Source organism: Astatotilapia calliptera, chromosome 7, assembly GCF_900246225.1.
Source record: "Astatotilapia calliptera chromosome 7, fAstCal1.2, whole genome shotgun sequence".
Lineage (NCBI taxonomy): Eukaryota > Metazoa > Chordata > Actinopteri > Cichliformes > Cichlidae > Astatotilapia > Astatotilapia calliptera.
This window is the reverse complement of record NC_039308.1, coordinates 14,876,898-15,021,076: the sequence shown is the minus strand read 5'-3', so window position 1 is coordinate 15,021,076 and position 144,179 is coordinate 14,876,898. Positions and strand designations below refer to the sequence as shown.

General features: G+C 41.0%; 1 protein-coding gene across 2 annotated transcripts; it reads right to left on the bottom strand.

Annotated features, from left to right (window-relative positions):
- Positions 1 to 42,275: 42,275 nt before the first annotated feature.
- On the bottom strand, positions 42,276 to 115,000 carry col5a1 (procollagen, type V, alpha 1). 2 transcript variants are annotated; one of them, XM_026173328.1, is made up of 66 exons: positions 114,526 to 115,000; positions 99,212 to 99,379; positions 93,343 to 93,556; positions 92,838 to 93,000; positions 81,218 to 81,349; positions 79,169 to 79,276; positions 78,676 to 79,056; positions 77,029 to 77,583; positions 76,871 to 76,927; positions 75,101 to 75,142; positions 74,516 to 74,578; positions 74,340 to 74,414; positions 71,708 to 71,800; positions 71,190 to 71,246; positions 71,006 to 71,059; positions 70,752 to 70,805; positions 70,540 to 70,593; positions 70,358 to 70,411; positions 70,219 to 70,272; positions 69,737 to 69,781; positions 68,929 to 68,982; positions 68,416 to 68,460; positions 67,614 to 67,667; positions 67,477 to 67,521; positions 66,518 to 66,571; positions 65,496 to 65,540; positions 65,201 to 65,254; positions 64,524 to 64,568; positions 64,349 to 64,402; positions 62,587 to 62,694; positions 61,156 to 61,209; positions 60,116 to 60,169; positions 59,278 to 59,322; positions 59,036 to 59,089; positions 58,905 to 58,949; positions 58,740 to 58,793; positions 58,587 to 58,640; positions 58,437 to 58,490; positions 57,701 to 57,808; positions 57,498 to 57,587; positions 56,931 to 56,984; positions 56,533 to 56,640; positions 56,327 to 56,434; positions 55,193 to 55,246; positions 55,012 to 55,065; positions 54,804 to 54,911; positions 54,670 to 54,723; positions 54,444 to 54,551; positions 52,685 to 52,738; positions 52,382 to 52,489; positions 52,195 to 52,248; positions 52,037 to 52,090; positions 51,890 to 51,943; positions 51,749 to 51,802; positions 51,538 to 51,645; positions 51,308 to 51,361; positions 51,179 to 51,232; positions 50,913 to 51,020; positions 50,629 to 50,682; positions 50,507 to 50,542; positions 50,358 to 50,411; positions 49,974 to 50,241; positions 48,630 to 48,742; positions 47,033 to 47,101; positions 42,803 to 43,036; positions 42,276 to 42,565 (listed from the first exon to the last, which is right to left on the bottom strand). In XM_026173328.1, the coding sequence occupies exons 1-66, from the start codon at positions 114,623 to 114,625 to the stop codon at positions 42,419 to 42,421; spliced, it is 6,018 nt and encodes a 2,005-aa protein (XP_026029113.1). In that variant the 5' UTR covers positions 114,626 to 115,000; the 3' UTR covers positions 42,276 to 42,418. The 2 variants fall into 2 exon arrangements, with proteins under 2 accessions (XP_026029113.1, XP_026029114.1); XM_026173329.1 differs by having other exon boundaries at positions 79,169 to 79,273.
- Positions 115,001 to 144,179: the final 29,179 nt, after the last annotated feature.

The following is a 144,179-nucleotide window of genomic DNA, read 5'->3' as shown; positions in this document are numbered from 1 at the left end:
TTTATATGTATACAGCACACCTGTTCAAAAGATCAGTTTCTTCCATTCCAACCTCTCCACCACCATGGGCAAGACAAAACAGCTGTCAGGGTCAAGATCTTAGACATGCACAAGGCAATGACTGTAGAAAAAATGGCCAACCTGGCTGGAAATCCTCCTGTTGTTCAAAATCAATCCAAGATTTTCCATTTGTGGGAGTTGTCATGTTGCCCTTTTAGAGCCAAAGTCTGTGCACTAATGACTGTAAGTACTGAACATGAACACGAACACGCCCCTCTGCACTTTTTCTGTAGCTTAGCTGCTCCAGTTTTGACGGTATCTGCCCATGGGCTTACTGTGACTGACAATTGGTTAAATTAAAAGGTAAGTATTTCTATATTATCAAAAAGACACACAGCTTAACATCTTATAGTTCTACAACATCTAACATCGCTCTGTAGCTTCTGTTGTTAATTCTTTTTTTTCTCTTTTGCCTGTCCCGTTTGGTTCTTTAGCCGTCAGAATTGTTGTCTGAAAACCAACAAGGATACCCAATGGATTTACTTTGCCAAATGGATCATCGCGGCCTTGCTGTATTGGTCCATTTGATCGACCTTTGTTGTTATTATTTATTTTATTTTATTTTCAGTTGTTACAGATGGGACAGACATGACTGCGTTATAGGAAAGGGAGAAAGAAAGATGAAGGAAAAGAAAAACAGAAGGGAAGAGGGACAGTGAGAAAGGGCACTTAAAAAAATCTCCTGGATCACCTGTTGGGAGAAAAAGAAGAGAAAACAAGCAAAAAAAAAACAAAGCAACATACTAAACACAACACCATAACGTTAATCTAGTTAAGTGTAAACAGCAGTAAATACTAAATATTGAATGTTGTTGTGCAGCACGCAGGACCGACAGCGCACAATGTCCTTTGAAGTAGCAGCCAATAAAGGTGTAGTTTATGTCTATGAACAGTGAACACCCGTGTGCACACCTGTGTGGATCAGCGCGCTTGTATTCAAAAGGTTTTCCCATGTAACGGTGTGCTAGAGGGTGTAGAGGGCCATAGCCCTGTCCCCCAGGGCATGAAGCAGGCATGGAGGAGATCCAGGCTCCAGACATCCAGAGGCCCCAGAGTGCGAGAGCCCAAGGAGGACCACCGGAGGGGCATCCGTGCCACCCTCCTGGGAAGAGCTGAGGAGAGCCCCAGACCCAGTAGCCACAGAGCAGAAGCCAGAGGGGGCTGCACTGGCGTGCCCGCCGGCTCTGCCGGCAGCCAGCTGTGCCAGAGTGAACCGAGCCGCAGGCCCAGAGGCCCGAAGAGGCCTAACTGAGCAACAGGCGCCAGGCCCCGCCAAGTAGCCACCGGGAGTGAGCTGATACATACCTGAGCACCCAGCCCTGGACACCAAGAACCACCAACGCATCGACCTCTGAAGGCATCAGTCACCGGCAGGGAGTGTGGTGAGGGGAGATAGGCCTCCATACTTTGGAAGGCCTGGGAGTTCCCAGAGAGGTGGAGTCTAAGACCCGACCTGACATATAGACACAGGCAAACAAGCACACAAAGACACAAACATGCATTCCCACCCTCGTGCACACATATACAAATACTCAGCACTCACCCAACGTAAGTGGACATCTACACACAATCACACTCTCCAAACATACTCTATACCCCCAGAGTATAGAGTATAGAGGGGGAAACAGCACCTAGACCCAGGAGATGTTACCCTTTCCCCCGGGGTGGAGGCAAGCAGACCGCCCCAGGCTTCACAGCAGCAGGGAGGCCCCACATCCCAGATCCCAATCGGATGGCCAACACCTCCTCCCAGCCCCCCTGCCCTGCTGGCCAGCAGAGAACCGGGGTGTGTGAAGACCCCATACCTCCCTCCTCCTGCTCATGTGTAGTGTTGCTGCGTGTTGTTCTAAAGTGCATTTAAAAATTAATGTTAATTCTTTAGTTAGATTAGCCATTAGCATAGGTACTGTGTTAGAGGCTTGTTGCTAGCTAGATAGCAAGGCTACACACCTGTTACTCTTGTAATCTATATGTTTGAATGATTTGCACGCCTTAGTTTGCACACTCCACGGAAGCCTAGAGTTACTGTTAATATCAGAAATGTCTAGAAATGCAATGTTGTCCTTTGAGATTTTAACTTAAGACTGAGGATGAAATGAAACTGAAGATTTAAACAGTTTTACAGCCATTACGTTACCAGCTTTCTTAGGTCAAGAGGTTTAGAAAAACTAGAACCCTTCTTTTCATCACAGCTGTCCTGTGCCAGATGTTCTGTTGACGCACTGAGAGAGGTGTAATTTCAGAAACATCAGGAAGACTGAAGCTCATTGCAGTGCTCAAGCAAGACTCACAGTTTTCATCAGCAGCTCCCTCTTCATCAACAGTGTGATAGTCACCTTTTCTTTCTGTAATGCTCAAAGCCCTCACATTATCTTCATATAATGCATCCTCTCTGGTTACTCTGTTACAAAAAGCTCTGAATGACTTTATGGCAAATAATACACTATTGGCAAAACACAGTGTGAACGAATTCCAGATAAAAGTTTTTAGTTCAACATACATGTGAAGACCTTTGATTTTAAATCAGGTTGTATTTAATACTGTCAGAGAAAACCATGTCCTCTTCATGTAGTTGACTACATTCAGTGTTAAAAGCAGAAGCTGTGCAGGTCTGAGATCAGCAGCTGTCTGAAACACCAAACTGAGTTGTTGTTTATGGTCTTATATAGTGACACTAGTTGCATGAATGATTAATCCCTTTGACTTTTTGTCTTTAACTTTATCAGTAAACCAGCTCTAGCTTTCACTGACAGTACATCATGTGGAACTTTAGCCTTTGTACTTTTTACATTAGTTCATTTTGGAGTTACTACAAATAGTGAACACATAAAATGATTTGTCTGTTGTCACTGGGTGGTGCAGAGGTCTGAAACTGAGGGCATCTCCTGTGATCACAAAGAGAAAAGAATCATGACGAATAGTTTTCCCCTTACATTTGAAATAAAGCTGATTGTATAGTTTCTTTGTAAACTCGGTACTGTGAGTGAGAACCTGAGTGGCTCTCTCCACTCCGTTACATATTCCATATTCCCTGTGAGGTGATGGTGCAGCCCACACCCAATCACAACAGTGTTGTCAAATGAACTATTTAAAAATATACATACATACATGCTGGCCGGGTCAAGGCCCTGTCACAACAAAGCAAGCTGCTATGGTCAAACTGCAAGACGCTAGGCCGACCTTGGAGATAAAAGCTACTGCTGAGCATAAGCACCCGCTCCCCGAAAGAGGGGCTGGCTGCCACATTCAAGCAGCAAAACCTAGTGAAGATCAATCCAAACGACCATGTTGCTGCCACGCAAATGTCCCAGAGGGAGGCCCCCTTCTTAAGACCCATGAGGTGGCCATCCCCAGGTTGAGTGGGCCCACATTTCAGATGTGAGGGGAACCCCCAAAGAGACATACACTTGCGAAATGACCTGCACAAGCCAGTGGGACAGCCAGTACTTAGACAGGGTTCTGCCCAGGATCCCAGAGTGGAAGCTCACCAACAGCTGGTCTGTTCGGTTGGGTATGCCATAGGGCAGCCTGGTGCCAAGCCGCCTCCTATTCCAAGCCCTCAGTGGAAGCTGTTTGTAGCTCAGTCGACTGGGACAGTTGGAATTCGGACAGGACGAACAGCAGGAACTCTGGGTTGGGCCGGAGTACCACTCCTTTCCTGTCTTGCAACCACCCGCAGCAATCCATGTGGATTAACAGAGCATGGATTTCACTGTGTCCTCCAGCGGTTCAAAAAGAGGATGCTGAAGGGTGCCAAGGACCAGGTTCAGCTCCCATGGGAAAACCAAGGGGCCAGTCTGTGAATTGAACGACCAACGCAAATGGCATTGATTGCTGGCATTATGACATGCATGGGATTGAAAGCAGGATTGATAACAAGCATGGACAAGCATGGATTTTTAAATCTCTTTGGGGCCAAAGAGGGGCCTCCAGGATCAGCCTCAGCATCTCAGTCTGGACCAGGCAGATGATTGACTGGAGGAGGAAGAAAGCAGAGAAGGCGTAGAGGAGAGGCTGGTCAATTGGCCGTTGACCCGTAGATCGCACCCCAATCTACTGGGGAGGCGTCTCTAAAGACTAACTGATGGCAAGTCTGGCCCTGCTCTAGGTTGGACGAGTCCCTCCACTGGTAGGACCTCTGCGGGCACAGACCCAGGCTCAGCAGGTGTCCTTGGACTGGTCTCATGTGTAGCAGCCATGAGGTCCATGAGATTAAGGCACAGCCCCCAGCTGATCTGCAAGTAAAGCCCAAATTGATCTAGGCACGCCTCAAAGGCTTGATGTGAGGGAACACGAAGGCCATGGACATGCCCAGAAACATTGTGACCTGGAGGGCTGAGACTTGTTTCCACAGTATCTGGGCATGCTGGGAGTCGCTCACTGAGGTAAAAGTTGGTATGTTCGTGATGGGGGATCAGCAGAGGACCTGTAGGCAGTAGCCCTGGGTAACAGTAAATACCACCCAAGGATCCGCCCCCAGAGCTGACCAAGCCATCCTGCGCTGGGCAGAAAGGGAAGGGGGCTGGCCTGACCCAAGGAAAATTCAACAGGGAGGGGGACAGCTGTAGGACAGCCGAACCTTGACTGCACATCCTCTCCGTTTCTTCTGCGTGTCGGTGCTATGTCGGTGAAAGGCCTCTAGCTGAGGCCTGAGGTCCCCAGGGCCCCCATTCAGCAGATGATCCAATTATTATTTCCTCCACTGTATTGAAAATAAAAAGTAGGGTAGCTTAATGGTACTTCCATACTTTTCTAAGGGTTGCATCTGCTATGGGAGAAAACCCCTTTGGAAGAAACTGTTTAGCCCCTGATGGCCACCCTATCAGCCATTAACATATATTAATGCTGGAAGCATGTGTTCAAAGATTCACGATCAGTTTGAGAGTAAAATCAATAGTAGCTCCGTCTCTTAGCTATTCCTGCTTAAATATTGGGAAGAGCAGGGGAAGAGAGATCAATGACCACCCAAGAGGCAGGTACATACTCTACTTACACCTGTGCAGCAGAACATATCCATCTTATTCGTTGACACAGGAGCATTAACTGCCAAATAAAACCCCACAAACAACGTGGCAAAGAGAGATCCCAGTGTTCCAGTAGAGCTGAGACACCATCAGTCTTCAACCCTCCCCCACTCCCCTAGGCTACCACAGACAGCCCGCTCTGCTCTAAAAACACATTAAAAATACTAAGTGTTAAATGCCTGTATAACAATTTTCTATGTTAACTTGAGAGTCCATCTATTAATTTGCAGCACATCCAAACTACAGAATCTATTAGCATCAGTGAAACTATAAGTAATTTATTTTTGCCCTTTAGATAATCCTTGTGAAGTTTGACAAAATGACATTGGCACTGATAATATATTAGTTAGCAAATAGGCAATGTAGATTTACACCAGTATATATTTTTTAAAGAGTGGACAGTAAAGTGCATACATTTAAGCTAACCTGTACTTAAGCATTTTACTTTATGCTTCTTCATCCTCTCTGAAGTATTTGTACACTTTTCACTTAAAATGACTGGTATCAAATCTTTAGCCTCCATTAGTTGATTTTGCTAAATTAAATCAGTTTGTCAGCCCAGAGACTAGCATGGATTTTTAAATCTTTAAACAGGGATCTTAAGTCAGCATTAATATGGCATGCCATCAGATATCCTCTCATCTGGCTTGAGGCATCCAACAGTTAGTATTACTCTATAAAGCTACTGTCTCTTTATTATTTCAGGAGGCTGCGCAGTGAGAAGAGTAAATCAACATAACCCCGCAGAGCTGCCTCCTGACAACACATATTTTTCTCATTTTACAGGAGGAAGTTGCGGGTCTCTTATTGACATCTTCATATATCAGCGCCGTCCTGTGAAGAGTGCTCGCCTGAGTTAGAGTTGTGTTGACAGATCCTCATCGCGCAAGCATGCACGAATATGCAGCTTGCAGGGAGAGGATTAATATATTGGTAGTAAGCATGGTTCCAACTGGACACTGAGAAAATAATTGTCTTCTTTATCTTGCCAAAAGCATCCGTTGTATTTTTTATAATTGTATACTTGATGCGTTCGAGAACAAGGCTGTGCAGAATTGTTTTTTTATTGCTCTCATTTTTATGTGCACTCACAAGCCTAACTTGATACCCAAAGCATGCAATATTAAACCACACCAGTACTTCTGAATGAATATGACACCATACGCTCAGCATCTTTAGCTCCATCCAATTGGTAGGGGTGGTAAATTGTCAGTGCGATGATGAGCAGGCCGGGCCCTGTGGACTCTTTATTTTGAAATAGAATTTCAAATGTAATTTGAACAAACATCCACAGGCTTTGATCAGATCCCTTTCTCTGTTTGATTTTGTTGCAATGGTGTAAGAGAAGATATTGTGTTTGCAAATGAATTTGAGCTTTATTGCAAGAACAGAGAATCCATCCAAACATCATTACGTCTGAGTCCCCCCTTCCTTCGATCTATTCCAGGCGCAGCCAGGCAGCGGCTATGAATGAGTAATTTGCATCACACTGGTCATCATTAGCAGCCTTTACGGATCTTTAGACTGTGAGAGTGTTGCTCCTTTTTCCTGATGAGACAAAAACTCTTCCCTCTAAAACTCCGCAGGCTACAGAAGAAATAAGAACTTCTATAAGGATGACGTATCTTTTCTTCCCATATCAATCTGTGAATAATTCATTAGTTCACAACAAGAGTCACTTCATGTGACTGACTCTTTCCTAAGACCCACTACTGTTTGCTAGTGCTGCTGCTCCTGGTAAGCTTTATAATCTTACATGGAGTGTATTTCAGTTTCAGCCTAGATAGTCAAGAAAAACCTCCATTACTAGCTGGTGATAATGCAGCTGGTTTGAACTGCAAACAGCTTTTGTGGTTCCTGTGATAGATTCTTTTTGTCACTGGTCTCGTCCCCCTTCTTTAGTGTCTCTTGGTCCCGTTTATCTCTCTCCATGTTTATTCAATTAAGTTAAAATTACAAATCACAACACCTCAAGTCTTTTTATATTGTAAAGCAAATAACTCGCTATGCAATAATACATAGAAAACTACGTCAGTCAGATGGCACAGTATGAGCAAGAACTTGGCAATAGTGGGAAAGAAAACCTCACTTTTAGCAGGAAGAAACCTGGACAATAGAGTAGAATCCCTTTATTGTCACTATACAGATGTACGATAAGATACAAAATATACAATCTGATAAAAAAAAAGGAAACAAATATGTAAATAAATAGTGTTATGTATATACAGTTTGGATTATTGCACAGGTGGTTTATAGAGGGAAATCCTTGAAATGGGGGGTGGAACTGTGTTTATCAGTGCATGTCTGAGTTCAGGGTGGTTATGGCTTTTGGGAGAAACTGTTCTTTAGTCTGTGGGTCTTTGTGCTGATGCACCTGTAGCGCTTCCCTGAGGAAAGCAGGCTGAACAAGTTAAAACCACGGTTGGAACTGTCCTCTCAATGGATGAGCAGTAGAAGGTCAGCAGCAGGTTGGAGTTCAACATGACAAACAAGAGCAGCTGTCTGTGGTTACTGGTTGCGGGTGACTGCGGACAGAACAGGATGATAGACAGGACATAAGAACCCAAATTGGGAGCTGGATCCACAGAAGGGTACTGAAAGATGAAGGCTCTGCTTGCCATTCTACTTTTGGACGCGCCGGCGCGTCAAAATCCCATGACCAATTTAAGACGACACAGCTACAAGATGCAGCAAGTCAGTCTCCATTTCAACTTGGGCCGAAAGTGCGGACTTCAAACTACATACCAGTTTTTGAATTGTGTCGATGGGCCACATAAAACCAGAGTTATGATAAAAAAAATACACGCGATGTTTTTTTCTGAACAAAACAGTGGTTTTTACAGCGGGAAGAACGCTAAAAACTGCATTTTCTACGGACAATGCTAGCAAACACTCCGCTCGCGAGTGAAATAAGTAACAAAAAAAACACCACTTCTCTATCCGATTGTTCAGTCTGACGTCACTAGCCGTGTCTGGGCCTAAACTCCGCTACAGGTCCATATATCAAACGATCACTATGGCATTACTGAGAGTTGAAAAACTGTCTAAAGTCTTTCATCTTTAATAAAATAATCAGCGTTCTGCTCTACCAGGTGTAACAATTGAGTTTAACATCCAGGCATCCATGAAAACGGAATTTATGACATTTAACGGAGTTAGAAGTTAGCAGGGAGTTAGCTCGCTAGCTTCTATCTAAATACAATATAGCATGTCCTGACTGCGGGGTTTTGGAAACAAATTAAAACGTACAGCTCTGTTATCACTTCCAGCATAAATGAAGACAGAAAACTAAACAGCAGTGACGTTTGTAGGGTTACAGACGTTTGGCTAGCTGGTAATGATGTGCTACGTGACCGCTAGCGACACAGCTATGTTAGCATAATATAAACAAGCTAACTTTTTTTCCACTCGATAAAAGTTAACGTGAGTGTTCTCGGTGGTCAGGAACAAATGTAATCGCATGGCAGGATGCTGTAAAAGGACCAAACTTCAGCCAGGAGAACAACTGAGATAATCCATCCACATATGAGGTTAGTCATTCATATACTGCTGCATGGACTGGGCTGTAGTTACATCCTAAGGTTTTAAAAACTGAGCTTAAATAAATGATTAGCGGTAATAAAAGCCGAGGGAGGCCAACAGTGATCACTGACTGTTTTAGGAGCTTTTTGAGATCAAATAGAAGAAAATACATAACATTAAACATGTTAACAACACAAAAGCCATATTAAACGCAGACTACTTTAGGCCCGGAAGTAGGATTCGTCACGACAGCACTTAACAACCGGATTGGTGTTAGAGTTTACCATGTCAGCCAATCAAAAACAAAAATGATATAGCAACATGTGGTACTTGGTTGTTTAGGGAGAAGGGGACGTTTTTAGGAATGACACCCGCGACGGAAAGCGGGCGAGCGAAAGAAAGAGAGAGAGCGCGCAAGTTTTCATACGTGAAACATTAGTGATGTTTAGCGTGTTTGGAGGCTGTAGTTAGTGTATTGTGTAGTTATTGTTTTGTATTGTGTGTCAGTTAGACTGCTGAATTTCATATTTGCTCTTAAAAAGCCGTCAAAGGCAGATTCCAGTGTAAACGCTGTTCCCACATGGAAAACAGGACTGATGCACCTCCTGCTGTCAGACCTACAGGGTTTAGGCCTGTGGTGTTCTCCTCTGTCTTATACTGAACACAAACTACATTTTTGGACTGGCACAAATAATTTGTGTGCCTTCTTATTTGATGCAGCACACCTGATTGTTCTGTAAATAGATTTAAATGGTTATATAAAAAACGCCTGAGGCCTTGGGTGCATTTTTAGGTAAATAGTACCATATAACTTTATTGTTTGCAAAGCATGTGCAGAATTTTTAGAAATTTACAATTTCTATTTGCATTTCAAGTTATGAAAATGATTCGTTAGACATGTTTGTGGGTTTTACAGTAAAAAATATAACTTTTTTCTACTCGGATTTTGAATTTTCTGTCTGAATTTAGATCAATTGTGCTAATATAGTATGCAAAAATGAAATAATTACTCAAATCTCAGATATTTGAGGTTGTGCTGAAAAAAATGATACCAAACAAGGCAAGATAAACAGTTTTTAAAGGTGAAATATAGAGGTAAAATCAAAAGTAGTCAAAAACGGCCAATTATACCCTGGACCCCAGAGGGTTACACACCCCAAGGACAATACGTAAGCCTGCAGAGAGCAAAGGGCTCTACTGGGGTGATATGTTGCCACAGGGGTGATATGCAGAAAAAAAAAACCCTTCTTTTGAATCTGTCTGGTTTTGAGTCCAAACCCTTTGTTTATAACTCAGCTAGCTGTTCATGCAGCTCATTAACATTTTCATTTGACTCATGGATGGTTCACTTCGTGAGTCAAATGATAATTCAGTGTCCAGCTGACCCACTTTAAGACAAGTACTCCATAGGATCTAACATAACTGTGTTCGGGGCTAAAAGACTGAGCTGCAAGCTGCAAATACAAAGCCAGCAAGCAGGGATGATTATTAATATTGAAACAGGTTTTAATCAGGTGGGTACAGTTGTTGTTGGTTTACTTCTTAGTTGCACTGCAGCATGTGAAAATTGAAAGATGTACTTTAGCTATTAACAGTGGCTCATGGTCAAAGTAGCCATTCATTTCACCTCTGTCCTTGAATCCCTCCCTCCCTATATATGTATGTATGTGTATATATATATATATGTATGTATGTGTATGTATATATATATATATATATATATATATATATATATATATATATATATATATATATATATATATATATATATCCATCCATTTTCTTACCACATTAATTTCACCTTGCTCTGTCTCTTCCTCACTTGTGCCAGCTGCAGCCTCCTGTGACTGAGGCCTGGATACTGGTTGTTGCTGACAGAGGTGGCCAAACTCCAGACATTCTGTACTTAAGTAGTAGTAAAGATGCTTGTGTTAAGAGATACTACAGTGAAAGCTGTGCAACAAAATGTACACAAACAGTTTGTGTGCGTGCTGATGTTTGTTGAGATGACAGAAATGTTGTAAGATGTTGCTGTATAATGTCCAGCTCACTTTGACCCCGAGTATAAACACTTTAAAAGATATCGTTAAACCTAAAGTAATGAGTCTGCTTTGAAAATGTAAGGAGAAGAAAGAAGCGATATTTGTGTTAAAACATAGGGAGTAAAAGTAAAATATTGACAGAAATAAAATAGTCAAAAATAATACTCATTAAAATTTAAAAAGGTAGGGAAGCCCATATAGACAAGTGTGAAAGAAGAAGATCTTGTGATATGGGCCAGTGGGCAGGTTTAGAGTATGGTCCAATATACAGTCCCCAGCCACTTCATTAGGTATACCTTTATAGTAATGTGTTGTGCCCCTTTTGCCTTCTGAACTGTTTTAATTCCTTGGGGAACAGATTTAACAAGGTGCTGGGAACGTTCTTCAGAGGTTTTGATCCACATGGACATGATAAAATCACACAGTTGCTGCCGATTTATTAGCTAAAGATCTATGAAGATCTATGCTGCCTATGAAGCAAATTTCCTATTCCATCACATCCCAAAGATATTCTTCTAGACTAGAGTTCTGTTTACTGTGGAAGCCATTTGAGTACATTGAACCCGCTTTCATACTCAAGAAACCAGTTTGAATGATCTCAGCTTTGGGACATGGTGCATTATCCTTCTGGAAGCAGCCATTTATAACCACACTGTGGTTATAAACACAAGGCAGTATTTTTTCTAGTCTTCTATTGTTCACTTTTGGTCTGTGAGATCCGTAGCCTCAGTTCCCTGTATTTAGCTGGCAGGAATGGCACCTGGTGTGGTCTTCTGCTGCTGTAGCCCGTCTGCTTCAAGGTTTGATGTGTTGTGTTTTCAGAAATGCTCTTTTACATACCTTGCTTGCTTATTAGTTATTGGTTATTATCTCCTGGAGGCCTGATTCCTCCCTCCCACCTTCTGCTCTTACAGAATGCTTATCCAAATTTCGAACCACAAATCCTGGTTCAGCTCTAATTTTCTTAAGCTCAGTCAGGATGAAACTGAAATCTTTCTGTTGCTTTCCTATCAGCTCAGTACTCTGACCCTTCTCCTCTTCGCCCACTGGATACTTTCTCTTATTCAGACCAGTCTGTCTAAATTCTAGAGATGGGCGTGATGAAAAATCACAGTGGATCAACAGTTTCTGGAATACTCAGTTCAGCAACCATGTCACATTCAAAATCACTTTAATCCCCCTTTTTCACCATTTTGATGCTAGATTTGCAGATCTTGAACTTCTCATCTCGACCATGTCTACTTGCCTAAATGCATTGAGTTGCTGCCATATGTTTAGCTGGCGAAAGATTTGCTGTTACAAGCAGCTTGAACAGTTGCATCTAATAATGTGAGCAGTGAGTGTTTGTAATTAGGCACGTGCACAAATGTTCCCCTATTATTACACATCATCCAAACAGAAATATCAGGGCTTTGCTTGACTGTATGGTTCTTGCCAAATACTGAACATGCACAACATTCACACCCCTCCCCCACTCACCCCCTACCCGCCTCCACCTAGCTAAAAAAAACAGACACTCCTTAAGCCAGACAATTGGGCATCCAGTGAGAGGGAGAGAGGAGAGAAGATGATGATGATTTGCCTGCAGTGAGAGTGGACTCGCTCTATTCTCTCTCAGGGTAACTTGAGATTTCCCTAGATGTAGATGATGCAGCTTTTAGCCAAGTTGTCTGGGAAGCTATGTGAGGATGCACTGCCTTCATTAGGCTTTATCGACTGCTAATGCTGCTCTTAGCTTGCTAATAGATGAACAGTTCACTCTGCCAGAGAATGATCTAACTTACAGAGACTTTAAATAAAATAATGGAAGCTTGCGCTTTTTCAGTCCAAGGATCTGAGGGGTGTGTGTTGTTGAACTGCTGCACCTGCAGCTGGTAGAGCTGGAGTGCAGTAGAGTATAATAGGCTGACATCATCTCCATCACCGTCTTGGCCTGTCGTGCTCTCTTATCATATCCATCAACATCAAAAAAAGAAAGAAAGAAGGTAATCAAATTCTGAGATTTATTTGTCCTAAATCCTCTCCATAAGCTCTCAAAGTTACTGAGAGTGCTTTGCTGCAAGACATGCTGGCCCATTTCAAAGATCGCTCGCTTCACGGCTCTCTAAAACTTTTATAACTCTTGACATTGGGTGTGAGAGGGTTTTGTCCAGAAGTAACTGTGTTTCAATTTTGTCCTGTGGAGAGAGAGTGAGAGAGTTGCTAAGTAACACCTCAAAAAGCCTTCACTGGGCCTTTTACCACCTCGGAGTTTATTCTTCGGGCTCAGCAAAGTATCTTCACAACATCAGCAGCTTGGCCAAGTTAACTTCAGAAACTCACAGAGTAGCTTCTTTTTGAGATGAAGCTGCCATCCCTTCCCAGGTCTCAAAGCCACATTTATTCCTACTCAGCTGTTTTGCTGTTTATTCAAAATGTATACAGTCTGTCCACTTGGTCCATGTGGTACACACTGCATTCCAATTAGTTAAAAACAACTAATGTTTAAATAAAAGAAAAGATCTTAGACAAAATTGCGCTTTCTTTGTTATCCCCTGCAGTGCCTCTTCCTCTTTTTCTTCTTGATCTCTATTCATGAACATCTTAGCTGCATCAGACAGCGAAAAAAAGCTGCTTGAGCTTACTTGCCTATTCAAAAGACAGAATAAAGGGGAACGATAATGTCCAACTGCACACACAGAGGAGAGGCGAGAGGCAGCAGAAAATCATAATGAGCGACTGAATATAAATGGCGAGTGTGAGAAAATTTGCAGTTGGTGTAGGGAGAGGCATATAAAAAGTTAGAGGGAAGCAGAGAATATCCAGTGCAAGGGGAGAGAGGAGGATTTAAATTCAGCGGAGCAATAAATGTTCACTGGAAGACAAAATAGAAGAGCCACAGAGAGAGCGGGAGGTGGAGGGGGACGCGGTGACTGCACAAAGATAATGGGTAGAGAGCAATGAGTGACAGTAGTACAGAAGTCACTATGAGCATCGTTTTCCCCCCTTTTTCTCAAAATGTGATAAATACACACACATGCGAGCACACACAACTAAAACAAAACACCACCTTCATGCAAAAGTCAGTCTGCAGGCAGTGATGAAATCAAGAGGGAAATGGTGGGAGCGAAAGCAAAACAATCCTCTGCCTATTAGCAGATTCATAAAATAACAGTAAAATACAAACAAGTGCCCTACTTACCCTGACATGTGATCCCACCCCTCACCATCTACCTCGCTGTACACTGAGCTTACATTTGCTGGATGCACATTGTTCTGATTTACTACTGTCAGTTAAATATTCATTTATTCATACATAATTATTTTATTTCAAGGGTGAACAGGCTAGCCAACATTTATTCAGAAAGCATCATCCGGTCTGAGTTGTATTTTGTGGCCATCTCTCTCTCTCACTCCCGTTTTTTTCCTGTGTTTTGATAGTCACTAACACTTTGTTCATCATTTGATCCTGGGACATCTGGTAATATGGCCCAGGATCAAATGACTGTTCTGTTCTCTCTGAACAGAATTCTATTAACTAAACATCTTTTTTTTTTTTCACCAGCCTTTTATTTTAATTTATTATTTTAATGTCAAGTATGGCGGCCTCACTGAAAAGTTCTCCATTATGGTGACTTTACTTTTTGGGTGAATCATATCATGTATAGCATTTTCAGAATGGCGGAAATCAAGAATGAGAATTGAAAATATAAAAGTTTGGGTCTTGAGTGTTGAAGTGCACCAAGAACACAAGGAAAATGAGCCAAAGTGTTAGCATACAGTACCTTTTAAACAAGTACAAATATGTTTACTGTGATGAATTACCCATTGCAAGCTGTTTTTAATTTTCTCCATAATTCATTGAACTTTCATGAAGACGTAGCTGGAAGCAACAAGCTGCCAGCAAGAGAAAAAAATCAATCCAGTTTGACTTGGAAAAACACTTGATGGTAAATTCAAGTGCATGGTGTATAATGACTAATCTAACCACACAAAACCACCAGTATGGCCCATTATAGCTCAACAATCACACAAACCCCGTGGGTGTCTGTCGTTTTTTTTAAAATCTTCGCTTGTTTTCTTGTTTTTGCTTGGTCCAAGATGGCATCTCTAATTAGAAGAGGGATTAGATGGTGAGGATAATGTGCCATCGCCAACTTCTGTCTGCCCGTGCTTTTATTAGCTCAGCTCATCATTTTGGATCATAGAACGCTGGGGAGACAGACAGATAAGTACTGATGGATTAACATGCCGCCCCCGAGAAACCAGGGGGCTTAAGCAGGGTACGGCTAATACCGCCACACAAACTTGGTCATGATGGGAAAGCCATTATGATCTTTAAAATACAGTAACGAGCTCCAGGATCCTCAGCTTGCACAAACACTTTCAGCACAGGAAGCCCTGACACCTCGGAGGTCTGTGACATTTGGGTAGGGGGAGGTTTCGGAACACGTGTGAGCAAAGTGTGATGGTCGCTGAATTTGAAAAATCTCTTCCCCGTCGTCGTGTCACAGTAAAATAAATGGCCTGTGAAGAGGAGATGTGAGTCACTGCCGGTACTGTGACTAGCCCCCAACAGCTGTTTTGGCAATGTTTCATGATCCAATGTCTCATGTTCAGTCACAGGTTTCATAGAGAGACTTTAATCCTTATGAAACATTGAATTCCTTGGCCTCATGCCTAAGGGAACACTGAGATATGGGTGTGCGTGCATGTGTGTGCATGTGTGTGTGTGTGTGTGTGTGTGTGTGTGTGTGTGTGGTGTTCTACCTCTCCCTCTTCCTCTCCGTCTTTGTGTATGTTTGTGCCATCGTGCTGCAATCCCGCCATCTGTCCTAGCTGAGAATCAGGTGCTGAATGCTTTGTGACTTGGCTTCCAGGTAATTCCTTGTTCCCCAGCCTCGTTTGCTCTCTGAGGCCAGTTTATGCCTAAATGAGCCCAATTGTAATGACAAGGATACTGGCACTGAGCTGTACAGGTCCAATTTGCATACTGGAACTAAGGAGTGTGTCAGAATGATAATACGCTATCACCACTTAACCATTTCCTGTTCTGTATTTGCTTCCTTTTTCCTTTAGTGAGGTGCATTTTTTTTGTTCATTCTTCCCCTCATCCACAAAAGAAAAACAAACTGTATGAGAAACGAATGCAGGACGGCGCTCAAACAGCTGTTCGTCTATGAAATAATTTACACAATAACGTCAGTATTAATCTGTGATCATGAAGCCTGGATGCATGAGCAATCTCAGTGCCTTGCTATTTTTTTTTTCCCTTTTGTGTCCTAGCCCATCTTGCACTGGACCCTTGCAGTGTTATTGGAGCACAACATAATTAATAATGCATTAACTGAGAGACATATGTGGGCCACAGTGCAAAAGCTATTTTTGTGTCAGAAAAAAACAACAACAAAAAACCCACAGATTTGACTTTTATTTACAGCAAAAATGGCGACCACACAGGCATTACCAGCCTCCAGAATTTAGTTTGCCTGGTGCTGCTGCTGCCTGTTATTACAGGGCTAGACAGACAACACAAACTGCAAACTGCTTTGATAATTTAGATGCAAGCAACAATATGAAGAGTGTCTTGCCTTTTGGAGTTTATCATTCGTGCAGACTTGTAGATATGGACAGGAAATCACGCCCACACACTGTACTGCTCAGTCAGTTTCTGCCACCTACATATTGAGCGAGGCCATGTTTGGGTTTACGGCTCCTGTAGCCACTTGTCGTGTCGCACAAGCAGCTCAGCGGTGTGCACTGTTCTCTATAATGAGTGATAACCCACCTCTCTCCACCAATCCGCTGTAATAAATGACATCATACGCCCCGCTCTCGTTCCCTCAAGATCCAATTTCCTTCCTGTGTAACCCCGGGGTATCTGACCACAACTAATTCCTCCAGTCCTGCCGAATCATTTCACTTTCTTCGCCTTCCTATTGACTTTGGCATTAATGTGTGTGCGCCAGCACGCGGCATCAGGCGCCGTGGCCATCATCGAGGAGAAACGGCGAATTAGGAGAGGATGGGAGGAATGAGAAGCGGATGTAAATGAAATGAGTCAACAGCCAACACAGATGGCTGTGAGACATCCAGACATCCTATTTCCACAGTCATGCATGAATTGCAGAACAGTCTTGTTCTGCCAATATTGTTGCCGTGTACTCTTAAGTGCAGAAGTGAATGAATCACCTGTGACCCTCCCTCCTTTATTTCAAGGGTTTTTTCGAGACAGATTGTGTGCAAGCTGTTTAAATGTGCAGGCGTGCACATGAAAACAATATAAAACAGATATGCGGGAGTCTGTCAGACTCAGTTCAAAGATGTACACTGATCAGACATTATGACCACCAAGAGGTGAAGTGAATAACACTGATTATCTCTTCATCACGCCACCTGTTAGTGGGTGGGAACTGTTAGTGTATTAGGGAACAAGTATACATTGTGTTCTGCTGGGAAACCTTGGATCCTGCTATCCATTAGTTCTCATGCAGCTCTTGTGGGTTATTCCTATTTTGCAGCGGTCAGTATCTATCAAAAGTGGTCCAAGGAAGTAAGAATGGTGAACCAACAAAGCTGATGGAAGCAGTCTAATGCTTTGGGCATTGTCCTGCTGCCAAAACTCAGTTCCTGCTATCCAGGTGGATGCTACTTTGACACCTACTACCTACCTACCACCAAAGCATTGTTGTAGACCATATATACGCTTTAATGGAACCAGTACTCCCTGATGGCTGTGACCTCCCTCAGCAGGTTTATGCTCAGTGCCGTAACGCAAAAATAGTTCAGGAATGGTTTGAGTAGCACAACAATGAGTTTGAGTTGTTGTAGCTTCCAAATCAAGCACTGTGCTGCCCTGCACAAGAGGTGGAACTCTTTTTTTTTTCAATCTGTATATTGATTATATTTTGCACACTCCCACAAACAGACATACACACATACTTACCTGGCCTGTTTTCCTGTGGATGTGCTGTATCATAAATAATTCATTTTGAATTTTCTATCAGAAATTTCACATTATAAGTGTGCCAATCAGTGAAAATAGTCCTTGAAACCTAACATGGCCTTACAAGCAATGTTGCAATGTAAGTCTTCAAAGGTGCTACTACCTGCCTGCAGACATACAAAATGCAATCCACTTTCTAAATAACTGAACTGATTTTTACACCAGATGTTCTGCAGTTTCTCTCCGATTATTCCAACTCTCACACTCCTTTGAAAGTAAATGCTATGCAGGACACTTTGCTGAGGACAGACCTCGTGATAGACCCCTGTGATGTCTGAAAGCGAGCTGTAAAAATTTCTCATGGTCACGGCCTTCACTCTCACGGCTCAAACTAGGTTTAATTCCATCCTGTCAGCAGCTGTGCCGCAAGAGAAGGGCTGTAGCTACCAGCTACTGCAGGAGATGAGGCTCCCATAATGATCCCCCTTGACTGCTGCAGGGTTTTGCTCACATCAAAGCTAATACCCCCCCTCCGAAGATGGGCGCAAGGTACAGAGTAGGCCTGACAGCTGTGCGTAAGCACGATGCCAGGCTTAATATTCCGACTACTATCCATAACAATTCTCAGGCAGATGGAATCCTGTAGATTGGGATCAGCAAAGTGGAGGGTTGCCACTGTTTTCCAGGCATGTAGGTTAACATTTCATCCCCCAATTTTGCTTCCAAATTGGGCCAGAATATAATTAGCATTCAAAGTGCTTAGGTTTTGGAGTTTTTTTAGTTTTTTTAGTCCTCCGAGGCTTCGCACCGCATTTCTCTTGTTCTAGAAACTTCCTTTTCTACGTATTATCAATAAACTTACTTCACCTTGTGCAGCTCGCACACGTCGGTGGTTAATGCGCACACTCTCTGAACACTGCATAATTATTAAAGAGGCTGTAGACTCAGGATTGTGTTTTGAAGAAGTTAGTGAGATGTCACACTGAGTTTTGAGCTGTCAGACACATTTCTGGATGAGGCTCTAGCTGCCAACAGCACACCTGTGCTGGCACTCAGACAGGCACGATTGCACCCTTCTCTGAAAAGCGCTTGAATCGAAGAGTTAGCAACAACAACAAATGGTAAGGAGGCTACAGAGGCATGAAGAAGCATCTGGATTTTGGTGACAACCTGCCACTTCATGACAAACGAACGACTCACTGGATTCCTAATTTATTGTTTAGCACTTTAATTAGTTAGGAAAAAGCATATGGTCATGAGATTCATCCCCTTTTGTTTGCTAAAAATACACTTAAATAATTAAAGCAGTGTAGAGAAATAGAGTTAGGATGTTTTTTCCTCTGTCCATATTTGATTTTTGTTTGTTCTAAAAAAAATGATATACATATATATATACATATATGTGTATATATATATATATATATATATATACATATATATATATATATATATACATATATATATATATATATGTATAAAACACCCAGCACGCCCCTGCGGGCGGTTTATCCTTCAAGCTCGGGTCCTCTACCAGAGGCCTGGGAGCTTGAGGGTCCTGCGCAGTATCTTAGCTGTTCCCAGGACTGCGCTCTTCTGGACAGAGATCTCCGATGTTATTCCCGGGATCTGCTGGAGCCACTCGCCTAGCTTGGGAGTCACCGCACCTAGTGCTCCGATTACCACGGGGACCACCGTTACCTTCACCCTCCACATCCTCTCGAGCTCTTCTCTGAGCCCTTGGTATTTCTTGAGCTTCTCGTGTTCCTTCTTCCTGATGTTGCTGTCATTCGGAACCGCTACATCGATCACTACGGCCGTCTTCTTCTGTTTGTCTACCACCACTATGTCCGGTTGGTTAGCCACCACCATTTTGTCCGTCTGTATCTGGAAGTCCCACAGGATCTTAGCTCGGTCATTCTCCACCACCCTTGGGGGCATCTCCCATTTTGACCTCGGGACTTCCAGGTTATACTCGGCACAGATGTTCCTGTACACTATGCCGGCCACTTGGTTATGGCGTTCCATGTATATATATATATATATATATATATATATATATATATATATATATATATATATATACATATATACATACATATATACATACATATATATATATACAGTGGGGCAAAAAAGTATTTAGTCAGCCACCGATTGTGCAAGTTCCCCCACCTAAAATGATGACAGAGGTCAGTAATTTGCACCAGAGGTGCACTTCAACTGTGAGAGACAGAATGTGAAAAAAAAATCCATGAATTCACATGGTAGGATTTGTAAAGAATTTATTCGTAAATTAGGGTGGAAAATAAGTATTTGGTCACCTCAAACAAGGAAAATCTCTGGCTCTCACAGACCTGTAACGTCTTCTGTAAGAAGCTTTTCTGTCCCCCACTCTGTCCATATTTGATTTTTGTTTGTTCTAAAAAAAAATGAGGAGAGAAATGTCTGTTCTTGATTTACTGAATGTATTCACCGAGAGTGAGAATTGTGACTTGTGTGTGTGCAAGGGAGTCAGAGAGTTGTAGAGAGCAAGGAGGGAAATAGACTTTCTTTAATTAATAAAACAAGATTAGGGAGCTTGTAGATTCAGGTAAATTTATTGTAAGCGCAGCAAAATGAACTAAAAGAGGAATGAAACAGCAAGAAACCCACGTACTGCGAAAAACTGCATTAATACTGAATTTGTCTGTGCAGAGCTGCTTTTAACTTATTACCAGCTGTGATAGTGTAGCTGTGACTGTTTTCACCTTGTAAACCTGCCCGTGTGAGTGTGTCATTGCGAGTAAAATGAGGCCCTGGAGACGCCCACATGCGGGAATTAACACAAATGTCATTTTGAGTGCTTTTGACAGGTTTTTGCATGTTTGCAGTTTTTGTAAACACGACAATATTACAACTGTGAAAGTGAAGAAATATACTGTCGTGTGGTTGAGAATGGTTATGTTTATTAATTAGATCTGGTAATAAGTAAAAATCAATACATTGACAGCTAGTGTGTTCCATTCATAAGGGGCTCTTTTGTTTTTCTTTAAAGTCATCACATTGATGTCCAAAACACCAGTGCTCTGAATTTAGCCCAGCGAATACACGGATCAGGAGAAATTCAACACAATTCAGTTTTATTTATATAGAACAAAATCACAACAGCAGTCACCTTAAGATGTTTCATATTGTAAGGTAGAGACCCAATAGTACAGAAAAAATACTAATAACGAAACAACCCCCTTTTAACAAGCACTTTGTGACAGTGGGAAGGAAAAACTCACTTTTAATTGGAGAAAAACTGATATAATCAGGATCAGCCATCTGGCATGACTAGTTAGGGGTGAGGGAGACATTATGAGAACCAATGAGTGATCTTTTTGTGATGACACCTGTTAGTGGGTCGGATATATTAGGTGAGTGAACATTTTCTTTCTAAAAATTGATCTTAGAAGCAGGCAAAACGTGCAAGCATAAGGATCTGAGTGAGTTTGACAAGCGTGATGGCTAGATGACTGGTCCTGCCATCCATGTGATACTACTTTGACTTGTTTCACCTACCTAAGCATTGTTGGAACCATGTACCCTACTTGCATTAAAAAACATTAGTCCCTGATGGCTGTGGCCCCTCTCAGCAGAATGATGCGCCCTGCCACAAAGTAAAAATGGTTCAGGAATAGTTGAATAGCACAACAATGAGTTAGAGTAGTTGACTTAGCCTCCAAATTCCCCAATCCAATCGAGCATCTGGGGAATGTGCTGGACAAATAGGTCCAGGTAGAGCCTCCCACCACACAACTTACAGGACTTAAAGGATCTTTTGCTATATATATATATATACATATATGTGTATATATATATATATGTATATATATATATATATATATATATATATATATATATATATATATATATATATATATATATATATATATATATATATATATATAAAACACCCAGCACGCCCCTGCGGGCGGTTTATCCTTCAAGCTCGGGTCCTCTACCAGAGGCCTGGGAGCTTGAGGGTCCTGCGCAGTATCTTAGCTGTTCCCAGGACTGCGCTCTTCTGGACAGAGATCTCCGATGTTTTTCCCGGGATCTGCTGGAGCCACTCGCCTAGCTTGGGAGTCACCGCACCTAGTGCTCCGATTACCACGGGGACCACCGTTACCTTCACCCTCCACATCCTCTCGAGCTCTTCTCTGAGCCCTTGGTATTTCTCGAGCTTCTCGTGTTCCTTCTTCCTGATGTTGCTGTCATTCGGAACCGCTACATCGATCACTACGGCCGTCTTCTTCTGTTTGTCTACCACCACTATGTCCGGTTGGTTAGCCACCACCATTTTGTCCGTCTGTATCTGGAAGTCCCACAAGATCTTAGCTCGGTCATTCTCCACCACCCTTGGGGGCATCTCCCATTTTGACCTCGGGACTTCCAGGTTATACTCGGCACAGATGTTCCTGTACACTATGCCGGCCACTTGGTTATGGCGTTCCATGTATGTATGTATATATATATATATATATATATATATATATATATATATATATACATACATACATACATAAATACACACACATACACACACACAGATCCTCTGTGTCTAGTTTTTGCCAGATTGAAACCGGCCTCGTCAACAAAAATATACTTGTGATGATTCACAGCAGCGTCCAGCTCCATCACCCTCTGAAATGATAATTTAGTTAGTTTTTTTTTTACTACTAATAGTTGTCAGTACTGTTACAGTAATTGCATGCCAGTTTAGTGTTGTACCTGAATATATTCTGAACGCAGTTGTTTCACCTGGACATTGTTCCTCTCAAAAGGAACCAAGTAAATTTGTTTCATGGAAACCTGGTGCTTCTCCAAAAGCCGGGCAATCGTTGGAAGGCTAATTGATGGGACATTGGCAAAGGTGTCATTGCTGTTCTCAATAACCTGTTTGATTTCAGACAGCCGTATGGCATTCCTTGCCCTGACCATTTCCACCACAGCCAACTCCTGCTGGTCAGTCAAAACACGTGGGCGACCACCACCAGGTTGTCTCCTGTTAATTCTGAGGACAATCATATACTGTCAATATTGAAGTATTACAAATTACATTACTGTAAACTGACAATTACATGTTGTTCATCTATACAATAGAGTACTATATTTTAGAAGTGAAGTTGCTATAGCAGACATACCGGTTTTCTTGGCAAAAAGTTCTGATGATAGAGCTGACAGTTGACCTTTGTAAATTAGGCTGTACCAACCTGGCAGCCTCAGCAATGGTAAAGCCTCTGTTAACCACATGGTCAACAATGATGGCCCGGACTTCATTAGAGATCATGGTGTGTTGTCTTCTGCCTACATTTCTCTGAAGACCACCTCTCTGTCGAGGAGCACCACCACCTCTTCGATGAAGGTTTCCTCTCCCTACGAGTCTAACCTGCTCCATATTTGAACAGTGCAAAGTCTCAATTAAATGATAGACAAATGTATTAAACTGAATAATAAGAGATGCAAATCAAAAATTTGATAGTGATAACATTATGAAAGGCAGTAACTGTGAATGAAACATTTATTTAGATGAAACACTTATTTTGTGTAGTGAAAAGGATATTTTGTCATTATGTGTGTTGTACTAACACAATTGCAAATATGCTGAAATGTTTGAAAAAGGTGCACTTATGATGATCTGTTGTGATATAAGTACTAAGAGTTTTGAAAATGTACCAATTGCTTGTGAAAACTGTGCCAAACCAATAAAAAAAACCTGTAACCTGAAGCCATTTGAACAAGCACCTTCACGTCAGGCGGTCTTGTTCATGAAAGTCAGAGAGATCAACAGTTCGACAGGGTGGTGCATCAGCAGTTAAGTAGGTAATGTACTGTACTGCTGTCTGAAAGCAAAATTTCTCTCTACTTTCCAAACCCTCATATGTGGTCATAAACTTCAAGTGCAGACTAAAGGAATGAGAGTTCAGATACAAATGTCAGAACTGAGTTCTCTTTGTAGGATTTCTAGAAACAGCCTTAAAGATTTTAAAGAGAGAACTTTGAGTATAACTGTTGATCTTTCAGTGCAAGTTCAGTTGAGCTGGCTGAGGAATGTAATACAATCTGAAGAACAAAGAACTGAGAAGAATATCTTGGCTACCATGCTTACTTGGCTCCCTGTCTACCTGCATAAATGTAGCAGATGGATGCTTGATAAACAGTAGACATGAATGCAATAGGTAGCTGAACAAGAAACAGAATAAAACGCATGACAATGATAATATATGCACACAGCATTGTGTGTGTACTAGTTTCCAAGCTTATTATATTTATATGTTACTATTCCCTCCTCTGAATGAAAGCATCTACACCCCTTGGGTTTGTTGAAAGCTATTCAGCTGCAGAGAAAAATCACAAAACACAGCAGGAGTCGAAGGTGGCTGACAGAGTGGCTGCACGGTGAAAGTCCCCTTACAGAGGGAGTGTCACAGATTGATGATCACTAACAGTGTAAGAATACTTGAGGGTGGATTATTCCTTAAAAAGTTAATGCTTCCTGATACCTGCCTTGGCGCCATTAAAGATGCATCAAGCACGTGTATTTGATCCAGCTGAGTTATGATGATGAAACATCTTTGTTGTACTTCTAACGTGGTGTGCTCGGCATTTCCTAATCCAGCTGTCATTTCAGGTTTAATGACACCTCGAGCAGACAAAAGTCAGCCCTTAAACAGAATCACTTTGACTGATCAGCGTCATGCCGCACACATGAGTAGAGATATTTCTAGGCTGGGGTTGGAGACCAGTGAGAGGCTCTCTAGGTTTGAGGACCATTTACAGCGTGTGTGTTTGCTGCAAAATAGTTCAGGAGGTGATGATCACAGTGAAGGTGAGTGGCAGAAAGAGCAAAAGCTGCTCTAGATGTACAGAAGCTGAGGTGCATCTGCCAGTCTGAACTTTGCTGTGCATACAGTACAGTGTGTCTGTGTGTGTGTGTGTGTGTGTGTGTGTGGGCGGGCAGAGAGGCAGCAGTAGGGTGATGTTGCTGCTGGTACCAAGGGAGATGAGTGATGACAGCAGTGAGCTGTGTCAACTTATAATATCTAATACCATTAGATGAATTATTCTCCCCATCAGTTAGTCTGGCTGTGGACACCAAGAAGCACAAGCTTGACAAGCTGCAGTCCAACTGGTCCTCACCAATCATCTGTGTCTCACTGGTGTCATTCTGCTACAGGGAGCACAGCAAAACTCAGAGCTTTGCTTTGTTCCCAATTTCCCCATTTCAAGAAATCCTAAAAAAAAAAAAAAAAAAAAAAAATTGTGCTTCCTCAGATTTGGTCACTTCTGTGTCTGTTTGACAAATATCAAGCTACAGCTATCAAATGGTTAGCATAGCTAAAACCTGTATAAGTACCTTTAGACTGTTGTTTGAACATGCTTTACCTTAGTGGTTTCATCACAAAATTGCTCACATTTCCTGAAGTTTGGTTTTTGCTGTTACCTGCCACACCAACAAATCAACCAATCAACATCATTCCTATATGCCATGTTTTTTTTTCAACAGTGACTTGCAAAAATTTTACTCAGAAAAATTGTATCTCACATGTAAACCTCCTTGGTCATTCTTAGTCTGTGTCTTCTTTCAAAGGAATGTCATGTGACATGAACACAGTCTTGATCATGATTCAGACTGTCTAACCCATATGCAATATTAACTGTTTGCTGCACTTAATCTGAATATTTAATGAGTGTTGTAGACACTAGTTATTAGTCAGCTGATATTAGTTGTTTGCTGATGTATCAGGCTCAGCAGATATGAAAAGTTAAAAAGTAAAGAACGGACGAGAGAAACTGTCACGGTCTGGCTGGCAGACCGTGGGGAGATGGGGAAATAGGACCCAAACGCCGGACTCTTCAGTGCAACAGTGTTTATTTACAAGGTGGTGAAGTAAACAACAATAAATCCCCAGTTTCCCAGACTCCCGTGTAGTGTCTTCTTCCCAAAAGTCCCCGTGTAGTGCTCTCTGCCCCAGTGTCCCTGCACTCCCCGTGCTCACTGCTCCTTCTCGTCCCACACTCCTCCTGAGGGGAAAACAATAGAGGCAGCCGTTACAACTTATCCCAGCAGGCATACACTCACACTTGACTTGCTTGAAGACTGACGTGTAGTCAAACGCAATAATCCAGCGTCAGTGGAAGCTCCATCGCTCATCTAAATAGCTCCCCCGACGAGCCCAGATGAGGAGCAGGGCCCTATTTCAGGAAGCCGGTTTAGAAAACTCAGAGTGAAAAACGATACTCAGGGTTGAGTAACCCCGAACTGTCCAACTCGGAATATTCGGTTTCAGAAAGGCTGATAACAATTAGTTCAATCAACGCGGAGTTGCTTTAACCCCAAGTGAAGCGCGCGGACGAGGATACATAAAGCCCTGATAAGCGGAGCACAGATTAAGCGAGTCACCATGGAGACGGAGGGAAAGAAGGCGCGGTCAATGTATTTCACAGCGCTTGAGGCCGAAATTCTGATGGCAGCATATGCCGATAACATGCAAATTTCTCAGAAAAAAAGTAACACAGCCTCAGCTGCAAAACAAAGGGAGCATGCATGGCAAAACATAGCCGACAGAGTCAATGCGTGAGTGTTAATATAAACATTGATCTAGGGATTTCCACCCATTTAACACGTTATTTTATCATATGTTATTTTATTTGTTATTTTATACATTTTATTTTGTGACGTGATGTGAGCGCAGGTGCAACCCAACAGGCCCCAAACGTTCCTGGCAGCAAGTAAAAATGAAGTATAAAAACATAGTCCAAACAGGTGAGGTGTAATTGTATTATGAGCCATAGTGCTTGGTCTGTTTGTCCTATGTAAATCAATTGCAGTTAGAGGCTACATTAATTTTCTTTCTGTAATTATTGAAATTATTGAAATTATTGAAATTATCTGAGCACATTACAAGTACATATTTGCTTACTCTGTATGCTCAAATGTGACCCCGTTATAGCCAACAGAAAAAAAGCGGAGGCCCGAAAAACAGGTGGGGGTCCTCCACCACCACCACTCACAGAGGCTGAGCAGTTGGCCCTCAGCCAAAACAGTGGGCGCCCTGTGGCCGAAGGCATCTCTGCGGGGACATCCTCTGAGTCAATAACCCCGCAAGACACAAGTGCCTACATAGGGGGTAAATTCAAAATAATACATGATGTGCATACATCCTTTCTTCACAGTCACCTTTGCAGTGCTGCTCATTCATTTGATAAACTCTTTACCATAATGGATTATTTTGTAGTGAAGTTATTTTCCTACTGATTTTGCCTTCCCTCAGTCTTGGTTGTCTTTGAGAGCATAATGACAATGAAGTGTAAGGTGCTTGGTATGTTTGTTAATTGCCATTTGGTCCCTTGTAAGTTATAAGTGACCTGTATAAACCTCATATTCTATCAGTTGATGGTGGTGGTGTACTGCATCTGGTGCAGCCTCCTGTTGAGCCAGACCAACATGCAGTTGTGAGTAATACTCCACAGATTATATGAGTGTACAGTAGAACAGCAATGTTGTTTATTTCTTTACTACAGGAAAATAATGAAGAAACATTGACAGCTGTTACAGAGGAGGAAGCAACAGAGACACTTTATGAGGTTTACATCTTTTAATACTTTGTGTACAGGAAATACAGGCGACCAATAAAGCCAGTTGAACAGAAAATCTGTTTATTCTTCTTTCAACATGTTGAGGTGATGGGTCAAAGGAAATGATTGTGACATATGGTGTCTCTGACTGCGCTTCCATCTTGTATGTCCGTGCGAGGGTCAGGATGTTCATGGTTTGGATCACTGCTGTTTGGTTCAGAAGGACAGTGTTCTCCTCTAATTGTGGCAATGTTGTGAAGAATCACACATGCCACAATAATGTCACATGCCCTTTCTGGGGTGACCCAGAGTCTTTGCAGGCACTGGAACCGGGCCTTAAGCATTCCGATAGTCATTTCAATTCTGGCTCTTGTCCTGCAATTAGCCAGATTATATCGCTGCTGTGGGCCCGGTTCAGGGTCAGGGTAAGGGGTAAGCAAATAGGGTAAACATGGATACCCCCTATCACCAAGCAAGTAGCCAGTGAACTCTCCTAAGACAGAAGGATACACTTCAGTTCAAATGTCCCTGAAGCAATTGGTCTTTATATATTTTAAAGTATTCTCAACTCACCATGTCCAAATTTTGTGCTCAGTGTACATTCACGGAATATTTGTGAGTCATGGACAGAGCCTGGCCACTTGGCTTCCACATTTGTGATAATGTTGGCAGCATCACATATGATCTTCACAGTGCAGCGAACACAAATTAGCATCCATTACTATAATGAAATAATTTGTTAGTTTGAAATGCTACAGGGAACTATGTACCTGCACATTAATGCTGTGGAAAGACTTCCTGTTCACATAGTCTCCTTCATTTACTGAAGGAGCAATGATTGGAATGTGAGTGCCATCTATACAGCCAATCACGCCTGGGAACCCTGAAAATAAATGTAAAATTTAAGTAGTAGTCCAAGTATCACCACATCATAAATTAAGTTTTGGTCATCCTGATACCTGCAATTTTGTGGCATCCCTCTTTGATGAATCTTGTGGGTCTGTGACCGGGGAACACCACAGACGGGTACAGGAGACGTTTCAGTGCAACTGTAACATTCCTGACTGCCCGACAGACGGTAGCCTTGGAAACGTGCTCAGCGTCACCAATATTATACAGAAAGCTCCCGTTTGCAAAAAACCGAAGTGCAATACAAATAATATGTACAGAACTGAGAGAATGTCCACGATGTGTCACATGCGTAATATATGGCCTGAGGATGTTATCCAAATAACTTATAGATTGTGCTGAGAAACGGTAACGTTCACACAGAAAATCATCAGGAAATGATAAAATGTCCAAACGCGCTCTGATCACTCTCTCCCGGCGGAGAGCTCTGCGGAGAATTTGGGCTTCACGATCTACTGGCTCTTCAAGGAAGGGGCACGCCATGTCCGACACTTCCTACTGTCAGGTTTCCGACAAAGGGGCGGAGACAGTCAGGGTTAGTTGTAGTAAACCTGCTAGGGGGCAGGTTAGCTTCACGGAGTGTGTCGTCATAGTGACTCACTGAGGCTTCATCTGAACTCGCTTTGTGAAACCGAAAACCCAGAGTTTTCGTTAACTCAGGGTATACTTACTCAGTTTTTCCACTTAACCGGCTTCCTGAAACAGGGCCCAGGTGTGCGGCCAGGACTTCGGGTGTGGCCAGCCCTCAAGTTAGACCACGCCCCCAGGGCTGAAGGTGCCTGTAACTTGGCCACAGCAGAAAGGCAATACACACACATACCTGCCTACATACAGATGTGCACAGGGGCAGTGCAGACAACACACCAAATAATAATAATAATAATAATACCAATAACAACAACAACAACAACAACAGTCATCGTCCCCACTGCCCACGGACCCCGAGTCCCCAGAGTCGGGGTCCGTGACAGAAACACCCTTCATTCATGCTACGAGTGTTGATGGTGCATGGTTTGTCCACCAGAGGGCGATTGGAAACCTACCTGTATTCGGGACACTGTGTAGGCTATGTGAGTGGCCGAAACTGTTACCAGCAATCTACTTTTGGGCAGTGCGTTAATTACATATTTGTTTTGGTTGTGTCCCACCCACTTTGTAATACTTCACATCCAATCCAGTAGCTTTGGCTATTTCCATCTGCAAGACTTTATATTGAGGCAATAATTGTTATTCAGTCAAAAGCAGTATCAAAATATGCAAAGGAGGGATCAACAACGCTGAACAGGCAAATCACAATAGTTGTAGGTGGTGGTTGTAGAACCCTCTTTTTTATCAGGTGGAGTCTCTCATTCAAGTAAGGTGTGATTTTTTGAGCATTACTTTATTGAATCACTTCACATTGTAAAATCAGCATTGAGTGAAGGTAAGAATGGCACAAATAAATCATTTATAAAATTTCAGTCTTACTCTTTTTTTAAGGCACTCAGGAAGCCAATGTTAAAATGCTACGAGCGGGATAACCTCATTAGGATTAAACGTTTCTCTTAGGACCGGTTAGTGATCTGTCTTGCTTAGCTGACTGCAAAAGAGTCTCCTGCAGGCCAAAGATGCTTCACTGGTTTTGATTTTGCTTGGCACCGCTGTCTCCTGCTGATGTTTAATCAAAGGTTTGGGAGGGGTTTTTTTTTACCTGCTGGGAAGGTGTTGATGTTGAAATGACAGTGATGAATTACCTTTATGCGCTGTGACCTCAGGTGGTACATTTGCACCCATCCTTATTTAATCTTCTCTTCTTTTTTTCGACCAACTTTGTTTTGGCAGGATGCAGTGAAGCTGGATGATTCTGGGTGACTTTAATCAACAGAAAATGACATTTGGGTAAGTTGGCAGAGGCAGTTCTAAGACTTGAAATAAGAAATTGGAACAAAAAAAGTAACATTAAGATGATTTTAGACACTAAAAGTTGCTCTGTCTGTCACACAAGGACGGTATGTAGAAAGGAGATTACAAATCATTGTATTTCTTACAAAGAATATCTCAAAATATGGCACGTTGATATATCACCGTGTCATTTTTACAACAGCGTACATGCACGTCTCTCCATGCTAACGCTTGCATATACCGTGTGTTTTATTGCAACTGAATTTGCATCCGCAAATCACCTAATCCCGATTGTACTTTGTCATTCGGCAAATGATTTAATAGCACGTAAAAGCAGGGCAGAGAAATGTGAGACGGCGTGGCCGATAGCTTCGGCATCATGAAATATTCAGTTGAGTGCACAGACTCTGAAATGATTTTATCAGCTGATTCATTTGAATCTGTTAGACATATGCTGCTAGAGACCTGAAAGATGTGGCCTCCCATCCGAGAAAACAAAGAGGAACTGATGACTGAATCAGACATGTCCTCCGCTAGATCTTCACTCGCATTGTTTAGAATGGCTAATAAATGGCGTGCAGTCTCCATAAAGCAAACCGGGGGGTTGTTAAGATCTCGTAATAATGGCTTCATCGTGATGCACATTCCTAATGCGACCCTGCTGCACGCTTGCATGTTAGACAACTGTACAATGATGCCACTGATCCCACCTGTGCTTACCCAGCATGCACCAGCAGAGATGTGGCTCATTTGTGAGAGGAGTAAAGGAAATAGAGTCAAAGAAATATTAGCAGAAGGTGTTTGTTGACAGATACCAGAACCACAAATAAAAGTCTCCCAAGTGAATCTGAGCGCAAACAAAATTGGTTTCTGTGTCATCGCCCCCCACCCCACGCTTCCGTATATTCGCTATATGATATGCTTTTTTTTTCTCCTTTGTGTCTCAAAATGTCAAGCCATAAGGCATCTCCATCTCCTCCCCTGACTCCAGCGGCAAACCTTTCTCTCTGCACACTGGGCGGTCAGTCTCAGGAAAAACATATGATGAAAACAAAACAAAAAAAGCTGCCTCAAGTGCATTCATTCATTTCCACTGAATTTATTGTCCTGGCTTCTGGCTGGATGAATAAAAAAATGTGTTTGTTCCTGGTCTGTTTTCCTCATATGAGCTATAAACCTTCAAGGTGGTTTTTTTTTTTTGTTGTTGTTGTTTTGTGGGTATTTTACATGAGAGATGCCTGCAATTTTGTGCACCCAAAGGAACGGCATTTGAAGTGAAATTTGATGGGACTGTTTGTGCTTTGTTTCCAGCGCTCAGCTCAGTTTTAAGGCAGAAGAGTATACAATACGAAACACAAGAACTCGGTTAAGTGAATTCATTAAGCGATTAATTCACTCTGTCCTTGTTTGTCTTTCTTGAATGACATCAAGGGGAGAAAAAAATCTGCTCGTATTGTGCCTGGGAGAAATAATTAATGCTTTTAATTTGGGCCTGTCCTTGGCTGCTGTTCGGGCCCTGTACCACACACAGGTTTCAATGACCCTGCCTCTCTACAGGGGAGCACCGTAGTGTGGAGGAGAAGCCTGCAGCTTCAAAGCTGATACTCTAAGAGCCTGAAAATAGAACAGTGCTACTGTATGTGAGTGAAGAGCGGGGGGGAAGTGCAGGACCATATGCTCTTCCTTCTGGCTGTGAAACAAGATGATCTAATTAAATCAAGTGCTAAGTTTTACATGAGTGGGACAAAGCTTCTCCTGCTGAGAGAAGGTTCAAAGTCATATTGCTAACTGTTTCCGTTTGGCACCAAATTCAACAAATCACCTCGATACTTTAAGAATTTCTTCCTGAAAGTCGTCTGCACTGACACGCAATATGCCGTTTATGTTTACGTTGCAGGCTTTAATATTTCTTACTTCAAACTTTAAACATTTTTCTTCATTCTTGAGCCATCTCAAGCTTTCTCAGTCCCCTCGAGAAATCTCATTTCTACTAGGAAACTGAATTTAACGACCTCCCAGATGCTGCCTTCCCTCATGACGACAGCTGAGAAGAACAAAGGAGATCCACGGGACAGCAACGCTAATTCATCCCCAGCATGCTAATGATAACCGCTGACAATTATTTGAATATTATTCTAAATCCGATCCAAACTCATGTGTTATTTACCTGCTTTTCTGCAGGGAAAACATCACCGGCTGTGTGCTGTGTATTTACACATCAAACATCTCCCTCGCTTCCCTGTCGCTGCTTTCCCTTTTTTGTCTTCTAGTTCTTTTTTGCAATCCATCTGCTCTTAGCATCGGCTTTGCCTCCTCTCTAATCCTTTTACGTGATGTTTCTCTTTCCATTTTTTATTTTCTTGAAAACTTTGGCTCTCTCCCTCTCTCCCAACACAAAGTACAGCATTGTGATTATTGTCTGGTAATCATCTTAAAATTAGACCATGGTAGAAATAATTAGTTGTGCAACATCTGCTGGAATACATAAAATGAGTTGAAAGCCAAAGTAAAGGAAATAACTGCATGAATGGCACTATGAACCAATGAACATCCAGCCCTGCTCTGTGACATGCATTAAAATGCTGAGCAGGCTCAGCTTCTTCCATCCTGCAAAGAAGATTAGATCTAAGACAGTTTGAAAGAGGGTTCATTGTTGGGAAATCAAATCATTGTTTACAAGTCGAGACAGAAGTACAGACATGCTGTTTGTCATCTTTATTCACTAAAATGATTGGTTTCAAAAGTATAAAACTGATGTAAATCTTACGCTGTGGCCTTAATGGTCACCAGGTCTCAACCACTGTGGACACGTCCGGTAGATTTTGGACCAATGTGTCAGACAGCACTCTGTCTCCCCAAAACACCAAATCTTGGAATATCTGTAGGGAGGATGGTGTTTCATTCATCCATTAGAGTTTCAGAGACCTTTCAGAAGCCAAAGAGTGCTGAAGTTTTTAAGGTGACATTTGATAGACCGCCGCATTGCCAACACACTTGTTTTATCCTTCAATTTGTCACCAGTCTTCAGCAGAATTACAGAACACAGATTTCTTGGCAAACCCAGATGCGATTCACAAACTTTGAATGTTTGAAGAATACTTAACACTAATCAGCAGAGCAGTGAAACAAATATATACGATTCTTCAGACTGCAGTGGCTCCTATTCTGCCTCTGCACGCCCACACAGGTGCTGGAGCGCCATGTGGGAGTGTGCAGACTATGTTTGAGTGACATGTTCCAGACTCCCCTGACATTTTTTTCAAGATCCTGTTTTGATTGTTTGGGAATAAAATATGTGGTTTTAAATCCTGGCAGATTTGTGTCATATGTGCGCATAATTTTCAAATCCTCTTCTATCCTAGCATTCAATACAATTCTCATGGCCCAGTCTGCCGGTAGGCAGCATTGAGTGTTTAGTTTGGGGTGTTTATCTGCTGCTCCGCTAAACTGCTGTTGAGGTTCTATTACAGCTACAATTATTGGCAAGGTGGTGGCAGAAGGAACGCTGGGAAGCAGCAATGGTCTTAAGTTGGAGAAACTATATTTTGCTGCTATTGACAACGGTGGTACTAAAGGTGTTGGAGCATTGGTATTACAGCTAAATTAATTTTGCCACACATTTGACTGTTGTGTTGATTGTGGAATGCAAAGCCACGGGACGTGACAAAACGTCGGTATACTACGCCCCGGGAGTGAGAACGGGCTGAAAGTACTGTGCAAAAGCCATGTGTCACCACTCATTTCTTGATTCTGCTAGAAAAATGGGGGAAAAGATGCAGCACATGCATGAGGCAAAAACAGGGTTTTTATTCTTCAAACAACCTTGAAAGTCAGTATTTGGTATGACCACCTTTATTCTTCAACACAGCCTGAACTCTCTTAGGCAAACTTTCTTCTAGTTTCTTTAGGTAGTCCTCAGAAATAGTTCCCCAGGCTTCTTGAAGGACATTTAAAGCTCTTTTACACCATGTCAATAATCCCAAACTCACTTCTAACACAGTAAAAACATACCTGGAGAAAAAAAAACGCATGATAATAAAGCCCAGAGCCCAGAGCATGATGGGATTATCTTGACAGAGAACACAACAAATGGCAGTCAACAACCAAAGAAGATCCCCAACACCACTGGCCAAAATGCAGAGCATCTACCATGTTTTACAGAATGTAGACACTCACCGGTTGCCACAGATTTTAAATCCAATTCTTGTATAAATTGGCATACCTGAGCCTTTCCTCCCTGCTTCCCTTTCTGAAGAATAGTTTCATGACAGGAACCATTCCACATGCATGTCTCAGGTCCTGTGTCAGGATTTTGCTGGATTTTTTCCTATTTCTTATTTCAGTTCAATTCAATTCAATTTTATTTATATAGCGCCAAATCACAACAGCAGTCACCTCAAGGCGCTATATATTGTACAGTAGATCGTACAATAATAGATACAGAGAAAAACCCAACAATCACATGACCCCCTATCAGCAAGCACTTTGGCGACAGTGGGAAGGAAAAACTCCTTTTTAACAGGAAGAAACCTCCGGCAGAACCAGGCTCAGGGAGGTTGGGGCGAGAGAAGAAAAACAGGATAAAGACATTCTGTGGAAGAGAGACAGAGGTTAATAACAGATATGATTGAATGCAGAGAGGTCTATTAACACATAGTGAGTGAGAAAGGTGACTGGAAAGGAAAAACTCAATGCATCATGGGAATCCCTGGCAGCCTACGTCTATTGCAGCATAACTAAGGGAGGATTCAGGGTCACCTGGTCCAGCCCTAACTATATGCTTTAGCAATAAGGAAAGTTTTAAGCCTAATCTTGAAAGTAGAGATAGTGTCTGTCTCCCGAATCCAAACTGGAAGCTGGTTCCACAGAAGAGGGGCCTGAAAACTGAAGGCTCTCCCTCCCATTCTACTTTTAAATACTCTAGGAACAACAAGTAGGCCTGCAGTGTGAGAGCGAAGTGCTCTAATAGGGTGATATGGTACTACAAGGTCATTAAGATAAGATGGGGCCTGATTATTTAAGACCTTGTATGTGAGGAGCAGGATTTTGAATTCAATTCTGGATTTAACAGGAAGCCAATGAAGGGAAGCCAAAACAGGAGAAATATGTTCTCTCTTTCTAGTCCCTGTCAGGACTCTTGCTGCAGCATTTTGGATTAACTGAAGGCTTTTCAGTGAGTTTTTTGGACATCCTGATAATAATGAATTACAGTAGTCCAGCCTGGAAGTAATAAATGCATGAACTAGTTTTTCAGCGTCACTCTGAGACAGGATATTTCTAACTTTAGAGATGTTGTGCAAATGGAAGAAAGCAGTCTTACATATTTGTTTAATATGTGCGTTGAAGGACATGTCCTGGTCAAAAATGACTCCAAGGTTCCTCACAGCGTTACTGGAGGCCAAGGTAATGAGTAAGAATCTGGTTAGATACCATATTTCTAAGCTTTTCAGGGCCGAGTACAATAACCTCAGTTTTATCTGAATTAAGAAGCAGAAAGTTAGCGGCCATCCAGGTCTTTATGTCTTTAAGGCATTCCTGCAATTTAACTAATTGGTGTGTGTTACCTGGCTTCATGGACAGACTTCTTAAGGACATGCCCTTCACTTGTAGAGTTTCTTCAAATTTTTTTAGGAGCACACTGCACACTGTGCTGAGATATGCCAAGTCTTTGGCTTATAGCTCTTTGGGAATAACTGTGTCGGTGCAAAAACATTATTTTATTCTTGTCAACCTGTCTTTAGCATTTTTGTACATTCTATTAAACTAAAGAAATTAGAAGAAATGATGTGTTACTTAATGGGCTTTTTTATGTTTCAGTGAACTATAGGTCTGCGTTTTTAAAAGGTTTAACAAACATTTAAAAAAAAAAACAATTATTTCTCTGAAGACAATCAGGTAGGAGGGCTGGATTGAAAATGAGTGACAAAGCCAATGTCCAAAGAAAAACAGAAAGACCTTCAGAAAGCCTGAAGAACTATTGTTTAAGACAACTTTGAGAAAATTCAAAGAAAGTCTGGCTCTGTGGAAGCAAAATAAAAAGATATAAGGGTAGCTCAAACTTTTTGCACGGTACTAGTCATAAGTAAAGCTGAGATAAAGTTGAAATCTATCACGTGTAAGGATTTAATTGAAAAGCAGACCCCAAAATGCTGGCAGGTGTAAAACAGAAGATGATTTTAATAGGACTCGTGGAAAAATGTGACAACAAAAGCCACTGCAAGCTGAACAGGATAAAAACCAAACTAGGGTACAGAGAAAAAATCCAATGAGTACAAAGGGAGATTAATATTAAGGAAAAGTTAAAAATAAAATAAAATAAAAAAATAAAAACACATAGGGCACACAAAGAGACAGGAGGCTGATAACTTGATGAACTGCCAAAGACTAAATGAACGGACTAAATACACAGCAGGGAGAAGGATAATAAGGCACAAGTGAGCTCACAGGAAGACAGAAAGGGAAAAAGTATAACAAGCCAGATGAGGATATAATAAAGAAAAATGGAAATAAGAGAAAGAGTAACATACCACATTCACACAGTTACTAAAAATAGGGGAAGAGAGGTAGAACAAAATATTTGTTGTTTTTTTATTTTCAGATACAGAGACAAAATCTCACATTTTTCCCTCAATGTCTTCCTTAAATCTTTAAGAGAATCTTGATCCCTCTTAAACTGCGACAGGGTACAAACACGGCAGCGACAGCCGAGAACTGCAGCTCTGTGCAATGCTTGGGTGGCCGACGCTAATCACATTACAGCACGCACAACCTGAACTGTATGGCCATTCCTCAATCTCAAAGTCTATTAGAGCAGAGCAGCCTTTTATTAATATTCCAATATGTCAGTGCCAGTGTTGTAACGCTATCTCATTCTAGCTCCTCTATCTGATTCGTATGTAAGTAGGTCAGCAGTGCAGGGTCGGGCGATGAATGGGCTCTGTTAGCTGAAAATCCACAGGCTCAAAGCAATTACACGTGAACACTGGGGTTTGGTCCCAAATTTCGCGTTTAACATCTGGCTTTTGACCCTTTAGCTCTTCCCCAACTTGCAGACCAAACATTTTAACAATGAATAATTAGCCTTTAGAGTGTTACTGGATTTTTTTTTTTTTTTTTTTTGTATATATTAGGATCACTTATAAGAATCTAGAGGAAGTCCTATCCCCAACCTCACTTCATCAGTGCTACACACACACGCACACTCACAAGTTTCTTATTAAGCAAGCTATCAGAACAGAGGAAATGAAACTGGTTGATAAATAACTGCAGCTGGGAACAGTTTGCTAGCAAAACAGTGAAACACATTTACAGTGTTCAGATTTAGAGTGGTGTCCTATTCCTGTGGGATGCCTCAGAAATGACCTGCAGCAGTCCCAGACACAGGCGCTCTTTTGTCACTGAGTGAAGCACTAACGTACAGAATGCCAATAAATCCTCAGCGTGCCAGTTATTTATCAGATTCATACAAGACTCTAAATATGTTGTGCTGCATTACCACTATAGAGCATGGGCATCAGGCGTATTTTAAAGATAAAATCTTTGTAATATTACTATTAGTTGCCCATATTTCTCCTAAAGAAAGGCAATATAAAGTATAAGCCTACGTCTCATGAGACAGAGGACAGGTTTTGAAACTAAAAGGCCTGATTTGGCAAAGCAAAAAGATCAATAATGAAAATAAGACAATAGGAATGTATAGTAAAACCAACTAAGAGGATGACATAAAATACACCAGGAATTCAAGAGCAGGATTAGACTATATATACATTTCCACATGTCTGTCTGTCGGTGAGCCTGTGCAAACTGTGCCCGATGTGGACTTCTGCTGCTGTTACCCATCTGCTTCAAGGTTTGATGTGTTGTGCATTCAAAAGATGCTCTTCTGCATTGTGATTGTTTGAGTTACCATTGTCTTGGATATTGTTTTCTGTGTTGGACCATTCTCCGTAAAGCCTAGAGATGGTTGTGCAGGAAAATCCCAGTAGCTCAGGAGTTTCTTAAATATTTAGAACAGTCCATCTGTCGTTAACAACGATTTGGCGTTCAGTCACTTAAATCACCTTTCTTTTCCATCCCGATGCTCACTTTGACAAAAAGTGAAAACAATAAACACAATCACAATAAAAGGAAGAAAAACAACAGATGCTGAAGACTAGCCTAAACTCAATCACAGACAGTGAAGCACAGAAGGCATAAGCACACAAACACAACAGAGGGAAATCAGTTTGGACACAATGGGAAAACAGCAAAACAGAAAGAAGAATAATTTTACAATCAAAATAAGTCCAAAACTACCAAAATAACTGTACTAGAATAATAATTAAGTCAAATATGAATTTAAAACTCAAAAGCCACAGAAAATCCTAGAACTGTGGTATCACCATTTAACAGTGACAAGCTTGTGTCTTGCAACAAGCCAAGAGAAGAAACAATGAAAACTAAAACAGAGTGTAATTGGTTCAAATGTCAGTGAATTGCTTGAAGTTTCAGTAAAGCAGTTGTTCCCAAACTGTGAAGCTGACCCCCCTGGTGGGACAGAGAGCCATTGCAGGGATGGCGCTGACAGTCAGGGTAAATGCGTGGTGGAGCGAAGCGAGCACAAAGTGTGCAGAAGGGCAAAGAGTACGCTGATGGGTCTTTATTTTACTTACATTTCAGCTTTGATCCTTTAAACTACAAAAAAGAAGAAGCTTCCCTCTGAGCTTCTTGGACACAAGCTAACATGGCACAAAAAAGGTGAAATTACCTTTACCATGAAGTAAGTAGTTTTACTTTTAAGTTAGTATAGTTTATATTATTGCTTGAGTATCTTACCTACGTAGAAGACCCAAGTGTCAGAGTATTTCTTAAAATTTCTCTGAGCTGATTGACCTGAGCTGCTTGCATCTTAAACAGCACACCTCGACATTTGGTGTTACATTTCTTTCACTATGCACTTCCTGGTCTGCAGCATTGCTTCAAGCGCATCTGCATGTCCCAAATCCATCCTTGCATCCATTTCAAATCTCACCACATCCTGAATCCACCCCTACAAAGGTTTCACAGGGCCTGTCACCCTCGTGTTGCTGTTGCAGTCTTTGACATTTCACCTATTGCCATAATTGGAGGGATCTAAAGGCCCTATGTGTGGCCCTCTTATCCCCACTATTGTAAAAAGTTGGGAGCTTAAATGAGGAATGAACTTTTCGCTTTGGCTTTGCTGCTTTACTCACCCAGGATGCTGCCTCAGTGGAATCCATGCATTCTGATCGTCCCAAATCCATCCTGTAAACACTGCATTAAATATTGATCACGGGTATCATGCAGAACAACGTTTTATTTATTTATTTATTTATTTTTGCTGCGCTAAGGCTTGTGTGAGGTTTTCTTCCTAATGAGACATTTGGAGTGCTGCGAGTCATCCTCACCACCGCAGATTTGATCAAAGCTTTGGAGATTATTGAAATTAGTGGTGCATGACAGGCTTTATTATAATGATCACCGAGGAAGGCTTACATAAAATACACACAGCGGTTAATGCACATATTCCTCCGCTTGTCCTGAAAAACCTGCAAGGCGAAGTAGAAAAATCTGCTGGAAGTGATAGATGTACACATTTTCGGTCCAAAAAAATCAAACAAACAAAAAAGCCTAGAAAGGAAGTCGGTTCTTTCTTTGAAGCCTCAGCAGGGAATAATCCACGGATGACCGTAGCTGTGATCACCAGCTGTGATCTTGCCTTTTGTGAAGCATCTGTAGAGCTACAACTGTTTACACTATTAAAAACATATTGTACTTTACCTGTTGTGTAGCTTAAACAGACATCCTTAAGGACACAATCTCTCTCACACACACAGCCCACAGCTCGGTAAACAAGAAAGCATGGCTGCCTCAATGAATGTGTCAAAATGCTTTGTGCCTGGCTCCATTAAAAAGGTGCTCTCATATTGTGTAAAAATAGATGGCATGTGGAAAATAATAATAACCTTGCACGTAAAGAGGGCGCCTCTTACACTTACACTATGGTATCATTTAACATTTATTTTTTTATTTTAAATAATACAATAAATATACTACAAACGAACATTGGCTTTGGTAGAGTTACAAGTTCATCAGTTTCTCTCCACTTCACAATTGTGGACATGACCTTTTTATTCTTCTTCTTCTTCTTTTTTTTTTTCCATCTGTAGCAATGAAAAAAAAAAAAAAAAAAGCTAACGTATCCTGATGAATAACACATGGACCGGAGATCATGCCACGCTACAAAAAAATCATAACAAGAGAAAAAACTTTACAATTTCATGCATACAGATAGGTTTTAATGCTTCAAAAGACATACAAGAGTGGATGGCCACAGTAAACTTGGATTTATTGACATAAAAACCAATATATCTTCTATCCTCTGATCCTTACACAGGTTTGACAAAACTGTGAAAAACAAACAAACAGAAAATCTACAAAATGAAACAAAGACAAAAAAAAAGAAAAAAAGAAAATAATGGCAGCATCACTGCTGGTTCTGGAAATTTACAAAATAATTGTTTGTTCTTTTTTAAAAAAAAAAAAATCATTATAATTATTATTGAGAGCGGAGTGTTAAATTTGGATTTACTGCATCAAATGAAAAATAAAGCCAAAGATCTACAAGCATATTGAGTTATCTTAACAGAAAAGGTTCAAGTCACATATTTAAAGATTTTTTTTCTCTTTTTTTAAAAAGGAAGCCAAAAAAAAAAGAAGAGCTGTAACAATTCTGTGGTAGATACTAGTGGTCATAAGCATAAAGAGTGCATAGTTTGAACAAAGAGCAATATTACAATAAGGGCAAAAAATAAAAAAAGAATTATAGACCGATAGGCAAGTTTTGACGCTGCATGAACAAACCGTTCCATCTGGCTAATCAACAAGTTTCTCGAGTTGTTTTCCCATAACAAAAAAAAGAAAAGAAAAGAAAACCTTTGGTGGAAGGACCTTCTAATTTGCACTGTATCCATTTGGCCCAATTGCAACATGTCCATCTTTTAACCTAGTTTCATGTGGCACACATGATCAAAAAAAAAAAAAAAAAATGCAGCGTCACAGAGCATTGATACGCAAAGCCAACAGCACCATCTTAGATCCCTCTCGTCATTTCCAACATTTTTTACAGACCCATTTCTTATCTGTGTGGTCCGCTGAAGCAGGAGATAACATGCTGCACTGATCTCAGAGTGGCTATGTATGGGAAACAAACAAAAAAATAACGGCATGCATAAACCACCACTGGATGCTCAAGCGAGTCAAAGGGACTGGTGGCGATGGAGTTACTCTCAGCACAAGTTTTCCATATTTCAAACACAAAACTAGAAAAAATACATAGCACCACAGAAGAGAGAGAAAATAGCACCTAGGTTTCGATTTCTTTGTGTTTTCGTTACAATGTGACATCATCACCATCATCATCTCCCACTGCAGTCAGATTTCAGGAAACGTGAAGAAGGCTTTTATTAAGTTAAGAATATTGCCACCAATGCGGTTTGTTCTGTTCAGAGGACACAAAAAGGAGGAATGTATTTTTTTTTTGTTCTTTTCGTTTTCTGTCTGCAAATTAACTGTCACATAATAACAGAGCTTGTTTTCGTCCTTTATTTCCATTTTGTTCTTAAATTACAACAAAGGCGTGCTCCACAGTTGCAACAAGACAGGACTCACCACGGGGTTGGGGTTTGTTTTCTGGATTTTGATTTTACAAGTCGAATTCTCTCACTTTTCTACAATTTTGGATGTCGTCCACGCGCTCCTACCTCACAAATATAGAAAGTCACATGCATGTTTTGAAGCCAGAAGCAATAAAAGATACCCAGAAAAATATACAGAATGTACTTACAAACATAAAAAAAATCATTTATATATATTTATATATATATATATTTATATATATATATATATGGCCCATCCCAAGAGAATGGGGAGACAATTATGCACAAACAAAGCTCCCGTAGTGAAATGAGCAAACAAACTGAGAAAAAAGCAAAGCCAGGGAGATGAAGGAAAACATGAGATCAAAACTAAAGCAAAGAAAAAAAAGAGCCAAATCAAATGGAGTCCAAGGCACATAGCGCGACCGTCTGGAACGGCTGCGGCTCTCAAGGTCGCCTTCGTTGTTTGGAACAAAAGTGTGGTGACATGGGGCTAGGTTTTTGTGTGTGAGTGAACTGTATAGGAAGGAGGATCTGACATCCAGTTTCAAAACTTGCATGTGATGGAGAAGGCACACTGAGGTTTCAAGGTTTTTTCCTCTGTTTCCTATAAAAAAAATTTCACCGCATTCTCAACTTGATTTCATTTTACTTTATACTTGTTGCTTTTTGGAAAAAAAAGTAACGTTTTTCTTTTACAAATAGAATCGTCTTATTCTTTTTCATCAATTGTTTTTGAGAAAACAAAAATATGCTTTTTTTTTTTTCTTTCTCCATTTGCTCAGTTAAAAAGTCTTAGCCGATGAAACAGACGGGCCCCACTTCGAATCCGAACTTCTGCGTGGGGCCGCCAAAATCGTTGAACATGACGTCCACAAATGGCACCTGTTCCACCTTTGGTGTGTTGATCTCAAGTACTGTCTTTTCATAGCCCTTTTTCAGCTGTCAAAGAGAAAAGACACAGTGGGGTTGAAGAATCAGTGTGCGGAAAATATTCTTTTCAAAAAAAGAGAAAGAAACACCACACACACACACACACACACATTTGCTGGACTCCTGCTCACGCAACGACTACAAAGATACTCAAAGCATAACTTTCCAACAGTTTCCATCAAAGGAACCCAGCTTACCTCCCAAAAAACACACACCCACACATACGCACACACTTCCCTGACTTACCGCACAGCCATCAACTAAGGCGCGGATGTAGGGGTTGTTGTCATAAGACATCTCCTCATCGTTGGAGCCCAGGAAGCGGATGGCCTTGTCATAGTTGTCCTGCTCCTGGTCGTGCCATGCCACCGATTGGTAGCAGTTGTATGTCATGTTCTGCCTGGCTGCTGCGCTCAACAGCCGCAAGAAAGTCATCTGGACCACACCGATGGGATTGCCCTCGGCATCCACATAGGAAAGCTGCAAAAAGAAGACATTTCCATGTTTACACCATGCAGTTTCCTCTGTCACCTGGAAGCATTTTTTATGTGTTGACTATTGAAAATAGTCAACCAGACAAAAAACTTGATGTGCCATTAATATATAATATGACTCAGCATATAGACCTAGTAGAGCAGTAAGGCTGGCATTCATCAAAATTAGTAATAAAGACCTTAACCAAACAATGCTAATGTCAGTCCAATACTAAAGACTTTTCATTGTTTATTACCTCCACCAAGAAAGTTTTGTTTTTTAGGCGTTCACAAATATGTCGTTCTTTCTGTCTGTAAACGTGATAGCTTGAGAACTTTTGAATGAATTCTCATTAACCTTTGTAGTGGTGTAGAGTGGACTAATGTTAACAGACCATTAATATTTGTCTTACATCCAGGTTGTCAAGGTCAGCTTCATGATTGATTGGTTGGAAATTGAGGAAATTAACTTGATTTAACTATGTTTCTTTCAAGTTTGGTGGATATTATCAATATGCAGAAAGGACCAAGCTTTAAAATGTCACATCCGACCTCTGACCTTTCCTTCAAGTTCAATAGAGTGATCTGAAGGTCAATGTGATAATTATAATATATAGAGCAGTAAAACTATGTTTCTTACTGCCATTGTTTGTATTGATAACATCTAGGCATATAGGGATTTAAAATATCACAATACTTTGGATATCTAACCTCTTCTTCAAGTTCAAATAAGGTCAAACTTTCATTAAATCCCTTTTATCTTCAAAACTTTGCTAAAAAATTCTATTGCCTTTGTTTTTATTGCCAACATTTAAGAAATTACACTGTCATATGGGAATTATAAATACTCTATTATAGTTTGCATCTCAATATAATGTCACATTTGACCTCTGACCTCACTTTTACATTTCACCTCAGCCTTTCTTTGAAGCTGACTCCAAAATGTGGGATCAATTTAAAAAACAACTGTCAAGTTAGTCATAAGTATACTGCAGTATAACATTATATAATGAGCTCAAGTTATAAAAATATCTCCCCAAAATGCTGACTTTAACTAATTTAATTAAATGTAAATTTTCCTTGTAATTTTGTTACATAAGTACAATGCAAATTTAATGAAATCTGGTTCAATGAAATTCACTTGATTGGTACACATTCAGTTTGTACTGAGCACATTTTCCTTAATGATTAATTATTTGAATAATAAATAAAAAAAATAAAACTTTGACTTGATATATTTCAGATACATTTTACTCAAAATTACTGCCTCGTGTGTTTCGAGAGTGAAGAAATCTTTTTTTTAAACTATTTCAGTTATTTACAAATCATGACCTACTCATACATATTGTTTGTGTAATCAAAGTAAGCATCTCTCATGCTACCCTTACCTATTTTGTTACTGCACTACAAATTCATTAAAATATGTTTAAAAAGAACAAAGAAACAAAAAATGTAAAATGTGTAAAAAAAACAAAACAAAAACAGCAACAACATTAAACATGGCGCCTAAAATGGAACCAGTTGAAGAGCCCGTGCAATTAGTTTACTGACAGCGTCCTCTTACAATCAACAGGCTACTTATGTGAGACCTGCGGCACATCTTTCTATGAATAACAGACCTGACCTTAATTTAGATGTTAATTTGGCCCCACCAATGTATGAACGTCGCAAACACAAGTGCGAGAAGAACAATGGAGAACTAATCTGTCTCTCCTGTTCTACGCCTTTTGAAGGCTTGTTTTTTTAAATGCTTTTCAGCAGCACTTGACAAGCTGACTGGGCAATACTCCAGGTGTGACAGAACAACATCAATCATAACAGAAGCAGGAACATACACGGAGCATTTCCTCAAAATAGCAATGCCCTTTCCCATTTTGGAGACGATGAAATATCAAACCAAGACAGGGGGTAATTTAGTTTTTAGTGACCTATTCAGGTGAAATCCCATCTTTGAACAGGTAAAGTGCCTTGACATTACCAAGAGCAACCTTACTACCGAATACCATATGTTTAAATCTTTGCAAAAACAGCCCGCAATACAGAGCTGTCATTTTTACTTTAAGTTCTTAGAGCATCTGTGTTGTGTAGTTTTATAAGAAAAGATCAAAAAGCACATATTCAGCTGCAGTTCAATACACATTTAGTACAATTTTGAGTGTTTATAACAGCATCGCTATCAGGCGTTAAACACACTGTGCTTATTAGTGCTGTAATTCATTGTTGGTTTGGGTCTTTAATGAAATCTGCTGACAACGAATAAAAAATGTAATTACCAGCCTTATCCTTAAGTAACGTACAAATATGTGTAAATTTTTAGAAGAGGAGGATAAGTGCAGAATATTTCCAAGGCCTTATGCCCGGGAGCTGCACTGATGTTCAAGGCTTAATGCGGAACAAATCTACCTTCAAAGTATAAAAAATAAGCATAACTAAAGAGCTCATTTAAATCGTAATTGTGTGATTATGTAAAATATATAAGCGATACGAGCAAATTATGGTAAAATCATGAAAATGTATTGTCGTAATAGGAACTATGTGGCAGTAATGATATGTTAATTGCTTGCTAATTAGCCTATAATTAACCCAGCATCCCTGCTTTTCAGGCTCATGTTACAAGAAGGAAAACAAAAAGTCGCATTAAGCTGATTATAGTAATCCTGACTGACTGACAAGACAGCAGATTTTGGAAACAGTTGTATTTCATTTTAATGTCCGTAAATGACTATTTGCATACCAACCAGCAGGAATCCATTAGATCCACATGGTCACTTTGTCTTTCAGACAAACAGGACTTACTGAAGACTCATGCACATGCGGATCCCTTCCATGCAGCCAGAGCAGCAAACTGTCTGTGTGTCTGTTCGTCTATTACCACTCATTCTTCCACGTAAGCGAAGGTCCATGCACACACACATGCATATAAAGAGCCCAGAGTGCCGACACTTTGACTTGACGCAATCTCCAGCTAATAATGAGGATAAATGATCTAATTTGATTTTTTAATTATGAATATATTTTAAAAAATTAAGACTGTTTCTCTGTAATTTATGTCTGTGAGTGTCGGCACTGTGGCTCAAACTGTGGCTGAGCAGGTCCGTGCTTTTCTCATTTACCCCACCACTCGTCATCCCCTCCCTCCCGCCCTGACCCGTACAGCGTGTGAATCCAGCCTGGCATCATCATAGGCACATTACCTCTTTATCATCACAGTCGCAAGTCAACAGTGACTGAGTACCCAGAGGGCCCCTGGGTTGTGACTGAGTGCCTGACCCATTTGACTCAGAGGTACTCTCCAGCGTTTAAGGGAGAGAATGGGAATGTGAGTGCAAGCTGAGAGAGAATGACACTTGGGTTTTGCCATTTGTGGAGGACAGATGCCCTGCTGAGGCAAGAGCTTGTCGAGATCACAAAAAAACAATAACAAATGTGTAAGCGATGCATTCAGTCTGAGACGTTTTGTCCACACTAATAAATCAACTATCAGTGGATGAACTAACAGAGCCGTGGGATTGTCAAGGCACACAGTCACTCTTTAAAGATGCTCTCTTAATGTAGCAGAGGTATGACAAGAATTTTTACGCACATTGTTTTCCTTTTTTTTAGACTAAATATGTTTCTTCACCAGATTCCATTTCTTGCTTTGAATGGTCCACAAACCTCTCCTCCATTTCCGTGTAAGAGCATCCGACTATGTCGTTGGACTGAAGGTGAGTGCAGCTCATGCTGAATCATGCAACTCAATAACGAAACAACCAGCAAGCGAGGAGCCAGTCGATACATACTTCACAGAACCAGAACCATGCAGAGCCTCAGGCACACGGAGTCCAGACCTGAGCCAGGACTCCGGGACCGCGGGCAGCAACACTTACCAGGGAACCTCTCTTGTAGTGACTATACCATGTGCCTGGCGAGTCTTTGGGCCATTTTGCCATTTTGCTCTGTAAAATATAAGAGGCATTCAGGGAAGGGAAAGGGACTTGAGAAAGTCGGGGGTCTGGCTTACCAGTTTACCACGTTTGAATTCACTGAACCAGGAACCGGGATTCTCCTTTAGCCAGGAAGTGAGCCTAGCCTGGGGGCATGGATCGACAAAGAGGAAGAGGATGGAGGAGGAGGAGGAAAAACAGCAGTGTTATAAGAAAAGGAAACAAGATCCGACAGAAATCCCACATCCCCTCTCAGCTTTGTTCTCTCGCCTTCTGTTTGTCTTCTGAGGAGTCTTCCAAAAACCTGAAACAGTTTCGCAGTGAGACCGACCGACTGGACCAGGGAAGAAGATTTTTGTAAGCCATTATGCTATTTTGTACTGTACACACTGGGGCTGGCAGCTAATTGCCGCTGAAAAATTCATGAGTACACAGTGATTAATTAAGAAATGATCGCAGGCAAGGAGCTCTGATAGTGCGGGCCTCCATCCCTGCTGCTCGGTGTCAGCGCCGTGCAGCCATGGTGCACTAACTTTGTTACGCCATTAAAAGCTGTGAACTGGCCAACGGGGGCACAGCTCTAATGGTCTCAGCCATGACAATGATGAATTTCTCTATAATTAGAGAGCAGGGTCTGATATGGGGCTGTCATCAATGGCTTAATGCGTTAATGAATGATGGGCCGGAGATCGCTTATCGCTGGGAGATGGCACACATTAGACCCACGCTGCATCCAAGGTGACCTTCACTTTTTTTTTTTGCCACGGTGCACAGAGTGGAGGAGAAAATTCAACCTTGAAGGCAGCACTATCCCTTTGAGGATCTTACAAAGCGTGTGCTCTTGTGACCACTGCGCCCATCTCAAAACGCGCATGGGAGTGTTTGGATGTCTGAAAGCAAAAAGACAGACAACGCGGGCTTTTCTTTCTCACAGCCCTGACACGAATGAGAACAGCCCATCACCAGCGCGCTATAAAAAGTCTGCTTCATTATTCCGAGCTTAGGCAAACTCCCGCTCCTCTGAGGCTTGGTGAGTGGGATCATTAAAATGGCTGTAGCGCGCCGCTATTACACAACCCCCGACTCGTCAAAGACAGTGTTCCCAATGTTTCACCACTCCGCTGTGCTACACTCCTTCACGCATTCATGCATAATGAAGCAAAAATCTTCTCACCTGCCAAAGGCTTTTATGGGTGATAAAGTCCTTAATGTCATTCTATCTAAAAATGGTTCTGAAACAACAGAGTGAATGTGAGTGCTTGTCTCGCTGCAGGACTAAAAGGAGACTTTTGCACGCTAGCAAAATAACTCGGTCCCTCTCGTGGGATATGCAGGAGGAGTCCTGGTGAATCATCTCCCACATCTTCTTAGAAGCAACACACTGGCTAATCTCGCGGAGGCTAATTATACGGGTAAATACATTTACTGTTGTATATAGTGTTGCTTTGGCATGCTCAGGTTAGTCCCAAATGTGAAGGGTAAAAAATTTTAAAAAGCTTATCGAGAGTGCTCGGCTCACATTACCCTTGCTGTCAATCTTATCACCAAAATAGATGATGAAAATAGCAAAGATTTTGTTTTTTGTTGTTTTTTTAAGGCCCAAACTTTCTGTTTACTGTGTTGTCATCTCATGTTGTGCGATTGCATTGCTTGTATACACACAGCCAGACTTACCCCTCCAGACTTCTTATCTGGGAAGATGCAGCTCTCGCCGCTTGCTGTGAAGTTGCAGTAAACCTTGAAGGAGTCCCGGGAGCAGCCCTGGTTTGGATCAATCCAGTACTCACCTGGACAGATAAAGGAAGGGAGAAGACACACAAAAACACACCCACGCACACACACACACGGATGGGAGAGAGAGAGAGAGCACAGAATATATAATTCAATATATATATAGTGTTTCATTGAGGTCAAGGTAAGGCTAGACACTGGGTGTGTCGTGCCTCTGTGTTTACATCTTCAGTTCACATTAGACACATTCTAAACTGTGGGTGTTTTTCTTCTAAATTAGCATTGCTAATAAATGCATAACTCATTATTTAATTTCATTATTTGATCCTATTTTTTAAGGTTTTGGCTTCGTTTTAACAGCTGCCAAAGCAGACAGCGATCAGGAAACTGGAGCAATTAGAGGGAATTGAACCTTGGATGTTGTGGTTATGCGGTATGCACCTCACTCATTAGCACGCCAGACATCCCAGATGGTTTATCAAACATTCATTTTTGAAAAGTAAATCCTGCTGTTTGATAACATCCTCACCTAGAGATGGATGATGCACCGAGAAGTGGAAAAGTACTTTGTTTACTAATTAATTAGTAATTAACTAGTCCGTATGTGAGCAATTGCAAGTGTCACGCTCCTGTGACGGATACACTGCAGATATAATACGCCTCTGTATTACAAAACAGAATTAAACAGTGATTTATATTTGGACGTTTGTTTGTGACTAACAATTATTTTCATGATAAATAAATATTAGAAAAACACAGGAATGCGATGGCTTGTTTTGTCCAGTCAACACATTCAAATATGAATACAAAAAGGTTTTTAATCTGCAGGCAGATTAAGAAAAAATTACTTAATTTAATGCATTATTATATTATTAATTTATTTTTGGTTTTTGTTTTGTTTTTAGTTGTAAGAATCTTTCGGATTTATTCATCATGACCCATTATTAAAGGCTGGGTTTAAGTTATGCAGGGCACATGACTCCCTGTATATGTTACAATATAGAAATAAGGGGTGACAAGTATATCCACCCCTGGAGCCCAGATGTGCATGTTGGGGTGGTGGAGGGGTTAAAAGAGCATGTAGTGAAACAGGAAATATTGAGTCAGGCTGTATTCTTCTTTTTTTTTGTTTGTTTCACCATTAACATTACATACCCGATTTGTGGCCAGTAACACTGACTTTCTACAAACATTTCTAGCTAGCTGTGTTTGATTTTGTTAAAGTTTAAAAGGCGTAAAGGAAGAGAATTAAACAAAGCACCAATTTGGGCTAAATGTAACACGAACCATCAGGGAAATCAGGGTGGCAGAGCTGCAGGTCCTTGCAGGTACGTGCAGGGTTGCCCTGGGTGCCCAGTGGGTGCTTCATCTGCTCAATCTCCAACTTAAGAGAGTTAAGTGAGCCAAAGATTTCCTCCATGCCATCATCATAGTCTTTATAGTTGGCATCCATAGCTGCATCGTCCACCATCTGGCTGGCATCGATGTTCCTACGTGATCGGCCCTTAATAGGAGCCTGGATGGGGAGTGGGTGGATGACATCACCAGGAGGTCCCTTTTATGGAGAGATGACACGAGAGGAGATAAATGTCGGTTACTGTCAACCAAAATTATAATGACTGATTTCGTCATTTTGAATTTTACTGCTCAAAAAGTAGAGCATCTACTTACAGGAGGGCCAGGAGGTCCAGGTGTACCAGTCTCTCCCTTTGGTCCAGTTTGACCCTGAGCAGGACAAAATGAAACCAGCGGTTAATCTTCGTAAATAAGTGTCATGATAAATGCTTGCGTTTTTTTGCAGCTTTTGGTTAATCACTTACCGATGAGCCTTTAGCTCCTTTAGGACCCGGGGGACCCTAAAAACACAGAGACAATCAAGTGATCAGTACTGGCTCAAACATTACATCATGAGTCTATAGTAAGACACACGTGCTAAGCTTACAGGTAATCCAGGGGGGCCAATGGGACCAAGTGGACCCGCAGGACCAGCAATACCCTGAAAGAAAAGAGAAATTGCAAATCCATAAATGTTGTGTGCCAAGAAAAAAAAACCTTCTTTATTCCTAAGGCAACAGTATTGACTAGTATGAAAGATATTAACACCAGTGGTACCAATTTGCTCTTGCTAAATAAGGAAGATCAAACAAAAGTCTGTCAATAGCTAGCTGACTAATGGCACAAACTGAGCTGCTGTTCAAAAATGTAGGTGCAGTGTTGTTTACTCACATTGTCTCCTTTGGGACCAGCTGATCCAGAAGGACCAGGAAGGCCTCTGTCACCTTTCTCTCCCTGTTCACCTGGTGGTCCAATTAAACCAATAAGACCTGGATGGCCCTGAGCAAACAGAACAACACAAGCACATGTAATCAAAGCAACATTTAATGAGACACGTTCCAATCAGAGGAGTAAGAATTTGATGGTCAGTGGAAAACAAAAAAATAAAAGGAAAAAACAACTCAGCAATCACTAAATTGGTTCCTGAAGTAGCTCACCTTTTCTCCTTTGACACCAGAGTCTCCTTTCAAACCAGGTAAGCCAGGTGGGCCCTGTGAGAAAATGTAAGCTGTCAGATCCAGTCGCACATTATATGAGGCATGGCAATACAAGTTATTTCTACTCACCATAGGTCCGGGAGGTCCATCTGGGCCTGGGGCACCAGGTAGACCTTGTTCTCCCTGCAAAAACATTTGTAGAGTTTTTTTAACCCCACTTCACAAGAAAACCAGTTCCTTTTAATATTCTGGATTTATTTAGCAAATTAGCGAATCATATATGCTGTTTAAACAAAACCACACTACATAAAGGTATGACAGTGATGAATCGCTGCGAGGCTGAGAAATAAGATACTTACGACAGCACCAGGGATTCCCCTGAGACCTTCAGGACCTGGCTTTCCGGGTGATCCTTGAGGACCAACGGGACCTGTTTTTCCAGGGGGACCTTCTAACCCAGGCTCTCCCTTTCACACAGGAAAATGATTCACACGAAAACATTTGATGTTAGCTCATTTGTTAGGTTGTTTTACTTACACAAAATTTTTTTTGTGTTTTTGGATGAATTACCTTGCCTCCCTTCTCTCCTTGTCTTCCCTCGGGTCCTGCAGGTCCAGGAGGCCCCTATTTAAAAAATAAAATAAAATAAATTAAGCAACTTTTTAACATTTTCACAAGGATAGGAGTAAGACAGTGCAGGGCAGCACTTACTCTCTTTCCTGGTGGTCCAGCAGGACCAGATTCTCCAGTTGGTCCAGGTGAACCCTGGTTTAAAAGAAATAATTCAACATTGAAAAGACTATTTACATTTCTCAGTAATGACATGCAGCAGAGTGGAAAAGAAAAAATAACACTCACAGCCTGACCAGCCTCTCCATCATCGCCCTTGTCACCCGGTAAACCGTCTAAGCCCTGTATTGGAATTGAAGAGGGTCTCAGTCATGATGTTTTGCAATAAAAAGTGCATAAAGACTTAAGTTTGGATGGTTTATTCACAGAACAGCTGCCATACGTACAGCTGGACCAGGCTCTCCAGGGGGGCCGGGGTCACCAGGGAAACCACTTGGACCCTGAAAATGAATAAAGTTACATTTTTTGTTTGTTATTTTTTAGACATTTACTTTTAAGTAACTATGATCGTCCTCTGCTTAATGACTTATGTTGCAAAGTGTATTTTAATAAAAAACCTAGAACAGAACTTACTGGGCTGCCTTTTGGACCATCATCTCCTGGGGGTCCCTTAGGGCCTGGAGGTCCAGCAGCACCAGCCGGACCAGCCTCTCCCTTCTCTCCTCGTTCTCCTCTTGAACCCTATAATAATATGCAGCATGTTACCAGTGCAATTACTTGTATAAGCTAGAATTCAGAGTTGCTAGTGTACAACATGAGGAAAATGACCTGTGGAAGATCAATACAATCTCTTTTTAACATCATGGACATTATAGATAAACTCTTTGTTGTGTTTTTTTTAATAAAAATGAAATGAAATAGACTGAGATAACTCACTGGTGGGCCAACTTCTCCCTGAGGGCCTGGCTCTCCTGTTTCACCGGTATCTCCCTGAAAGAGGTGGGCAACAAGGGGTATTAGTAGGTGAGAGAGAGACATACATTACAAGTAAAGTGATTTGTTGATCTTCTGTGGTTCTAAAAATCCCATAATTTACTGCAGCCCCTCACTGTCCCAGTGTCCTTGTCACCAAAAATGGGAATAGAAAGAGATGGCACAAGAGATTTCAATTCATCAAGTGCAGGCAGACTGGGTGGCAGGAGCAAGGACGGCGCTGACCTCACTGTTCTCCCTGGACCCTGCCCATATATCTTGTCCTCTTCCTTTTGCCTTATTGCCCTGTTGACTCACCTATACGCCAAGCACTATCGTTATTCACTGCCATATGAGACTACTGTCCTCCCTACTGAGGTCTACCACACACGTGTTTAGTGGAAGAATATTAGCCCATGTCATGTTTGGGAAACAAGGATGTCAGTTGATGGCACAGCTCTGCAGAGCCAACGACAAGCTGCACAGTGACTCGTTATGATAAGCATATCCAGATTCCCTCTAGCATGAACAATAGCTCTGTGTTGTGAACATCAACTGATACTCTAAATTAGTGTCTGGCTGTTTTCCAAAATCTGCCTCCATGCTGTCAAGAAATTCCCTCTAAGCAGCTGGTATGGCTGTTTACAAGCCTCACTGATCCGCCTGTATTAGCGGCGTACGCTGCTGTTTTATGCAATGCTGCGCCTCCGAAGCCCTGCAGAGGCCTTGACTCCATTCTTATGATGACCTTCACTAAGGACTGCTGAGAATAGGAAAACCAGGAAAAGGCAGCTGCTCATCACAGACACAGTGAGGGATGTGTTTACCAAAAAAAGGCCAGGACTCTGTCGCTTGGCAGCTCCCTGGGCTGGATAATAAAATGCCAGCTCAGCTGACGCCCGATTAGCCCAAAGACCGCTGTGTTTGCTTGCACAGAAGCAGGACAGGCTATCCTCGGGGAGATTAGAAAGGAGCAAGAGGTGATTCTATTGACCGAACCAGATAAAGCAAATTATACCATCACCCCGGACAGCAAGCGCTGAAAAACAACAAAAAAACTGCCCAGCGCTGCATTCCAGCGGCTGCAAAAACTACCAAAGGAGGCCTCGATGATGAAGCAGCAGCAACAAATGAAAGCTGTAGCCGCCTTTAATAATGCATTTATCTTCTTAGAATTGCAGTAAGATCTTTTTGACAATTTATTTATAATCTCTCCACCCCAGCAGCAGGCTACTGTCGGGAATGACACCCTGTCCATTCGATTTGGCGTGCATCTGTCACTCTCGAGTAGGAAAAAAACATCCCAAATGGTATCATATAAATAGGCATGTGAAATATTAATAGCTGCAAAAGCCTTTCAAGAGGTATCAGTCTTTGTATAAAACACAACCCAAACAAACTGCTTAGTACAATGAATCTGACTTTTTTAAGTTCGCTTCTCCAAGTTAAAACTTTCTCTCTATGACAGGTGAGTCTGAAAATAAACATACCCAGCACCGCAAATATATCTATAACGGAGGAAAAGTTCGATCGTCAGGAGTCTAAACAGCTGATATGAATGTGTCATATCAGAATTTCAACTCATTAAATATTGATTATGTTATCAGCCTCAAAAGTCCCACTACTGACGGGACTAATCAAACTACATTATACACATGAATGGTTGAGTTTCCGGCTAAAATCATTCCATCCAAAAAAGAAAAAAAAAGAAAAAGAGTTTTACCTTTTCTCCAACAGCACCAGGGTTTCCAATACCACCGGGAGGTCCCTGAGAACCGTCGGCTCCCGGGGGTCCTGAGGGACCTCTGGGACCAGGGGGACCTGGTGGACCCTGTAGGCAACAAGCAGAGCCACCTCAGTTTAAGAAATGGAATTCATCTTCATGCTCCTTGTAGTGTAAAGGTGCTCAATGATAACACAGTCAGAATGCGCACAAACTAAGCTCTTACCATTTGACCAACATCTCCAGTTTCACCTTTCTCACCAGGTGGACCAGGTAAGCCCTGAAAGGTTAAAAAATTATTTAATCAGATCTTTCTAAATAAAACCATGGTTGAAGTTTGCTTAATACTCTAGTTCGCACCTGCAGACCAACTGGGCCTGGAGGTCCGGGGAATCCTCTGGATCCTTCATCTCCTTTCTGGCCAAACATACCCTGCTGACCTCTGGGACCAGGCTCACCATCTGCACCCTGCACAGCAGAAGAGATAATGAGATAATGAGAGTCAGTCTGCTAACACATAGATAAGGCACTGAATAATGTGAACACATAGCTCAAAATGGACACTTACAGCAGGACCCGGTGCTCCAACAGGTCCTTGAGGGCCAGTAGGACCGGGTGGACCCTGCAGTTGGGGACATGAAAAAGCGTAATTTTGTCTGTCACTCAGTATTTAAAATTCATGTATCAGCCTCAGAATTCTAGAAAGCAAAACAATGAATAAATGATGTGTTTTCTACAGACAAACTTACATGTTCTCCTTTGTCACCCTTACTTCCTTTCTGGCCCGGCTCTCCAATCTCTCCCTGTGAAGAGAGCATCAAAGCGTGAAACAAAAAAATAGCCAGTGGTATGCACATAAAAGGAAAATAAAACTTTGACAATGAATATTCTTAACAATCTCTAATTTGCCTGAACTGTCCTTCCTTTCAAAAAACATTGTTTTGTACCTTTAGATCTGCCTATAGATATCTCAATTACATCACTCCTTCCCTAAAAAATATACTTCTGAAGGGGGCTTATCGTGATGGCTGACTCAGTGACAGAACAAGCAGCCAAAACAGAATATATTATGACTCCCATCAGAACCTGTTTAAACCAGAATATACCAACTGAAGAACCTTGTACTTTGTTCCCCCCAAATGCCTGTGTGGGTGTTAAAAATAATGCTAATAACCACCAAAAACCAAAGGCATTTACTTTGGTGTTTGAATCAGAAAAAGCTCTTTCTGTGGTGGCTTTAGTCTCCTAAATAAAGGCCTTGGACTTATCCATTCCCTGTGAGCTGGGCTTATAATGAGAAAGTGTCTGAATGTATGTAAACATTATCTGGCAAGATCGTTTTTTATCTGCATGGCAAATACCCTCTGTATTCTCTTTGTCCGTTTACACCACGGGGAATGTTGTAAGGCCAGTTAAGAACTGAGGCATTCTTCAAAGGATGAGAGATTATCCTCTGAGTATTTCCGCAGCTGATCTTCCTGCAAATGTTTTAGAAGGGATGAGCAGTTGCTTGGATCTGAATACTAAAGGGTCACTTTCACCCATCCTGTCGTTGCCTCTCTCTCTGTGTCTGTTTGTAAAGACGGGTACAAAGCAGCAACAAGGCCAGTTCTCCTTTTAAGGATCTGTTAATCGATGCAAACCCTGTCAGACAAATTCCCCTCACAGCGTTTTAAGGTCACAGAGAAAGAGACAAGAGGGTCTGGCTGGGAGCCCAATTGCAAAGTTTAGTGTCTAGTTTAGGCCTGTGCGTACACAGAGAGACACAGATTGTGAAACAACAACTGCTCACAAACCAAAAAAAGAAATTTAAGTGCAGCTTTATTAAATTGCATTATATTTTTCTTCACGTGGATACAAATAAACCAAAAATACTATTGTACCTTGTCTCCGTCCTCTCCAGGTGGGCCAGGAGGTCCTCCAGGTCCTGGCAGACCAACAGGTCCCTGAATACCATCTCTTCCAGCTGGACCTTGAGGTCCTTTCTCTCCCTAAAATAATGATTGTTGACATAGAGCAACATTGTGTTTGTCAGTGAGACAAAAATGTGCAGTGTAGCCATGCTATTCCTACAATGTGGTGCGCTTACCGGTCCACCTTTCTCTCCAGCAGGGCCTGGAGGTCCCTGGGGGCCAGAGCGTCCTGGGAGACCTGTAGGTCCTGCTGGCCCTGCAGGACCACGCTCACCAGGAGAACCCTACAGCAGTACCACACACTGTGTTATTAGCTAGCTGGTAGCTAGTTATCGAAATAAGACACCATTAATATCAAAGCCATCCAACACAGGAAACTAAAGCATAATATCAGGCACATCAAATAGGTCAGACCTCCCTTATGTAAGTAGCAAACAGTGCATATCATTATATTATATAAGGGTCTGGAATAGCTGAGGGTAGGAACTTTACTATGAAGATATCAGAGATGCAGAGAGAGTACAGAAGGTGAGAGTGACAAAGTGGGGATACGGATGCGGTAAATTGTACTCACAGCAGGGCCAGGTGGGCCAGGAGGACCCTCATTCCCTTTCAGGCCATGAGCTCCCTGCAGATGAGAGTGAAATAAAGGCCTCAGAAAACAAACACATCTGTTGGGGAAGCACACATTCTACCTTACACTGCACTCCTTATCTGCAAAGAGGCTCAGCATGAGATGGAAAGCCTCCTATAGACTCCAAAGTGAAGGTTGAGAGTTGAAGGGGAAAACAGTTTGGCAAAACTGCAGCAAACACCCAAAGGAGCTAGTGCATCACATAAAGTCTGAATCCTAAGGTTAATGAAAAGGCTTTGTAATAAAATGGCATGAAGAAAACAATATAAGTTGCGTAACTACCAGGACACGACTTTGTCAAGTTAGAATTATTTGAAAAAGATAAAAAAATCAGCCAAGAGCAGGCTGTTCCTTTACTGACGAGTGGATCTGATATCATCTCCATTTCTTGAGGTTTACCGCATTCTTACAGAAATTTAATAGTCCAGAACTATTATGCAATAACCAAGCTGTGAGTGATATTGATTTTGTCACGAGGCTTTAAACAAAGCAGAAGGCAATACTAACCACAGGACCAGGCAGACCTCTCTCTCCAGGGAAACCTCTTTGCCCAGGTGGGCCATCTTTACCAGACGGGCCAGCAGGGCCAGGATCACCCTGTAAGTGAAATGGGAAACAAATATGAGCTTTGTAGTTACATACATGTATTTTAATTAGCTGACAATGTTAAAAAAAAAAAGTTCACTAATAAATAGAACTTCAAGTTTCACCTTGGCTCCTTCTTTTCCTGCAGCTCCAGGCAGACCTTGCTCACCAGGTGGTCCCGGGGGTCCAGGGTGTCCACGTTCTCCCGTTTGTCCAGTCTCACCTGTTGGTCCCTAGAATTGAAAATAAATAAATATATCCCATTCAACACTAAAGTATAAAACCAAGTTACAGAGGAAGTGTGAAAAGAGGGACAAAGCAGAGAGCAAAATCAGCAAATTAACACAAAAATGATATAACAATTTTTCCATTTATTAGAAACGTGGCGAGGAAAAGCTGAACATTTGCTGTGTGGGAGGCTTACTAGTCATTAAAGCCACATACAGCTTCATTATTATGAATGTCCTCAGCCGGCATTAGCAGAACGGCTGGGAGGAAAAGTCTGTTAAACATTTATGCATAATGGATGAAGAGCCCATTGCAAATATGAAAGAGGATAAACAACACTTAAGTCGTGGCTCTTGAGATATAGGTAAGAGGAGCTAAATCGATTTTCATTCACCGAGCAAAATGCTAAGAAAGCATTCCTAATGACAACTTATAGGTTTCTATTGTGCTTCTGTGTGTGAAAGGTTTGCAATTCTGCAAGAGCCTAATTTTTCGAAAAACAACGCAAATGCATATTTAATTATTTTTTGTAGGAAATTGATAGCTATTTGTTTGCGCACAAAGGAATACAGTGAACAAAAAGCTGTGCGTCAATGAAGCAACTAAGAGAAACACTCAATGGCTGTCACTCACCTGAGGTCCAACCACTCCTGGAGGACCAGGAGGGCCTGTTTTGCCTTGGAATCCCTGTGTATTATAAAAAGGAAATAAAAGTCATAAAGTTGCCTCAGTGGATGTAGATATAAGATAAAGAGTTGAATAACCAAAGCACAGCACACTCACAGTTTCTCCTCTCTGTCCAGGATGTCCTGGCAATCCGTCTTTCCCTGCAGGTCCCTGAGAATTTCAAACAAATTAAAGAATTTATATTAAAGGTCACACAGAATGGAAAGACAAAGGGCAAAGGTCATATTTCAGTAGAGTGTCTGGACTTACAGGGGGGCCCTTTGGTCCTGGGAAACCTGTTGGTCCCTGAGGCCCAGGCAATCCCTATAAAAATTTAAAAAAGCACATAATTGAGTTAAGAATCGCGTGTCTGATCGAAACCTCTGCACGTCCCGAGAATAAAATGACTCCTGGTGATGCTGTTACGGTACGTACCCTCTCACCGGGAGGTCCCGGTGGGCCGTCATTCCCTGAGTTACCCTGGACACAAAAAATAAGGAATCAAATGTGAACATGTATAATGACATATTTCAGAAAGTGGCATTAAAATAAATACTAATACTCACCTTTGGACCAGCTTTTCCTGTCTGTCCTCTTGGTCCTCTCTCTCCTCGAGGCCCCTTAAGAAAGAAAAAAAAAAGCTTTTTAACAAAAAAAAAGTTTGTAAAGGATGCATGTGATCTGAAAAGCTTGGTTATTGTCTCAGTGTGGATTCCCCTTCGAGCACGTTCAGGTCGAACGGCCACTTTTACTCAGGTGCCAAGTTCGCCATCTGCATGGAAGCACGAGTCTGCTGAGTAAGACTAACCGTTGGTCCTCTCTGTCCGCGTGGGCCCGGCTTTCCTGCTGTTCCCTGTGGACACGAAGAACACACACAACGATCAAAGGAATGCCACTCACATTATTAAGATCCTGCATCCTCTGGAAGAATGACTCTAATGCCAGGAGACAGAAATGTTTGCAAGCACAATTGAGCCATTTATGAGCTCAGAAATAGTCTTTTTATAATAAAATAGGATTTACTGTAAAAAAAAAAAAAGACCATTAACATTTATCTTCACTTACATGTGAAGTCATTGCCACCTTGGAAAATGATATTTTAATAATCAATTATGCATGATATAGCAATTTTGCAGCAGTGTTACAATGACACTGGCTACATACAAATTTAATGAGGAAAACTATTAAATCTTTTATGTAGCTTTTTAAGTTTCAAACAAGTGTTGTGAAACTATCTTAATAGCTCTATTATCCCTTTCTGTCTCGGAGCTGGGTCTCATAAACTTTACAAATGTTTTGTGAAGATGACAAAGCTTAATGCGCCTTGCTCCACTCGTGTTGACAAACCATTACTCTTGCAGGCGAGCTAATGACCCATCCCTTCGACAAAAGAAAATGAAGCATTGCTCAAGAGCCATAAAGTGATAAACAAAGCTTTTGGGGTATCCAAATGAATTGTGCAAGTGGTAATGAAAAGCAATTGCAATGGTGAGCAATTGTGTCTCTGTTGCTTTGTGTTAGAGCCATGCAACTTCCACTAGGTTGATAAATCTGGAGCTGGGACGGGAGCCTGTCTCTGGCGGTACGCCTGTATCCAACCCTTGAGGGAATGAGACGAATATCAAGAAGTCTATCTACATACATACCCGAGTTCCTTTCTCTCCATTGGCACCAGGGAAACCTTGGAAACCCTGGGATCCCTGTGTGTGAGCAAGAGAGCAATTAATCATTTGAGAAGCAAACACAGTCACTATATTCCTTGTTTATACCCTTGGCTTAATACATTTAACAGAAGACTGCATGCACACAAGTAACAGCATTCCTTTATTGCTATTGTATCAGCAACTGAAGGCTGACACCAAATAGCATATTCAAATCCCCAGCTCTTTGATCAGGAAGCTTCAAGCATGTCCGCTTGTCAGACTGCAGCTTTGCCTCAGAGAGGCTAAACGATGAGCCATCAAAAAGTTCAGCAAAAGCAGCCTGCACATGCACGTGTGTGTATTTTTTATTTTCCTCGTTCTCTTTCAAATACACACAGAAAAGCACGTTTTGTTCAGGTTAACTGTGTCTCTGTGAGTTCTAACATTAGCTTAAATTAAATTGTCAAGTAAGTTTAATAACAAGCAATGTTGGCCAAAGCAAGGAAATAAGACATAATTTAAATTATTACACTGAATTAAAAGAAAGATAAAGTCACATTAAAGCACAATTTAAAAAAAACTGTTAAAAAAAAAAAGAAAGGCAATTATTTGAGAATAATTTGGGATTATTAACACCATACACTAAACAACTTACACGTAAGTAGACATAACCTGAAAAGGCTTATGAATGGAGGTATATTTTCAGCCACGAAAAAACTATTGGAGAGCTAGATGATCAGCAATTAAACCAACCTGACAGGCTCTGCAAATATGGAACTTAATAAAATAGTAAAAAGCAGCAGTCGACTGACCCTAACAAGTGTCACGCAAGTTCATGTGTCCATGAACACAGAAAGCTCTAACAGATAACACAGAGCTAACCCAGGGACTGGTGGTGAAATACTGTATGTTCATCTAGCGGCATCATTGGTTTCATTGGTGCCTCGCCCAAATTAACATACAGTAATTACTGTAACCGAGCATGGATATGGTAAAATCAGTAAATTAATAACAATGCTCTTTAGCAGTATAAATGCAATTACCTTTGGTCCTTGTCTTCCTGGGTATCCTGGCAATCCAGGAACTCCGAGTTTACCCTGTAAAAGAGAAAGATTAGTAAGTATACTGTTATATACGGTCCTGACAGGAACTTATAAAAGTTTATCAAAAAGTATTTACAAAAATTAATTTACTACTTTTAACAAAAAAAACGACAAGGTTGAGCTCCATGAAACGATTCATCAAATTAAGAGACATAATAAGGTTCCTGCTCTATGTAAAAATGTAAAAACTGAACATTTAACGCAGCATTTACTTAATCCACTGATCTTCTCCTGCCTCAAACCAAACTCCTTATTAGAGCCGTACCAAATTATTCCTCTTAATCCGTGACACCTGATAACCAGTGATAACCTCTTCTCATATTAAAAAGACAAGATGTTTCAGACTTTGAGAGAAATGTGTGCTTTTGGCATCTGCCAAATGCATGGCGATGATGGGATTATTTCAAATAAAATCCTGTAAAAAAAATGTAAATAAATGTTTTTAATTAAACATTCTCAAGCCAACAGAGGATTTCAATTGGCATCAAATTAAAACTTATAATTACAACGTCTAGTAAGAGTCTGTTGATTTATAATTTAATATTAACACTGTCTTTGCTATAGTACCTATAATCTACACATACATTATACTGTATATGAACCTTCTCTGTACCCAGCTGAACTACTACACTCATCTGAAGGGCAGCAGGACACTACAGCCATTACACAGAGGCTGCCAACTGTGTTTACTGTGATTAGCCAGGTTGCTACAGAGTAGCCGCAAACAGCTCTATATACATGAAGCACTCTGCTTATAAATCTCATCAATCCCGAATTCCACAGCCTCTATTTCAGCTATGTCTGTAGCAAAAGCAGTGTCTTAATTTTTTTTGATTCTTGCAATGCAAGAAGTATTTATAATGTTGAACACAAGATGTTTTCATGAACTACATAAACCAAAATAGCAGCACTTGTGAAGATGCCCACACAGTCTAAATAGGGTTTACGAGTTATCTACAGACTTTCTTTACCTCGCTGATCTCCTAATTCCATGTACATTCCTAACTTAATGCAAGTAAAGAAGGCTGGCTCTCTCCCACAGTATGCTGTAAGCTCTTTGCATCTGTGAGTTTAAGTAATAAAAACTCTGTTATTCTAGCGAGTAACATCTCCATTAAAACGTGCAGAAACACTACAGCGGTATTTTTAGAACCGGATCAGTGTGTGGGGAAAAGCTGGTGTGAAGGCTATAATTAGGCATGAAAGAGACTGCTGTTAGCTAATGTGTGACCAAGATTCGGATGGATATCTGCTTTTTAAATTACACTGTGAATAACAAACACAAGTTTCGCCTGTCCTCACTGGATAAGGATTGGACCAGTCAAGCAATTACTCTGCCTCTGTTTAAGTCAGTTTTTTTAAGAATCTCACCTTCTCACCACTTGGGCCAAGAGGACCAGCATCTCCTGGAAGCCCGGAACGACCCTTTGGCCCCTCGGGGCCATCTTCACCTCTGGGTCCTGCTGGTCCAAGTTCTCCCTGGAAAGCACAAGATGTAAAAAATACAAATGCCATTAGCCTGTATGGTAAACAAACAAACAAACAAACAAAAACAAGGTACTTGAGCACATCTCTCCCCTCAGGTTTTGCAAAGATTATTCTATTGACTGTGCATTCACAAATTATTAGCATCAGTGGGAATATTTTTCCACTCATATAGCTTTCTAAGGTGATTACAATGAATCTGGGTACTATAAGAGAGATCTGAAACAAGTATTTTGTTATGACTGGTATAAAAAAACAGTTTTGCTCTCTATAGTCTATAGCTTGTTACCTTAATAAGCAAGATGCTTGCCTTTAAAGTGTTTTACTTCCTCTGAGGGAGTATATCAACTTGTATGTTTACTCATAGTTGCCATAGTTTATCTCATTTACATAATGTTTAGTAGGCTATTCAATCACTTGAGCGAAATGTCCTACAAGACTGGTAAGCGGTCACGTGCCTGCAAAACATCTATTAGCACTAATTAGCTGGTTGCTAACCAAGCTAGCTTGCACTTTTGACAACTTAGACCTCCATCCTCTTGCACAAATATGGTCACTTTTTGCTCTATAACTTAAGAATGCTTTGCTTTTATTATTCATCGAAAAAGGGGCTTAAGGATGCTAATTTCTGTTGCTTCATCATTAAAGAAATTAGCTATTTTAATATTGCTTCTCTTTTTAAGTGTGCTTTCCTTCAAGCGGGACACATATTAAGTGACAGACTACAAACTCACTCTGACAGCCAGTCACTGTTGCATGAGACCTGGTGGTGTGTAAAAAGATATCTAGCTAAAGGCTTGCGCAGAGTTGAAGGCAAAGCCAGTGTGCTCGCACACCAGCACTTAAAACGGCATCAGACAAACTGTACTTGACTCACACTTGCAAGCTCATCAAACAGAACACTTTAAATTGAGCACACTCACACACTTTTCATAGGCACGCTTCAAAATGAGTCATTTACATTCCGGTCTATGTGCATCTCCAAAACAGAGGGCCTCCTCAAATCTTTGCTTTCATCTGGATCTGCTGCATCTCCAGAGGAAAATAAGCCGGAGCCCCATGTCTCTCTCCCGGGTTTAAAGGGGTTTAAAGTGCCATTGATTTCTCCTTCCTTTCTATGCTCAGCTAGAGACAGCCTGGTCAGGGATTGGAGGGTTGATGTTTGAAGTATTGGCTTGTGCAAGTTATGTTTCTTACTGTAGAAAGCATTTTTTTCTTAAGACTTGACAGTGTAAATCCCTGAAGCACTTTGGAGAAAGAGGCTGTAGTCAGGAAAACCTGTCAAAGTCGCGCTTTTCTCCTAAAGTTGTCGAGGTTAGGAGTGACTGGAAAGAGGCAATGGGGATGGAAAAGAAATTGGAAACTGCTCACATTAAAACAAACGCACGCACACAAACCACTTGTCAACTGGAACAACACCTTATGTTTGCTCATTAGCCACAATTCTGCGGTAGTCACAGAGGCTTAGGCAATGAAAGTGGATAAAGTGACAGGAGTGGTTGCTCCTTTCACTTACTGTGGATAAAGGTCACCCTCACCCCCCCAATAAAACAAAGGTAGTTCTGAGTGCAGCACTTAAGAGTTGTTTCATTAATGTGATCATTTGAGTGATTCATCCAGCAGTCAAGTTTAAACAAACAAGCCTTACCCTGTCGCCTTTGATACCCATATCTCCCTTGAAGCCGGGGAAGCCGTCTTCTCCCTAGCAGAAGGATAAAGAAAACGATGTTGAAACCATTTGATTGGTATGCATGCAGAGATGATCAAATAAGTCCACACAACTTTCTTAGACGTTTTTTAGCCGGCTGTTTGAATTCCTTTACCTTTTCACCCTTGTGTCCTTTAAGGCCACGCACACCGTCAGCTCCCTGTGATACAAGAACAGGCAGAAATTACAAACCAGTGGGGAGGATAATGGACGGCTACACTTTTTTTAAAACTTACAAGTAAATTGTGCAAGAGAGGATACTCTTTAGGATGGATTCATTTTCATTGTTTTGGTGTATAAATTAGCATACAAAGTTTCTTCCTTCTTGACCAATCTTTTCATCTTCCCTGAGAGCAGACTTCAGCCATGTAACAGGGGGACTATTAGCTACGAGTCGAGCCACTTGTGTGATCCCCCTAGCTCAGTAGCAGCTTTAATGATTGGATCAGTCACACTTTCTTTCCAAGAATTATTTGATGGGAATTCTTTTGTCTCGGTTTCATCAGATACTAATGGCACAGAGGAAGGAGAGGGCTGTGCACCTTGAACTGTTATCAGCCCCTTTGCCATCTCAGTCTTTCTGACAAACACAGACAGAAGCCTATACAAAACATTTTTAAGGGGATTTTTTTTAATTTATTTGCAAAATCACACTAGTCTGGTTGGCCAAACACCAAAAAACAACAACAACAACAACACTCAAATGAGATATTGGGGAACTATTAACACATTAAATGCAAAGTACAAAAAAATACATAAAATTAATTTCTTAGTGGTTGATAATCAACTCACCTTCACGCCTCGAGGCCCAGGATAACCAATAGGTCCTTGAGGGCCAGGAGGACCCTAGAGAGACAAATATTTAATAAGAGTTTGCTGCACGTAGTTTTTAACAATCCAAGCATGCACACACACACACACACACGCACACATTTTGCTAATCTTATCTTCGTGAATGCAAACACATTTTATGCAAATGTTTCTGAACAAGGACAACAGGAGGGGAAACGAAAAAGTGAGAAAAGCGTAAATAAAGGAAGGAAGAAATGAAAGCTAGCTCATGGGAAGCAAATGTAATAAAACTCACCATGTGGCCTTTCTCTCCAGAAGGCCCCTCTTTTCCAGGGTGACCCTGTGAATTATTAAGAGCAATATTATGGCATTTCATTTGAGGATAATTACTACCATAAATACCACAAGGCCCCTTAAACAGAGAAATTAGGTTATTAAAACTGTTGGAGGGACGTATCAAAGTGGAAAACTGCAAAAAAAAAAAAAAAAAAAAAATAGAGCCATTGCAGTCTAATTGCATTTGAGATTTGTATTAAAGAGGCCCTACTAGCTATCACTGAGCTCAAAAAGCACAGACTGTCATTTTCTTAATTTTGTACAAGCAATATAGCAAACAGCATCGTGCATGTATGACACAAAACTCCACCTCATCAAAAAACGCACACATCCACACACATGCATGGATGCTCATCTGAAAGGACTAAGAGGAAAATGATTGCATTCTCATTAACAAAAGGAGCTGTGCAAACCCTCTGATGGGCTATTAGTGATATGAGGATGGAGAGAGAAACAGATACATGAGAAGAGGCAGAAAGGGAGCACTAAGGTTGGGAATATTGTGCTTGCTTTATATGCAACAAAACAGATTTAACAGGAACAGCCTGGCTGTGTAACTCAGGGAGAACTACCCTCAAAAGAAATTATTAAAAGGCTGAGAGATATTGTGTGTCGTGGGGCTCTACTTTATCTCCTTTTTCTGTTTTGCTTTTTTTTTTTTAATCTTTTTCTTGCCCTGTAGTTATTCAAATCTTGGCCCTATCTCTCTTAGGTGCCACCTGGTACCTTCCAAGAAACATCTGCCATTATAGCAGGTGTACTGTCTGTGCAGGGATGTCAGAGGGACTGTTTGCCTATATAAAGTGCGTCTGTTGTGATGTGTTTTATCCTGTGAAGCAAAAGGCTGTATAAAATAAAATTAGAGATATGGCTTTAAAAATGTGAGTTCTCACAGCTACCTATAAAAAACTCTTTATAAACAGACAGAGGGGAGGAAAAAGATAAAATACGGCTCTTTGGAAACGTGGCCTAAAAACTCACTGGAGGGCCATCAGCTCCTGGCATTCCTGGCAAGCCTGGCTTTCCGGTCGGGCCCTGGGTAGATGATAGAAGGTCAGAGTAAACATGACAAGATAACAAGAGCACACGGAGCCATCACAGGATATAGATGTCTATCGGTATAACAACAACGTGAGGTTTAGCTGATATAACACTGACTATTGTTACATAATCCATTCAAATGCTGGCGAGACATATCCCAGAAGCCCACACATGACACCAGAACCCAGGGGATCACAAAATCCTGTAGGTGTCATCCTTTGGTGATGATGAGTGTGCGTAAAATTTCATTTATTGTCATTATAATTCATTTGAACCTCAGTGGCCAAAAGACAAACAGTAGGATTCTTAGACAAGCAAAGGTACAGACACATAAAATGAATCATGACGATAATAGGATGCAGATTTCTTTTCTCTTTGTTATGCTCATTAGCTCTAGTCCCAAAAATTATTTACATGGTGTTTTGGGGTGGCAAAGTCTTGCATATGTATTGAATGTGTTGTATTAAATTCAAAGATCTACGATTTAAGTCTACTGTTTCGCTTTATTACACTTAGCAAATATCATGATGGCTTTAATGTCTTTTAAAATCAGGGCACACGCGGTACCTACATTACCAAATCCCAAATGCTCAATAATAAAGTGAGTGTGCTCCATATAAGTTAGCCAATGTAATTTAGCTGAAATGAAATTAAAATGTATCAGGATTCAAATCTGTCTGTACCGTCTACAAGGCAACATTTAGTCCTGCATTGGGGATGAGGAGGCATTTGCATAATTGTGTGATAAGCATTTCTGAATAAGATAGCAACTTGGCTTTCCGCTCATGAAAATGAATGCGACCAGCTATTTTATACATTCTGATTCTTTTTGTTTTTAAAGCATCTTAGAGTTTTTTTTTAGTGGAGTTACAGGATTTTAGAGCCACGTGGTATGTTACCTTCTCTCCTGGAGGTCCAATGGGTCCTTGAGGCCCTGCAAGTCCCTGTGGGGAGGATACAGAAATGATCAGCAAGCTTTCATTTCACACTTCCGAGAAAGAAAGATCTAAATTCACACTACATTTTCATCACTCACCTGGGCTCCTGGGTTGCCTTGCTGTCCGGGAGGTCCTGGCTCTCCTTGGGGTCCCTGAAAAAGAAAAATTGTCTTAGAAATCTCCCCATGTAGAAAAGACTGAATAATTTATTGATTTTCAACCAGGCTGTGTGAATGCGAAACTGATTTGGTGACCAGCATTGTCCAGCAAAGGGGAAAATTTCCTCTGAAAAAATATAAATGAGAAGCAGTAGCACACTTCTGCATGATTACCTCATAACAACACAATAAGCCACAACTTTTGGACTGATGGAGTAGCATCTTTCCACGGCTCGAGGTAAGAGACACACACACACGTACACAGTGCACATTACCGCAACTACTTTCCTAATGAAAGAAACTGCTGAGGCACAAACACAACAACACCTTTCCCAATGAGATAACTGGCAATCAATTATATTTCCTCAGGCCAAGAGTCGGGGAACGCTCCTGGTCTTTCATCTCTACCTCGTTGGATCGTTCCCAACAGAACAAAGGAGCTGCTTCAGTTAGGCATTCTCTCATTACAGCCGGGCGCTGCCTGAAATTGAGCTGGAATGGTACAAGCGGCCGAGGTGGACTGCTCAAATAGACCTAAACACAGGCAGCCTATTCTTCATTATGTCTTAATGTCTGATTGAACTGGTGTGTGTGTGCTTGTGTGTGTTTGCCCATGAGTGCATATCATGGGCTTTTTTGAGGGTGAAATTAAGCAAACGTTGATTGAAATTGAAATTGTGCGTGTTGGTTTATCTGAGAGTTTGCACATATAGGCAATTTAGTTCATTCCAGCTTCACTTACTATGTTTCCCTTGGGTCCAGGGTGGCCATCCATTCCAGTAACGCCCTACAGCAGGTGACAAAAGAACATTAAGAACAAAAAATGAAAAGGGAAAGGCAGCAAATCTATAAAAGACTAAAATGGACAGAATCGACTGTGTGAATGAATTTTAAAGTCTGATGTATTTGAATCGCTAACTCCTACAGAGAGATATCAGTTTCAAAAATGTGCAGTGTCCACGTTAAATTAAATCCGCTGGAACAAATTAGATTGAAGCCTCGCTGCACTGTAGACATCTATCAGAGAAGCTGAAGTTAAACTCAATAACATATGCTACTCTTTTGTATATTGTGTCTGAGAGATATTGAGTTTTGTATTTCCCCGTGGTTGTTGTTTGTCCTTCCCTTTTCTCTCGCTGCTTATGAGATGCTAAAAAATTGATTCCGCTCTCTAAACTGTAAATCTATTGCTGGATATGAAAAGTTGAGAAGTTGAAGGAGAGGTGAGAGGGTTGGGTGGGGGGTGGGCACTCACAGGTGGTCCAGGAGGTCCCTGAGGTCCTTTTGGTCCCAGCAAACCCCGAGGCCCCTGTGGTAAAAATGAAGGGAAATGAGATTGAGAGTGATATCACACCTGTGAAAAAGGACTGATGCATTATTAAACACGTTCAGCTAAATCAAGTTTCAAAATTATACTGCTGGAAATAACCTCACTTTCCAAATGTCCTTGAGGATTTTCTACAGAGTGAGATGTGAGGGAAAGCTGAAGCCCGCTCTCCTTTTTTTCCTTCTTTCTTTCTTTCTCTCTCTCTTTTTTTACTACTCTTGCATTTCCCTCAGCCGTACCCATGAAACAGTGCTGTGATTTTCTTTCTGTGTGCCATGCCTCACAGCTACAGTTACCCAAGTAGATGGATTGTCCTGACTGTGTGAATTCAAACCAATGTAGCGCACCCTGGTGGATAAAAAAGATCATAACATGCAATATCAAGGGCTTTCTGATGGTTTCTCCTTTTCCTGTCTTTTCCACCCTCCGCAGGGAGTATCCTGCATGGGTGAGGCGGGGTGTGGGAGGCTATTAAAAGAAGCTTGATGTGTTCTGCTTGCTTTTCTCACCACTAGAGATTCCCCTGTACACATGAGTTCTGATCAACATTCACTTTGCACAACAATAGCACTAAAAAATAAAAAATTCCAAGTCTATATGACTATGAACATGTGATATATGATACCAGCCAACAGTATGATTGTTCAGTAACACAATAACATGATGACAGCAGGCCTGCAGCTCTTATACATTTCCCTGAGTGTAAGACTGAATGGTAATATATGTGATCACTCACTGGTTCACCAGGAAGTCCCCTGGGTCCGATCTCTCCATCATCTCCCTGGGAAAGAAAAGAGCAGGTCAGGCTGTGGAACAGACAGTGAATTATAATGGAGGAGAAAGTGAGGATGTGCAAGTGTGTGTGTGTGTGTGTGTAATGTGAAAACATAATGAAGAAACAGAGGAAGTGGGGGATCAAGTTGCATCAGTTGTGTTTAATGGAGAAGGTGAGGGAAATTGGGAAAAGGTATTTTTGCAAAGAGAAAAAACTGAACGTATTATAAGGAACGAAATCGACGAGAAGGAGAAAGTAGGAAGAGAAAGTGGAAGTTCAATTCAAATGATGACAAAACGGTGCGTTTGGGAAGAATCCTGCAAAGAAGTCATTTGTGCAAGAGCAGAACAAATTCAGATAGTGCGACTTCGTGTGCACAGCACTTGAGGTTGATAAGAAAATGAAGGGGCAGGAGTGAAATTCTTTTCTTTTTTTTGTTTTACCCTCTCTCCATCCTCTCCAGGACCACCCGGAGGTCCATGGGGGCCGGGTTCACCCTGTGAAAACAAATATGAACATGTTTAACTGTTGTCCAAATTCCAACAGGCACACACCTCTCAGGTTAAAGGTTAAAATGCTTACTCTGTGTCCTTTTTCACCAGGAAGTCCAGCCAGACCATCAAATCCTCTGTCTCCCTTAAAAGCGGGGAAAAAAGAACATTTAATGATATAGATCACCACCTCAGCTTAAAAATTAACTTCAAAAAATCTTTTTGTCAAAAGCGGCACATTTAAGTGCATCGTGAATGGAAAAGACGACATACCTTTGGTCCAGTCTGTCCTGGCATGCCCCTGGCACCATCAGCTCCAGAGCGACCCTGTAAAAGCAACAGCACATGTTCTACCTCCAGATCAAGACAATCACAGAGCATTTACTATTTGCAATCGCAAACAAACACTGTGAAGTGCATCAAAACTATCATGCTTAGTCTTAATATTACTTCTTTGCTGCTGAATAGCTTGGTTGACAACTTACTCGTCTACCAGGCTTTCCAGTAGGTCCAGGGGTTCCCAAAGGTCCACGTGGTCCCTAAAACAAAAGTGCTGTAAATCACTGAGCCATCTTTTTCATTTCCAATCTATCCACCTAAATTAGGCTTTTTAGCTGATTTGCTAGTAACGGAATATTACAAAGGCTCAGCATTAGTGAACACATTTCCACATTTGCTTAGACTGATATGATCAGAAACTGATCCTGAAAACAGAATGTAGCATGGTGATTTCTAGTACCTGAGGTCCTGCCTCTCCAGACTCCCCCTTCAGTCCTGGTACACCAGGAGGACCCTTAAAAAGAAAAATACTGACTAAAAATTCATATAACAATTGAGCAAGACCATCCTGTGTGCAACAGAATCTGCAGATCAGAGTATTTGTGCTTCAGTGTTTTTGCTGGGAGGTGATTTGCCATACATACCAGCGGTCCAGGTCTGCCAGTCAAACCCATTGGCCCTGTAGGACCGCGCATAGCCAGCTGACCAAAGAAAGGAGAAATAACATAAAAATGAAATCAAATGAAACATATGGAAAAGAAGGAAAGAGGACAATTTAGCTCATGTGTGAATAGAACTGCAGCAGATTTAGCAATTCATATTTGTCTCTGCTGTATACTGTGTCTATACTTGTGCTCTGCATGTTAATGTTAAACTTAATTCACAAAATGCAGCATCTATTAATAATAAATGAGGAAGAACATTGTAGGAAATGTGCCACAAATACAGTAAAAGTCATGTGATAAGCAGTAACAAAATGTTAAAAACGAAACAAAAATAAAAAAAAATATGACATTTGAGGAGAAGTGAGGGAAAAAAAGTTAAAAGTATAGAATGAAATGATCTGAAATAAGATATTTTCCACATGAGAATCTTATAGTTCGCAGAGTTTAGCAACAAAGAGCAGTAAAAATAGCAGAAATGTGAAGGTGTAAACTGTTACCCTAGCCTGCTGCATGATGGCTTGCATCTGGGCCTCCTGTGCTGATACAGCAGGTCCCTTCTGCCCAGAGTCACCTCCGGCGCTGAGTCTGAACTATGGAAGGAATGATAGCTTGGTGAGACTTCAGTCCCATAAAAAGGAATACACAAGAAACAAAAAAATGAGAGCCAAGAGAAGCATGTGTAAGGACTAAAGTGCTGGCCTGTGGCAAAATTAATCTTTTAAGTTTAAACAGCCACACACTGTTACCAACAATAGCTCTAATATTTCTTTAATACAGTCTGTCCATTTAAGAAAAACAACAACAACAAAAACAACAACAACTATGCTACAGCCTCCAGCTGTCAAATCAGCTCCATCCATGGCTGCTTGCAGGCCATAATGTTCACATTCGACTGCCATCTGGTGGTGATAAGCCAGCATTACACCCTAACATGAATATTCATGCCTATGGTGCAACTCTTGACTTTGTTTGGGCCAGACATCTTGGTTTGGATTACACGGCACAGTCCTCAGGAGACTGACTGTCAGTTGTGCTGCAGATGCAGAGGCAACACAGCAGTGAAATGCTGTGCAGGATTTCAAAGTCACAGAGAGGGTTGTTGCCACGAAGCAAAATACAAACCGTTGATCTAGAACATCAGGGATGAGTCAGATGTACTGTAGCTGAATAAAAACAATATTTTTTCATATTTTCCCACAAATCCCGCAGTTTTTCTTCGTCCACTTGATTCTATCTCTGCCATGCAAACGAGATGTTCTGATTTATCAAGAAATGGCTAAAAAAAAAGAGAAGCTGCTTCACCAGTGTCTAGATTTGCCACCTAACCCTGCCGTGCTGCTCATGTTGACTCCATCATTTCAAGACAGAACGTCTTGAAATGATGAGAAGGCGTGTTTCTCATTAGACTTGGAGCTCAAGGATCGCCGGCTTTCTGCCAGCAGATACACCAGAACACCTTGTCCAGACAGAGTTTGCCACATGACTCCGCCAGACAGTTTTTGAGGAATCCTGAAACCACAACTCTGTATCTGCACAACTAATCAGTTACAACCGCAGCAGCAGCATTTTCCCAGCACCTAATAAAGAAAGCGGAGGAGGTAGACATCACAGGAAGCTATTAGGATGTCTGAGCAACTGTTGCGGTCAAGTCTGACATAGAAAAAAAAAAGATGCTCGGTAGCATTAACTTTGCTGACTTGGCTAGGATTTGTGCAGCTTAAAGCAGCTGACATTACAGCTGTTATTTAAGAATCTCACTCAACATGTTGAAGCACATATTTATGCAACAAAACGCTCGTTAGTAGGGCTGAGTATCGTCACTGATTTCTAGAATCGATTCGATTCCGATTCACAAGGTCCCAAAACGATTCGATCCACGATTCGATTCAATTCGATTTGTATCTGGGAAATTTTGCCTCAGACAGTCAGAAATATTCTAATTCAGATCAGTACATTTACATATTTTTGTATCTATAAAAAGGAAGCTGACACTCGCAAGACTTTATCAAAGGTGTGAGCATCACAGCAGATGCTTCTGTGTCAAAGTAGCTGAAGATAAAACACAGAAAAACATGAAGGTGATTTTTCCTGGCCTGGGATTTTATAAAAGTATTCTGCAGTACATCAAAAACGAAAGAAGAACATTAATCAACACATGAACATTACCTCTGAAGTTACAGCGGTTTTATTAGAGACACGGCTAAGCGTTTTGCATTTTGCATAATTTTAAAAAGTTTCAATTTGTTCAGAAGCCCATTGAACAACAGAAATGAGGTTTTCTTTTCGGAAGTAAGTGAAAGGAAAAAAACAGCGGCCAACAGCGCTGTAAACAACGGTAGACTTGTGGGTAACAAGCAAGCAAATAATGCAGAAAACAGATTTTTAGACGGGAAACTGTTCTTGAAGTACAGAGAGAGAGAGAGAGCTGTGCATGAAGTGTGGTGGAAGCAAAACAGCAAAAGTCAGAGGGAATTCATGACGATGTTTATGTGAAGCGTAGTTTGGATCTTCTTTTGCTGCTGGTTCGGTCAATATTGTTTGGAGAGAGATCAAAACTAACAGCTTTAGAATCAGCGCAAAAAGGGCGTAAACACAAAGCGCGGACCCGCCGAAACATCAGAATCAGCGAGCTGTCGGCTTTCAGCCCCGACCGTGTCCGTGCCGTCGGGTGAGAAAGGCAACATCTCACTGATTCTTGTCCGTGGGTCTGCGCTTTGTGTTTACATTTATGTGCAGAATCCGTGTTCCTGCTCTCATTTACTGTTTTAGCTGTTTGGTGGTTGTTGAAATTTTGTGAGGTTTCACCTGAGATTCTGGCGTTTTGGGCAAAATAAATTTATATTAAAAAATCGATTCAGGATTTTAATGAATCGATTTTACGTTATCCAAGCCAGAATCGATTTTAATCGATAAATCGATTATCAAAACCCACCCCTACTCGTAAGGGTTAGGCTCATCATAAATGGCTTGATGGGAAACCCCCTTTATTCCACTTCATTGTATAAGTTATCGCTAAAACACGGTGTCAATAATAACAATTGGTCTTAAAGGAGGTTAAACAAGGATTAAAGCACTAAGTTAGAATTTCTGACTTTGGAAGAAGAAGAAGAAGAATTGTATTTTACTTACAGGCAGCATCAGGACAGTTCCAGGAGGTCCTGGCAGGCCATCAGCACCAGGAAGACCAGGACGACCTGGAAGACCCTTAGATGGGAAATTACAAACACAAGTGAGTGTTTTATTATTTGTATTTGTAAACCTCTGGTGATGTTTAGGACATTAAAAAAAACAAAAAACAACCTTACCCTCTCTCCAGAATCTCCAGGACTGCCTGGTGGGCCGGAAGCACCTGGGGGTCCAGGGAGACCCTATTTTAAACAGAAGACCTCATTTAACTTCTATATATACACACAATACAACACAAGGTTTTGCCTTCATCTTGCAAAATGGTCACATACAGCAGAACGGAATGTGCATGTGGCAATATTTTATAAGAGAGGCTGTGAAGCTGTAAATCTTTGTGGGGTATTCTTATTTGTTTATATTGTAGTGCAACGCTTCAGTGGCTGGACTCCATCTGCAGGGTGTCAAAGCAAATCTGTATTAAAGGAATCTTCCTAAATAAATGACGACGTTCCTTCGACATCTAATCAAGTCCAAAAACCGCTTTGGGGGAACTGCTCGGGCCACTCCTTTTTGCATCGGGAGCCAGCAAAGCATTAAAACTCGAATTTTCTGGTAGTGCAGACAAACAATGAATGCGTGAAAGGAAGCTCTATTGGCTTTTCTTTACCAAGTGGCTGCCAAGAAAAACGGCAGCGATTACGATGCGAGGGGGGGGGGGGGGGGGGGAAAACACAGGAAGTTAAGAGACAGGAAGATCGACTTACTGTTGGCCCTTCAGGCCCAGCCGGACCTTCCACTAACATTCCCTGAAACACACAAGCACAAATCATTAGGCCTCATTCATAAGCACATGGCTGCAAACAACACTGTCACACTTGAGTACAATACACAGGAAAACGTTCACTTGTAAACTTGTCCCTTCATCATGTTCCCATCTTTGCTGACTCATGTGCATGCATGCCTGTCACTGCAGCTGTGTTTGCAGTCGATCCACAGAGAACGAGAGAGTGGCTGCAAACAACAGGCAAAGCCATCCTGAGGTGCTTCCCCTACCCGGACAAGTTCAGTTAAGGGCTAATCAGATCAGTGGGGATGTTAAACTTATTCACACATGCAAACGGAAACATAAAGCCAGTTTAGCCATGCCTATGAACATTTTGGAATTAGTTCAGTCTAAGTGTAGGGTTAGTGTTTGAGTTAGGGCCTGATCAGTAACACTGAAAAGGCAATAATAGCAGTTCATCTCATTTCAATGTCTCAAAGACTCAAGGATCTGACTTAACAGATGCATCAGTGCAGCTCTACAGCTACATAAATACCACATTGTTTGCTCTTGTGGTAGCAATTTGGCTTTTTGTTTTCTGAGATTAAAATTCTGCCCACTCTCCAAAGTTCAAGCTGCCTTCAGAGCATTTTTATTTTAAACACTTCCTTCAGACTTGTTGTTTTTTTTTTTTCTTCAATCCCTGCAGTTATTCCTGTGTGTCACCTGCATTGTGGCTACTGATTGAGGGGCTGGGTCTGTACATGTATTTATTTTTCATTGAAGTTAGCACTTCATAATACAGCCCACACTTGTACTTGTAGCATAATTTCTGTCAAAATTCCTGCAAAATATCCAGACGTTGTGCTACTTAAAATTACTTACTGACCAAATAAATGTATTTACAGAAGCGTCTTTCCTGTAAAAATCTGACTTGTTAGGTCCTTATTTTAGTGTACCTATCATTAAGTATTTGTAGGTAAATTTTATTGCATACTTTAAAAAAAAAATACATAGAAAGTCCACTCAGTTACAGGGGAATTACACCCTCAGTCAAGGGCTGTATTATAACATGTTGCCCTTTTGTAATTTTTTAGCTTTCTTAGTTTTCTACCTCACAGCTTTTTGCATGTTGCAAAGGGACAAAAGCACACTGGGAGGTTGCGTATGTGTGTTCCAGCATGCTTATACGTGTGCATACACAAAAGCTCATTAAGGAAGTGGACTCAAAAAACATGAACTCCTTCTGTAAACACTGAAGGCACTCAGTCACAGAGGCAGGTATGCCTGGTGGAGCTCCATGACTTCTGTTTGAAGTAAAACAGCTGGTGCTATATTAGATACATGCAAACCTTTTGTGGCATATATATCCATATAGGAAGAGATTTTCACAGTGTTACCTGCATATATATATGAGTGTCTGTTTTAGGTTTTTTAATTGAACAATTCCTTTCATACTTCCTATTGTTCTTCCTGGTTTTACTTCCCTTGTGATTACACGCTCCCTACACCGTGTGTAGAGCTTATTAGCAATTGCCGCATGGCTCTACAACAAATGTTTATGGTTTAGCCACGATGAACAGCCAGGAGCAAGGCCTCGTCCGAGGATGCTAACAGATGACTGTGGTGAGCTTGTGTGGCTTATGGAGCCTTATTCAGGAAGTAAGGGATAGTTTGTGTTTAGATGTGGATTACACATATGTCCTCCCCATGAGCCCAAACGGAGCCTTCGTCTGCTGCTTGTGTATGTTGTTCAAACAGTCATACTCACAGGCTCAATAACAGCAGGCTCTCCCTTCTGTCCTTTCTCACCATGAGCTCCGTAACCCTACACAGCACAGACACAAAAACAAAGTCAGCCCACCCTCACTTATCTTCATCACCTTTATGATTTATTTTTATTCTGCAGTGTATCCTGTTTAATTTCACCTGCCCATAATCCTGAGTGTTAGCGGGCAGCCCTATGTTAGGCAGCTCTGTGCCGTAATCGTAGGTTTCATCTAGCTCTCCGTCATAGTTTTTCAGGTCCTCCTGATTGAACCCTTCCGTGTAATCATAGGCATCCACATCCAGGCCAGTGCCAGTGGCGATGGACCCTTGGTTTCCGGTGCCTGCGCTGGCTGAGCCGCCTCCCACTGACACGGAACTTCCTCCACCCCCGAGAGTGATGGTGGAACTGCTGCTGCTGCTACCACCACCTCCACCACTGACGTGCACAGTAGTGCTACTGCTGCTGCTGCTGCCTCCACCTCCAATGTTCAGAGTACTGCTGCTGCTGCTGCCACCACCTCCACCACTGACGTGCACAGTAGTGCTTCTGCTGCTGCCTCCACCTCCAATGTTCAGAGTACTGCTGCTGCTGCTGCCTCCACCTCCAATGTTTATTGTACTGCTGCTGCTGCCATCTCCATCAATGGTGTGGGTCCTGTCAAAGTCATAGTCGTCATATCCGTAGGATCCGTAGTCATCGTGGGAGGCTCCTGCCTGTTGGAACAATTAACAGGACAGAATAATTGAGGATAACTGGCAATGTGGCCTTTTGAATACCATTCCATCCATAAACATGATAGCTCGAAAAGTTTTGAATGAATTCTGATCAAATTTTGCAGGGGTGTAGAGTGGGGTGGTGTTAACAATCCATTAACATTGGGCCTACATCCACCAACATTTTCAAGATAAACGTATTGATTTGACAATCTAATTATAATTGACTTACCATTGTGGTGTGTCAGCGTATAAAAGTATCGGATAGAGATTTAAAATATCATGACAAGTTTGACCTCTGACCTATCCTTCAAGGTCAATAGATTTAATGCTGATAATAATGCTACATAGAGCTATTTAAAACCATGTTTCTTACTGCTATTGTTTACACACATAAATATCACTTAACTTTGAATCTCAAGTCAAGGTCAAATAAGGTCAAACTTTCATGAAACATCTTTTATCTTTTAAAACTATGCTTTAAATTCTACTGCCTTCATTTGTATTGGCAGCATGTAGGAAATGATACTGGTACATGGAGATTCTAAACATCACACTATAGTTTGCATCCAATCTATGCTTCATTTTTACTTTTCCTTGTTTTTAATCACTGTTGCACATGTACATTTTCTCAGACCCTTACTAGGCACCTGTGCACTTTTACATTAACTTTTTTGTTTATTTATTGTAGACTTTACTATCTATCTAGTCACATTTGACCTCTGACCTTATTTTTACATTCTTTACATTTCTTTCAAGAAGGCCCCAAAAAGGTTTTATGTCAACTGAATGAGAATGAGCCGCCTAGTTAGTTAGAAATAAACTGTAATATAATATTACATAATAAGCCCAATTTATATTTATGTCCCATTATTCACAAATCAGTAGTTATTATCTATGACCTATTCCTACATACATGTTTGTGTATTCTGTCACCCTACCTTTGTCTGACTTTGCCTGTGCTACAAACTTCTTAAAGTTTTTTTAAAAGAACAAAGAAAATAAAATGAATATATACAAAGTACAATACCATTCATAAAGGTGTGCAGTAATACTGGCAACAATTAACTCCCATGATTAATGTCCACCTACTGATGTTTTGTTGCTGGAGATTGTGACTGTAGTCCTTTCACCAGTGGTGATGACCCTCGTTCCAGTCCCGGCATTCAAATCAACCCTTCCCCCTGCTCCCAGGTCCAGCTCGCCCCCAGTGCCGATGCCGGTGATGGTGACACTTCGAGAGGTATCAACGCCACCAGGTGAAGACGTGGAGTCATAGTAGTCGTCATAGCCCTCATAGGTGCCGTACGTGACCCCCAATGCGTAATCATCTTCTCCTCCTCCAGTATCAGTACTTGAAGAGCTGCTGGATGAGCGAGAGGATGAGCCGGTGGAGATGGAGGTCCAGTCGGTGCCAGTCGAACTGCCTTTCAAAATCTCACCCCCTGTGATCAGACTGTCCCCTTCTGTCTCCTGTAAAGATATTTGGAGGGGGACGTTGGCATTGGATGCTTTACTGTAGTAACATAGAAACAATACAGTTATGTATAAGATGCGGGCATTTAGAGCAAACATGAAATGGTACCTCTTTTGTGGTTGTCTCAGTTGTCTCAGAATCAAGAGTTGAGTCATAAGGCTTTTCCAAATCATCGTAGTAAGGGTATTCATAATAGTAGCTGTCCTCCGCTTTCTTCTAAAGGGAGAAAAACATTCCACCAGCATTAAGAGAGTGTATGACTGAGAGAGAAAGATTGGCAATCAATTATTAGCAACATGATTTTTAAATATGTTGCACTGCGCTATTGCCTCTGGCTGGCTGATGTTTGTACAACCGGTCGACCATCGATCAGAAGCACACAGGAGTTCCTCCTCCTTGTGGAAAGCTCACACTGTATCTGCCTGTTGTAAACTGCTATGACTGAATGACACATTGCTCTTACATAGTTTTCCTAATGACTCCAGCACCTATCTTTAGAAAAAAGGAAAACAGAGGGGCAAGATTTTGTGTAACAAACAGGGCCCTGGGCAAATCAAAAAGTCAAAAGGAAGAGCTTCCTGTTCATCCTGTAACACTTCTTTGACATCCCGTTAATTAGCACACACTGAGTATATTGGTATTCAGTGGGAAAAATGACACAGTGCATGAATGCAAGCTTAGGCAGGCACCACATCATTCCTAAACATGATTAAGTAAATGCATAGACTGATAACTTGGTTCTTCCCAGTCAGCACTTTTCCTCTGGCACATTGCAGGTTTCTTACACAATGCCAAGAGGCTCTTTTCAGCACAGGATCCAGCAAAGATCTGATTTGAGTATTAGAGACAATTATGGTTTAATCATTTCCATGAGTAAGACCAGCAAGAAAATACTAAGTGGTTCTTTTGTTGGATTCTATAATGTGTAGTTTCATTCTGTATGTAAAGAATCTACAAAAACTGCTTCTAGTAAGCGGTAGCCTACAAAGCTGCACTTACACTTATGCACTGGTTAACAAGTAAAAAAAAAAAAACTTGGACGAAACCTGTGATTTTTTTTTGTCATTTATGTATAATTAGATGCATAGCTTTTTGTACACTAACATCTTCATGGGAAACACAGCGTTTGTTGACATCCAGCAGTTCTAGACTTTCGCACATTTTGATTACTGGCTTTAAAATACATTCTGGGATTGTACAGAGGCAAAATTACAAAAACCACATCATTGTTATCTCTGGCTCTGCATTACATTTCTTTCTTTCTCATGGACGAGCATTTTCTCTTCTAACACTGCTTCGTTAAGCTGTGGGGTTCCACAAGGTTCAGTACTGGGTACATTATTATTTTTTTACTATTTTTTTCTACATCCTTTCTTTTGCTATCACAATTCAAGCACCATTCAAGCTTTTTCTATGACAATGATGCTCACCTATATATGTCTTTTAAGCCTCACCAGCTGTGCAGGCTGCTCACCTTAGTCCATGGTTTATTGGTTGGCTCTTTAATAATTACCTTATTTTAAATGTCAACAAGACTAAGACATGATTATATCTCCTTGTGATATATATTCTCAAATCAGTCGGGCTCTTACTTCATTTTGTTCACATCAGTCAGTGCTACAAACCTTGGTGTAATATTTGAATCCTCTCTAGGTTTCAACTCACATGTAAAATTCATGTCTTGTTCCTGCTATTCTCATTTAAGGAACATTTCTAAATTGCAACTTATGGTCTCTTTTGGAACTGGAGAAAATTATTCATGCATTTTTTTCATCGCCCTTAGATTATTGTAATGCTTTGCTTACTGGCTTAGATAAATGATCTCTTTCACGTCTTCAAGCAATAAAGAATGTTGCGGCCAGATTATTAACGGGTTCCCACAATCGAGCAAGCATCACTCCCATTTTATATTCTTTACACTGGCTTCCAGTAGGTTTTAGAATTTGTTTTAAAATTCTCATTTTCACATACTGAGCTCTAAACACACTGTTTATCCCAGCTCCTTACAAAGCACACTGCTGCTCATAGGCTTGGATCACAGGATCAGAATCTGCTGGTTGTTCTTCCAGCCAACCATAAAAAAATAATTTAGAGGAGTGCCAGAATAAAACATGGAGCCAGAGATGATTTGAAAAGCAGAAAAGTAATGTTACTCACAGCGTTGTCTGTGCCGGGGTCCTGGTTCTGTGGCTGGTCAGGGGATGGCACTTCACAATCGGGGCTGTAGTGCTCACAGTAGTCATAGGCAGCACGATGGTCTGCTACAATCATTAGCTGCTGGATGTCTCCCTAGAAACCCAAACATACATGCATGCTAATAAGTAAACAAATGAAAATGACAGAAGCAATGCATGACACTGTGTGACCTGTGAGGTGAAAAAGGGAAAGCATCTACACTGCAAATGTGACATTGCTGCAGAACAGGCAGTCAAGAAACTAGGTCAAGCCAGGGGAATCTCAGGGTGACTAAATGATGAAGAACGTTGTCAAGGGTCCAAGAATGCCATTTTGCATCAGAGTTAAGAGTGTCAGGCGAACAGAGTTACAGCAACACAATAAACAAGATCAAATGTTTGGAGCACAACATGTAAGCCTGACCTCAGTCTGTGTGAATTGTAAGTGATTTTACCTTCAAACTGATTGTGTAAGGCATGTGCATGAGCAGACCTGCAGCTAGGACTAGATCAGAAGAGATAAGAGCTCTGTGTATATCTATGTATACACTGAGTGGACATGCAGTTGTGGAACAGAAGAAGAGGAAGAGAGATTTAAGACAGAGAGAAGTTAAAAAAGAGACAGAACAGAGAAGGCTGCTAGAAAATTACTGAGAGAGAACAAGGGAGAGAAAGGCTCAGAAGGATCCCCAGGCTACATAGGGAGATGGGTGTGCTTCCCACATGTTTCTGAAAAGAATTCATATGGCACCAAAACCTTGTATTGCATTTATCCAAACATGTCCTGGTCGCAATTCCAAATTCAGTGATGTCATTCCACATCAATCAAACACGATGTCAGCGTAGCTGAAACAAATATATTTCCAGGAGGCAGGAGGATCGTGAAGCGACGCAGCTATGGGAACGGACCGCCACGGAGGATGAAGTGTTTTTAATTATGTTCAATTGCCAAAAGTTGAAAAAGAAAAAACCCTCAACATGTCTTTCCAGCTGAAATGAGCTTTCTTTACTGACATGCATAAATGGATTGCATTTGTGGTCTAACCAGTGAGAGTTCAATGAAGTGCACCAATCCCACTGCTTTGCTTGAACATACCACTCAGTACCCCTTGCCTCAGATCCTTTAATAACCCTTTCAAAACACTTCACTAGAAGTTGTTTCCTGCTCCATCCTTGGTTTATGTTATAGCTGGACTTTATAGTGGATGCAGGGAAATCAGTCTCTTCCTCCAAAACAGAAGGACTAGAGGAGCCATTACACAGCACTCCCAGCTTTGGACTTTGAAGCTTTCAAATGGCCACCTCTGAAGCCACAATCTACAGGAGGGTAGACTTGGTATCACTGTAGCGCAATGCCCCCTCTTATTTCAGCGGAGCAGTGTGCCGCAGCTGCGCTGACAGGGGACGATGGGAATTCAGTGTTTGAAATGAGGTCACACTCAATAAGAAATAAACCCACTCTACAGCAAAATAGCCCCCTCCATTTGGAGCATTGCACCGCTTTCCTATTCACATGCCATTCTTGCACTTCTCTGTTTTCTTTTTTCCCCCCTCCATCTCCCACAGCAGCCAAAGGAATGTCAGGGTACATTATGGCCACAAGTGGTATTGCATGAACCTAAGTTTTCCAAGACGAGACTATTAATCATACACCAAAGCTTTAATTAGCACATCCTCGCAGCACGTAGAGCACCATGGCAGAAGGCGCTTAATGATCTGTGACATGTACACAGAAAGAAGAAAGAAAGAGGTCCTTGCTTGCCTAGGTAGAAAAGTATACTGTTGCACAGGCCCTGCTGGGGATAGAAGTAAAAAAAAAGGCTGACATCCATCAACCTCCACTAGAGTTTATAATGAGGCTCTCACTATGACTTCAGCTGTTTTATGAGTTGCATATCTGTATAAGACCTCCTTTAACTTTTAGCCTCAATTGCCAGGCATGTGATAATAGTAAGTCCACCGCTTTCTTGTGTGTTTTGTTTTCTACACCGACATTGAAAGCTGCACACCTTCACAGTAAAACTACTGTCGAAGTCTCGAGGCGGCATGGCAACCACTAAAGCTGGTTCTGATTTCCTGTCTTTGAGCCTCTTTTCACCACAAGTCACTCCACGGATTCTGAAGCCAAATGTTGCATAAGCTACTATTTTACAGTTAGAGGGGAGGAGCTAAATGTTCCCTATACTATACCGCAGACGTATGCTGATGCTTAAATTTCTCATTTTGAATTCTGGCCCTGAATGCCCAGCTTAGTCCAGCAACCCATTAGAGCATGAGGAATTTACTCCATTAGTGCAAATGGGTTGGGCTGTGTCACCATAATTTTGACGAGGGGAAACGGCAGTGCAACTGCAGAGTCAGACATTCAGCGTGTAATAAGGCTGATTGGTTAACAAGACATTATAGATTATTCTTCACCTCACGAGTCACATCACAAGGAGCCGATATGTGACCCCGAGAAATGAGGTGATTGACATCTGAGACAAAGGGTTAAAAAAAACAACCAAAAAACCCTGGTATTATTGCATAACACCCAAACGCTGGGTGAAACCATAGAACACATGCAATCAGCTCTCCTGTTAGAGGAGGGACAGTGATATTTTTCACTCTGGAGCATCATGTGGCACATCAGAGCAGTGCTTAAGGCAGAGTTCTCAGACAATAACAGGGCTGCAGTTGTCAGCATCTCCCCAGACTCCGCTGAAATACGACTCTGCTCCTCGCCAGAGCTCGCCTGATGTCGAGCTCTGGTGTTAAAGCCATCGCCTGTGGCTGTGAGCGACAGCCAGCCTCACTTGGACACGATTCACGCTGAAAGACACCTGCACGCACATAACATGTTAAGAGCGCAAGGCCACAGCTCGCAGCAAGAATGCGGAATGGGAGCAAATCCGTACAGATCAATGCCACTGAAAAATTCATCTTTTCAGAGTTTTCCTAAATAAAATATCACACAGTCTTTTAAGCTTTTATTCCCCAGCTCACCCTATTTTCTTTTTTTTTCTTTTTTCCCGAAACACAACACTGCTAGATTTTTCTGCTTATGTCCAGATGGGGGCAGGAGAGTGCTCTGGTGATCACAATGCCAAACATCTGTCTCCATTTGTATCTGACCCACAATCATGCAGGGTGGACCAAGTTCATTGTGTTCCGTCTTCTGAATTACAAAATGCGATGGATAGGACGAAAATCAATATTGGTGACATTTCAAAATCATCACATCGCATAATGAACGGGAGTAAACGTGGCTATGTTTGGAGGTTAAAAGTGGACAGTTACCAAAGCACACATATTCTTCTTCCGTCTTTTTCATTTTACTTGCACACACAGAGACATACTTAAAGCATTAGGTGAGCATAGACCAAAAGAGGTGCATTTTGATTAGAGAAAGGGCCTAAGGCAACTCCCCCCACCCTGCTGGTGGAGGGGCAGGCACTGTGTCCCATGAAATCTGCACCTTCTCAAGCTTAGAGTAGCGTACCACGAAATACACAGCACAAACCAACGCTCATTATGTTCACATATCCACGGGGACATCTGATAATGGTTCTTTTTACCTTCTAAACCTCACAGGAGACAAAGGCAGCAGTCAAAAGAAGAAAAACTCTAGGTGAGTTTTCATCATTTTTATGATCAGATGTCAGCATAGGAAAATGAGTAGGTGGCCCCCAAAGAGCAGAATGTAACTCTTGGAGGTCTTGCTGCAGTTTAAGGAGCGCTACTTTCCCAACATATTTCCACAGTCACCCCCGAGCTCCGAGCCAAGCGTTGGTGTCACTGCCAGCCCACACCGGCGCACTCACATGCAGCCCCAGTGTCTGGGCATTGTCCAACCTGACCACAAAAACCAAACAACAAGCTGCAGAGGTCAGCTCGCTGCATAGGGGAAATAAATCAGAAAGGACACATGCATAGAAAGTCACATAACCACGCACATGTAGGTATAGAAGTATATGTGTAGACACACGCACGTGCAGAAAACTAAAGCAAAATGCATAAATGTAAACCGTCGTCAGACATCAATTGAATTTTCATCCACTTTCCCCTCCAGACTCTAGTCCAATCTCAGTCCTCAGAGCTGCTGCCAACAGCAACATGTCTGTCTGCCGGCCCCACTTATCCACAACACAGCCCCCTACAGTAACCATTCCCCCACCTCATTGTCGCTGCCCAGTTTTTTGATTCCCTCTGGATGTCCCGTGTCACTCTAACCCTTAGTTTCCCAGCCCCTGCGACACTCACTGCACATAAGACTTTAATCCCACATCTCTATGGACTGCGGGAAGGCATATTCCCATTTCCTGTTCTTTTGGGAAAGCTGAAACTGCTTCACTCACCTAGGAGGGCGTTTGGCTTGGGCATTTGCTGAAATCTACATTAAAAAGTGCTGAGGGCACACTTCACGGTTTGCTGACACAGTAAAGGAATAACACGGAGAAAAAAAGGGAGTGAAATATCAACTTTTGACATGAGTTAAGGAAAATCTTAATTATCCGTGGAAATTCCATCTATCCCAAGGATAGTGATGTCTGGCCTAGAATGTACAGAGTAGTGTGCTTTTTCAGTGAAGCAGGATGTATACCTTGGACAAGATAATGCAAAGAAGCACGTGAAGACATAAGTATGTGGAGCAAGTGGCTACTAGGATCCAGGTCCATATACTTGGGGTTTAAAGTTATATCACTAACCACAACCCTTTTCCACAGTAAAGGCAAAGACAGCTGTGGCTTAAGGAGTACAGTTGTCTACTAATTAGAAGGTTGGTGGTTCAATCCACAGTTGCCATCATAGTGTAATGTTAGGTATATAAGTACTTGTGTGATTGGGTAAATTAAACTTTCAGTAAGGACTTTCAGCATCATACACTGAGTTCTTTATTAGCTAAAGCTTTCTGCTGGAACTTTTTTCAAGTGCTGATTAAACTTTATCATATATTTAGGGGCTGGGTTTTGTGCATTGCATTGCATTTCACTGGAGTTTGCATGATATATGTGCCCTCTCCATTTATGCCCACCCCTCACCCAAACTGGTTGCATCTGCCGCAACTGGTTGCATCTGGGAAAGTTTAAACAAAAAGAGGTTTTGCTGGAGGTTTCTTCCTGTTAAAAGGGAGTTTCTCCTTCCCACTGTCACCAAGTGTGCGCTCATAGGGGGTCATCTGATTGTTGGGGATTTCTCTGTATTATTCCAGGGTCTTTACTTACAGTATAAAGTACCTTGCAGTGACTTTAGGTGTGATTTGGCGCTATATAAATAAAATTTAATCTAATTGAACTGAAATGCCATTACAAAGATGTAAATGTAAAAAAAAAAAAGACTGACAGCGCCACTAGCTTCTGACTTGTAAATGATCATGATGATCAGTCAGCATCTCATAGAAATAGTTTCAATATAAACTGAACATCATGGCGTCTTTGGATTAAGGATTTATACTGTGGCAGAATGCATTTGAATTCAGAAAGCAGAGTGTAAGATGAGTGAATTGGATTTAGGAATGTAGTTACAGAACTTTCTCTGAGCTATATGTTGATCAGCCATGTTTGTGGCCTTCTCAGTGTCTGCGCTCAAGGGCTAATTTGCCATCACACTTCTGAACAGGGGATTTGAGGGCTCTCTACATTGCAATTCAGGGTTATTTGAGACCTTGAGATCATTTGAGATGATCTATCCAGAAACACTGGTCCCTGGCTCACATGGTGAGATACGCCGTACAATCCCTCATCCCTCATTTGGAGTTCTGTAGAGCAAAGACAGCCCCGGGCGAAACTCTGCATTAAATTCTGACTGTGTTACAGTCAACCTAACAGAAAAAAATGACCCAGCACACACTATACTAGTGAATTATATTGAGTAGGGGGGAAAATGCATACACACATAAGATTGGGGCTACTTTTTTTTTTAAAGTTTCTATAACATTAGGAAGTCCTGTGTAATATATGAGCAGTGTAAATGAGAGACACACTTTTGTAATGCTTTGATTAATTACTATCTGTACCACTTTTATTGTCCACTTGAAGCCGGATCTCCTTTTCCCCCCTTTCTTTTCTTTGTGGAAGAACCTAAATTTCCACTTATAATTTTTTTTATACAAAGCAGTCATGGAGACCCAAGCAGGGCATCAAATTTCTTGGCCTCCTCTAATGGGGCAAAAGAAGAGAGGCCATTATCCACGCATTAGAAAAACTGAACAAACTGCTACTGCTTTCTGACACCCAATGGAAATCTGAGGTCACGTACATTTTTAACAGTAGAGCCACAAACTGAAATGCTTTTACTAAAGCTACTGAAACTATTAACTGAGAAAAAAATTAATAACACAGGAGCCAAGCCAAGGTCTGGCAAAGTCACTCAAACTGACCAATGAAAACTGAGTGACAAAGGGTTCAAAGTGTATTGGGAGATTGCAAAGTCTGCTGCAAATATCACTCATTCTGTCAAATCTTTACCTTAGATGACTGAAACATGTGAACAATAAAGATGTTGGTGGGAAAAAATGGAGGAAAGTCCTGAGGTGAAGATGGGAAAACAGGATGTGTAAAAACCCATCAGGCCATGACAATATTAAAGCTCATTATGAGCATCAAGCTCATGTGTTGCATTTTTTTATTAGTTTTTCCTGGCTCTATCTGCTCTACAGGGGCCCCGCAACTTGCTTCTTTCCACTCCGACTGAAGGCTTCCAGACCCATTCCCCTGCTCCCTTAGTCTTACCCTATTACTTTTAACCCTCCCTATTCATTTCATCATTAATCCTTTATTTCTGTATATCTAAAGCGTAATCATCTTCTGTTTTGTTACCTATCCTACCAAACTTATCACTCACCCTCCCATTCGCTCTTGGGACAGCCTATCAGCGGATACCAAGGAAACCTCTGGATGATGTCATGTGGTGCGGCTCCTGTTCCAAGACTGACATCAGCTGGGGAGAGAACTCCTCATTCTTTCCAGCGAATGACCCAACATTTTTGGCTTCTGTACCCACACCTCCTGTTCTGACCTCCCCCTCTCCTCCAGCCCTTCTCATTTCGGAACATTATTTTGTTTTCTGTACACTCAAAACTTCCCTCTGATGTCTTCCCCTATAACAGGCCGAATATATCTTTCTGTGATAAAGACTCCACCATATCATTGTCCACATTCATGGAAGTTGCTGTCTGTGCTTTTGGCCAGACAAGAAGTGCTGTGTTTGCACATCTCCACCTCAGTTGCTTCAATTCAACCGCTTTCCCCTGTGGATTAACTCTGAGTGGGGCCAAGTGGTTCATCTGTCCCACTTAGGTTACCTCAGACCAACCACAGGTCGCCATTTCACTGAATGCTACTTACAACTAAGGGATGGGTATTAAATTATCTCTGATTGTTCTTGGCTAACTCAGTTTGAAACAACATTGAACAAGGAAATCAGGGGTACATTTAGAATCTGGAGTCTTTCATGCAGAGATAAAGAGACACTAGAAATACATCCAAACAGAGAAACAATAATATCTAATCTGTACCCACAGGTATATCTGTCAGAAAAGTACCCTTTAAGGTGATTTAGCTACTCTTTATATTGCAATTTTGTTATGCTAATGTTAATTTGATAGTTTTCAAAACACCTTAATCTAATGTTGGTTGATGACACGCTTATTCTCTTAGAATGACCAGTCTACCACTTTTGTGTAGATTTTGCAAAGACCAGCAGGGGTCAGCATTCCAGGTTGCATTCCCAAACATAAAACGGCACCTTGCTTTAACTCTTGTGTGAATATTTTCCGGAGCTAAACATATAACAGAAAATAAGTGAAGGTTTAATCGAAATTAAAAAATATGAGGAAGAGAATGTAAGGGTATGAGAGTAAACAACTTTCTAAAAGACCTCATGTTAGCTAGCTATGTCAACCAAGCTAAATGCTACACAGGCTACACTCTCATTTGCTGTTTCAGGGAGTTTGTTCATTGAATCAAAGAACTGTTAATCCTAATGAGAAGACCATAGCTGTGGAAAGCACTCTTAAGCAGATTTAAACCACAAAATGATGATCTCAGGGGTGACACTGGTCAGCGTAACCAATATTTCAACAATCAAGGCGATCTTTGACTTGCTTTCAAATTAATGGATAAAATGAGTGTAGTCATTTTTATTACATTCATTTTACATTAAATCTGCTTTAAACACACACAAAACTTTATGCTTGCACTTCCGCATTTCAGTGTATGAGGAGTAGCTCTACTGATCCATGGTCATCATCTCAAAACAAGTGAAAACTTCAAGAAGATATTTCACACATGGCCGGCCCTCCCTGAGCCTGGTTCTCCAGGAGGTTTCTTCCTGTTAAAAGAGAGTTTTTCCTTCTCACTGTTGCCAAGTGCTTGCTCATAGGAGGGTCATGTGATTGTTAGGGTTTTCCCATTAATATTGTAGGGTCTTTAACCTATGATATAAAGCAGCTTATACTGAATAATGGCGGCAATTGATAGCATTCAAACAACAATCATAGAGAAAAAGGGAAAAAACAAAAGATTACAATTAGTTTGCAACAGCACCGATTACTGTACCTGGTTCCAAAAAAAGTTTGCTTACTTGCACACCTAAAAATCTTTTTAATTCCCTTCACACTTTTTATTGGCACAAGCGCAAACACTATGGAAGCCCGTTTCCGCCACTAAAAAAAAAAGGATCCATAACTCAAAATTTCGAGTTATTTTCTCGAAATTCCGAGTTACTTTCTCGAAATTTCGACATATTAACTCAAAATTTCGATTTATTAACTCAAAATTTTGAGAAAAGCAACTCGCAATTTCGAGTTAGCGCTGCCAATCCGTAATCTACATGAATGACGTCATTTCCTCGTTACCCGGAAGCTGAGGCCCTCAGCTACAAATGCTACAGCTAAGCTACCGGTATTACATCCAGTCGTGAATGCACAGATTGCTGAGTGTTCTCAGCCTGGTTTCACAAATTATGAAATCCCTGTGTTATTAGCTGAATCACATGGTGTTACTATCAGCAAACGTACTCGCGAAAGCGCCAATTTGTTGGGATCTGTTTTTGAGTGCGCGTTCCTCTGCGCCATATGCTTCCAGGTGTATATTTTTGATTGGCAAAGCTAACTCGAAATTTAACTCGAAATTTCGAGTTAATAAGTTGAAATTTCGAGAAGATAACTCGAAATTTCGAGTTATGGATACTAGCTTTTTTTTTTATTTGGTGGCGGAAACGGGCTTCCATACAAACATAGCACCCTTAACCAAGCAACTAAAATAGAGTGGTGCAAGAGGACAGACAGGCTCTTTGTGACCACAAAAACCTTGTCAGAAACCAAACCACAAACCACCTAAGCATATAAGTACTGCTTTTCTTCTTACTACTGTATGCAAAGGAAAGGCTCCATTAAAAAAAGAAGTATAGCACCAATCACCAATCACTCTGATTTAACAGTGTGATAAATCCTAATCTTTTCACTTCATGTTTTTCTCTCCAAAACAAGTGAAATGGATTAAGAGGCAATACAGGCAAGAAGGAAAATATGTAAATGTGATTCGGGGTTGTACTTTCCCTTTAGGACCCATTAAGTATGTCATTTTTAAAATCTCTTATAAATCAGCAATTACCAGCAATTATGTTTTCTTTTTAAGTATCGTGCAAAAAATAAAAATAAAGGTTTGCAGTTTTCTGAAGAAATTGACCTGGAAATCCCCAGACTCTAATGTAAAGGTCCGACAGTGAAATCACATATGTTATTTTGTGTTTTCACACTTACCAGCTCTCGGGGGTAACCAGCTCTGGCAAAAGTCAACACGGGATCAGACTAAACTACAAAGAGAGTAATGAGAGGAAAAGGAGTGCAACCTGAGCATAATTTGGAAACTATGTGGCATAATTTCCATTTTCTGCAGCACTGGAGCCTGTCCTGTCTCCTAACTGGCAGACGCACAGCAGGGGGGGCTTTAAACATCTCCCACAAAATATCTGTCCGTTCCCACGGTAACTACTGAACTGTTACCGCCGCTAAAATTGCTGGCTAAGATTTAATTGTTCCACTATCACCCCGATCTCCTGATTTGTATGCTAGGGGCAAATAATAGAAGTAGAGCAGAGTTACAAACGGATAAATGCCGTCATCTTTTTGGCAGCTGTGAGCTAATAGGCTGAAGAGGGGAAATAATGGCTGTAACACAGAATGCAGACATATAAACAGATGACACGATATCTTTATTTGTGCTCCAGTAAAATTGGCATCCTTCCCTTTTTCCCTCATGAACCACATTTTCCCCACAACATTGGATAAAAAGCTTCATATGTAGAGTTCATTTTGCAGATAAGTCTCTTACTTAGAAACTCGATTTTGTTTACAAGGCTATAATTTTGTCCATGTCTTTCAGGGAAACTTTAGCGACAGTGGCTAGGGAAGTGATGTCATATTTCTTTCTCTTCATCTGATACGGCTGAGTAACAGTAAGGTTAAAGGTCAGCTGGCTAAGGATCAGTCACATCAGTCAGCCTCTGTTACTAATTATTATTGAGGGCTTTGGCCTCGCAGACTAATCCCCTCTTTTAAACAAGCACAACTCCAAAGGGACAAAGGCAACACTATTCTTTGTGCCTCTCAGAATATTTTGGTGTGTCTGTGTGTGTGTCTGTGTTCCTCACAAACACAGGGGTCAGGTTTAAGAGACACACATATTCAGACAAAAACTTGTTACAGGAACCCAACAAAAGCTCTCTTACAGGAACTGTCCAAATGAATTCATAGTGCACAAACACTTTTTGAGCCATATCAGGGACTTGCAGGTATTATAAAGCACAAAAAGCTTCTTCTCACCAGTCAGATTATCATACATCTTTTGACTCCCTATCTTTATTAAGCATAAACGGAAGAGAAGGGGTGGAAGGAATAAAGCTCTTATTCTAATAACTGAAACAAGTAGCTGCCTGTGGAAAAACCTCTGTAAAGCGAAGTGTCATAGCCCTTTTAAACAAAGAATCCAGACGTGAAGCCGCAAAGAGAACTATAACAGCTTGATTATAGATTTAGCTACAATAAGGCAACACTTTGAAACAGCAAAAGAGGATGAACTGAGCAGCAAGCAAATCTAGCACAGCTGGCAGCAGAAGGGAACTGCAGGACACCAAGTTCTTTTGCGGACGATGTGGGATATGTGGTACCTTAAATTAAGTCTGATTTACGATTGTGTGCGTGTGAAAGAGTGGGTGGCAGGAGGATCAGATGCTGGTGGACTAGGGCAAGCCAAATATCTCTATAGAGGATGCGGCCTCTCCCGCAGTCCCCAATTTCAAGCAGTATTTCAAAAGAATTGGGGACTGGGGATGACCACCATTGGCACCACAGCCACATGTGTCTGTGCTGTAATTAAAAAGGACGAGTCTGATTATATAGAAATGGGCCTAAAACATCTGTTTAAAGGCACTGTTTGTTTGTTTTGTTTTTTCATTTTCATACAGCCTTTCAACATGAAAACAGCAAAAGCTGAAGCTAATTTGAACCTGGAATAAATGGCAAGCCAGCAGTCCATGAAGCAAACAGTCCCAAATGACCCATCAAATTTGCCAAATTATACTATATACAAAGCTCGGATTAAAAGTTTGAGTTTAACGCCTACCTCAAAGACTTCTTCATCAAGTATTCTTGTTCCAAACACTATAATTCCTTTGGTATCAATGACTGGTTGGGGACTTCGGAGTAACTTCTGTGTGGTCTTCTTTTTACAGTCCAGAATGAGGGTGATGGTCTGCTTGTGCACGCTGATGGCCACTCGATGCCACCTGGAATGGGAGGTACAATCAATTCACACACTTACTGGATTACAGGCCTCTTTTTGTGTTTGTCCATTTGAATTCGAATCTATCCATCTCTGTCTTCCAAAGTGAAATACAATCTCAAATCCTAGTTGTTAGTAGCGTAGTGAGGTTACGCAGTCAATGACACTTAAGGTTGAGAGTGACAAAAAGTTGCTTCCAAACTTCTAAATTTAAACAAAACTGCTGTCAAAGCCTACCATCATCGTGAGGGTCCACTCTAATAGAATGATTTAAAATTGTTTTAAAAGTAGAGCCTGACACGCTTTTTAAGCGTTTTGTACAAGTGAGGTGAAAGACTGCACTTACTTTCCGTCGGCTAGGTTGACTCCTCTGAAGAGGGGGTAGTCCTCGGGGCTGGGTCTGCCTGTGTGGTCCTCATACAGGAAGACTGGAGAGCGGCCCACTTCTAGACCAAGCTGCTGGATGCCCTGTTCATTGTACAGAGACAACAGGAAGGACTGGCTGCCCTTCTTAGGCTTCACTGTGGCCATGATGGAAAAGTCCTCAGGGAAGACATCACCTGGCAGGACAAATGGTGGGTTTGATAGAAAGAGAAAAACATTTATTTTTTTTGGAGACTTATAAGCAGCCGTAACCATTCATCATCGTAAGAGGAATGAAGTATGAGGTTTGCTTTTGCAAGGTTGTAGTCGTTGTGTTATTTTAGGAGACTGACTGCGTTCTTTGATGTCTAAAGGGAGTGTGGTTATTTTTTACTGATGCTTCTAATGGAAATCGAACAAAAACTAACAAATATCATTTATATTGGTGGAATCAAAGATTTGGTTTTGCGCACCAAACGGAAACACCAGAAATTTTTGAGTGCCCAAAATATAACCGGATAGGATTCATCTGAACGGGTTGGCCGGTAAAATGAAAGTTAGCGGGAGGAAAAAAAGTGGATCGATTCCAGCGCAGCGCAGAGTGAAAAGCATTAATGACAAAAGCATGTGATCCCCAGAGACTTCGTCAAACTATCCTTCAAACTCCTCCTCTCCGCTTCTCTCCTCTGCCACAGCTGATGGGTCTAGCAGACGCCGAGACACCAATGAAGGGCTGGAGAGGAGCAACACATTTTTACAGCAGAAATAATGAAAGACACATTGCCTGGAAATGGAAATACCAGCAGTATAGTGGTATTTAAACGCAGAAAAATATATAAAGAGGATGTGTTGGCCTCCGTCTGCTCGGCTCCTTTGAGAAGCCTCACAAGTTCCTGCATTTTGCTTCAGTGTGGAAAACATCTGCCAGACAAATTCCTGTAGTGGGGTGTTCTTAGGACCTCCAAAAAGGAGGAAGCTTGCCAACTGTCTGTGCAGACTGTTGCTTCCCAGATAGTGCTAAGGTCTGACTACATTTGGGAACACAGATCACCTTTCAGAACAGGAGGCAACCAGAGTGTATTAAAGCCACCACTGTTATCTGGATTATACTGAACATAAGCAAAGAAACCACTTGAATTCCAGTTGTAATCTCCAGTCTTTAGCATGTGTGGAGCAGAGATTTCCAGACAACCGGAAAAGAAAGGCAGGGTTTGTGGCTACAGTGGCTACGCTGGTAAAGCCCCTTACCCAGCCACCATATTCAGAATATGAAGACACTGCTAAACTAAACTGGGGAAACTTTGGTAATACTAGCCAATCAGACAATGTGGAGGAAAAAAAGAGGACCTCAGTCGGGTTAGAGAAGAGAAGAGACGAGAAGAGAAGACAATTTTTTAGTCTAACCTTCAACTGCAAAGCAGTTTTCATGGGTTTTAAGAAGTCGCTGTTTACACAGGCGACCTCTGGTGGTCACATGAGCGCACAGCAAACACGAAAATGAATAGCTTATTTAAGGACGAAGCAGTCTGCCTTGTAGTGTCCTTCAGATCCACACCGCCACCTTAGCTCAGAATATTTGTTTCAGCAAATACTCGTATACGTATGTCATTTCTACTTGGTAGTCAACCGATTCTGAATTTTGCTACCGCCACTCATTCGCTTTCTTCTTTTTTTTCCCATCGGCCTTCAGCCTTGTCAGCATCTGGACGTCTGTTTGCCTTCCTGTCTTGTCTTCCTGCCTTTTTCTATCATTCCTTCATTAAACGCTAGGCATCAGATCGCATCATGCGGAGAGCACATGCCTTGGCAGTGAGCTCCCTCAGGAATTCTGCTTGGCATCATATGAAAAACATTGCTTTAATTGACAGATGCTTCAGTGGGACGGTGTAAAGCAGAGAAAAAGGAGAGACAGAACACAGACAAGCAACAGGAAGGCAGCTCTTCAAAAAAAAGCTCCTGAGATGTTAGCGTTTTGTAAGGAAGACAGATCCACAAATCTTTGGCTGATTGCATAGTGAACATGAAATTAAAGCACTATGATATAAACAATGCAAGTGGGAAATACCAGAACAAAGAAACACAATTAAGGAAATTTAGTGCTGCATCTGTCTTGCACAATAGCCACGTCAGACACTCAGGCAGTGATTCAGCAGTGGTTTGGTGAAGGCTGTTTGTTCAGAAGTGAAGGGTCAGCTAAGGGGTGAAAGGGAAACCAGAGCACACGGGAAAATGAGTGGGTGTTCTGTGGAGTGTAAGCAGCAAATTGCAAAGCATCGTCCTACTGTATCTGCCCTGCTGGGACTATAACGACCCAAACCCAGCATGAGAAAATCTAACCCCCCCACCAGAATGTGTTTCTCAACCTGCTGCTCCAGGCCACCAGATGAGAGATACCTCATACCTCGTGTGTGTTCGTGTTGTCAGTGTGCGTCTGTGCCAACATGGTAGGAATGGAAAGGCTGGGGTGCCAACAGTCCCGAGAGTTTACTCTGGCATCTCAGCCACCAGTGTCAGGCCAAAAAAGGTCACGGGAAACTCAAAGACGCCTCCAGCTAGCCAGACTAAATCCAGCATTTTACTCCAGATTTTGCTGAAGAGTTTGTATCTATCTTTTATTCGTCACGTAGGAAAGGGCAGAGGGAATGTCTTGTCCTGTGATATCATGCTACAGGTATGTGATGTGTACGCCTGAGTATTCTTCCTCAACAAAACTTACAGAGCCTCAGAGAATGCACAAAACGTCAGCATGGGACCCGGTTATGGCGGCACTTTCTCTGATGATGTCTGCCATCTGTTAGAGTGCATACACGCAGGTAATGGGGTAGAAAGCTTTGTGTCCTGTAATTGGTCATTCAGTCATCACTGTGTCCAACTCTCTTCTTCTGTATGAGACAAGCTGCATTCCTGTGGGACTGCATATTGCTGCAGAGACAACAACTGCCTTGCAGAGCTGTCTGTTTGCAAAGGAGTGCACCTAGCAATAGGACGAAACAGTGAAGTGACTTAACATAACAGTAAGTGGCTCTAATGTAAACAGCTCCCACTGTACAACTTAAGAAAACACTAATAATAAAAAAAACATTTTAGCTGTGATATGACATGTTATTACTGTCTTACTCTGGAGTCATTGAGCTTGCCCTCAAAGATCATGTTGTACATCTAAGTCTGAGATAGGCAATTTTCCCATGGACCCACAGGAGAAACTATGACTGTTGTGGACGGCCACACCAATGAGCTTGGAGTTATTCTATAAACTCTTTATAGGCTTATTTGTGCAGCTCTCCACAGCAGACTCCCTGTTTCTCATGGAGAATTAATTGTCCATCCATGAATTCTACAAAATCTTCCAAATAAATAGTAGTAAACACGATTACAACCTAGTTTTGGTTGAAATTAAATGCCACTATATATGTAGCATGTGGCACTGAATGCAACATATCACTCTTGAGGGATGCTGGCACACAACAGAACCGTGATTGCTTTTACAGCTTGTGAGTTAAGCTGTAGCAGAAGCCCCTGGCCATCTGTGGTCGGTGCCGTCTAGCTAAAGCAGTTGTGACCACAGGTTTGCAGGCTAAGTTACAGCTAACCCCATTCAGAGAACCTAGGATTTGCTGAGTCTTTCTTCCTTTGGTGTTTGATGGCTATTGTTTATGATGGCGCACAACATACGCAGAAGGTAAAGAAAAAAATGTTCCAAATGGACAAAATTAAAATGCCCAAATTGGGATTTACTGCAATTTCCATTGCAATGAATTCTCAGATGCTTATTTGTTCTTGATGGGTTGTAGTTTAAGAGAGAGGCAGTTTTATTGCCCAGTTTCTTCCCAGCTCCTTCACTTAATAAAGGTAAGAAAGGTCTCTTCTGTTCAGGGTGCCTCAGAAGTTTCAAATGAATCATCTCTTCCACATGTTTGCCTAATGAGTGCATGTCTGCACTTGCTCTTTTCCAACACATCATCACAAGCTGTCTGTGGCTATGGGGTCACAAGGCGGTGTGATCTTAGCCGGTGCTAGTGTGCTTTTGTTTCAATACCATTATTGTAAAGCAAAACAATTGTATTTGTATGCCTTTATTTTCTATGTGTGACTTTTTTGTACCTTTTCAATAATTAAAGCAAACTGTACCTCCAGACTGAAGTCATAACTCAAACTGTACCTCCAGACTAAAGTAGCAAACTTAGTTAAAGAGGGGAAAAAGAACCGGATAAAATGACCTCAACTGCCTTCTGGAATATATTAGCTCTATGTTCTTGTACCATAAAGGCAAGAGATGGCCACATCACAAACACTGCGAGTGAATTTTAAAGCCTTCAAGCCAAAGACAGCTAGTTAGTCTGTTTGCACCTTAAGACTGTGCGGTGCCTGTTGTGAATTCCTCCAGTTGGTTTGTTTTATATAGACTGTTATTTTGGATGATCCAGCGTAGCATGTGTGTAATTACAGCATGTGTGTCTAAACAGAGACTCATATGGGGACATGCTGTCATAAAGCATCAAAGTGAACAGTATTTGTTTGATTGGAGGGCATGTAAGGGCATGCAGCCCACAGGAGCCTTGCAGCTCTACATTAAGCCCCTAGGAAGAGTTATGCCACGGATCAAAGATCCACCAAGGCCAATGTAGCATCTTAGAAGACCACGAATGGAGTTGCCATCCAATCTAAACTTTGTGGAAGCTTAGCGCACAGGAAGGGATATTATTTCTCTCTTGTTGCTATATCTAGACCTCACCGGCTTTTTATATCTGTAAGCCAAAGGAAAGGCAACAATCACAATCATTTTCAGAAATTGGTTGTCTGGGTCATGAAACTGTGGGTTTTTTAATTTATGTTTTATGGGGAAAAAATATATATACAGCAAAGACAAAGGAAGAAAACACTGCAAGGCAGAAGCAGTCTAGGAGAAATGATAGAGGGAGAAGCGATGACGCTTGAGGGAAAAAATGAGAGAAGGAGGGAGAAGAGCAAGGAAAGAGCGCTGGAGAGGGAGGGGAGAAAGGAAAGAAGCACTGCAGCACAGTATATAGCAGTAACTCAAAGCCACGTCAGCATGATAGAACACAGAAAAGTGGAACCCCAGGCTTCCCTCCCATCCACCAACCATATTTTCGCTGCTTTTTCATCACCCAGCTCCTCCTGCTGCGACATTAAATATTACAGGGCAATGCATCTGATGTGCACTTTCATTATCGTTCTTTTACCAACATTTGCTAAAAGTGTCCACACGTGGTAGGCAATTTGTTTCAGTAAAAAATACAGACGCACTTGGACATGCATTAGCAAGATGTCAACATGTTTGCAGGGGACTTAAAGATTAAACAGCAGGCACAGCCATTTTAAAACCTAGAAGTTAAAGGTAGAGTCGAGATAAATTATCAGCTTATGCTAACGGACAAAACTGCGAACCTGGAGGGGGAGAAAGGAACAGGCTAGACGGGAGCAAACGCAAAATGCTATCCAGCCAAGTTAAGACGTTATATTTGGAGTTTAATGTGAAGTAGGATTAAAGGTCACGAAAGCCAAACAGATGGTAAGACTTTAACTTTAAAACCTGGGAAAATGTCTTTAAGCAGAAAAAGGTTTATTCCCGCTAAAAAGGAGTTTTTCCTTCTCACTGTCACCGAATGTTTGCTCATAGGGGGTTGTCTGATTGTAGGGGTTTTCTCTCTATAATTGTACGGTGTTTGCGTTACGATATAGAGCACCTTGAGGTGATTGCTGATGTGATTTGGCGTTATTGTAGTGTTATGTGTTTCATGTTTGAAAGAGGAGAAATTCTTCATTGCAAGTTCTTAAATTACTTCTTAGTTGAACATGTGCAGCATGAAAAGTTCCTTGAGTCATATACTCACCTGGGTACAGCTGTTTGGTGGGGGCACTGAGCTGGGCATCTTTGGATACTCTGTAAGCCACATCGGGTCCTTGTGATGACCTTCTATGTGAGCACAATCCCGTTGTTTTCGTAACACCTTCGGGTAAACTGTGAAAATCTAAAATCTTCAAGAGGTCTGCTGGTTCCACTGCAGAGAAGAGAGAGAGAAACACACAAAAAGGACATTAGATTCATATTCAACAAACTTAACTTCGGAGCATTTGGCTAGTCTCTATGAAGGCCAGCGCATTGCTAAAACAATGCCACTGCAGAGTTTGTGCAACTCCAAACTTCTGCATATTAAGCAAGCCTTAATTATGGCACACTCAATCTATTTTCTGTCCTTTGCTGACTTAGAAGCACTAGTTACTCAGCAGGAGACTCCACTGTTGTGGTTCAGTGAAGATTTCTGTTATCCATTTAGGCGCTAAACAGAGACATGCCCATTTATAGATCACCCATGATCACTGGTTTCAGCTGCACCAAAACCCATCCTTCCATCTCTTTCCCTGCTATGTTAAATCTACCGCTGCCTCCCTTAGACCACAACCATGCAATTAGCACACTCTCAAGCCGGTCGTCCAAGCTGTAACCAGGCCACCACAGAAGTACACTAGGTCAGAACAATGTGACACGAGGTTTGACCCTGGACCGCACTGTCACATGCCAAAACCACCCAGGACAAACAGCTGTTCCTGCAGCCAGATGCACAGATAGCAAGCTACCCAATGACACACATTAGTACCAAGCATTGCCCAAGAAAGGTTCTGGACAATAGCACACAGGGTCACGACTATAGGGACGGTCACATAATGACTGAGGATCAAAGGCTGTCCTCATTTTTGAAAGGACAATCTAAAAAAAGGACAACAGAGGGGGTTATGGCAGTAGAGTTAGGAAAGAAAAAAAGAAAGCATTTTTGTATTGTTATGTGAATACCAAGGGCCAACCCACTAGACAAGATTAAAAACACGCCCACACACAGGTAAAGCTGTGTCTTTTTCGGTCTACACAGACCACACACATTGTTTAAAAAAATGTTCAATGGTCCCATCCATCTAAGAGTGAAAGGGCTGCTAAGAAAGGTGAACAGGCATCTCTAAATAGTCTTTGAGTGCATTCTCCATTGCCCTGCAGCAACCTCCAGCTGGATGTCATTACACATGACTCACGTTCAGAGCAGATCAATTAAAAAGAAAAAAAGGGGGGGAGGGGGGCGTCCTAAACAGAGGTTTTCAGTTAAGAGTACTTTGGATGCACGTGTTCCTCTGCAGCTGTGCAGGCTTCGTAAAAGAAAAACTTCCTCCTCATCCTCGAAGGTTTGATTGCATGTTTCCGACATTACAAAGAACTAGCTAAAGAGGGCTGCTGATGTCTAAGGCTACAATTAGTAAAATAAAAATCATACTGTTTTTATTTGTTTGCTTGTTTTACTAAAACATCAGGTTGGCAATGAACACAAAGCAAGAATGCTGAAGCATCTGTTTCCAGTTCAGATATTACTTTGTAAAGGCAAGAAAGTTGTACGATTCGAGTCGTGTCCGAGTTACACTGTGTTGTTGTGCTGGGGTCATATTAGGCAAAAGTGGTTAAGGGATTTGTGATAGCAGCTCTTTTACACCCACTGCACCCATCTGTTTAAAACCCCAACAAGTCAAGCCTGTGAGTATGTCAAAAAGATAACTACTCTTATATTCCTGTCAGTCCAAACCCACAGGATGACAGAGCCTCTGCGCGGGTGAAGGGTCTAAACACAAAGAGCTTCGTCTGTCATCAGCTCACAATGAAGCAGCAGCTCACGCAGCAGCCAGAAAATGTCTATCATTCAGTCATGATGACAGAGGTTCACCTAATGAGGCTTACTTTCAGAGCTCAGCAGCAGAGTAATGATATATCACATGTGCTTCTTGTACAAATTTCCTCATTGATAGATTACTAATCCGCATTCGTGTTCTACATCATTATTGCTTCATGAACAAAAGGTCAGAAGAGCCTATTCCTACTGAAGGAGTCACGCGGCACAAGGCGAACAAAGCCTGTGAAAACTTGGTCCACCTATCATCATATAGACTGATTTTTAAGGCCAATATGTTTCAAAATATCCACTGATTTTATTTTTTCAAACACGTGAACAGATTTCCATAAAATTCATTATGTGTAGATATTGATTTACCCTTTGTGTTACTCGACTCTGTTCAGGTTAGCTGCTTGTTGTGTTTGTGGCAGAGTTTTGCGATACAAACAGGGAGGGTGCAGTGCCCTCTGGTGGACAAACTATGCAACGCTAACACTCATAACATGGTTGAAGGGTGTTTCTCCTCTCTCTTGATTTCATTTTCATTTTTCATTTAGCAACTGTTATAAAAACAAATACCAACAGACTGGCAATTAGATAATATCAGCCTGCTGATACATTGGTCACCCTCCAGAGTTGAAAAAGTTTAGAATACTTTAACTCATTTAAAGTATGCATTTGCTTTCAATATCTGTGTCATTCCTCAATTGATAATGTGAGAAATATTTGGCCGAAAAAACAACTTACCCTGTATCTTCACACTTCTTAAATGGCATTAGCAAGCACAATCTATTCATTAAAATATCCATCTGAAGCCTCTATAATCCATTATTAACCACACAGGAAGATTATTTATAAGGCTGATGCATTAAGCATAGAATCACAGAAGCATTTTTGTTATTTGCTACAATTTTTGAGAGGGACCACAAAATGCAAATATCTCTGCTGTTCCCCAGCAGACTTCTTTGCCCCAACAGTCATTCCCTTTAACCTGCCAACATCTAACAGCGCTCACTGGGAGACAGATCAATTGATAACTGCACAGAGGCAGTCCATACAAGGGATGGAAATAACTATCTCACAGCTGACACAGTGACCACTGTCTAAATGATGCAGCTTAGTAGTGTGGTCATAAAGTCAGTACACAGTGTTGCAATCCAATAGTAATGCTCAGGTGGTGGCGTACTGTGGTGTCTTTGATTCTCAGACTGTTTCAACCAGCAAGCCACAACCTCCCTTTTCCATCTCACCTCCTCATACATCTTCATGTAATCTCCTTCTATCACACACTGTCCCCGTGTCCTTATTTGGACACAACCTTGCTATTCCCCACTGCTGCAGACTCTGGTGGTGACAGGTAAAAACACCAAGTTCAACTTTAACTCACTGATAAAAAAAAAAAAGCCTGATTTTTTAGCCTGTGCTTCTAGACCGTAGGGGTAATTTAACACAACCCCTTTTTATCATTTTGTATGAAGTATGAACACAAACAGATACACTACCTCCACTTATGAGATGTTTCCAACAAGCCATTTTATTAAGTCACAGACAAATACTGACAAGTTAGATCAAATATTTTTGTGCTACAGCCACTTAAACTCAGATTAATACTCAATAACAAGTTAGTAATAACATCCAGGTCAGTACTAAGGGGAGAAAAAAAGGAGGATGTTTGTAAGGAGCACCCAGCGACCCTTTCCAAGGAGTGTTGCTTTTGCTAATCCACACTGACATGATCAAATGTCAGCGTGGATTAGCAAATTGGAAGGGAGCATCAGGACAGCATTCTTTCATATCCAGTTCAGAGCATCCATAAGTCAATTTCTTATATTATTCTTTTATCCTCATATAAAATCCTTTTGGTTTCAGGTGAGGTTATGGATGCGCCTGGTCCTTAAAGCAACCTCAGGGATCGGTCACCTGGAGGTGAACCAAGGTGGAGCCTGCCAATAGGATTAAAAGAGAAGGGGGTAGACTAAAGGAAAGCATAATATAACAGCTATAAAATAAAAGCCCTATTGAAAAACCCATTTGAGAATCAGCCAAAAGCGCGTCCCTTTCAATAAAGCAATCTTTTTGGGCACTTCAGAGCACAAACACCAACATTATCGCCTATGTTTCCATCATCCGTTAACACATACGCACTTTCATTTACAGATTTCTGTCACAGGCAGTCGACCTTTTTGACCACATCCTAAACCACAGGTATGGCTCTCAATCCCACCTTGTTAACCTGAGATGTTTACCCACTTAGCATGGCAGATCCCTCAAGAGACCAACACCTGAGGTGCTGGATGCTAAAAATAATTTTCTCCCAGACCACAGCCCCTCACATCCAAGACGCTGGCTCTCCATACATACACAGAAAACTGTTTACATGACACGGTCTTGTGTACATTTGCTCACCCAATGGATCTGCTGTAGCACTTTTGCTGTTGTTTTTACTGCTTTCATGCAAGTGGATGTGACACAAATATGGTAAATGGCATTCCTTAAGCTTTAGTACTCTACAGGAACTCCTTCAGTGTAAATAAAAACATTATACTTCTCATGTTACCTGCGCATGCTTCCACTAAATACTGAAGCACCATTCAAGATGTGAAATAAGCAATGCCACATGAATCCTGCATGAAAAGTAAACCTGCACTGCCACCACTCAGAACATCGGGTGGTATTAGCAAGACTGTGAAATTAATGGATCTTTTCTCAGTAATGAAAACTACGACCTGAACACAAAATTTTTCTTTCTATGAAACTTTCTGTTGGTTTTTGAGAGTGGCTGTAATCCTACAGTTAGTGCGTCCCCATCCATGTACAAAGAAAAAACCCTGTACATTGGATACATATATTAGCCACCAAATTACTTTGATCTTTGATGTGACATGCTAAAAAAAGCCGTTTATGGTTTTGTTTGTCAAGCACAGGTCGTCACAGTGGAATAAAGTGTAATGAATTCATAAAGTCTGAGTTAATTTGAAAGGTGTGGTGAAACATTACATTGCAACAAACTGTTATACAAAGAAGTTGGCAGAAAGCTCTTTTATAAATCTTCCCCTCCCTACCTAACTACACCTTTTTTATTTCAGATTTTCTCTCTTTATGTGAACAGTAGCTCGAGTGCCACATTCTTAATCCACATTCGGCTCCGTGCCAGGACTGTGGTGGATCCCATTCCCCTAAACATCCATCTACCGTCTACTTCCACTAACGCACACATACGTGTACACACACAGAGTCTCTGTGACAACACTCAGCGACTCCAGACAGCAGCATTTCATTTGACAGGAGGAGGGGTGCCGGACCACTGAATTAGGACTTTTTCATGGTGGTGGGGTGGATTAACATTCTTCCCTCTTTCACTGCCTCCTCCTCCAGCCCTTCCTGAAGTGAGGCCTAACTCTCCAGGCACATGCTTGACCTGGCGCTGAGGACAAGGAGTAATTAGCAGTCATAAAGAGGACCCTGGCTCCTCTTGGAAATCAGCACAGTCAAAAACAAGAATGCCCAAAGAGAGACTTCCCCCTCCTAGTGCGCATCACAGATGGGGAGGGTCTGGGAGTCTTTTTTTATTTCACCTGATTCTGTTATAAAACTTGAAGCCAAGTGTTATGAAGCTGGAGCCACACTGTGAGTACAGCAGGTTACAATTAGGGTCCTGGCTTTAATTACTTAAAGCAAGACTATGTAACTTTAAAAATAGGGCGATGTAAGGCATTCCTACAGTTCAAAATTGAAAGCAGAATTCATAACCAACAAAACACACAACCAAGTAGCCTCAGGGGTTTTACACATAAGATATATTTGGACCGGCATGACTCATGCGGGTGGATATTATCTAGTTCACCAACTTACTTTTGTAACTTACCCTTCTGCAACACCTCATTTGAACATTTATTGTTATTATTCCATATTTGTCCTTCAGCAAAACACTTTGCTTTACAATCTGAAGCGGAAAGATTTATCTTAAAACTGGCTTAGATCCTGACAGAAAATGCCTAATCAGTACAAATTATTTGAGATTTTTTGCCATCCTTTTTCTTTCCCCGTTAATGGTTCACATTTAATCCCATAAAAGTAACAAACCTTTTATTAAGTTTGCAGATGTTGTCTTAAGATGTGAACTCCTGCAAATGTACAGCATATTAGATCCAGAGCATGAAGGAAAAAAATGAACACACCTCCATCAGCGCTGACCTTAAGTTGTTGCTTCTGGGTTTCATGTGACCAGACATGAGAATCATACTGTAGGCATTATGCTCATGCTAGACTGAGCACATTATACACACTGCACGGGCACATGTTACTGCAGATGCATGTGTAAACTAATGCAAGCACATACCGGAATGGGATGCCAGTACCCAAGATGGTAATCATCTCCACAACTTTAATTAACTCGTAAACTATAACTAGACTGGTTTCTTGCCAATCACACTTCTCTGCATGCGCTGCAGTGAGGCTCAGACAAAGTTTTAAGTTGTGGCAAAGCATTGAAATCACCTTAAAAAAACACCTACACTGAATACCAAGTGAATGTGAAAGTTCCTGTTAGCGTAAACTATATAAAGAGAATCACAGGGCCACAACACATTACACCGACAGGAACTTTTCAGCCATATAAACTCACGTCATGAAGCTCCCAGCATACAGTATTGTTGATGAAGTTAATGCCAGAGGTCTCGGACTTTGCAAGTACTGAGTCAGCGGAGTGTTGGTGACTATTATACACCATGTGGGTCAGCACTACGTGACCCAACTTTATATGGTCTGCCACTTTGTGGTTGAACTACTGTGGTTTCTAAACACTTCCACTTTGCAATAATACCACTTAAGTTGTTCATCGAATATCAAGGAGGTAAGAAATCTCACAAACGGACAGTGTCATAAAAAATGTCACCCATTTGTGACATTTTGGTCTCAAGTTTCTGGTAATTGCTAGAGTAAAAGTGACAACAAAGAGGTATTTGGTGCTGCACCAAAAACCTCTATGCTTTGATTGTTAGCAGGTTGCTGCAGTTGCCAACTGATTACATGGAAGACAGTGACTTTTCTGCAAACACTGGCAAACTACTCAGCAACTGGTCATGAAACTGTAAGAAGAGTGAAACAAACTGGAAACCTATACCATTTTCCTTGGAAAAACCTATACCATGGTAAAAGTAAACACTTTACCATTTGAAATGTGTCTGCTGCAATTCAGCTCAAGTTACAAGTCTAGATGCCTTTGCTACTGTTAGCATTAGCAATAGCAACCATCATGTCCTCAGCAGGGTTGTACTTTACAAAGATCCAAGTAGGGATGAACCAAAGTATGAACCCAATATTGGCATCAACTGATATTTGCGCTGCTGACAAAAAAAAAGAAAAGAAAAGAAAAAGAAAGATGGAATTTATTCATGTCATTGGTGGAAGTTTATTTGTTGTATTGCATTACCTTTGCACAAACTAAATGAGCTGGAAAAACTTTAAAACATGTCCAGAGAGAGAGAGAATAAATGAGCACAAAAACAAAAGCTTGAGAAAAGAAAAAAAATTAATTGGTTTCAGGTATCACCCACATTGCTCGTTTAAACACTGGCATTGGTATTGAATTTAACAATCAGTGCAACCCAAGTAGCAATACACAGTACATCTAGTTAATGACTAGATCATAAGAAAATGTTTTCTTAGGCAACAACTTCCAAAGGCAACAAAGGCCAGTGTTTAGTCTGTAAATGACTTCACATGCCAGTATCAGTTTCATTTTATCCGCCAGCTTCAGTCCCAGACATTTCAGGACACTGACCCAGTGACCAGCTGAAAAAGCTGCACAAGGATAAAGCAGCAGGGAAGATAGGAGGAGAGGAGGACATGAGAAGCCCGGGATCGTTTTGTTTACATATCCACTGCATTTGTTCCTGTGGTTTTGATCAAATAAATCTGACATTCATTTAAAATATGAAACATTAGCTCAAGCCTAGTTGCAAAATGACAAGACACTAAAAAAAATGACAAGCAGGTAGGATTCACACACAGACACACACCTGAAAGATGATCCAGACAACAGAGTTTTCCTGACCTGAGCTTCCTCAATGCAGTCTGATGCTCTGTACTTTAGCTGCACTCTTATTGCTTTAACAGTGTAAATGCCATATGGTTTACTTCACTGTCTCCACGCTGCAGCTCACAGCGCTGAAGATAAATCATTGTCTGCCGTCCACCACAGAGTCAAGATTCCACTGTGCACCTCTCATTTTACAGCAAAAACTACAGAATTGGTTCTTTTGAAGCGCATATGCGATCCATGTTATCTCTCACTTATTAAGTCTTTTCTCATTCCGCCCACTGTGGTTTTGTCTTTTTCGGCAGCTTCTGTTTTATTTTTTAATCTCTCTGTGCAACCTTCTTCCACACACAGACTGCCTGTTTTATCTTTTTCCTTTTTTCTGCACTGAAGCCTTCCCCTCATTCTGCCTCTCCCACAAGCAGATATGGTTTTAATAGCTGACTGCTGAGAAATTCATGATAAAGGAGAGCCTTGCAGCACTGACATTACGGAACCATTTCCTCTCGGAAAGCCTCACAAAGAACAGCTCCAGCACCAACACACTGGGACAGCGCAATGAAACAGAATAATAAATACAAAATCCTGCACAATAATGATGCTTTTGTCTTCGTTGAGGACTATCCAGCACTGCCTATCAAACCTATTTGCCTCGACGGAGCTGCTGTGCCTCACAGCTAATGATGGGAATCAAATGTGCAATGTTTTCTCACCAAGAAGGTGTTTCATCATCTTTAGTGAACTCATTGACCCATAATGAAATAGTCCCACTCAGCCCACATAATCAATAATATGGTGGTTAAACATATGTGTGGTGGAACATGGGTTATATTTTGTGTGTGCAAAAAAAAATCCAATTATATTTCTAAACTGGGAATGTTTACATTCATAGGCATGGCTAAGGAGAAGTAAATGAAAGCATAATTTCAAGGCGCACATCAAGCTTGTCAGTGATGAGAATGGAAATCACAGAGAAAAGAATGAGGAAAGTTTTTTCTTTCTTTTAAAAGCAAGCCAATGAAGTGTGAAAAGGCATGAAAACAACAGGAATATATAAACTATCAGTCATATTTCTCATTATACAGTCTTTATATGAAACTTGCAGAAAAACAAAACCTTGCCATCTCATCACGGTGCCAGATAACATGCAACGAGCTGCACTGACAGCCAAGTCAACCATCAATTCATCTCCTGCTGACACTTTAACCAGTGTCACAGTTGAGCAACATCAAGCCTGTGGGTGAACAGAAGTTAAAGCATGAGTAAATCTCAGGAATGACAGACAGCTGCAGTATAAGTGATCAAAATCAGCTGCTAACTATGATAAGATGCACAGTCTTGAAGTCTTGAAGAAATGATCCTTCAGGTTAATTTCATTGAGGAAGATCTGTTCCCTGACAGTTTGCTTTTGTTCCTCTATGTGTCAGAGTGATGCTGTAGTCCCGTTCTGTTGCTCTATTTTTCATCATTTTTGCTTTCCCACTTTGTCAAACTCACTCCTTTAACAATTTTGACATAACTGTGTTCTGAAAACCAGTCACTTCCTGTTCTTGAAGTAGCCTTTACTTTTTAAGAATTCTGCCTTCCACGTAAAATGCAGCCCTCCGTTCCCTACCCATCACGGCCTCGTCCTCCTGGGTTTCCTTTTACTAACTCTACATTATCACCACTAGCATCTTGACTCTGGAGGTCCTGCACTAGCTCCGAACTTCATTTAGAGCATCACTGTATGACATTGCTTCTTATCATGAGTCTGTTCACAAAACTGTAACTCAAAACTCTAAATTACACAATTTTTGTTGTTTTTTTACTTTCATTGGAAACATTTTCTGGGTTTTTCATGCAAACAGAGTAAATGACATCAATGCCACAGGCCATAGTTTGTATTCTGAGTACAACTTGTGGTTGAGTTTGCATAACAAAAAAGAGTTTTGGCCTAGGATAGGGAAAGATTGCGGTTTTGGTTAGCATATCAGTGCAACCAAAAAACTTTTTGTCTCAGTTTTTAGCTTTATAATGTGTAGCTTTTCAATATCTAATGCGAGCAATAGTATTCACTAAACCGCGTACTGTACGTGTAAAAGTTTTATTGTGTTTTAAATTATGCTATTTTGTTGCAAGATGTTTTGACAGTGAACATTTTCCTCTTATATTGTCACCATTTTGCAACTGGGAAGATAATAAGAAACAGGGTTTCCTTTCCGGGACCTTTAGCCTTCATTGAGCTTGCTTTGGCAAATTAGTGAAACTCAAGCTTGTTCCTTTGTTGCTCCCTTGTAAGTTCATTGAGGCTGGTTTCATGACAAAACACTGCTAAATAAGCAAAACCTTACTTTTTACTGTGTTATTATTTCAACTCCTTCTAAATTTGTCAGCCAATAAATTAAAGAGTACATGGGGCTACAGTAAAGTTTTTAGAGTGACCAAAAAGCCATTGTATTTCCCCCTAGTAGGAAAAAAAATGCTTACACTCAGTATTTCTGCTGCCCAGGCTGTGGCTTAGCTCGGGCTGGGGAAGGGGGAATGGGGTTGGAAAGGATGAGTCATACATTGCTTTCCATGCTCAATGATTATAATACCCCATTACAGAGAGAAGCACTGTTTCCCAGCTAAAGTGAATACTCGGCTTGTGAGCCTGGACCAGAATTCACGTTTCACTCTGCCATGCACTACACGCTGCAACAAAGCATACGGTTGAAATCAAAAACAGGCGTGGGGGGTTGCATCATTAGGTAGAGCATCCAACTTTTACATCACTCGTAGGGTCATGTTGACATTTCCAACACCACTGTCTCCATTCTGAGAGTGTAAGGAACACATCGTCCCCGTTTGCTTGTAGTTTGGAGCTGGAATGATCCATCTATGTCGGTGTGCTTTTAGCAATAAGCTAATTTGGAGAAAAATCTACCACTGGCTTCAAATCAAGCACACTGTGTCATGAGTACAGAGGACCATTGAGCGGTTCAACACAATTATTTGAACCTTAATTAGTCTGGAAAGGACTAGACGATATACTTTCCAAGATATGGCAAATAACGAACTATTTGTGCAGCACAAAGGATCTCCTTAACTCTGACACGGGGTCAAAAACTTGTCCTGCATATTTTGCTTTATCTTCCATGCTATTATCAGGCATTAGGGCTGATTTACAGAGTCGTTTCCACAAAGCCTGTATTTACAGGGCTGAAGTGGCACATGCAGTTGCAGGGTCACTGCTTCTCCCCACAGAACAGCTAACTCGGATTCCTTCCTCAGCGCCATGGCAATAGGCACACACAAGAAGCCACTTTTTCTCATCGCCATTTATCTGATTGAGTTTGACGTGACCTCAGGATTGCCACTTCAAGGTAAGTAAGAAAAGCCCTTCAGAAATTACAGTTACATTCTCACTGGAAGATTGAAGCTAAGGCAGATTGGTGATGGTAACATAAATCTGAATATCCCTCTTAAGGTTAAAACCCAATGTTGTAAATGAAACATTGGCATTGTTGCCTTTAATTTATATAAACTGATATGCAATTACCAATCAGGAAGTAATGTCATTGGTTAAAATCTCTCTGGTCACAGTATCTTTTATGATTTTTTTCTTACTGGGCTCATGAAAAACGGTATATGGAAAAAAAAAAGTCAAAATCAGAGTAAGCCACATAAATTCCTTTTGAAAACGAGTTTTCCAGATATGAGACTATAAATAAAAAACAGCTGTGGACCAGCTGTAGTCGACCTTTAACCCTGCCATAAACCTGGCGTGCTTAAACAGAAAGAACCTTTTAACAGCCCTCAATGTGTATGTGCAAACCTTGCTGAAATGCGAGGCGTAGCATCATTATTTTTATAAAATCTGCTCTAAGACTGCAGATGTTATTTGATTAGAAATCTTCTCTAAAACTAGCACAGAATGTATTTTCACTTGAAAAAAAATGCAGCAGTATTTTTTTTTTCATGGTCCCCTGTTCCACATAGAATGGGAAGAAAACATCTGGAAGCCATTTTTTCTGGCTTTTTGAAGGGCTTAGCAGACAGCACAATGGAACTTATCAAGTCCAGATGGGAAGGAGCTCAGAGAAACAGCGAGGCCTTCTTCTCTATATTTCTTTAAAACTTATGTAGAGAATCAACATATATCAGTTCTTACTGTATAGGGTATTTCTCAAGTCGTTACCATATTTTGTGATCTATTAGCCTGTCAGCCTTTTCTTCCAATATTTTCAATGCCCTTGGTGACTTTGGCCAAAACCCATTAATGTTTTCATTTGCACAAGGTATTCAAAGAATGTTATTTCAGCATTTTCGATGACTAAAATACACTCGACAAGTACGATCTGAACTGGTTTAAATGTCTGGTATTAACAAGGGTGATCCAAAAAAAACCTTTTACTAATTAAACAACAACAAACCAAAGAAAAAAGAGTCAAAGCAGATTATCTAATACTTGTGAAAAGAGTCCATTGATTGAGGAGGCCAGATTAAAAAATGCAAGTCAGCAGAAACACAAAGGAAACCATTTGTAAAATAAGCTAGATTTATTCTATAGCAGTTATACTGTGTCCCACAGACATGTGAAAACATCAGTAAGCTAAAAAGTCGAGACTACACATATCAATCAATCCTAATTTGAATTCTGCATTTCAGGGTTTATATTGGCTTCAAACTGTTGCAAAGGTTCTTTGAAAAGCTCACATCTTACCCTGCTGCCTCCAAGACACAGAGAAGAATTATGGGAAGCAAAGATGAGAGGAGCTACACTATAAAGAATGCCTCTCTTCAGGCAGTGAAACTGTAAACCTGACAGCAGTCCTGACCTTCACTTTTGAACTCTGACCCCTCTTCAAATTCTTGTCCAGGGCCTTCTGTTATTACCACTTTTCACATAGCTTAAACTGAGTTTTTCCTCTCTAATACCAAGACAAGGTCTTTCTAAAGGTAAGTCTACTGAAAGACAAACTGACCGCAAAATATTAAAATATATACACTGTGATACAAGTATATAACTTAATCACAGTATAAATTCAATGCATATTTCTGTATTTGTCTTTATAAAATAATGAGTAAGGAGCTTATTCCACATAATTCAATTCTGGTCAGCATCAAATAAGCTAAGCTACATTTAACAGCAGACACACAGCATTAAGACTGTCTTTTATACTTTAAGAGAGACTGTAATAAAGCTGCAACAAATTAGCTTAGCTCTACATAGCAGGCTATTTTAACATCGTTTTCCCAACTGCGTTAGTTTATAGAATGTGGCGTTTTAGTATTTGTTTATTAACTCATTTCTGTGTTTCAAAATGTATCACATGCCAACAGTTCACAGTGAAAAAGGCTCTGAATCAAATGTAGTGAAAATGTAGTTATGCTTCATGGGTAAGTAACCCGTTGTGTAAAGAATATGCTAACTGCTAATAGGTTAGGCCTTGCTGTATTGTTTGCTTGTCTTTTTATTGAGCTCTATACGCATTTTAGTTATAGGAAATACATTAATTATAGATTTATGAACACATTATATATCATTTGATAAGAAATTTGTTGGGCTATGATCTTGACTGGGTATTGTATTCAAAACAAAAACCATTGTGGAATTAGCATCATACTACCTAAACAGCTGGTGATAAAACATGAATACAACATTAATTCTTTAGTAAATGGTATTTTCTCAACTGTCCTTTTTTGATTTCAGTGTTAAACAAAAACAAAACAAAAAAGCATACTTAAAATTTTGGTTTTTAATTTAACCATAGCTGACAAGCCCTAAACAATTAGTATTGTATGCCTGGGCAGGTCTCTACTAGTCTTCAGCTTGATGCATTTTGGTCCTCCCTCAGGCTAAGAGGTGATGAGGCTTAGGTCAGCAATAAGCTTTCACTTGTGATAAACTTGCTAGCTGTCAGTAATTATTTGTAGACTATTTGTCTTATCTGATTGTAAGAGGTCTAGAAAAGCCATTTAGCAAAAAAAAAAGAAAAGTTTTTATTAATAGCTAAACTGGATTTCATTTTTGCATTGCACAGTGTTTAACTGAAAGCAGCTAATTTTAAAAAATGAATGTAAAAATCTAAAAGATATTTGATGGACAGAATAATTAGTTCACAAAAAAAAAGCTTTCATGGAGTTGGCATGTTTCTTGCAATCAGTCATGAAGTGCTTCCTGTCTGGCGTGTGTCAAGTTTCAGAAAATATACCAGAACCCTTAGGGATTTCTTACAAAACTCTCGTTCCTCTCTGTCAGTTTCAAGAGATGATTAAATCCAGCCACCACCATCAAAATGACCTCAGGCCCACACTCTTTAATGTCCCACCAAAAATTCAACTCCTCCTCAGTCATCACAAATGACCCAGATTTGAGTCCAGCCAGCATACAGTGACCAAGGTTTTGTCCAGTTAATAACCAGTGTTTATAGGAAACATGAAAATAAACACTTTGCAGTAATTTTCTTAGTGTATATTCAACGACATGAACCTATAAAACCACTTCAACTTTATATGTTATCATGGCTTTCTAAACCGGAGTGCATTTTGAACTCCATAATGGGCTGTAATCAGGCATCACAACAAATTTACACCATCAGCACAATCATGGAAGCTTTTTAACTGCCCCGAGCAGACAGAAGAAGCTATCTGTTCATCTCAATGTCCTGTGTCAGACCTTCACAGCACACAGCAGCCCGCCACCCATGCCAGGCAGTCTTAAGGCGCTAATAATACATATAGGCCAAGCATAAACCCAACTGCATGCCCTCTCACCACTGAGACAAAGAGGTGGTCACTTCTCCAATTAAAATAAGCGGGCCTCTAACTGGCATACCAAACTATTATTTGTTCATGTTTTTGGACTAGACTCATATAACTGTCAGTGAGAAACATCGGGAGAATTTATAGAATGCATTTAGTGAAAGATGTGTTTGCTTGAGCCTCAGTGCAGGGCCCCAGCGCTGTCCCCTGATGTGGAGTCCTTAAGGCGGCTCCACCCTACCACTTCAGAGGAGCTTCAGCCCCTCCTTCTTATGAAAATTATACTCATCCTTCTCATCTGCTGAAAAAGGAGCACTGGTAAAAGAGTATTTAGACTTTAAGATGCACCACAGCAATTACTCCTACATAATAAGTATGCCAGAGAAAAACTAGTTACTTATGATGGTTACTAATTAATACATATATTTCCTATTTTTTATGCATTGAAATAAATAAATGCACTTCAGCTATACTGCTTTGGCAAACAAAGAAACAAAAAAAAAAACTTAAGCACAACTTGCAGATGAAACCTCCAAAAGCAGTCTTTTAATTCTTTTTGACAAGTTCCCATAGTTTCGGGGCACACCACCAAGATGAATACATTAAAGAGGAGGGGCAGACATCTGTGGTCCACTATGAGCGAAAAGGCAAAAAACTTTTCAGTGCAACGCTCCTCCAAAGTGCATCCACAAAAAAAGAAAGAAAAAAGCCCCACACAGCTGCATCTCACCTGAGCTCGCTTGCGACGTGATAAAAAGGAGAATCACGGATAAAGTGATTTGGACGTCCCTTATCCTCCGTTTAACTTTCCATCTTATATGGGTATCCATGACCGCCAGAGACGTCCACGGCAAAGTGGGTTCACTTTTTCAACAGCTAATTAGACTTGCAAAAACTTCTGGTCAGGACAATAAAAAAAAAAACTAAAAGCCAAAAAAGTCCCAGAGAAAAAAAGGGGGGGGGGGGGGTATATCGTTATTTCTCAAGCAGCCATAAGGGTTTGTTAGTGTGTGTTTTCCCCCAGCTGGTTGACGGACGGCCACCGTCTCTCCCGTACTCCTCTCTGCGCTTCTGAACTGTCCTGCACGGCTGCGCCTCCGATCTGAAGTGCTGGCCCCTCTCTTTCAGTCACGTAGAGCCCCTTCAACTCAACAGGGCAACACACACACGCACAGAAGAGGAAGAAGTCTTCCCCCCCAGGCTGTCACTCACTTTGCGGACAGGAGACTCGGGCAAATCAGAGGAGCCCGTATATTAGGGCCAGCCCTGTTATTGGCCGAGGGTGGGAGGAAAAGTTGAGGTGAAAGTTTCACGCCTCCAGCTCTTGCGCTCGGAATTCTTTTACATGGAGTCCGCTATTTCCAGAGAAGTGGTTCAGAGCGGGAAAAGCAAAACTGCTTTTTTATAGATGGAAAGGCGAGGTGTTTTATCTGCAAGAGCTGATTTATCTGGAGCTGATTGTCATGGGACTGCGAGAAAAATCGTGCTGTGCAATCCACAGGTGGACCCCCAGTGCTAGTTGATATAACAGTATACTGAGCCTAGATGATCAGATACATCTATTTATGACTTTTTGTAATGTTCTGCCTTTTAAATGAATCAGATATTTACTCTAAGGAATAATCCACTCAAAGCTCATATCTTTTTCATGTTAATCGGTGATCTACGGGCTTTAAACCTGTTGAATGTATGATGAAATAATGTGCTTGCAGATTTTATTACCCTCGGAAGTTTTTTCATTAGTACCACAACACTTTAATGTTTAAGAGTTAATAAAAGTAAATATGTAAAAGAATTTCCACCTTTTATGTGGTTTCTTTATCTAGAGCAGAGACGTGAATTCATTTAATATCATTCCCACATACAGCCCACTTTGATCTTATGCAGGCCAGACCAGTGAAACTACCCTTTATGTCAGTGTAGAGAAATTTAACTACACATTTAATCAATGCAAGATCTCAATATGAGAAAAAGAAGCTCAAATTCAACAGTATGTCTCACTCTCTCTACATGGCAAAGTAATGCCTCTGTAGTAAATTAAAGAAATCTCTCAGCATGACTCATTGGGCTTGAATTGTAAGAAGTAAATGTGTAAAACACAGAAATCTATTGCTTAATTGCTTTGGTGTTGTATGAACGGCCATAGGGGAAGTCTTTATCAGTAGGAAAAGCTGTAAAGCTTGTGAAAATACAGTTAAAAATGCCCAATTTCCTAAATTTCCAAAGCCATCCAATGGGCTCGAATGGAGTTTTTGCTTATGTTTGACAACCCAAATCTAGAGGAGCAGAGGTGGGTGGTGATCGATGATAAGAATTTATATGGCAGTGAAAGGGAAAAAAAATAACAGCTGAGGGTTAAAAAGAGAAACATCTCCAGGAGGACCAGGAGGGTGGCCATGTGCCGCAAAGCTGGTTTGAAGGGGGGGGGGGACAGGAAATGGAAAAGATGAGGATAGAGAGGCAACAAACAATGCAACACACAAGAAAACAATACTTAGTGCCATATAGTCACCAAATAACACTTTTTTTAGAGCTGAATGTAGCATGAGATTCAAACTTTCTGTTGTTTCAAGAACTGCCAAAAATGGCAGCTGGCTTTTATAAGCTGTCACATGCCTCCTCCAGTGGGGGGCAGACTTCTATTAATTGCCCAGTAAAAGTTGGTTCTACGCAAAGTAAACAAGCAGCAACATTGGAAACCGTGCCATGATGTCACATTGTGAAGTGGGATAGGATAGGAAAGGATGAGTCTGAACATGGTCCCTCTAACTTCAGACCTCTAAATTCAGACTAAGAGGTGTTGTATGTTACACGCTGTAGGATTTTTAAGAGCAACAGCTTTACTTGAAGGCTGTTAAGCTTGTTAGATTAGTTCAGCACCTTTGAAAGATCTCTCAGATGGCCTCTCTCAGATCCTCAGGTGACCTCTTTGACCACATGGAAAAACTCCTTGGTTTTAAAGACATTCATTTTTTCCCCTCTGTTGTTTGAAATGAAAAGCTTGTTCTAAAAAGCGGGGTAAAAATTTACATTAAGTATAAAGTAGTATTTCTAAACTGACCACTTAGCCATATACTGTAACCGTTATGTGGTAACATGGGTCAAATTATGGCCCGAGCCCTATATTTAGGGTGGGTTCATGCCTACACCACACTTGCCCACACTGTGTTAATCTCAGAGACTCCAAACTACTCCTGAACAAGGCCGTCACGAGCTTACTTAATTTGCCTTCTAACAAAAAGGATGTTGATACGCTAATGCTGGCACACTGCTGGTTAACTTTCATTTTAATTTTGACTTTCATCATTTGCTAAAAAACAGTTCCTGTGAGACGTAAGATAGGATATAGTGTCTAAAACAGGAAATTATGATTTACTCCTCAAGTGTTTCTATCCGTTTCTCCACGCTTTGTTTTCCACACACGCACCAAATGTCAGGCAAGCTATGACAGTCTGGCAGTCTGTCTGGCAAGCTATTACTATTACAGGGAGTGCAGAATTATTAGGCAAGTTGTATTTTTGAGGAATAATTTTATTCTTGAACAACAACCATGTTCTCAATGAACCCAAAAAACTCATTAATATCAAAGCTGAATGTTTTTGGAAGTAGTTTTTAGTTTGTTTTTAGTTTGAGCTATTTTAGGGGGATATCTGTGTGTGCAGGTGACTATTACTGTGCATAATTATTAGGCAACTTAACAAAAAACAAATATATACCCATTTCAATTATTTATTTTTACCAGTGAAACCAATATAACATCTCCACATTCACAAATATACATTTCTGACATTCAAAAACAAAAACAAATCAGCGACCAATATAGCCACCTTTCTTTGCAAGGACACTCAAAAGCCTGCCATCCATGGATTCTGTCAGTGTTTTGATCTGTTCACCATCAACATTGCGTGCAGCAGCAACCACAGCCTCCCAGACACTGTTCAGAGAGGTGTACTGTTTTCCCTCCTTGTAAATCTCACATTTGATGATGGACCACAGGTTCTCAATGGGGTTCAGATCAGGTGAACAAGGTGGCCATGTCATTAGTTTTTCTTCTTTTATACCCTTTCTTGCCAGCCACGCTGTGGAGTACTTGGACGCGTGTGATGGAGCATTGTCCTGCATGAAAATCATGTTTTTCTTGAAGGATGCAGACTTCTTCCTGTACCACTGCTTGAAGACTGCTTCCAGAAACTGGCAGTAGGACTGGGAGTTGAGCTTGACTCCATCCTCAACCCGAAAAGGCCCCACAAGCTCATCTTTGATGATACCAGCCCAAACCAGTACTCCACCTCCACCTTGCTGGCGTCTGAGTCGGACTGGAGCTCTCTGCCCTTTACCAATCCAGCCACGGGCCCATCCATCTGGCCCATCAAGACTCACTCTCATTTCATCAGTCCATAAAACCTTAGAAAAACCAGTCTTGAGATATTTCTTGGCCCAGTCTTGACGTTTCAGCTTGTGTGTCTTGTTCAGTGGTGGTCGTCTTTCAGCCTTTCTTACCTTGGCCATGTCTCTGAGTATTGCACACCTTGTGCTCTTGGGCACTCCAGTGATGTTGCAGCTCTGAAATATGGCCAAACTGGTGGCAAGTGGCATCTTGGCAGCTGCACGCTTGACTTTCCTCAGTTCATGGGCAGTTATTTTGCGCCTTGGTTTTTCCACACGCTTCTTGCGACCCTGTTGACTATTTTTAATAAAACACTTGATTGTTCGATGATCACGCTTCAGAAGCTTTGCAATTTTGAGACTGCTGCATCCCTCTGCAAGATATCTCACTATTTTTGACTTTTCTGAGCCTGTCAAGTCCTTCTTTTGACCCATTTTGCCAAAGGAAAGGACGTTGCCTAATAATTATGCACACCTGATATAGGGTGTTGATGTCATTAGACCACACCCCTTCTCATTACAGAGATGCACATCACCTAATATGCTTAATTGGTAGTAGGCTTTCGAGCCTACACAGCTTGGAGTAAGACAACATGCATGAAGAGGATGATGTGGACAAAATACTCATTTGCCTAATAATTCTGCACTCCCTGTAATATTATTATTACTATTATTATCCAGCTTTTGCTCTCTTTTTTAATTCTTGTCTGCTGCTAGTGACACCTAAGGATGGTGAGATTGTGGCTGAAAAAAAGAAAAGTAGCTGAGAAATTCCACATCCTTGCTTGACAGTTTCCTCAGTAAACATATACTATGAGCAGAGTGGACCAGCTGTTCGCAGGCTCAAGCTTAGCCAAGTTATAATATTAGCAAAGTAAAGATTTATATAGCACTAAATCAAAGCATGCAGCACTGCATAATCTGCAGTCACATGTTGAGATTAGTTACAGTACCTGCCAGGTGGGCCCATAAATATATATTTGACTGGCACACATTGATTTGACCTTTAATTAAATATTATTAAAAAAAAAAATTAGTTTGGAGGTTGAAAGGATTACTTAGGTCAGAGCTAAGCATTTAAAACTGCGTATGACACACGAACATGAGCTTTTAAACTGTTAACACCTGATTGCAGCAAATTGCATGTAATTTGTGCTTTTTCTCAGCGGGTTGGCGTTGATTGTATTATGGCTCCAAGACGGGAAAACATTAGAATACACTAGTCACAAAAGTAGAATGGAGGGAAATAAAGTCTGATTCTAGACTTTTGTCTTCAGTGCCCCTAACCAGTCACGTTTTATGGTGCCCAACCTGACCGCAACCTTAACCCTGAGCAGTAATCTTCATCTAAGGTGTGCTGGAATGATATGTTTACATTTCTATTACAGCTAAGTACATTTGAAACAGAAAATATTTTTGAATTTTAGAATACACCCATAAATCTCCTTCACAGTTTTACAGTGATAATTATCAGTGCAGCTGAAATACGTATAGCATGATGCCTCAACTAATGGCAAATCAACTCTTTGGGGAAAAATAGCACTGCCAATTCTGAAATTGGTAGTGCTATTGGTGGCCAAAGTGACTTTCTTTCTTTTCTTTTTGTCTTTTCATGACGTGTCGCTACGAAATATAGGAGCAAAATTGTTCTTTGATTGTTCCTACTGTAAGCCGTTTTAATGAAATTGCATATTAGTTTTAATAAAGCAATATAACCTAAGTCTCGTTCCCATTTATCTAATAGAAAATCTGTGAGTACGCAACCTTGAACTGGATAAGGAGAATTGGATGAATGGATGGGAAAAAAGCCCAATTGCAACTTAGAAATTTGAGTGCATAAATTTGACTTCCCCATTGTCAAACATGGAAATCAAGTGTTACACCTCTGAAATGGATCCAGCAGTTGAAATTAGGAGGTAAAATAGTAGTTTTGTCAGAAATGATGCCTAACTTGAAAAAAAAAAGGTGGCCATTTTGAAACCCCAAGTGGCTAGTGGGATGTTTAAGATTACTGAATATGAAGGGACAATTACAAGGTTTGATGTTTTTGTTGACATTACAGTTACTGTATGTGCATCACTAAAACATGCGTCTCGATCGCTTGGAAAGGAAGGAAAGTATAGAAAGCCACTTCTAAATATGGAAGATATAATAATAATAATGTAGGCAGAGGGAAAGTACTCTCTGCATTTAGCCCATTCAATGTAACGAAGCAGTAGGCAGCCAATGTAGTGCATGGGAAGCAGTGTGTAGGGACGGTACCTTGCTCAGGGGTACCTCAGGATAGCCGTTCAGTGGATTCGAACCCCCGACCTTCCAATCATGGGGTGACCACTCGACCTACTGAGCTATCCCTGCCCCTTGCCCCCTTGATATAATAAAGATATTTTTGAGATATTTAGATATATCGATATTTTTAAGGTTAAGTTTGTTTAAAAAAATCAGCTCTATGTTAGCTAGCTCCTCAGGTTCCCCATAAACAAACACATTTAATTAATCAAGAACTTGTAAACTTTGTGCAAGCTGACTCACATATACATCAAACCTGCATCCCGGAGCTTTCAAGTAAAGGCAATAATTTTTCACAGACCCTCCATCAAAACATTGCCCTTCGGCACTGTGACCTAGAGACAAATCACAGAATGGAGCCCATGCTGTGGTTACACTTTAATCATAGTTTCTTTAGGAGGTAGAAGCAGGAAAGTCATATACAGAACGCCAAAAGACCAGATAAATTGTAGATCCTGTCACCGAGTTCTTCATAGCTCCAAACACAGAAAGGATTTTTACACAATATTGGATGCTGCACTCCAGATCAAGGATGTGGAAATAACAAAAAGATCAGAGGTACGACATAAGTGCTTGTCTGCTTGCATGTTTTGCTCTCTGATCTGTGAGCTCAATGGCCCATCAGCCTCCTTCAGGTGCACAAGCAGCAAGAGGGGGGTAGGAGAACAAAGAAAGAGAGGAAAAGCCTAAAAAAAAAAGGTACATCTATCATCCCAAACACAACAGGTATCTCTGGGTCAAATCACAATTTTTTAAATCAAGACTCCACAAAACAAGCTGGTAGCATTTTTTTAAATATATATTTAAATTATATTTGATCTTTTTTTTAATCTATGTATAAAATGAACCAAGTGCCTTCTCTTTCAGTTGCAGGCTGTTTTTGTTATGCTTTGTTAAAGCCTGTTTGGCACGATGCACTACAGCGGCACACCATATTTTCCATTCCACAATGTGTGACTCCTTCCGTGCCAGATTTTATCATGGCAAATCTCCCCGTGCACACTGTGGGGAAATTTTGCAGAAGTCTAGAGAGAAAGAAGGCTTATACTTACACACCCATAAAGACAAAACGACATCTGTCATCAGAGAGGAAAAGCACTGGTGTTCAATGAGTCAGTCTTACCTATCTGCTCGCTTCCTTCAATATGCTGTATTGGAAAACATTTTGGAAGCACAGATTTTTCTCTTGCAAAAGAAGTAGGCCAAACATATTGTTGTCAACCATGAATCAGTCAGCGGCATTAACTATAATAACTACAATAAGAAACAGACGCGTGGGTGTATTATAACTTGCAATTACATGCCAAAGAGTGTGAAACAGGTAGGCTCAAAGGACAATGTATTGTTGGCACTGTGATCACAGACGAGATGTGGATTTCTTTAGTTTATCAGCCGTGACAGAGATATTGTGGAGCACAAGAGTTCCCTGTGGTCCTTGGGTTCAACGGAGCTGCAACCTTCCTGTTTTAACAACACTGAACTTGATCCAGCTTGTGCTATTCAAGAAATGCAAGACATCTGCTTACACTCTTCGAAAGTGTGTGCTCATAAATGCTGTTGTCAGCTTATTTATCAATTCAATTCTATTTAGTTTGATCTATATAGCAACAACAATCACCTCAAGATGCTATAGATTGTATGGTAAGGACTCTACTATATTAGAGAAACCTAAAAAAAAATCTGAGGAGTCCCTGTGAGCAAGCACTCGGCAAACGTGGGACAGAAAAACTCCCCTTTAACAGGAAGAAACCTCCAGCAGAAAAACACAGGGTCAGGGAACGGTTGAGACATTTGGGGAGAGAAGAGAAAACAGAACATAGAGAGACATGCCTTATCCTTGTTAATGTGGTGCGTAGTAGAGTTCATTACAATTTGGGGGTGGGTGGGGGGTCTGTGTGGTAATGGGCAAATTAGACTTGCACTTGCTTTAACGTAAATACAAGTTGAAGTTGCTTGTCATCATAAACATACTGCTGTGAGGTGCATTAGGTCTTGGCTCACTAAATTATAGTTGTTACGACTATGTAATAAGCGCAATTTCAGCTATAATTTGCAAAATTAACCAAATTACAGAAGAACATTTTTAAGGTGAAGCAATTTTTCTTTTTGTAAACTATCATATTCAACATGTCTTTGGATTTCAGTGCTCTGAGTGAAGAGATCTAACACCGCCTTAAATAAAACCTTTCGGCCAGAGCAGCAAAAATTAAAGTGCCAAAGTCGTCGCCTGTCGTCTAAGAAATTAACTACCCGTGTCTCCTTCCCCAACCCTACGAGCCCATCTCCGCCCTGTCGGCTGTTTGTAGTGGTCACTGTAATTATGAAAGGCAGCTCATAACTATGTGTTTTAACGAGACCCATTTGTTATGTTCTTCTCTCCCTGCTGAAGGCGGCTTGTCACATAATTGCAAGGATCTGAGGAGAGACATGGTGCAGGCAAGTTACTAGTCTGTCCAACAGAAGGAGGACTTAAATACTGATACAGTATTATGGTAAATCCCTTAATGCTTTGTGATCTAATCTTTGGGTCAAACAGTTTTCTCACGAAGATGCTCAAATTATCTTGTCTTCAAATAAGCTTCGTTAGCATAGCCTTCCTTGAATGTGTAATTATTTGGCATGACATTTTGACATAGTTATGACAAAAGTTATTGTTAATGTCAGGCTCTCTTGCACAGTGTGTCTTTTGTTCTGCCTTCCTTCCCTCACCCCTCGCAACTGCTTGCAGCAGATGGCTGTGCCTCCCTCAGCCTAGTCTAATGGAAGTTTCTTCCTCTTAAAAGGGAGTTTTTCCTTCCCACTATTCCCTTGCTCACAGGGGGTCGCCTGATTGCTCGGGTTCTCATTCTATTATTGCAGGTTTTTTTACCTTTCAATAAAAAGCGCTCTGAGGATACTGTTGTTGGCCATTACATAAATAAAACTGAACTGAACTGATTTGAATATAGGGAAACTTTTTTAGGTAAGTCCTCTATAACCTGACTCTCTCTGGGCAAACTGCAAGATTCTCCAAGCTGAAACCGAGTACCCACATTTTTAAAGTGGAAATAAGCATATTTCTGTTTTAAGAGCCAAAGTCAACCCAGGAGAATCTTAAAAATGCAGACCTGTTTATATTTCACTTGCTTCTTCACACCATTTTCCAATTTATTGAACTCAAAAGGGGGGAGGCCTGGCAGCTGATTGGTGACTCACTGTAGTCTTGCATCAGTGTTTAGTACTGCCATTACTAATAAATGATAAAAAAGCAATGATTTATGACATCTCATTGCTGTGGTTAAGCTTTAATTGGTTTTAGAAAAAAAGACTATAATGTGTCAACCTGTCAAACTTACGGACCTTCCACCATAAAGACACATTCTCAAATTCAACCAGAAACAGCTCCACAAGTCTACAATAAATAGCCTTGGACCATGTGAATAAAAGGCATTTCTTTTAATTTAACCAGGTAAAAAGTCTCATTTGGTTTGAAAATCTCTTTTTCTGCACATTTGTACAATGCCCCTTCATCCCAGCTAACCACAATGGACTCTAAATAGTCTGTCACAGACTCCACCATGATGCAGGACTATGTGTCTTCGCGCTACTTTCTGCTTACTCTCCAGAATAAAGTTTCCAAACACTCACTGTGTTGTCTGTGGTTATGTCAGGACCCACCTTCTGTCAGTCATAGCCGACAGACAAACCAAACCTCTTCTTCATGTTTCTACATAATTAGGCACCCTTTACTGAGTTTCAATAACATTTACTTTTTCACGCAAATATGGGAAGCGGGAAATAGCAAGTGCCAACGCAGGAATTTGGCCGAATCTGTCTAGTTTGTGTTTCTAAGCAGGCACTTTTGCTGGATGCTTGAAGGCACCTACGCAGACAAAAAAAATAAACTCACGTGGTGCACCCCCGTCTTTTGCTGTTTGTTTTGATCACGATGATGTGAACGCCCAAAATGCCCAAAACACAGAGAGTTTCCACTGGCCTTTGGTTGGAACCGAGCTCATATAAATATTATCATGAGTGCATAATACTTGTGCACCTGTTAATGTGTTTTGCAGCTGCCCGCAGGAGAGCAATACATCAGATTAAACTAGAAAAGCATGAATGCACACAGACACACACACACACTCGCATACTTTTAACAAACACTAATACATCTTTCCTCCAGATTTACACAACTGACACGTTGTCATGAACTCACCAAATGCATGTTATCAACTGAGTGCAAATCCCTTCCTGGCAGTGTACAACGGCCTGCATGGTTGTGCTCTAGAGAAATGCCTTTCCCCTGAGTATGAAGGGTAATCCCCCGAGGAAGACCTTTCAGGGTATTCAGTTTTTGTAGAATGAAATCAGAAGGATAAAATGTTGCTTAATTGTGAAATACTGTTTGTGTGTCTACCTCAGTATGCTAAGTACACACACTGAGTTTAAAATCACAAGGTGCGTGTGCATGTTTTGTTTTACCTGGACCCTACAGAGGTTGCACAGGTGGTCCAGCTCCTCCAGGATGGGACATCAATACGTGCCATTGTGAGAAAATTTGCTGTGTCTCCCAGGACAGTCTCAAGAGCATGGAGGAGATTCCAGGAGACAGGCAGTTACTCTAAGGGAGTTGGACAGGGCCATAGAAGGTCATTATCCCATCAGCAGGACCACTGTCTGCTCCCTCTTTCAAGGAGGAACAGGATAGCAACATCATCTAGTGGACCCTATGCTCACTGTGGAGCCCGATTATGATTTGCCAGAGAATACCAGAGTTGGCACGTCCACCAGTGGTGCCCTGTGCTTTTCACAGATGACAGCAGGCTCACCTTGACATGTGACAGACACGAAAGGGTCTGGAAAAGCCATGGAGCATTTTATGCTGCCTGTAACATTGTTTACATGTCCAATTTGGTGGTGGGACAGTGATGGTCTGAGGAGCTATATCCAAGGTTTGCATGATCCCCCAGTACGCTGGGTACATTATTGTACTCAGAGAAGTACTCAGTGCAACTTTGAGTTGCTGAAATAAATGTATTTTGTTACCCAGTCCATACCATTATAGATATTCAGCATGATTTTTATTCCCATTGAGATCTACATTCCTTTAGTTTCTTTGAGCAGTGTATTTATAATAATAATAGATTGGATTTATATAGTGCTTTTCAAGGCACCCAAAGCGCTTTACAATACCACTATTCATTCACTCTCGCATTCACACACTGGTGGAAGCAGCTACAGTTGTAGCCACAGCTGCCCTGGGGCAGACTGACAGAAGCGAGGCTGCCATATCGTGCCATCGGCCCCTCTGGCCAACACCAGTAGGGTAAAGTGTCTTGACCAGGGACACAACGACCAGGACAGAGAGCCCAGGGATCGAACCGGCGACCTTCCGGTTACAGATGCGATTCCCAACCCCCTGAGCCACGGTCGCCCACACCAAACATCCATGTAAAAATATCAGATGCGGTTGGAGAGGGAGGCAGCGAATCGAGCAGAAAGGGGATCAAACTGAAGATGGCCCCTTGCTACAAATTTATGCTCCGCTTGTTTACAAAGGTGTTTCAGAAATTGTCTCCTTTTATTGGTGGGTTTTGTTGCACTAAGGGATCGAGCACTGAATCCTTTGACTTGATACCTAAAAAGTCTGTTTCATTATCTCTGCAGAGTTTTTACAAGCTCAGCCTCATTCTTGTGTAAACAGGCAGCAAGTCAGAGAGCAGAGGCAAGAATCGCCTCAGAAGGGAGTTGTAGGTGGCGTCCTTAGTCAACAGCATGCTAAGCATTATCTGATGCAATTGGGAGATGTTTATGTGGAAATAAATATCATGCTTTTCTGACAGTGATCATTTATGCACTCCCAGTTAAGTTTATTACATGAAGGCAGAGTGCACCAATCACTGGGGCACCGCAGTTTCCCACCTGGTAGCTTGTTTGTAGATTGACTCATTATTTCAGCAAGCTGGCTTTGATTCAGCGCCGGCTCTTTGCTGCATGCATGTAATGTGTATAGCTCTCTTCCACTCTCTTTCCAGTACTGGTAAAAAAAAATACTTATATTTTAATGAAATGCTTTTCTTCTGATGAGATTCTTGAGGCATGAGGTTTGAGACAGCCGTACAAATATATATATATGCATATATATATATAAAAGGAAATGATCTCGTTAATGATTACAAGTTTAGGTTAAATCAGATGAAAGTTTTTCCATCTATTCTATATAACTTGAATGACTCCAGTGACTCTGTCAGCAGCTGAGGAACACTTTGGATCGCTCCTTGCCCCAGGCTGGCTGTATACTCTGCAGGCAAGCAAGCACTCAGATGCACTACCTTAGTCTCCCATATGGCATGCAGCCCCTCTTGGCTCACACTGGTCCTGCTGTTCTCTGTCACACTCTGTTTTGATTTTTAATTTTTTTTTGTTCTCTTTGGAGAATTGATGTCATAAATTAAACATCACATACATGCTGTAATAATTAAGAGCCAGCAGGATATGCTAATCAGAGACGCTACACTCTGCGCTAGAAGGGGAGTTTGAGAGATAAAACGCACGCCAGCTGCAGTCCGGGTGGCTGTGCCTCACTTGAGAAAAAAATGTCCACATTGAATAAGTTGAAGTGGTGTGGTTGAATCATTAGTGATGTCACTGAAGGGGTAAGAAGGGGTAGTCCCGAAATCTGGATCAAATCTTCTTTTTTGTAAATCGTGTCTCATTTTATGTTGCTTTGTTTGCCAGATTATAAAGCAGAGGCAGTCCCAGAGTGCAAAGTTGGAAGGAAAAAAGCTTGTGGTAAAGCTCATTTTCCTTTTATTGACAAAAGCTTTTAACCCTTTGGCAACATCACAAACACCAAATACTCTAACTTCCACATTTAAATGAACTGTATGTATATAATATAAAGGGATATTACTAGATATGTGTTCTGTATTTGCTTTCTATTCCCATTCATCACAATCTGGTTTTATGCCAAAGAACGTATATATATATATATTTTTTTGCAGTTTTTGGTCCACTGAGCACTAATTCTTCAGACTTTACATCTAGTGAAATGTCCTGGCAGCTACTGGATGACGTGCTTTAAATTTTGGTGCATGGTCCTGAAGGATGTCTACTAGTAATTCTAGTAATCCTCTGTCTTGTTGTCTCTTCACAGCTGGCACTTTCTGTATTGGGTCATATTGACTCTGATCATCCATTTTTTCACTGGTGCCTTCATTAGATTAATTACATTTATGATCTTGAGTAAAATCTCTACAAAACTATTGGATTTACTGTCATTTTCTTTGCTACATATTCCAAGGATACATCAGGATTAGTAAAAATTTATTCTATTAAGATCACAGACAGTATAATTGATGAATGTAGCCACCCTGAAGGCTTGTCTTGTGTAAATGGTTAGCCATTTACCCAGTGAAGCACTCTGATTTTCTTCTTCTTCCTTCCATCTCTATCTTCTTTATGAATGCACATGTGTGTGTGTTGTTTGGCCCCAATCTGCCAATGACACATATGGTTTCCCCAGTGTATTGTGATTCATTATTGTGTTCTTATTGGTTTGTTTGTGGATGTTTGTCAGTGATGCAGACACGCTGTAAGGACCCAACCCTGACATTGTCCTAATTTTGTGGAAAACTAGCTTCAGTCGCTGAACTTCAAACTGCCCATGGTAAATGGACTAGCTCTTAAATAGTGCTTTTCATCTCTAGAACTCACTTTAAACAACATGTCTCCTATTTCACCTATTCACACAAACACTTTTTTCCCCTAAATTTAAGTGCTTTCTATCTAACATTCACACACTGACAATCTGATCACATGAGAAGCAATTTGGGAGTCAGTATCTTGCCCAAGGCTACAGCCAGGGACCCACGAACCTTTAGTTTAGTAGATGGTGATTCTATGTTACCTAATTTTGCCAGCCCACTCATATTGTTTGTACTTATTTTAGGGAGGTATTAGACTTTGAATATGGCTTTGTAAAGAAATGAGAAGAGATGCACCCAAGTTTAATGAGATTCAGTTAGCCATAGTGAACGGTGATGTAAGATGTCCCATTTTGTTTAGATACATTGTTTTGGTGGTGAGTTGATTGTTGAGGACCCAAAGAGCCAAACAAAGAAGGAATAGAATTCCAACTGAAACCAAGAAATCTAAATGTTCATTAGAAATGTAAAAGGTAGACCACAATCCAAACGTTACAGGGCACAAGGGAAAAGAGAAGAACCAGAAACATTACCAGCATATTAACAGACAAAATAAAAAAGACTAGGAAAGGACTATTTATACACTGTTGGATGTGTATAAATAGTACTAAAAATAGAATGAGAGGTAACTCATGACAGGAGGGGAACAAGAGCTAGCTGAACACAATTAACTCATGTGTCAACAATTAGGGAAGTAAAAATACCACAGAGTACAACTGATAACTAACCTTTAAAGTAAAACAGGAATTAGCCAAAAGACTAATCATAAACAGAGACAAGAAAACTCACATTAAAGCTGAAAAAAGACAGGACAATGGCGCAACCACAGAAGAATGAAATGGGGAGAAACAGGAAACACTGAGGGAACTAAACACAAAGGCATCCAAAAGTCTATAAATACTAAATGGAACTTAAATAATACAATAAACACTGAGGCCCAGCATTAGTAGACTAAAAAGATAACAAAACTCAACCTACAAAAAAAATAATCAGAACTTCAAACACTAAAATGACAGAATATATTAAAAAAGGATTCATAATTCAGAGACATCAAGTGGCCTGCAACTCATTAATGCTTTAGGCTGCTTGTTTACATATAAATATTATTTTAACCAGTCTTTTACCAATCATTTCCTGCCTTAGGATATACAATATATGCTGCTGTTGATGCAGTTTTGGTTTTCATAGTGCCTTTATTCTAAAATCCTTTTCACACATCGTCTCCCTGCTTTCAGATGTGATCCAATCATTGTCTGAAGTTGCACTTTCTCACATGCAGCACATAACTGTAGTTTGTCCACATCACACATGCTCTCACTTCTGTTAGTGCTCTGTTTGGTTCAGTCACCGGGTGGGACTTGCTCACTGAAAATTCTCCAGGACATTTACCTGCTCTTGGTTTCATTAGACATTTCTAAGACATGCAAGTTGTTTACAGTACAATTATTTTATATATATGAAAACAGATTAACTAATTTGGACTGGTGCAAGTGAATGTTCTGAACTTTACACAAAAAACATCCAAGTACTACGTGTCCCTCTTAAACTAACAGTGTTCTTGTTTCTCGTTCCAAACGTTTCTTAAAATTCTTCTTTTTACTGAGCTACATAAGACCTTTTGTGTATGAAGCATTGCAAGATGTTCAGGAAATGCTGGAAACAGTGAGATGTGCTGAGTCAAGCAGCCTGTGGTCATCTTTTTTTCCCTTTATTGCTCATGATGCCATTGGCTCCAGTGCCTCGCTGACTAAATGCAATTTGAGGGTTTGGATTCCAACTCATATTAACCTTTTAGAGAAGAGGCACTTTGTGTCTTTGTCATATTTCTTGATGGTGAAAGTCTTGGCCATATGACTGACTCCAGAATGGAGGAAACTTTACAGTTAATATAATGTTAAACTAGTAAAGAGGAAAATAAGTCCATTGATGTATATAGTTTACAAAAGTAAGGACTGAAAACTGCCTGACAGTCCCTAGACTATTCTCCATCGCACTTCCATTCTCATATCTGCCCAGCAGATGTTCTTACACATAGTCAGATCTACACAAAAAGCAGTACCAAATGTAATACGGTTATGTCCTGGTGCATTAAATAGGCCTCTCTGAATTCCAGGAGCACCCATCTCAGATATTCGAACTATTTCCCTGTTGTGTTTTATGCCTAAGGGAGCAATCCTTCTCACCTCTGTCCTTTATGCCACTTAAGAAAATACCATGTTTATTCTATGCATGAAGAGAAGTATTAAAAGCCAGGTGGAAGCATACTTATACAAGCACTCGTGCAGCATGAACACGGATATACAATCCATACATGCGCATGTCTTTTCCATCACTCGTCTTTTTACTGCTCCTGTTTGATACACTTTCCATCTAAAATGATTCATCAAAACATTTAATTGAGGTTTGGCAGCACTCCTATGGAAAATCTTAACTTTTCAGCTTGTGCCCAACGGCTATTGGTCTTGATAAACACAATGTCTGGAAACGAGACTCGCAGCATAGTAGTGGGAACTTCTTGTGAACTTACTCCTTCAGTATATTTAAAAATCAACTGGTTTTTTTTTTAATCAAAGCGTACATGAAAGAAACATAAGGGCACAATTTACCCATTCATAACATGCTGTAATACCACTCCTTGGATGTCTGTTGTTTTATGGCTGCTACTTGCCACTTCTTTTGCTAAGATCATAAAAGCTGAAGCTGTTACCATGTAATGGTTTGCACTGGAAATCCAGATGTCTTCTGGTGAAAGCACGGTTGGGGGGAAAAAAAGAGAATAGGAGGAGGGTCGTTTCAGTGGAAAGAGGAGGGCGGGAACAGAGGACATGAGAGTTGAAGAGTGTGGGGTTACTAGGAGATGCACGTGATGAAGATGGACTGGGTTCAGTGGGAAAACCTGAGAGGTTTAAACGTTTCTGTGTCTTTGTTAAAAGACATATGGCCACAAGTGATGCCTAAAATATGTAGACAGCCACAGGACATGGCAGTCTGGTTGTGAAAGGCTGGTAGCAAGGAAGAGGGGGCAACATGTCAGAAATTGTGGTCTGTTGGTTGCTTCATGTGGTTGATGACGCACTCACATGAATACACCACAAATCTCTGAATGAGTAAAAAACATTTGTGAAAATTTTCCTCTCATATAAGTCCAGACTACAACAGTGTGGCTCAGACTTAGGTAATGTACTCCATAGACTGGGCATAAAATGTAAATGGTGAAATATTGATGGAGCTATAACTGGGACAAAATCATCCAGAATTAGGACGGTGGGTGTTAGTGGAATATTCCACTAGACCAAGGAGCTGGTGGTGGAGTTCAGAAGGGGTCAGCACAGAGACTACAAGCCCATTATCATCAATGGAGCTCCAGTGGAGAGGGTGCAGTCCTTCAAGTATCTTGGTGTCCACATCTCCTCAGACCTGACATGGGCTGCCCACATTCAGGTCCAGACCAAAAAGGCTAGGCAGCGCCTGTATCACCTACGACAACTGAGGAAGCTCAGGGTCTCTCCAAAGATCCTCAGGATTTTCTATACAGGCGCTGTGGAGAGCATCCTCACACAGAACATGACATCGTGGTTCGGGAACAGCTGTGTGAAGGACCAAAAAGCTCTCCAGAGAGTGATCCGTACAGCAGAACGCTGCTGCAGGATTGCTCTCCCCCCGCTTCAGGACACCTACACCAGGAGATGCCAGACTAGAGCAGCGCAGATACTGAAGGACCTGTCCCATCCTGGCAACAAACTGTTCCAACTTCTGCAATCTGGTAGAAGGTTCCGCATCTTCCGGGCAAGGACAGAGAGACTCAAGAGGAGCTTCTATCCCCAAGCCATCCGTGCTCTAAACACACACACCCGCCCTCTCACATCATCTATAATTGACTGAGACAGGACTCTCTTCCAGACACTAAACCAAGGCACAATGTACATTTCAATTCCTTTAATTTTAAATATGTTTATATTGTCTATCCTGTAAAATAGTCAGATGTCTATTCATATTAATGTACAGAATTCACCTGCTTGCTGCTACTACTGCACATTCACCCAGTGTATATACTATATGTGTATATATATATATATATATAATGTTTTTCCTCTACACCCCCCCCATTTTTGCACATGTCGAGGAGCGTGTCAGGCTACATTTCACTGTGTGTTATACTTGTATAACTATGCATGTGACAAATAATAAAGAGCCTAGAACCTAGAACCTAGAACCTAGTTAAACGCCATCATTTCGTTCAGTCCAGTTCAGTCACAATCAGACCAAGACTGGAACTACTGGTGAGGGAGGAAGAGAAGAACACGGGAATTTTTCTGCTACTCCCTGGGAGCGACTCATTCACTCTGTGTAGGTTTCACTCCCTATTCCTTGCTTAGCCTTTTTCCGTTTCTCATTATAGCACCATGTATAATGTTTGATTCTGCTTTAAAATCCTTTCAGCAGCATGGGTTTATGTGATCAGCAATCCAACACTTGGGTCCAGATCGGTTCTGATCTGAGTTCATACACAGTACACACAGTCATTGGTCCTTGAGGGTGACTCCGCCCAGTAATGGTGTTGGCTTTCACATTTGATTTTTGGCAGTAATATGTGACAACAAATTTTTGTAGATTATCCTTAGATTTGGTTTGTGCCTGTGTCCTGTCCCCCCTTGCCTGCTTGGCCTTTTATCTCATTCTTCATCTACATTTTTATAAAAGATATAAAACACTATACCTGTTCCTGCTTAGGTGTTAGCATTTAGCAGAAAAGCCTCACAAAACTGCTAATGTGGCTAAAAAGCAGCTATTATTTCTCCACCAGTTTATTTTCATGATCTCAAAAAGACCATGAATGAAAAACAGTCACTGTTGCCAAAAAAAGCAACATCCAGAGGGAGACACCTTGATGGAAAAAACAACAACACAAAAAACACAGAACTTGAAGTGGAGAGAGGCCAAAATGAACAGAGGGGTATTGGATGGTGTGATGGGAAGAGCGTGTCTAGACTGTTCCTGGCCTGCCTGAGCTCTGCCCTTTGAAGTGCGCGTTCATGATGCGTGCTGAACTCTTAAGGCATTTGTGCAGGGCTCTGATGAGGCTTACACCAGATCTTCTGATTTTAGACCGTCATCTCCGGGTTTATAGTCCCTGGGCACCATCATACTGCTCACTGTCTACTTTCCCACTTCCATTCATATTTTTTCCACTGATCTCTTTCCCTTTCATGCACCCCCTTCTCCTTCCTGCATGCCCTCACGCCATTTTCAGTCCTTTTTTGCAGTGCTGGTCCCCGCCAAATTCCAAGCAGATGTGTACGTGCGTGCACATGTGCATGTGCGTAAAAGAGAAAGAGTGCTCTTTTTTATCAGATGTAGAGAAAGATCTCACACTCAAATGCTGATTTTCTTTTTGATCACTCGTGAGACCTTAATTCTAAAAAGAGACACTTCTGCACAAAAGGCATAGAAAAAAGGCCAAAAAAATGTGGCAGAGGTAATGACTCTACCACAAACACAGAAGACATTTTCAACATTTGTGTCAAAAGTGGGCTGTAGTGTAGTGTAGCTGAACAAATGGACATGGTGGAGTCTTTAACAATGTAGTTTCAGCAGAGGTGGAAACACTTCAGCAACTCACACGTAAAGAGTTGCTGAAGGTTTATTTTAGACGGGTTTATAGAAAGGATGAGGTAGCACTTTCCAGAATCTTCCAAAAATTACAAGAAGGGTGGGCGGGCAGTGGGGAGGAGGGGACTTTGTCTTCTCAAAGACTATTAAGCTATACAACCCAATGAGGAAAAAAAGTGCACTGAGAAAGCTGTTAAAAAGCCTACTGTGGCAGGCAAAGTGTGTTTGTAATATGCTCTTTCACAGAGAAGTGTGGTGAATTAATGAGCTGAGTAAATTAAATAAGATGACTTAACATTTTCTACAGTTAGTCGTGTGCTAGTTTGGCACACAGCTGGGGGATTTAATATGATGTCAGAACACACTAAAGAGATGAGTTCTGGAGAACTTGGGAACTAATATACAGACTGAAGCATCATTACAGAGAATTCATTCAGATAAATAAAATGTGGAAAGACAGCCTCACTCCCTTCAGTCATTTGGTTGAACCTGATATATTAACTGACTATCCAATACTGCAGCATACAGAGTCGATGCTTTGAATGTGCCATTTTCAAACCCAAACTAAGTAGTTTTGATAGCTACACACTGATAGCAAGCCATTGTGGCAACCATGCAGTTTCAGCAACCAAATTGTTGCCCAGAGTTTGAGTGTGAAACACCTTCAAACTCTCAGCAATCACTTTCAATCTCAAGGCAGTTGCAGACCTCACCTGGTAGAAGGGGAGCCTGTCTCTGCACAACTGACAAAGGTTTGCAAATAATTGCAGCTAAACTTATGAAATTAGATAATTTGCCGACAGTCTGCCTGCATCTGCGATGTGTCTCTTTACAGTAGGGGAGTCTGCTCAACTGGTTTCCAGTTGTATTCTCATCTGGTTATATTCTCTACAAAGCGCGTATGTCATTCTGTAGTTAAATTTCCAACCTGCAGCAACTCTATTGCTACTTGTGGAAGAATTTATTGGAACAGATGCCAACAGACAGGAAAAGAAGCGCAGTTAATTAGGATATTATCTCAAATAGATTGTGTGCAATTGCCCAATTGCCAAGTGATTTCAAACTAAAAGGAGATTGACTCTGTTTCATCAGTGTCTTGATGCACCAAAGTTGCTTTGAAGGTAGTAGCTGATTGCAATTGTTTACTGACCTGGTCCTCATCTTCAAAACAACCATTTCAAAGGTAACAAGATTAGAAGTTCCTTGCACACGTTCATAATAATTTTGGTTACGCCATGGTCTCCAATTACCATTTTCCTTACTGTGAATGCAGCATAAACAAACAGCAATTGAAATGAATGTTATGTGGAAAAAACCGAATGTATAGATGGACAGTTTTGTTGGCAAAGTTTGGAAAGTTTTGTTCTGCCTCCTAAATGAATTCTTGATCGCTTTACAATTTGCAACCAGTATTACGTCACTGTGTCATCGGCAAAGTATGTCCTTGAGACACCATCAGTATTAACAAAACAGCAGCGTTTCAAGCCTTCAGAAGAGTATGAGACAAAAAAGTAGTTCTAGTGGAATAGTAATCAGATTTAGCAGGATTGTAAATAGTTATGTAGACATATAGAAAGACAGACAAATATTCCTATGTGGCACAAATCACTGCTTCGGGCGCTCCTTGGCACACCTTAGTGGAATTATCTGGTAACGGAATGATCGACACTGACAGCATGGCATGAAGGAGGAGGTCACTGAGTTTAATATGGCACGTAGTTTGCTGACATCCTTTTCCCCACCATTACCTCCAGCGCTTCAAAGTTAAACCCCGCAAAGGAATTTTTCTCACCAGCATTTCATCAGTTTGTCGAATGCTTAAATTAGTACAGCATGAAAAGTTGGTTTCACATGTACACTGAGCAAACAGAAAGTTCCAAGTATCCTTAAGAGGAAGTTAGCTCATCTGCAATTTCATGTCTAAATCATCAGTGTTAGAAAGTGCAACCCATTTTTTACCCAGAGTAGCAATATTTTAGTGTAAAAGGCAGCACACAGGCCAAATATCACTGTGTAGATGGCTTGATGAGAACCACAACAAAAAAGAACCGCACTGATGGTACATTCTGAGCCTGAGCGATCTCAAAAATGTATTCAAAATACAACATGAAAACAGATCATACAAGCTGGGCTTTATTACCCTTATGATAAGTTATTGCCAAATTTAGTAGTCTGGTGGTTTTGGTATAAAGTACTCTGGGACTGCATAACATAAAATAAAACAAAACAAAATGTTTTGTTCCACCCGTAGCCAGCACGCTAAGCATTTTCATATGTCATATGTGCATGCTGGGTACACTGTGGTGAGAAAGTTGGACCTGGTGTTTGGATTCTGAGAGTTCTCACTGCCGGTCAAGTTCACTATTCACAGCATGTCCAACCCACCCTCAGTCCACCAGTTCTATTCAAACAAGAGATACTGTTCTCAGAAAATAAGTAATAATTATAATCAAACATTAACCAAAATGTTGTCTTCCTGGCCTCTGAGTATTTACTGGGATTTTCCCCAATAACTAACTCTAGGGTTTACAGAGAATGATTCAGCAGGAGAAAAGACCCAGTGAGCATCAGTTCTCTGGCTAAAAATGCCTTGTTTATGCCATAATTCATGGGAGAGTGGCCAGACTGCTTTGAAATAATAGAAAGCCAAAGGTAAATGAAATTATTTTTTATTTATCTAGTACCAGATCACAGCAGTCACTTCAAGGCACCTTATAATATAAGGTAAAGACCCTACAATAACAGAGAGAAACCCCCCCTAAAATCAGCCAATCCCTTATGAGCATTTGGTGACAGTGGGGAGGGAAAATTCCCTTTTAACCCGAAGAAACCTTCGGGTTAAAAGAAACCAGCAGGGGAAGCCTATTGCTGCAACAAATTGGAGAAGAGGGGATGGAAACGGGACGAAAGACAAACTGTGGAAGAGAGCCAGAGATTAATAATAACAAAAGATTAAATGCAAAGTGGTGTATAAACACCAGTGAAAAGAGTGAAAAGAGTTGAGTGAAGATGTAGTGCTCAATAATGGGAGGCCCCAGCAGCCTAGACATATTGCAGTGTACCTGAGGAAGGATCCAACCCTACAAGTTTTAACAAAAAGGAAATTTTTAAACCTAACCTTAAAAGTAATCTTAAACCTAATCAGACAGTAGGGCGTCTCTCTTCACCAAAGAGGGGCCTCAAAGCTGAAGGCTCTGCCACTCGTTCTGCTTCTAAATATCGTAGGAAGCACAACTAACCCAGCAGCCTGAGAGCGAAGTACTCTAGTTGGGGTAATATGGTAATACAAGGTCTTTAAGATAAGATGGGGCATACTTATTCAAGATATTGTACATCAGATAAATGTTTTAAATCCAATTCTTTAATAGGGAGCCAATGAAGAGAAAATAATATGAAAGAAATATGGCCTCTCTTACTACTCCCTGTCACTAGTCTTGCTGCAGCATTTTAGATCAACTGAAGATTTCTCAGGGAATTTTTAGAACAATGAATTACAATTCTCTAGCCTAGAAGTAATAAATGCATGAACTAGTGTTTCAGTATCAATTTATGCACAAATTCAAGAAAGCATTTTTGTTTAATATGCACATTGATGTACATATCCTTGTCAAAAACAACTCCTTGATTCTTTGAAGACATTCTTGTAGTTTAACTAATTAGTGTGTGTTATCTGACTTCAGATAAAGCTGAGTATCATCTGCATAGCAATGAAAATGTATGCTGTCTTCTATCAGCACTGCCTAAGGGAAGAATGTATAACGTAAACAGAACTGGTCCAAGTACAGAACCCTGTGGACCTCCATTATTAGCGAGACATGATAAAGTTGGAGTCTATTAGATGATATGATTCAAACCACTCAGACAACTACTCAGATACTCAAATAACCACACAAATAATGCTCATTACAAACATGATATACAGAAGAGCATCTTTGAACACACAACAAAGTAACCCTTGAAGTAGATGGGTTACAGCAGCAGAAGACCACACACAGTCTGCTTAGAGAAGGAAGGCAGGAAGGTTGATGGTTCCTTTCAGAAGGATAACTATCTCATTCTTTTGTGATCAACCAAGGAGTGGTTGTATTTACCTTATTTCCAAATCGATGTTGCCATCCACATATTGCAACATCTCTTTGAGCTACAGCTGACAATTCTCAAAATTTTGAGTCAGTTGTAAGAGTCACACCTAATGTGTAACTTAATGTCATCTTTTCTACGATGCAAGAACAGCTCAGGCAAAAAGAGTTCTCAGCTTCAGCTGGCCTGACCCAGATAAAATTAGTCGTCCCACATTTGTGGATGTTATTTTCTGTATTCTTCACATCCACTGGACAAAAACTGGAGTTTATAAAGGTGTTTGTTGTGCAGTGAACTAGAACCACTCAAAATGTGGGACATCGGAGTCATGATTGCATCATTTAAAAAGCCTCTACATTCGTATGCGGTTTATTACGTTTTTTCGGAAATAACTAACAAAGTTGCAGCGAAATCTTTACTTTTTTCAGTGGAGCAAGGCTGGACAATAGGGATGCTGTACTGAACTCAGATCAAGCTCTGGGCTTCTACAATATTTTCTCTAAGCACACACAAACAGCCATTAAAAGACAGTGAACCACAAAAGTAAATATGTGTTAATAGAACTGTGAGCTACTGTAACTGCCAGAAACCTGCAGCACACGCTTGCATTGATGTTGCAGCCATATGGAACCGCACTGAAAGAATACTCAACTCATTCTTCCACAGGATATGGCATCATTTTGGTTATCCTTTATAGGAACACAAACTACAGGGTCAGTTTCCACTCCAGTAGTGTTGGTTTGAAGAGGCTTACAAACACTATGTAATAGCAATCAGCTATCTGTGAAAGCAATAGGATAGCAAAGCCAAAATCTCTAGCAGAGGCAGATGGGAACAGCAGGAGATAAAGCGAGCCTAGCTGAAAATCGATAAAGGCATCAACAGAGTGTCATTAAGAGCAGCGAGGAATTACAATGCAATGGCCAACTGGCTTATTCTCTGTCTCCTGCTCCAGCATTTTTATATAGAAAGCCATATGTCTGGCGTGAGAGTCCTAACTCCTCACTTTTCAGCCCCTTTTATCTGTCTCGTATTCAGTTAAAAGATTTAACATAAATCTGAATGTTGTATCAATATATCATTCTGGGATCAAAACTCTTGGTGCTTAGCCAGGGCCAGAGGGCTGGGGCTTTGAAAATAGTTTACATTTTTAATCCTTAAGGGTAGCATTGGAGTCCAAGTCAGAATGAAACACCGTGTGATGATCTGTCTTGTGAAGATCATTAAAAATCAACAGCAAAATTCAAACGCCATAGAAGAAAAGTGGTACTTTTACATTCCAAAAAGTCACGGATTGCCCCGAGTGGCAAGCATAGAGACAGAAATTATTTTTGGATATACAAATTTTTTCAGTGGAAACATTTGATTTTAAAAGTGTTAAGGTTAAACACAAAAGCATCAACAGAATGATTTAGGATTAGACTTAGATTAGGAAATTAGAAATTAATTTGATTCTTGGAAATACTGCAGGTGTTTTAAAGAAAGATCTGAAGACAGGGTGTGTCTTATCACTAAAAGAAACTTAAAAGAAGCTACCCTGAAGATGGCAGCGAAGTTAGCTTTGTTTTTACACTTAATTCTTCCAATAACACACTCTCATCCCACACAATCAGATACTGCTATTTGGGCAGGCAACACAAAGACATGCTCAAGGTGTCCTTTGATACACTGACTATGGCAATATCAGGTGGTGAGAGATAACGGCTCCTTCTTTGAGAGAAAAATAATGCTTATATTGGGAAACTGAAGGACTGAGAAGTTTTCTTTGTGGTTTGTATGTAGACTGTGTCTTCCTTTGTTTCTTGTCCAGTGCATGTAAATGCAGTGCTAAGGGATCTTCAATGGCTTATATGAGACAAGTTAAGAATAAGAGACCCGTTTTAAGCCCACTAACCAAAACAGACACCCAAAGCACACTTTGTACTTATTTGCCATCTCTTACACCTAAACGATTATGATTATGCTGAAGAAAATGGTGACAGCCGTCAACACAGAAGTCAACGAGTTCAAAACCATAGTCTACAAACTGCTGGCTGATATCACGGTGGCTGTCTATCTTTTATGCAAAGCATGCTAGTGAGCTATGCTAAAACAAGAGTATGCAGATCCCCGAAGGAGGACATGGACCCCCTCCAATTTTTTAAGTCTTTCAGCCAGTCCAAAACTCTTCTCCATTTCCCAAAATCAAGCCAGCACTGTGGCATCACTGAAAGTTACATCTTTCATCTCCAATAAAGTGATTAGTGTGGCTGTTCTCCCAGGTGTTAAAAAAGAGTTTAATATCCAGGCATGTGTGAAATAAGTTAGAAATTAGCAGGAAGCTATTTTGCTACTTTTCATATAAAGGTGATAAAACATGAGAACACACATTTCTGCTTCCCCTTTAGACATGAATAAAGAAACAAAAAGTAGCAATGTTTGTAGAATTCTTGAAGTTGAGCTGACATATAATGATGGTACCTGGTGGCTACCTACAGAACTATGGATAGGATCATTTAAATAATTAGTAGAGTAAACATAGAAGATGAAGGTTACATTTTTTCCCCTCAATAAAGGTTAATCTGTGGATCCCTGATGGACAGAGACAAATGCAACTGTGGGGAATGAAGAAAATGCCACGAAACTTCAATCAAGAGAACATCTGAAATGAGCCATCCGCAAGTCATTAAAATGCTGCTGCGTGGTTTGGATGACTCTATGAACAATTCCTGATCCTAAGCTTCATGTACCCTTTGAAATCTTAGTCATGCTTAGAGTTCTTTTCTGAAGCGTTCAAATATTTGGTGTCTGGCAATTTATGAGCGAATGGGACGTAGTTACATCATAAACTTTATAAAACTGAGCTTCAAGTTGCAATGCACATGAACAGTGCTAATAAAAAGCCAGAAAGGATGACTACAATCACCGGTTAATCTTATGGGTAAGATTGATGCATTACAACATGTTAAAAAGGTTCAATGAACACAGTAGGACTTGGACCCAAAACAGGATTTATATGTAATCACTTAACAAGCAGATTTCATATAAAATTGCCACAGAAACACAATAAGGATCAATGGATTTCATGGATGGCAACCCAAAAATGATAATATTACAGACTATGTGAAGTTAGTTGTGGACTGGCTGTTTAGAGATGGCCTGCTATTGAATGATAATAATGTGTCTAAACTATGACTTTATTTAACTGATAAATACAGAAGCCTCACCATGCAGGGACTTGTGACATCCCTGGTAACAACTACAAATCAGACAAGTCCTGAAAGAGAACCAAAGAAAGAAGAGTCTCGGATTTATTTAGGATGGTGTGTCTATATATGTACAGAGCTAAATATAACGTCTGTGGACGTGGGACACATGTAACTTCCCTCCTTTTAATGTCAATCTGTCACTTTACCCTTCTCAAATGCTCACACACAAACCTGCACGTTATGTTTGGACACATTTTGAAAGCACAGACATAAAGGCACACGAATGCCTACAGTGCAAGCGTATAAACCCATCACTCTTTCCTGTTTTCTGTCTCATATTCTCTCTTTCATAGATTATCAGCCCCACACACAGTTTGTTTGACAGGCTCATCAACCATGTGTGGATGGAACAAAGTGTTTCCTCTCCCATGCCTCTGGGGTATTCAAACATTCAAAGCGTTTGAAACATGTGCATTCCCAGTTTTAAAGATCAGCTGTTACTAATGATTTGCCACACATGAAAAATGCAAGTAAGGCATTATGTAGGATAAGACAATGCAATGGCATAAAAACGCCGCTTTACTTCACTTACAGTTGCTCTAAAAATATTTTATAAGCACCTAACAAAGAACATAATATGAATGCAGTGAGCACAGTCCTTCAGAGTGTTTTACCAGGGATCTGTGTACTCATCACATTACTGCTTTAGTCTCGCGTAGTGTATTTATAGCAGTAGGCAAATGTGACACAAACGTTTATAGCAATGTGCACTAACTTCCCAGCTTCCCAGTACAAACATTAGCAACTGTTCTGCTACTATCATTTAGTAGAGAAAGGACAAAAAGAAAGTGAATATTGCACTTTTGTCTGTTAGTTGGACGAAAAGTTACAGAGTCGATTCAATTCAGAAGCACAAAACATAAAAGATCTTTTCATAATATTAAGAGCAAATTTCCTTAGAAGTGCTAATATTGATGTCTCTGTGTGGTGCTGAGGATGTGAGATAATTTCTATAATATTCTCCTGATTGGCAGGTGTCACTTGTTCAAAGATTTCTCCTGGAAATCTCTTGTTTTGAAGCTGTTGCGACATCTTCCTCTTTGTAATTTGGGAATATCTGGACAGATATATCACTGAAATGGCGGTAACTGACCAGGTTTGGTGACATAGTTTTGGGTTGCACTGCCATCCAGATAACATACTTAATTATCATTAGCCATTACTAATTGTTGTGCTGTAATTTAGAAAATTGCATAGCTTTCTTTTCTTTTTCTTTTTGGACGGTGTGGTTCTGTGCAGAGGTGGTGATAGGTCAAAAACCCCAATACCACCCTACCAAATACAACCATTTCCATCTTGAAAGGTCACAGTTGACCTTGTTGGGTGACATCATGGTAGCCCTATGGTGGATCTCTCTGTCCTCCATTAAAATAACAATGCTTGCTAGCTTAACAGCCAAGTACCCGCATAACAGCAGCAACATACCAAACATTACGTTACAGTAACACTGTGTTGGTCGCACTGATAATGCATTGTGGCTTGTGAATGGTAACTTTACATGAAAAACTGAAAAATTAAATCAAACTGAAGTTTCTATTAAAAGCTACATTTGTGTGTTATCTTTAGATAGCTGGAAGTGAGTTGCCATGATCTACACCAGAAAAGGGTGTAGAGTGGATCTGGCTCACTCTGAGCAGGAAGGAGGTGGGACAGGGCGGGGCTAATGGGCCATGACTGGAAAACTTCAAGCACGTGAAGGTGGAGCTCATTGTTGGAAAGCCTTCTTTATCGATATTACTCCACCCCCTTTATTTTCCTGCCCCCTCCCAATGCACACACAGATACAATTTTCCTATATTTTCTCCACAGCCTATCGTGTAATAGTAGAAACATATGCGCACTGCTGTGCTGACATGTGCGCCGGCCCTGGGTCCACAGGGAGGGTGAGGGATACATGGTGCACCGAAAAAATGCTATTAATTCCTCTCCTCCTTTCTTTTTTTCTCCCGTTTTCCTTTAGTTTCCCCACTGCTAGAATGATCTTTTCACTTTTGACTTTGTGCATAGTTCTACCAACTTTCTCCTCCACAGCTTTAGTTTCTTCCAAACTTATTGATCCCCACTTTTCTTCCTCTGTTTCTCAGTTTTACTGCCCTCACTTGTTCTGTCTGGTTACTCTTCAGTCAGCATTAAGGGATCTACCTCTCTTTCTATTGCTCCCCCTTCCTTGTTTTCCCCCTTTTCCTCTTTCTTTTACATTTTTCACCACTGGCTTTTTCACCGTTGGTGTGTTGAAACAAGCACAAAGAGCAAAAGATGTTTTTAAAGAGAACAAAAGTCCTTGACAGCTGCACATTTGCCTTGGCCCCTGCTTTTGAGCAAATTCCATCCCACCCATTTGCATCACTCTCTGCTCCGCCTGCCTCACGTTCTCACAGCTCCCACGTTTTAACTTTCCGTCACTTTTTTTCCCCTATGCTCCCTCCCTCCTTCCCTCGCTCACTTCTTTTTCCTTTCCGTGATTTTTACAACCCCTCTCTTCTAGATCCCTCTTCTCCACCTCCCTCACCTATCATTTGTAATGTTCCTGCTCTTATTTTTCTTCCTTCTCGTCTCCGCGTAACCCATCCCTTAGCTTGGTTTTGCTTCCATTTCTGTCTTGGACGACAGATTTGTCATTTACTGTGACCATGATCCAATATCCTTCTGTCAGCATGATTCTGTCCAATCAGAGTGAAGTGGTGGTGTGACCGTGACTCCATGGAAAAACAGAGAAGGAACAGACAGGCATCCTTGCAGAGAGACAGACAGACCAAAAGAGCCTCCACCAAGCAGAGTTAAGTATGTCTGACACAGCTTGATGGAGACTCATTTTCTCAGAGGTTCATCTCATGAGTGTGTAGTTTGAGCGGGTGGGTGTTCGCTATAAAAGGGAGAATGACTCCGGTCTCTGGGATAAGAAACAGACATGCCCTCGAGTCGTTCCAGGGAAAAATGTAAACAGCTTTATTTTAACAGAGTTATTTTCTCAAGAACTCCTCACAGTAAGAAGTGCAGTGATAATAACAGAAATTCCCACATCACAAATACATAAATGATGGATGACAGGAATGGCAGAGTAGTGGCTGTGATATCCTGGATGATGG

Coding starts and splice junctions, on each gene's coding strand:
- col5a1 (XM_026173328.1), bottom strand. CDS start 114,625: ATGGATACCCATATAAGATGGAAAGTTAAACGGAGGATAAGGGACGTC. Junction 67,522..67,613: donor AAGGCAACCCAGGAGCCCAG/GTGAGTGATGAA, acceptor TCCTCCCCACAG/GGACTTGCAGGGCCTCAAGG. Junction 54,724..54,803: donor CAGGCCCAGTTGGTCTGCAG/GTGCGAACTAGA, acceptor TTAACCTTTCAG/GGCTTACCTGGTCCACCTGG.